The sequence below is a fragment of the Callithrix jacchus genome, chromosome 22 (assembly GCF_049354715.1).
Source record: "Callithrix jacchus isolate 240 chromosome 22, calJac240_pri, whole genome shotgun sequence".
NCBI classification, from domain to species: Eukaryota; Metazoa; Chordata; class Mammalia; order Primates; family Cebidae; genus Callithrix; species Callithrix jacchus.
Window position 1 is genome coordinate 1,123,667 of NC_133523.1, and position 132,856 is coordinate 1,256,522.

General features: G+C 62.3%; 8 protein-coding genes, 1 long non-coding RNA gene and 1 pseudogene across 47 annotated transcripts; 8 read left to right on the forward strand and 2 right to left on the reverse strand.

Annotated features, from left to right (window-relative positions):
• The first annotated feature begins 11,468 nt into the window (after positions 1-11,468).
• STK11 (serine/threonine kinase 11) lies at positions 11,469-31,131 on the forward strand. 3 transcript variants are annotated; one of them, XR_004738094.3, is made up of 10 exons: positions 11,469-12,926; positions 22,908-22,991; positions 23,747-23,836; positions 24,726-24,858; positions 24,931-25,067; positions 25,532-25,659; positions 26,195-26,252; positions 27,179-27,366; positions 27,760-30,161; positions 30,763-31,131. XR_004738094.3 is itself a non-coding variant. In XM_078361342.1 (10 exons), the coding sequence occupies exons 1-9, from the start codon at positions 12,637-12,639 to the stop codon at positions 30,143-30,145; spliced, it is 1,302 nt and encodes a 433-aa protein (XP_078217468.1). In that variant the 5' UTR covers positions 11,469-12,636; the 3' UTR covers positions 30,146-30,161; positions 30,658-31,131. The 3 variants fall into 3 exon arrangements, 2 of the variants coding, with proteins under 2 accessions (XP_078217468.1, XP_035141154.3); XM_078361342.1 differs by having other exon boundaries at positions 29,952-30,161; positions 30,658-31,131; XM_035285263.3 differs by having other exon boundaries at positions 29,952-30,161.
• A 130-nt stretch (positions 31,132-31,261) lies between these two features.
• Positions 31,262-54,580, reverse strand: CBARP (CACN subunit beta associated regulatory protein). Of its 9 annotated transcripts, XM_078361321.1 has the most exons (11): positions 41,237-45,126; positions 40,393-40,444; positions 38,288-38,407; positions 38,070-38,209; positions 37,787-37,851; positions 37,294-37,438; positions 36,875-37,046; positions 36,508-36,648; positions 35,767-35,977; positions 33,852-34,035; positions 31,262-32,961 (listed from the first exon to the last, which is right to left on the reverse strand). In XM_078361321.1, the coding sequence occupies exons 3-11, from the start codon at positions 38,384-38,386 to the stop codon at positions 32,013-32,015; spliced, it is 2,106 nt and encodes a 701-aa protein (XP_078217447.1). In that variant the 5' UTR covers positions 38,387-38,407; positions 40,393-40,444; positions 41,237-45,126; the 3' UTR covers positions 31,262-32,012. The 9 variants fall into 9 exon arrangements, with proteins under 9 accessions (XP_078217447.1, XP_078217444.1, XP_078217448.1 ...); XM_078361318.1 differs by lacking the exons at positions 40,393-40,444; positions 41,237-45,126 and adding an exon at positions 54,341-54,580; XM_078361322.1 differs by lacking the exons at positions 40,393-40,444; positions 41,237-45,126 and adding an exon at positions 51,799-51,866.
• ATP5F1D (ATP synthase F1 subunit delta) lies at positions 44,760-47,645 on the forward strand. Of its 2 annotated transcripts, XM_035285264.3 has the most exons (5): positions 44,760-44,999; positions 45,411-45,564; positions 46,920-47,008; positions 47,141-47,266; positions 47,560-47,645. In XM_035285264.3, the coding sequence occupies exons 1-4, from the start codon at positions 44,859-44,861 to the stop codon at positions 47,261-47,263; spliced, it is 507 nt and encodes a 168-aa protein (XP_035141155.1). In that variant the 5' UTR covers positions 44,760-44,858; the 3' UTR covers positions 47,264-47,266; positions 47,560-47,645. The 2 variants fall into 2 exon arrangements, with proteins under 2 accessions (XP_035141155.1, XP_078217474.1); XM_078361348.1 differs by having other exon boundaries at positions 47,141-47,645.
• On the forward strand, positions 50,909-60,862 carry MIDN (midnolin). Of its 6 annotated transcripts, none has more exons than XM_035285251.3 (9): positions 50,909-51,573; positions 52,202-52,818; positions 53,854-53,941; positions 54,127-54,189; positions 56,170-56,298; positions 56,385-56,699; positions 57,127-57,286; positions 57,599-57,871; positions 58,824-60,862. In XM_035285251.3, exons 1-9 carry the CDS (start codon positions 51,046-51,048, stop codon positions 59,099-59,101), a joined length of 2,451 nt encoding a protein of 816 aa, XP_035141142.3. In that variant the 5' UTR covers positions 50,909-51,045; the 3' UTR covers positions 59,102-60,862. The 6 variants fall into 6 exon arrangements, with proteins under 6 accessions (XP_035141142.3, XP_054105795.2, XP_035141143.2 ...); XM_054249820.2 differs by having other exon boundaries at positions 57,130-57,286; XM_035285252.3 differs by having other exon boundaries at positions 50,909-50,986.
• A 770-nt stretch (positions 60,863-61,632) lies between these two features.
• LOC108589582 (uncharacterized) lies at positions 61,633-72,425 on the reverse strand. Of its 6 annotated transcripts, XR_013531212.1 has the most exons (5): positions 70,931-72,043; positions 70,572-70,778; positions 65,196-65,334; positions 62,795-63,927; positions 61,633-62,265 (listed from the first exon to the last, which is right to left on the reverse strand). XR_013531212.1 is itself a non-coding variant. In XM_078361347.1 (4 exons), exons 1-3 carry the CDS (start codon positions 70,962-70,964, stop codon positions 65,279-65,281), a joined length of 297 nt encoding a protein of 98 aa, XP_078217473.1. In that variant the 5' UTR covers positions 70,965-72,043; the 3' UTR covers positions 61,633-62,265; positions 62,795-65,278. The 6 variants fall into 6 exon arrangements, 5 of the variants coding, with proteins under 5 accessions (XP_078217473.1, XP_078217471.1, XP_078217470.1 ...); XM_078361347.1 differs by having other exon boundaries at positions 62,795-65,334; XM_078361345.1 differs by having other exon boundaries at positions 61,633-61,777; positions 62,087-62,265; positions 62,795-70,778.
• On the forward strand, positions 62,919-77,175 carry CIRBP (cold inducible RNA binding protein). Of its 17 annotated transcripts, none has more exons than XM_078361339.1 (9): positions 69,146-69,735; positions 73,273-73,381; positions 73,484-73,590; positions 73,670-73,808; positions 73,895-73,976; positions 74,433-74,503; positions 74,870-76,145; positions 76,717-76,850; positions 77,016-77,175. In XM_078361339.1, exons 2-7 carry the CDS (start codon positions 73,279-73,281, stop codon positions 74,884-74,886), a joined length of 519 nt encoding a protein of 172 aa, XP_078217465.1. In that variant the 5' UTR covers positions 69,146-69,735; positions 73,273-73,278; the 3' UTR covers positions 74,887-76,145; positions 76,717-76,850; positions 77,016-77,175. The 17 variants fall into 17 exon arrangements, with proteins under 17 accessions (XP_035141152.2, XP_078217464.1, XP_078217465.1 ...); XM_078361329.1 differs by having other exon boundaries at positions 69,146-69,192; XM_078361330.1 differs by having other exon boundaries at positions 69,146-69,192; positions 76,717-76,839.
• Positions 77,176-77,723: 548 nt separating this feature from the next.
• Positions 77,724-82,034, forward strand: FAM174C (family with sequence similarity 174 member C). Of its 2 annotated transcripts, XM_035285265.3 has the most exons (4): positions 77,724-78,009; positions 79,615-79,731; positions 80,730-80,825; positions 81,569-82,034. In XM_035285265.3, exons 1-3 carry the CDS (start codon positions 77,738-77,740, stop codon positions 80,785-80,787), a joined length of 447 nt encoding a protein of 148 aa, XP_035141156.2. In that variant the 5' UTR covers positions 77,724-77,737; the 3' UTR covers positions 80,788-80,825; positions 81,569-82,034. The 2 variants fall into 2 exon arrangements, with proteins under 2 accessions (XP_035141156.2, XP_008985151.2); XM_008986903.5 differs by lacking the exon at positions 80,730-80,825.
• On the forward strand, positions 81,576-83,266 carry LOC103789704 (uncharacterized; annotated as a pseudogene).
• A 7,399-nt stretch (positions 83,267-90,665) lies between these two features.
• Positions 90,666-107,030, forward strand: EFNA2 (ephrin A2). Its single transcript, XM_035285267.3, has 4 exons — positions 90,666-90,873; positions 100,903-101,216; positions 104,619-104,684; positions 105,584-107,030. Exons 1-4 carry the CDS (start codon positions 90,731-90,733, stop codon positions 105,703-105,705), a joined length of 645 nt encoding a protein of 214 aa, XP_035141158.3. The 5' UTR covers positions 90,666-90,730; the 3' UTR covers positions 105,706-107,030.
• Positions 107,031-108,371: 1,341 nt separating this feature from the next.
• Positions 108,372-115,411, forward strand: LOC118150301 (uncharacterized). The gene is made up of 2 exons (XR_013531213.1): positions 108,372-108,551; positions 114,001-115,411. It is a non-coding gene; the product is annotated as an uncharacterized LOC118150301 (long non-coding RNA).
• Positions 115,412-132,856: the final 17,445 nt, after the last annotated feature.

The window sequence follows — 132,856 nt, forward strand, 5'->3', positions numbered from 1 at the left end:
TCTGTCTCTGTCTGCCTCTCTGTCTCGCTCTCTGTCTGTCTCTCTGTCTCTTTCTCTGCCTTTGTCTCTCTGTCTCTGTCTCTCTGTCTCTCTCTGTCTCTGTCTGCCTCTCTGTCTCGCTCTCTGTCTCTGTGTGTCTCTCCGTCTCTTTCTCTGCCTTTGTCTCTCTGTCTCTGTCTCTCTGTCTCTCTCTGTCTCTGTCTGCCTCTCTGTCTCGCTCTCTGTCTCTGTGTGTCTCTCCATCTCTTTCTCTGCCTTTGTCTCTCTGTCTCTGTCTCTCTCTGTCTCTGTCTGCCTCTCTGTCTCTGTGTCTCCTGCTGTCTCTGTGTCCCTCTGTCTCTGTGTCCCTCTGTTTCTCTATCTCTCTGTCTCTGTCCGTTTCTGTGTCTCTGTCTCTGTGTCCCTGTCTCTCTGTTTCTCTATGTCTGCCTTTGTCCTGGTTCCCTTCTTTACCCACCAGCCCCCTCCCGTGGCTGCCCTCACGTGTCAGCACCATGCCTTCCCTGCGGCCAGGGCCACCTGCTCCCAGGTGTCCTCTGGCTGGTGCTGGCCGGAGTGTTCCCGGGCGAGCTCCCGGCTTAGCCAGGCCCAGGCCCAGAGCGAGACCCTGCCAGACCAGGCCGCGGCAGCCTCTGTGCCAACTTCAGGGAACAGCAAACCTGTCCGACGGGTTTCCTTCCCACCTCCGCACTGACGCTGGGACAGCTGGGTGGAAGGGGCCAAGTGGCACCACTGACCTAGCACCCCAGGCTGGGCACGGGCCACAGCAGCACAGTCTGGCTGCGGGCTGTGTCCTGAGGTCGGGCACCTGGGACAGGCTCCGTGAAGGAAGATCAGCCATCTGCTGGTCGCCCGGCAGGGGAAGATGAATGGGGAGAAGGTGAGCTGGGCAAGGTGGCTCACGCCTGTAATCCTAACACTTTGGGGGGCTGAGGCGAATGGACCACTTGAGGTCAGGAGTTCGAGACCAGCCTGGACAACATAGTGAAACCCCATCTCTGGTAAAAATAGAAAAAATTAACGGCGTGGTGGCGTGCACCTGTAATCCCAGCTACTAGGGAGGCTGAGGCAGGAGAATCACTTGAAGCTGGGAGGCAGAGGTTGGGGTGAGCAGAGATCCCGCCATTGCACTCCAGCCTGGGGGACAAGAGCGAAACTCGATCTCAAAAAAAAGGGGGGTGCAGATAAGGGGAGGGTGTGGGGAAAAAGGTACAGGGAGAAGGCACTCCACATGCAAAGGCCCAGGGTGGCAAAGACTCAGGGGAGACTATGCAGGGCCTGGGCTGTGTGAGGGCAGATGGACTGGGAAGAGAGGATGGGACCCTGGCGGGCCTGGAAGCGAGACAAGGCCTTTATACTGGGGGCGCTAGGGAGCCATCGTAGGTTCTGGAGCAATGCAGTGGATGCTCAGTGGATGGGGTGGGGCACAGGGGCCGAATATCAGATCAGAAGATTCATCTGGTAGCAAGACTAAGGCCGGAGGAGGCCAAACTTCTGCCCCGAAGATGAAGAAAAGAGTCAGACATTAATTAACATCTTCTTGTGAGACAGGGTTTCACTCTGTTGCCTACGCTGGAGAGCAGTGGCGTGATCAGGACTCCCTGCCTGAAGCAATCCTCCCACCTCAGCCCCCAGAGTAGCTGGGATGAGAGGCACACCGTGACACCTGGCTGCATTTTAGATTTTGTTGGCCGGACGCGGCGGCTCACCCCTGGAATCCCAGCACTTTGGGAGGCCTGGGTGGGTGGATCCCCTGAGGTCAGGAGTTCGAGACCAGCCTGGCCAACATGGTGAAACCCCCGTCTCCACTAAAATACAAAAAATTAGCTGGGCGCGGTGACGCGCGCCTGTAATCCCAGCTACTCGGGAGGCTGAGGCAGGAGAATTGCCTGAACCCGGGAGGCGGAGGCTGCGGTGAGCGGAGATCGCACCATTGCACTTTAGCCTGGGTGACAAGAGCGAAAACTCCGTCTCAAAAAATAATAATAATTAATTAATTAAAGAAGGCGTCTTCGCCAGGCACAGAGGCTCACTCCTGTAATCCCAGCGCTTTCGGAGGCCAAGGTGGGTGAATCATGAGGTTAGGAGATCGAGACCAGCCTGACCAACAATGATGAAACCCTGTCTCTACTAAAAATACAAAAATTAGCCGGGCATAGTGGCAGGTGCCTGTAATCTCAGCTACTCGGGAGGCTGAGGCAGGAGAATCGCCTGAACCAGGAAATCAGAGGCTGCGGTGAGCCGCGATCGTGTCACTGCACTCCAGCCTGGGAACCAAGCGAGACGCCATCTCAAACAACGAAAACAAAAAAAGAAGGAATCCGAGGCCCCACTTGTCAGGTGCCAGGGCCACCACAGAGAAGAGACACACCCTGAGGGGGCCCCCAGGCCACAGAGAAGCCGGACACAGGAGCAGCCTGGGACCCAGACACCTTGGCCCTTCTCAGGAGGGCCCCGGCCACATGAGTTCGAGGCAAGGGTGCCAGGCCCCACCCCAGCTGCCCTGAGGGTATGCAGCGGTCAGCCCAGTGCTGATGTCACCTGCATCGGGACTTCCTGGACCTTTACCTCAGATTTGCTGCCTGGCCCCAAGGGAAATTCCAGAGAAGCCCGGGCCACTCCTGGCTGACTCATTCTAGGTGCCAGTGGCACGGGAGGGGCTGGGCAACCGGCGGGCCTGGGGGCATTTGGAGAACTTCATGGAATCTGACCACCTTCTAGAGCCAGTTTCTGCTGCATCCCACGAGGACTTGGGGAAAACTTGGACTCCCCAGCCCCAAGCCTGGCATCTTTTTTTTTTTTTGAGACAGAGTTTCGCTCTTGTTACCCAGGCCGGAGTGCAATGTCGCGATCTCGGCTCACCGCAACCTCCGCCTCCTGGGTTCAGGCAATTCTCCTGCCTCAGCCTCCCGAGTAGCTGGGATTACAGGCACGCGCCACCGTGCCCAGCTAATTTTTTTTTTTTTTTTTTTTTGTATTTTTAGTAGAGACGGGGTTTCACCATGTTGACCAGGATGGTCTCGATCTCTTGACCTCATGATCCACCCGCCTCGGCCTCCCAAAGAGCTGGGATTACAGGCATGAGCCACCGCGCCCGGCCAGCATCTTTTTTTTTTTTGAGACAGAATTTCACTCTTGTTGCCCAGGCTGAAGTGCAGTGGCACGATCTCAGCTCACTGCAACCTCCACCTCCCAGGTTCAAGCGATTCTCCTGCCCTAGATTCCCAAGTAGCTGGGACTACAGGCACCTGCCACCATGCCCGGCTAATGTTTATGTTTTTGGTAGAGATGGGATTTTGCCATGTTAGCTAGGCTGGTCTTGAACTCCTGACCTCAGGTGATCCACCTACCTTGGCCTCCCAAAGTGCTGAGATTACAGGTGTGACCCACCATGCCCAGCCCAGGCCAGCATCTGCAGGGCACAGTGGGAATGAATCTGGGTTGTAGGAGATGAGAACTGGATGGGGGTGGTTGCAATGGGTCTGGAGTGCTTTTCCTTCCCCGAAGTGCTTCTCACATCCCCAGGGTTGCAAGAGAGATGGGCAGAGTTGGAACAGAACTTCGGGCTCAGGGAGTGAAGACTTCCACAGTTCAAATCCTGCCACTCCTCCGGGGCTGCTCTGTGACCTCAGGCAAGGCACATGGCCTCCCTGTGCTTCAGTTTGCCCATATATAAAATGAGGATAATCACGCCTGTCATCCCAGCGCTTTGGGAGGCCGAGGTGGGTAGATCACCAGGTGAAGAGATCAAGACCATCCTGGTCAACATGGTGAAACCCCGTCTCTACTAAAAATACAAAAATTAGCTGGGCATGGTGGCTCATGCCTGTAATCCCAGCCACTCAGGAGGCTGAGGCAGGAGAATTGCTTGAACCCAGGAGGCAGAGGTTGCGGTGAGCCGAGATCGCACCATTGCACTCCAGCCTGGGTGACAAGAGCGAGACTCCATCTCAAAAAAAAAAAAAAAGAAAGAAAGAAAAAAAAACAAAGAAAGAAAAACTTTAGGCTGGGCACAGTGGCTCAAGCCTGTAATCCCAGCACTTTTGGAGGCCGAGACAGGCAGACCACCTGAGGTCAGGAGTTCGAGACCAGCCTGGCCAATATGGTGAAACCCCATGTCTACTAAAAATAGAAAAATTAGCTGGGCGTGGTGGCGCACGCCTGTAATCGCAGCTATTCCGGGAGCTGAGGCAGGAGAATCCCTTGAATCCAAGAAGGGGAGGTTGCAGTGAGTTGAGATGGCGCCACTGCACTCCAGCCTGGGAGACAGTGAGACTCCACCTCCAGAAAAAAAAAAAAAAAGAATCTTTTGGTTGCAAGTGACAGAAATGGAAACTCTAACTGGCTTCTTTTTTTGAAAAAGGGAATTTTTTGCTCGTGGAACTGAAAGATTTAGGGATAGATCTAGGTCAGTGTCTCCCCTCTCAGCACTGTTGCCATTCCGCAAAGGACCATTCACTGGGGTGGCGGTTGTGCTGGGCACACAGGGTGCTGAGCAGTGACTGTAGCTTCCACCTACTTGACGTCCGTAGCATCCCCACCTGGTCATGATGACCAGACGCACCTCCAGGCATCACCGAGTGTCCCCTGGGGACATAATCACCCTTGGTGGAGCCCCACTGGTCTGGCGGGTTTCAGACACAGCTGGATCCAGGACCCTCAATCAACGTCGTAAGAATGTGTCCAATTCTCTATCTCTCAGGGCTGCCCACCATCCTCTATCTTGGCTTTTTTTTTTTTTTTTTTTGAGAAAGAGTCTCCTTCTGTCACCCACGCTGGAGCACAATTCAGCTCACTGCAACCTCCACCTCCCAGGTCTCCCAGGTTCAAGTAATTCTCCTGTCTCAGCCTCCAGGGTAGCTGGGATTACAGGCACGCACCACCTCGCCCAGCTGATTTTTTGTATTTTTAGTAGAGGTGGGGTTTCACCATGTTGACCAGGCTGGTCTCAAACTCCTGACCTCAAGTGATCCACCCAGTTCAGCCTCCCAAAGTGCAGGAATTACAGGCGTGAGCCAGGGCGCCTGGCCTTTCTTTTTCTTTTCCTTTTTTTTGAGACGGAGTTTCGCTCTTGTTACCCAGGCTGGAGTGCAATGGCGCCATCTCGGCTCACCGCAACCTCCGCCTCCCGGGTTCAGGCAATTCTCCTGCCTCAGCCTCCTGAGTAGCTGGGATTACAGGCACGCGCCACCACGCCCAGCTAATTTTTTGTATTTTTAGTAGAGACGGGGTTTCACCATGTTGACTAGGATGGTCTCGATCTATTGACCTCGTGATCCACCCGCCTCGGCCTCCCAAAGTGCTGGGATTACAGGCGTGAGCCACCGCGCCCGGCCCAGAGATGGGGTCTTTCTACATTAACCAGGCTGGTCTCAAACTCCTGACCTCAAGTGATCCTCACACCTTAGCCTCCCGGCATGCTGAGATTGCAGGTGTCGCCCCCCACACCTCGTGGCCTCCATTCCATTTCCTGAGGTGCCACCACACCATTTTCCCCAGCGGCTGCAGTCGGGGCATGCTTTCGACTGTTCAGTTTACAGGGGAATGCATCACCTACTCGAAAACCCCGTCTCTACTTAAAATACAAAATTTAGCCTGGCATGGTGGAATGTGCTTGCCATCCCAGCTACTGGGGAGGCTGAGGCAGGAGAATCACCTGAACCCGGGAGGCAGAGGTTACAGTGAGCAGAGATCGTACCATTGCACTCTAGCCTGGGTGACAGAGCGAGACTCTGTCTCAAAAATAAATAAATAAAATAAAAATAAATTAGCCAGGCTTTGGCTGGGCATGGTGGCTCATGCCTGTAACCCCAGCACTTTGGGAGGTCGAGGCGGGCAGATCACGAGGTCAGGAGTTCGAGACCAGCCTGGCCAATACAGTGAAACCCCCATGTCTGCTAAAAATACGAAAATTAGTCAGTCGTGCTGACAGGTGCCTGTAATCCCAGCTACTCGGTAGGCTGAGGCAGGAGAATCGCTTGACGGCGGCAGGTGGAGGTTGCAGTGAGCCAAGACCACGCCATTGTACTCCAACTTGGCAACAGCAAGTTTCGATCTCAAAGAAAAAATTAGGCCCTGTGGCATGTACCTGTAGTCCCAGCTACCTGGGAGGCTGAGGTGGGAGGATTATTTGAGACAGGGAGGCTGAGGCTGCAGTGAGCTATGATTTTACCACTATGTCTAGAACCTGGGCCCCTAAGCCTGGATCCTGGGGCCCCCACCTGGGACCTGGGCCCTCACCTTGACTGTCAGTCCCTCCACCTGGAGCTTGTCTCATTCACCTGTCCCTGGCCTCCACCTGGAACCCAGGACCCCACCTGGAACCGGGACCTCCCCACCCTGTAACCCAGCCCTCACCTGTAACCTGGGGCCCCCACCTAGAACCTGGGCCCCTCCAAATGGAAACTGTGGCACTCACATGTGACCCTGGCCTCCACATGAAACCCCAGTCCCCCACCTGTCACCCAGCCTGGGCGAGAGAGCAAGACCCTGTCTTAATTTAAAGAAAAAAAAAAAAAGTAATAAATGTCATGTTACATATATTTTATCAGAATCCTAAAAAATGTTTCATGGCGGCTGGGCATGGTGGCTGATGCCTGTAACTCCAGCACTTTTGGAGGCTAAGTCAGGCGGATCACCTGAGGTCACAAGTTCGAGACCAGCCTAGCCAATATGGTGAAACCCCCCTCTCCACAAAAAATACAAAAATTAGCCAGGCGTGATGGTTGGTGCCTGTAATCCCAGCTACTCAGAAGGCTGAGGCAGGAGAATCGCTTGAACCCTGGAGGTGGACGTTGCAGTGAGCCAAGATCCCACCGTTGCACTCCGGCCTGGGGGACAAGAGCGAGACTTCATCTCACACACACAAAAATAATAAGTTTCATGGCAGAGCACAGGCTTCTGCCTGTAATCCCAGCACTTTGGGAAGCCGAGGCAGGTGGATTACTTGAGCTCAGGAGTTTGAGACCAGCCCGGGAAATATGGTGAAACTCTGTCACTTTTTTTAAAAATAATTAAAAAAAATTTTTTTTTTTTTGAGACAGAGTTTTGCTCTTGTTGCCCAGGCTGGAGTGCAATGGCGCGATCTCGGCTCACCGCAACCTCCGCCTCCTGGGTTCAGGCAATTCTCCTGCCTCAGCCTCCCGAGTAGCTGGGATTACAGGCACGCGCCACCATGCCCAGCTAATTTTTTGTATTTTTAGTAGAGACGGGGTTTCACCATGTTGACCAGGATGGTCTCGATCTCTTGACCTCGTGATCCACCCGCCTCCGCCTCCCAAAGTGCTGGGATTACAGGCGTGAGCCACCGCGCCCGGCTCTTTTTTCACTTTTAAGTTTTTTGTTTGTTTGTTTTAAGACGGGGGTTTCACCATGTTGGTCGGGCTGGTCTTGAACTCCCGACCTCAAGTGATGCACCTGCTTTGGCCTCCAAAGTGCTTGGATTACAGGCGTGAGCCACCGCGCCCGCCCGGCCGTTTTTCAGTTTGTTTTTAGCCGACCACGGTGAGGACAGCGCTGGGATTATTTGTCCCCTCCTCCTGCCTCCTGCCCTGCGCTCCCGAAGGGCGCCTCCGAACCCGGTGGTCCTCACCGCCCGGGCGGGGTCCGGTGCAAGAGGGGGGGGCCAGCACCGCGCACGCGCACTCGACCCCGACGCCGGCGTCTCCGCCGCAGCCCGCGCGCGTCCCCTGGCGGCCGCAGCGGTCCACACAGACCGCCGGCCCCTTTTCTACCCGCAGCGGGATTCCTGGCAGGGGCCTGGGAAAGACCCCTCTGGCTGCTGCAGGGCCAGTGGGTGCCAGGCTCGACCCCACTCCGTTGCGTGGGGGACTGGGCTCGGTCTGTGAAGCGGGGCGGTTGGGATCGAGGCCCGACCTTCAGACAGCTAGTGGAGGAGGTCTGGGACACTGGAGTCCCCGGCCAGAGAGTGACAGGCCACGAGGGTGGACTTGTGGGCGTTTCTCAGCAGGGTGGCGGTGAGCGGGGGCCTGGACATCGGAGGCCGGGGAAATGTGGGGTCAGCGAGGGGTCTCGGAGTGCAGGCTGGAGGGGAGGATCTGCGTGTTTGGGGGAGTCATGAGTGGGCAGGAGAGTTCACAGGTGACAGCCTGGAGGAAGAGATGGAGGGGAGCCCTGAGCCCTCGGCAGGGCTGGCAGAGGCCTCCACCTGTAACCTGGGACCTCCGAACCTGAAACGCAGCCCCCAACTGGGTCTTGTGTCCTCACTTAGAAGCCCAGCCTTCACCTGAAAACCTACTCCCCCACCTAGAAGCCGGCACCCCCGCCTGGAACCGGGGCCTCCCCAACCTGTAACCCAGGTTCTCACCTGGAAACCCAGCCCCCTACCTTGAACCCAGCACCCCACCTGGAACCTGGGCCCCTCCACTTGTAACCCAGGGACCCCCCCAACTAGGACCTGGGTCTCTCCCGTCTGCAACCCAGGCCCTCACCTAGAACCTGGGCTCCTGCACCTGGAACCGGTGGCACTCACCTGTAACCCCGGCCTTCACCTGAATCCCCAGTCCCCTACCTGTAACCCAAGACCCCACTGGAACCTGGGTCTCCCCAACCTGTAACTGAGGCCCTCACCTGTAACGTAAGCCCACACTTGTAACCCAGGGGCTCTCTGTGATGACTTTGGGCCCCTACCCATAAGCCAGTTCCCTCCACGGGACCTGTAGTTTTGTGAGGAGGAGAGAATGCAGAGAAAGCATTTTCCCAGGAATACCAGAAAGGGTCACCAGCATCACGTGCTCCTGTGACCACAGCGTTACCATTTCCACAGTTCACCCACCCAGAGGTCACTCCGCCTCTTTATATCCAGAGTGTCATCAAGTTTACAAATTCGAGGCCAGGCTCGGTGGCTCACGCCTGTAATCCCAGATCTTTGGGAGGCCCAGGCAGGCAGATCACTTGATGTCAGGAGTTTGAGACCACATTGGGCAACACGGTGAAACCCCACCTTTACTAAAAACACAAAAATCAGCTGGGGATGGTGGCGCGTGCCTGTAATCCCAGCTCCTCGGGAGGCTGAGGCAGGAGAATTGCCTGGACCCGGGAGGTGGAGGTTGCGGTGAGCCGAGATTGTGCCATTGCACTCCAGCCTGGCAACAGAGTGAGACTCTGTCACCCAAAAAGAAAAAATATGTATTTATGAATTCAGTGGGGATTTGTAAAATAGCCCATCTCATTCCCAGCGTGTCTTATCTTTGAAGACAGGGCTATTGTGTTTTTGTTTGTTTGTTTTTTGTTTGGAGACGGAGTTTCGCTCTTGTTACCCAGGCTGGAGTGGAATGGTGCGATCTTGGCTCACCGCAACCTCTGCCTCCCGGGTTCAGGCAATTCTCCTGCCTCAGCCTCCCGAGTAGCTGGGATTACAGGCACGCGCCACCAAGCCCAGCTAATTTTTGTATTTTTAGTAGAGACGGGGTTTCACCTTGTTGACCGGGATGGTCTTGATCTCTTGACCTCGTGATCCACCCGCCTCGGCCTCCCAAAGCACTGGGATTACAGGCGTGAGTCACCGCGCCCGGCCCACAGGGCTATTGTTAATCCTCCGTCCAGAGAAACAGGAAGTGAAAGGCCGGGACCTCCCAGCTGAAGACTTCCCCGGGACAAAAAGCCGGGCCAGGTAAAGGGGCCCTGTGGAGGGCTCTCAGAGCAGCCCCCGGGAGCCTCAGGCCTCACGGTGCCAGGAAGGACTGTATAATCTAGTTCCATGCTGGCCCAGCCTGGCCTGGGTTGGACGCCTGCTCCGATGCCCAAAGCCCCATCACCCTGAGCAGCTGGAGCCGGGGCATCCTGAATGAGACCCCTGGCGCTCCAGGGCGCTCCGGGTGGGAGTCTCAGTGCCACTAGGGACCTGGAGTGGAGACCTGGGCAGGGGGCTTGCTCTCCGCCAGCTTCAGTGGGCTCACCTGTGAGGGAGGGAGGATGTTAGAATAGTTCTTTTAGAATAAATTTTTATTTTTATTTTTGAAACAAGGCTGGCTCTGTTGTCCAGGCATACAGTGGCATGATCATGGCTCACTGCAACCTCCAGCTCCCAGGATCCGGTGATCGGTGCAAAGCAGCTGGGACTGCAGGCACACGCCATCACAACTAGCTACTTTTCTTTTCTTTTTTGAGAGATGGAGTCTTGCTCTGTTGTCCAGGTTGAAGGGCAATGATGTAATCTCAGCCCACTGCAAGCTCTGTCCCGCCAGGTTCAAGCGATTCTCCTGCCTCAGCCTCCTGAGTAGCTGGGATTACAGGCGCCCGCCACCACGCCTGGCTAATTTTTGTCTTTTTTGTAGAGACAGGGTTTCACCATGTTGGCCCGGCTGGTCTCGAACTCCTGACCTCAAGCGATCTGCCTGCCTTAGCAAAAAAAATTTTTTTGACAGAGTTTTGCTTTTGTTGCCCAGGCTGGACTGGAGTGCAGTGGTGCGGTCTTGGCTCATCGCAACCTCCCCCTCCCGGGTTCAAGCGATTCTCGTGCCTCCCGAGTAGCTGGGACTACAGGCGCGCGCCACCACGCCCAGCTAATTTTGGTATTTTTAGTAAAGACGGGGTTTCACCATGTTGACCAGGATGATCTTGATCTCTTGACCTTGTGATCCACCCGCCTCGGCCTCTCAAAGAGCTGGGATTATAGGCGTGAGCCACCGCGCCCGGCCCTGTTATTATTTTTTTAAATAGAGCTGGGGTTTCACCATATTGGCCAGGCTGGTCTTGAACTCCTGACCTCAAGTGATCCACCCGCCTCGGCTTCCCAAAGTGCTGGGATTACAGGCGTGAGCCACCGCGCCCGGCCGGTTTCAGCATTTTCAACCTCAGGAAGCCGTATTTTGGCAACTCCTGCTTTTCACCAAAAGCCGCTGCTGGGCCGTTCCCCGCGCTGTCCCGAGGCGTCCCCCGGGAGGTCCTCTAGGGCAGAGGCCGCCCCGCGCGTTTCTCTCTCCTCTGGGCCAAGAGAGGCTTAAAGCAATGATTTTTGCCCGGAACTGACCACGCTGGGTTACTTTTTGACCCTTGACCTCGTCCGAAAGGGGAATCCGGGGAGGGGCTCTGGCAGGCGTGACCCCCATTCCTCCTTGGTCCGGGAGCCCGGGTCCCCACCCACCGGGCTGAGTTCACCCCGCAGCCGTTGAGCGAGGCCGTTTGCGTCCATGACCTACGACCCCCGTCCCCCGTCCCCAAACCCTCGGAGGTCAGAGCCGCGGCGTCGCCTCCCCATGCCTGCTTCCCGCCCCCTGCCTATGACGGGCGCCTCCAAGAGCCAATGAGCGGGCAGTATCCACCCCTCGGGTGGGGCCAAACGCAGACCAATCCCCGCTCAGGCGCCCGGCCGGGTCCAAACGCTCCAATCCTCAGCTGCGGAGGGGCGGGCAGAGGGAACCAAGATTGCAGGTTCAGCCAATGGGTGGGCACGTCGGCGGCGCGAGGGGCGTGTCCCGCGGCCAGGCGTGCGGCGTCTGCGGCGGCGCAGGGAGGGGGAGGGAGGTAAACAAGATGGCGGCGGCGTGTCGGGCGCGGAAGGGGGAGGTGGTCCGGGGCGCTCGCGAGTGAAGCGCGGGGTGGCGGAGGGAGTGCAGGCGCTGGCACTTGCTGCCGCGGCCTTGGATGCGCTGGGCCCCCCTCGCCGCTCCGCCTCCTCCACACGCGCGGCGGCCGCGGCGAGGGGGACGCGCCGCCCGGGGCCCGGCACCCTCGGGAACCCCCCGGCCCGGTGCCTGCGGCCTGCGCCGCCTCGGCCGCCCGGAGCCCCGTGGAGCTCCCGCCGCCGCGCCGCCCGGCGGACCGGACGCTGAGAGCACTCAAGGCGGGGCGCGCGCTCGGGCCGACGTTTGCGGGGAGGGGGTGCCTGCCGGGCTCCGGAGACCACCGTGGGGGTCGCGGGCGGGCTCGGGGGGCGTCCAGTGCGAGCCCTCGCGGGCGCCGGGCAGTGGCCGGCCGTGAGCTGAGCTGTTGGCTGCCGCGAGAGGCCGCCGGACGCCCCAGCCCCCCCGAGCCCTCGTCCGGGCCGGCGGCAGTCGGCGGTCTCCGGGAGGTCCCCTCGGGCGTCCGCGGCGAAGCGTTTGCGCTTGGGACGAGCGGCGAGACCGGGGCGTCGCCGGAGACGCCCCCATCGAAGTTGCGCTCCCCAGGTGTGGGGGTCCCGGGGGGCAGCGGCGTCGCGGACCCTGCCCGTGGGATGGGCGGCCCGGAGAAGACCGCGCTCGGCCGTGTTCCTGCTTGTCCGCGGGCCTGAGGTCCCCGGAGGATGACCTAGCGCTGAGAAGCCCGGCCGGCCTCCCCAGGGCCCCCGCGGACGGAGCTGACCGCGACCGGGCCGTTGCCCCCCACCCCCGTGCCGAGGCCCGGGTCCCCCTTGGAACTCGCGTCTGAGCCGCCGTCCCGGACCCCCGGCGCCCGCCGGTGCCGCAGACCCTGCGCCGGGCTCGGACTCGCAGCCCGGACCGACGTGTAGGACAATCGTTTCTGTTGGAAGAAGGGCTTTTCCCTTCGCTCTGGGGTTTTCGTTGCCTTTTTTTTTTTTTTTTTTTTTTCTTTTTACTTTTAAAAATTTTGGAGAAGGGAAGTCGGGACACCCGGAAGGACCGCTCCCCCGCGGACTCAGGGTTGGCGGCGGGACTCCAGGACCCTGGGTCCAGCATGGAGGTGGCGGACCCGCCGCAGCTGGGCATGTTCCCGGAGGGTGAGCTGATGTCGGTGGGCATGGACACGTTCATCCACCGCATCGACTCCACCGAGGTCATCTACCAGCCGCGCCGCAAGCGGGCCAAGCTCATCGGCAAGTACCTGATGGGGGACCTGCTCGGGGAAGGCTCCTACGGCAAGGTGAAGGAGGTGCTGGACTCGGAGACGCTGTGTCGCAGGGCCGTCAAGATCCTCAAGAAGAAGAAGTTGCGGAGGATCCCCAACGGGGAGGCCAACGTCAAGAAGTGAGTGCGGCTCCCTGGGGCGGGGGCGGGGGGCCCGGCCAGCCCCTGTGCGGACCGTTCCGTCTTCCTTCCTTCTCTTCTCCCCCCCCACCCTTCCTTCCTGTTGACACCCTGAGCGGGCCCCGGCCAGCGCCTGTGTCCTCCGAGCCAGGGAGAGCCGGTGGGAAGTGTGCGTTGGGGACTCTCACGCAGGCGGGGACAGTTGTCGCAGCGGGGCGGGCGTTTGCTTGGGCTTCTGGACGCCAGTGAAAATGCCCTGGAAGCAAAACCCTCCTGGGAAGGGAGCGGCCCCCACCCGGCCCGCTAAGTCTGGCCCCTTGGCTCCCCCAGCTGTCGGTGGGGCAGAGGTGCCTAGCGGAACCAGCCTGTGTTTATTTGGGCCCCGGGAGTTTGTGTGGGTTTTCTGCGCAGTGTGTGGCCGTGACCAGGGACAGGCGAAATGTGATTTGTTTATCCTGTCGGAGGGGAACCACGGGCTTGCCAAAAATAATTGTTTGCACCGGCTTATCAGTCAGCGGGAGGGAAACGTAGCCTTTCCTCGTTTGCCTGGGATGTGGAGCTGGAAGCATCCCTGGCTCCCTGCGCTGACAGCCCTGCCCGAGGGGGACGGTGCCTCCCTCCCGACTAGTGTCCCGACGACCTTACTTTTCAGACTGACTTCAGGCGCTGGGCATCCCGGACGTCTCTGCATCTGCGCAGAGAAGCTCCTCCTGAGGGCAGCGCAGCCTGGCCAGAGCCTCTCCCAGCTGGTGGGGGGCGGGTGTCCCTTCCTTATCGGGACCAGACACAGCTGCGCCTGCCTCTGCCTGGCAGGCCCTGCCCAGGCCCTGCTCCTCTCCCCGCCCTCTGTAACTTTCAAAACTTTGCCTCCTGTTTCTGAGAAAGCACCTCATCTACTGGGCTAGGCCGAGAGGGACTGGCAGGGACACCCTGCTCGGGGCAATGTGACCTTGAAAGGAGGTCTGGGGAGGGGCTCCTGCCCTGTCTGCTCTCACCTCCCTCCTGTTCAGGGGCTGGGGGGGCTCACACACTTCTTTTTTTTTTTCTTTGAGATGGAGTCTTGATCTTGTCGCCCAGGCTGGAGTGCAATGGCGTGATCTTGGCTCACTGCAACCTCCGCCTCCTGGGTTCAGGCAATTCTCCTGCCTCAGCCTCCGGAGTAGCTGGAATGACAGACGTAAACTACCATGCCCGTCTAATTTTGCATTTTTAATAGAGATGGGGTTTCCCCGTGTTGGCCGGGCTGGTTTTGAACTTAGGACCTCAGGTGATCTGCCTGCCTCAGCCCCCAAAGTGTTGGGTTTATAGGTGTGAGCCACCCTATATGTCCGGCTTAACCAGCATGCCGGCTGTGAGGTGCGTGCTCCTGGGCTGGAGCAGCCAGGGTTAAATGGGAGGGGCTGTGTTTCCAGGAGGCCTCTGATGTTTCAGTGCCAGTGTGGACACTGTAGAGGGCGTGGCTGGTGCCTTAGGTCAGTGGAGCGGTTCCTGTGCCTGGTCTCCATGAGATGGGTTGGTCAGGGCAGAGCCCTGTGCTGGGGTAGTGTTGGGCCTCTGAAGGGGCCAGTGACAGCCTGTCTCCCAGCAGTCAGAAACCCATGCTTAGGGGCTGGGCGTGGTGGCTCACACCTGTAATCCCAGCACTTTGGGAGGCTGAGGCTGGCGGATCACCTGAGGTCAGGAGTTCAAGACCAGCCTGGCCAACATGGTGAAACCCCGTTTCTACTAAAAATACAAAACTTATCCTGGTATGGTGGTGCCTGCTACTCAGGAGGCCGAGGCAAAAGAATCACTGGAACTTGGGAGGTGGAGGTTGCAGTGACCTGAGGGTGTACGGTTGCACTTCAGCCTGGGAGACAGAGCCAGACTCTGTCTAAAAAAAAAAAAATCTGGTTTGAGTTCTGACAAATGTATACGCAAGGTCAGTGGGAGACAGACGCTGGGTTGGGAGGAAACCTGACTTGAGCGTGTGTGCCCCCTGGTTTCAGCCGCTGGTGGAGGAGTTCCCGAGAGCTCAGGTGAGCACCTGAATTGCAGGGCAGAGCCAGAGGGTTACAGGAAATCAGTCTCACCCAGTGCATGGGAGAACAGGATGGGACACTGAGGCAGGGAGGCAGAGGGGTGGGCAGGACCTGGACAGGACTGCGGGTGGAAACCACCCACAACTCATGACCTCGCTGGCCGTGGAGGGAGTGATGCACCCCCACTGGTGTTCCGCATCCACTTTCATCCTGGCCCTGTGTGTGCAACGATTTTGCCCTTTCGGGTCCCCCTGGGATGAGGGGTGGCCCTGTCCCATCCTGCTCACGGTCTGCAGGATCCGTCTGCCATCAGGAGCTGCGCGGCCTGCAGCTGTGATTTAGGACCCACTGCACTTCCTCCAGCTCCCTGGGAGCTGCTGTGTCCTGACTGGAGCCCGCCACGTGCAAACTCTCTCAAGGAGAAGGGGTGTCCACTGCCCAGCCCTGAGGCTCGAGGCCTTGGCCAGCCTCGCTGCCAGCGCTGCAGGGAAAAAGCCTCCTTTGTATGTGGGAAGCTTAATAAACTCCGCTCAGATTGTGTCTCACAGCGAGTGTCTGGAACCTTCCAGACAAGCTTCAGGCGTCCGGTCCTCCAGTTGGTGTGGAAAGCGTGGGCGACCGCCAAGGGGGGGTGGGTTGGGGCAGATGGAGCCGGCATGCGTCTCTTCCCTTCCCTTCCTTTCCTTCTCAGGAAGGTGGCCCTGGAGTCCATGCCTTGCCCTGCTCTCACCAGTAAAAAGCATAATCTTGTTAGAACTAGGAAAGTTACAGAAAGCAGCAAGAATTTAAAAAGAGGTCCGGGCGCGGTGGCTCACTGGGCGCCTGTAATTCCAGCTCTTTGGGAGGCAGAGGAGGGCAGGAGTTCCGAGACCAGCCCGACCAACACGGTGAAACCCCGTCTCTACTAAAAATACAAAAATTAGCCAGGCTTGGTGGTGGATCCTTGTAGTCCCAGCTACTCGGGAGGCTGAGGCAGGAGAATTGCCTGAACCCAGGAGGCGGAGGTTGCGGTGAGCCGAGATCGCACCATTGCACTCCAGCCTGGGCAACAAGAGCGAAACTCCGTCTCAAAAAAAAGAGAAAATTACTCAATGTTAATACTGTGGCATCATGCTGTATTTCCTTTGAGTTTTTGGTTTTTTTCCTAACCTATCCAGGCAGTTTTTAATGAAATGTAAAACTTTTTTTTGGGAACAGAGTCTCACTCTGTCACCCAGGCTGGACTGCAGTGGGGAGATCTCTGCTCACCGCAACCTCTGTCTCCCGGGTTCCAGCAATTCTGTCTCAGCCTCCCGAGTAGCTGGGATTACATGCGCACGCCACGATGCTCAGCTGGTATTTGTATTTTTGTAGAGAGGGTTTCACTCTGTTGGCCTGGCTGGTTTCCAATTCCTGACCTCAAGTTATCTGCCCGTCCTCAGCTTCCCAAAGGGCTGGGATTACAGGCCTGAGCCACCGAACCCGGCCTGTAAAATGTATAAAAAGATGGGCTGAGTCCCTCTGCCCTTCCCTTTGTTTTCCCTTCCACGTGTTGTAAAACACTGTGCTTTCCTGTCGTTTCTTTCTACCTGTTGGAAATGTGAAAATCGGGGCGTGCTGGCTGCCACAGGAAACGGAACCACATGGGGTCTGTGGCTCTCCCATCCCCACGGCCCCCGTGGTGTCCAGCAGGAGGCGGGAGGTATGCTTGGGTGGGGCGGTGATTGGCAGATGCTTGGACCCGTGCCAAACAGGACTTTTGCGAGTCAAGAGTCAGTCCTGGGCGTCGTAGACCTTTACATCCCAGGTTCCGTTTCTGGGGTTCTAGCATCTGCCCAGGCTCCCGCGGCAGCCATGTGAGGCCTGGGTGTCCTCTAGGGCTCTGTTTGTCCCTGTCCCTGTCCCTGGGCAGAGGGAGGGACAGTTCTGAGAGTTGATGGAATCTTGGGGGCTGGGCAGCCGCAGAACAGCAGGGGTGATGGGTCCAGTGGGGGTTCTGGGCTGGGCACACGGTGGGCTCCTGGTGCCCTGCCAGCTGGGGCGGGCATGCAATGTTTCCTGGCTCAGGATCTGGGGTGCTGCCATAGCTGTGAGGAGTCACAGTGAGGCGGCTTGGTGTCCTGTATGTCCCACATCCACTACCGTGTTTCTCAAATTGGACTAGGTTTTCTTTTCTTTCTTTCTTTTTTTTTGACATGATGTTTTCCTCTTTTTGCCCAGGCTAGAGTGCAGTGGCACAGTCTTGGCTCACCGCAACCTCTGTCTCCCAGGTTAAGGTTCAAATGATTCTCCTGCCTCAGCCTCCCAAGTACCTGGGATTCCAGGCAGGCCCCACCGTGCACAGCTAATTTTTATATTTTATTTTATTTTATTTTTTAGTAGAGATGGGGTTTCAGCATGTTGGCCAGGAGGGTCTTGAAATGCTGACCTCAGGTGATCCGCCTGCCTTGGCCTCCCAAAGTGCTGGGATTACAGGTGTGAGCCACTGCGCCCGGCTGTGGTGACAGTCTCACTGTACCAGCCAGGCTGGAGAGCACTGGGCTCAGGTGATCCTCCTGCCCTAAGTGCTGGGACTACAGGCGTTCACTGCCACCCAGGCTCCTCTTTTGTAGAGATGGGGTTTCACCCTGTTGACCAGGCTGGTCTCAAACTCCTAGACTCAAGCTACCACCTGCTAGCCACTGCAACCTGCCAATAGTTTTATTGGCATGGAATTCACATATCATAAAGCTCACCTTGGCCTGGCGTGGTGGCTCACGCCTGTAATCCCAGCACTTTGGTAGACTAAAGTGGATGGATCACCCGAGGTCGGGAGTTTGAGACCGGTCTGGTAAATATGGTAAAACCCCGTCTCTACTTAAAATACAAAAATTAGCTGGGCTTGGTGGTGGGCGTCTGTAATCCCAGCTACTCGGGAGGCTGAGGCAGGAGAATCGCTTGAACCTGGGAGGTGGAGGCTGCGGTGAGCTGAGATCGCGCCACTGCACCCAGCCTGGCCACAGAGCGAGACTCCGTCTCAGCAGAAAATGTCACCTTTTCGTCATTATGATTTTTTTTGTTTGTTTGAGACAGTGTTTTGCTGTCCCCAGGCTGGAGTGCAATGGCGCAATCTTGGTTCACTGCACCCTCTGCCTCCCTGGTTCAAGGGGTTGTCCTGTCTCAGCCTCCTGAGTAGCTGGGATTACAGGCCCCCACCACCACGCCCCGCCAACATGCCCGGCTAGTTTTTCTATTTTTAGTAGAGATGGGGTTTCACCGTGTTGGCCAGGCTTTGTGATCTGCTGGCATTACAGGCGTGAGCTACTGCACCTGGCCAAGTTGACGGTTTTAAAGGGTGCGATTCAGTGGCATGTAGTGTGCAACTGTCACCTCTGTCAGCTTTCAGAACATTCCCATTACCTCAGTGGGGAACCCCTTCTCCGTGAGCCGTCACTCCCCATTCCCTCCCCAGTCCTGACACCCAGGATGGGTCTGACCTGGACGTTTCACGGAAATGGAGTCACACACCGTGTGGCATTTTGTGTCCGGCATGTCTCACGGAGGGTGCCGTCCTCAAGGTGCATCCGCGCTGTGGCCTGGGTCCGAGCCCTGCTGCTGTGCACGTCTCTGTCACGTTCCAGCGCGTGGAGGGCCGCGCCGTGTTGGACCGCTCATCTGCGGGTGGACACTCGGGCTGCCCCCACCTCTGCCTGTGAATCGTGGGTGCTTTGGTGCCCGTGCACCCAGTTGGCATCCGCATCGAATGCCTCCTGAGGGCCTTGTTTAAGCCACGTCCACAGGGACTAGGGCATGTGGTCTGGAGGTGGGAGTTCCTGGGAATCCATGTGCCTCCCAGTCCTGCTCTGAGCCTCAGGAGGCTGAGCCGTCTCTTCCCCGTATGATCTGTTTCTAGGCTGATGGGGGCTCCTACCCCCATCCCTCTGTGAGCTTGAGTGGCGTTTATGACTCTGCTTCCTGTTTCCTGTCTGGCTAATCAAGTCAGCAAAACAGTCCACACTGCCTGGGCAAGGCCAGCGGGTTCCTCATGTGGTACCTGGGAGCAACTGGCAATGCCCTAACAGCCGGGCTTCCCTCTCGCCGAGCTCTTAGGGTTCCCTGTGGCTCTTGTTCATGTTCTGTTCTTTATCTGGCTGGAGACAGCAGAGGAAGCCTGGCGATCTAGAGAGGCTGATGTGCCCCAGCATCCCAGAGGTGACTGCCAGCAGGCAGAGGGTGCTCCACCCCTGCTTCTCCCCTGGCGTAAATCAGGGGACTCGTGTGCCTGCGCAGAATGTCTTGGTCCCTTTTAGTTAAACAGACAACCCAGTGTCCCGTGTCTGTGCCCACCTGCTGAGGAACGCCGGGCTGCTCCTTGTTTCGGTTGCTGTGCAGTGTCCCTGTGGAGGGGAGGCAGGGGCAGGGCAGTGGAAGGGGCTGGCACCCTCAGTGCGGGCAGGTTCCTCCTGTTCCTGTTTCCCCACCTGTAGAATGAGGGCTCGTGGGGGAGACGTGGTGTCAGCAGGTGGTGGCCGGCACAGGTTTCCAGGACTGAGTCCCCACCCTCGTCAGTGCAGGGAGGTTTCCAGGACCGAGTCTCCAATCCTCATGTGCATTTAGGGCCATGCAGCCCCTAAGTAAGACTCTGAGGCCTGACTGCCCCTCCTCGGGGTTAGGACTGCACTGGAGCCTGGGTGGGTGTGGGGTGGTCCCTGCCTGGGCAACAGGAGGTGGACGAGAGCGGTGCTGGCCCCGAGGGTCCCGTGGCTCCCCTGGCCACACTGAGGAGGCTGGAAGAGGGTGTCCTGGGCCACCGTCGCTGCCTGTAGCCGGCTTCTGCCAAGGGAGGGGCACCTTTGCCTCATGGCTGAGCATCAGGCTCTCGGGGCCTGGTGTCCGAGCATCCGGCCTCTGCTGGCCAGTGGCAGCCTCCGTCGGCTCTGGTGTCCCTTAGGCAGTGGCCCCCTAACATGAAGCGGCTCATCCCGACACTGGGGAGGGCCCTGGACTGGCCTGGTCGGGGCTCAGGCTGGTCCCGATCTGAAAACAGCACCCTCCCCACCCACCACCACTCGGTCTCCTCTGAACAGAAGGCAAGTCTTGGCTCGCAGGATTGGGCTGTGGCCCTCATCAGCGGGGGGGGGCGGTTAGGGCCACACAGATTCCAGGGGACAAGGGGAACTGGGGCTCAACCGGGCCTCTTGGGCCCACCCCGAGCTCTCCTGAGCAGCCTGGCAGGCAGGAGGGCACTGGGCCCCGGAGCCTTTGCTGAGCCCAGCCTGGCCGTCAGCGTCCCCCTCAGTGCCCTGGGTGCCTGCCAGCCTGTGGACACAGGCCCTGGCCAACTCTATAAATAGCCTTGCCGGACCTTGCTGGGAATTGGTGCCACCGCCACATAGCCCGGGGAGAACGGAAATGCAGGGCTTCCCAGCGAGAAGACCAGGCCCGCTGCAACCAGTGGGGAGTGGGGACGCTCCGCAGGGCAGGGTGCTGGGCACAGCCAGGGGCTGGAGGCAGGCACTCAGTGGTGCCTCTCTGTGCCCCTGTCCTTTCACCCAGCTTCCTTTCCCTCCATCCTGCTCTCCCAGCTGCTGTCCGATCTGGTGGCCCCTTGTCCCGGCCCAGCCCCAGTGCAGCCTGCAGCCCTGACAGAGCCCTGGTCTTGGCCGTCTGAGATTGCACTGAGGGCAGGGAGCAGTGTCAGAGCCTTGGGATTCTTAATGCACTGGGAGTCGTGAGCTGAGGCTTCCAGCAACAGGCGGCCCTGGGCAGGGGCGGGGCAGGATGAGTGGTGGGACACCTCTGCCACCCCGTTTCATGGAGCCCTGGGCAGGGGCGGGGCAGGATGAGTGGTGGGATACCTCTGCCACCCCGTTTCATGGAGCCCTGGGCAGGGGCGGGGCAGGATGAGTGATGGGACACCTCTGCCACCCCGTTTCATGGAGCCCTGGGCAGGGGCCAGGCAGGATGAGTGATGGGATACCTCTGCCACCCCGTTTCATGGAGCCCTGGGCAGGGGCCAGGCAGGATGAGTGGTGGGACACCCCTGTCACCCCGTTTCATGGAGCCCTGGGCAGGGGCCAGGCAGGATGAGTGATGGGATACCTCTGCCACCCTGTTTCATGGAGCCCTAGGCAGGGGCGGGGCAGGCTGCATGATGGGACACCCCTGTCACCCCCAGGTATATTTTTGGAGATGGAGTCTCACTCTGTTGCCCAGGCTGGAGTGCAGTGGTGGGATCTCGGCTCACTGCACCTTCCACCTCCAGAGTTCAAGTGATTCTTGTGCCTTGGCCTCCTCAGTAGCCAGGACGGCAAGTGTGCACCGCCATGCCCGCCTAACTTCTATAGTTTTAGTAGAGAGGAGGTTTCACCATATTGGGTAGGCTGGTCTCGAACTCCCGACCCCAGGTGATCCTGCCACCTCAGTCTCCCAAAGTGCTGGGATTACAGGCGCGAGCCGTGTCCGCCCCCCCCCCCCCTCTATTTTCCATGCTCCGTGCTTGCGCTTCCTGTTAAGGATGTATAGACTGGAGATACAGTTTCATACTGTACAACTCAGTCGCAGTGTGCAGTTCATTGGCATTTCGTACATTCACACGGTTCTGCAGCCACCACTTAATTCCAAAACATTCCGTCACCCTAAAAACAAGCCCCGTTCCTGTAGTGTCAGTCTCCGTCCCCTCCACCAGCCGCAGCCACTCTGAATCCACTTCCTGGATTGGGATCCTGTCGACTGGGCGAGGTGGCTGGGCACTTTGGGAGGCTGAGGCGGGCGGATCACGAGGCCAAGAGATCAAGACTATTGTGGCCAACGTGCTGAAACCCCGTTTCTACTAAAAACACAAAACTTAGCCGGGCGTGGTGGCGCATGCCTGCAGTCCCAGCTACTGGGGAGGCTGAGGCAGAAGAATTGCTTGAACCCAGGAGGCAGAAGTTGCAGTGAGCCAAGATCGCGACACTGCACTCCAGCCTGGCAATAGAGCGAGACTCCATCTCAAAACAAACCAAACAAAATCAGTCAGGTTCAAGCGATTCTGCTGCCTCAGCCTGCCAAGTAGCTGGGACTGTAGGCATGCGCCACACCCAGCTAATCGTTGTATTTACGGTAGAGACAGGGTTTCACCATGTTGTCCAGGATGGTCTCGATCTCTTGACCCCAGGTGACCTGCTGCCCTCGGCCTCCCAAAGTGCTGAGATTACAGGCCTGAGTCACCATGAGCTGCCTAACTTTTGTGTTTTTAGTAGAGACAGCGTTTGCCACATTACAGGCTGGTCTCGAAGTCCTGACCTCAAACGATCCCCCCGCCTTAGCCTCCTGAAGTGCTGGGATGACAGGCGGGAGCCATCGTGCCTGGCAGGGTCACTCTGGAGAAATGAGATGTCCGCAACAGGGCAGCAGCTGCAGAGGAGGCAGTGCCTTCTGGCCTGCTGGGCCCTGGGCACCGGACACCAACCCTTGTGACAGGCGGGTGGTCATGGCAGACCCCGCAATGGCTTCAGCGGCTGGCTTCTCCTTCTCCGGGTGCCCCTTCCTGTGGGCCATCTTTTCAGCTCACCTGCAGCCCACTCTCCAAGGCCTGGGACCCTCAGAGGAGTGGGGAGCCCTTGGAAGCATGGGACCATACTGGGCAACAGAGGCGTCACCAGGGCCCCAAGGCCCTGTTTCCTCCCATCGTCTGGGCTCCATCTGTGCTACTGTGGCAGTAGTCTTGTGTCTAGAAAGCACAACTGTGACTGCGTAACAGCTGAATTAAGAGTGTTCTCACCCAGTCCTCCAGAGCCCTCACCAGCCAGGGCGCCGCCTTCCCTTCCCCTGCCGCCCCGAGCCTGGAAGTGTGGCCCCTGCAGGGCCGTGCCCCAGCAGTCTGAACCCATAGCTTCTCTCCAGGGAAGGGAGCCAGATGTGCCACCTCCGTGGGGAGATGGGGAGGCCGACCCCGGGGATTTGGGTCATGTCACTGACATCGGGGGATCAGCTGACACCTTTTTCCTCTCTGTCCCAGGGAAATTCAGTTGCTGAGGAGGTTACGGCACAAAAACGTCATCCAGCTGGTGGATGTGTTATACAACGAAGAGAAGCAGAAAATATATCCTTCCCAGCGCTGAGCTGCGGGGCCTCCGTGGGAGGGGCTGGGGGGCCCTGGGTCGGGCTGCCCTAAGGTCTGTACCCCGTCTCATCTCCCTGAAGGATACTGGCACACGAGGGCAGTGGCTTTCCCTGGTTCCCCAGAGGTCAGCCATTGTGGCAACAGCTAACCGCTTGCTGAAAGGGGCCCCAAGCCCCAGCCCTGTGTCATGGGGGGTGTCAGGACCCGTTTTTCTCACATCTCCTCCCTGGCTAATGAGGGTGCGGCCGGGGCCTGAGACACAGGCTAGTGTTGTGGGCCATTTTCCTCATGGCCAGGCATGTCCTCGTGTCATCTGTAGATGCCCCCAGTGGGTCCTGTGGGCACAGCCTCCCTACGGGGACTGTCCTTCCCGGGGCCCTGTGCCCAGAGCAAGAGCTAGAAGTGGTCCTGAGGCTGGGGCTGTGTTCCCTGAGCTGCAAGGCCAAGAGCCTGGGCCTGTCTTACGTGGCCCCGAGCCTGCTCGTGGCGGAGTCTGGGAGGCCTTGCCCCTGCTTGTGGGCAGGGTGGGGAAAGGGAGCCCCGCAGGAACGCTGCCGGAGAGCCCTGTCCTTCACACCTTCTCCGGCTTCCTCCTGGGACTCCAGGGCCCTGGGCCTTTGTAGAGGTGTGGCCCCGGGGAGTGGCAGGGTGGGAGTGGCAGGGTGGGTGCGCGGGTCCCTTCAGAGCCCTGTGGGCGGGGCCGCTCCTGAGCTGTGTCCTTAGCACCCCCGCACGTATATGGTGATGGAGTATTGTGTTTGCGGCATGCAGGAGATGCTGGACAGCGTGCCCGAGAGGCGCTTCCCGCTGTGCCAGGCCCACGGGTGCGTGCGGGCGGGGCCGCTCCTTTCCCGGTACCCACGGGGCCTGTCCTGACCTTCATTGACCCGAGGGCCTCAGTTTGTTTGTTTGTTTGTTTGTGTGTTTGTTTTTCTCCAGACAGAGTCTCCCTCTGTCGCCCAGGCTGGAGTGCAATGGCGCGATCTCGGCTCACTGCAACCTCCGCCTCCCGAGTTCAAGCAATTCTCCTGCCTCAGCCTCCTGAGTAGCTGGAATTTTTGTATTTTCAGTAGAGATGGGTTTCATCATCTTGGCCAGGCTGGTCTTGAACTGCTGACCTTGTGATCCATCTGCCTTGGCCTCCCAAAGTGCTGGGATTACAGGCATGAGCCACCATGCCTGGCGGCCCGAGATTTTTGAAAACAGTTTTCATGAAAACAAACAAACAAAAACCAGTTTTAGGGACCCCCCGTTTGTGGCATCCACAGGCAACGCTGCTGCCGGCCTCCTGCCTCCTGTTGCCCGAGGCCAGCGGCCTGCCCCCAGTCAGTCCCCGGCATCCCCTTGCCCTGACCGGCCCTCCTGGGTAGAGGTCTGGTGGCCAGAGTCAGGGCCCCTTGCTGCTGAAGGGCCTTAGGGGAGGGGCCTACTGTTCCAAGACAGCTGTAGCCAGCTTGTGGCCCACGGGGAAGTGAGACCTCTGGACACCCGGGGCCCTGCCTGATGTGGCTCAGCCTGACAAGGGTGGTCACTGCCAGTGCGGGCGAGGCTCCCTGCTGGACCCAACCTTTCCGCTGTCCGGTGTGCCTGGACCCTGTGACTCCCCAGCTGTGCCTGTGGTGTTTGGGAGGCTCCCAGGTGGCTGCAGAGGAGAGCCTGTGATGGGCGGGGTGGCCTCGGCCCTGAGACAGGTGTGTGCTGTGCTGCCCGCAGGTACTTCTGCCAGCTGATCGACGGCCTGGAGTACCTGCACAGCCAGGGCATCGTGCACAAAGACATCAAGCCGGGGAACCTACTGCTGACCACCGGCGGCACCCTCAAGATCTCCGACCTGGGCGTAGCTGAGGTAGGCACGCGCTGGGGGGCCCTGGGGCGCCCCGTCCCGGCACTCTCTGAGGGCTGCGCGGCATCTCCACAGGCACTGCACCCGTTTGCGGCAGATGACACCTGCCGGACAAGCCAGGGCTCCCCAGCGTTCCAGCCCCCCGAGATTGCCAACGGCCTGGACACCTTCTCAGGCTTCAAGGTGGACATCTGGTCAGCTGGGGTCACCCTGTAAGTGCCCCGGCTGTCCCAGCACTCACCATACACACAGCTTGGAGGGGCCTCTGTGTCTTGGGTAGGCACAGGGCATGGCCATCAGCCCAGTCCCTTGCTGGCCACAGCCGCTGGGGGGTGCTTACCTGAGGTGTGACTCCCAGAGCACATGGTATTTCACCGTGGGAGGTGCGGCCTGGCATGTCGGGTGTCTTCACAGTGGCACAGCCCACCCTCACTCCCAGAGCCCCACAGGGAAGCCAGGTGGGTGAGATTGGCTCCAAGCCCCTACCCCAGGTGGGTCCAGAGGACACCCCCCTCCTGCCCCGCGGCCTCTGCTAGTGGGAGGGGGTGACGACAGAGGTGTCCCTGAGCTCGCACGGCCTGCGCTCCAGCGGCCACACGAGGGCTGCAGAGCTGGGACTCCCAGGGCATCGACCACCGTGGCTGACCACGCCCCCTTCCTTCTCCTTGAAATGAAGCTACAACATCACCACGGGCCTGTACCCCTTCGAGGGGGACAACATCTATAAGCTGTTCGAGAACATTGGGAAGGGGAGCTACGCGATCCCAGGCGACTGTGGCCCCCCGCTCTCCGACCTGCTGAAAGGTGGGAGCCTCATCCCTGTGCCCACAGCCCCTCCACAGGGAGGAGGGGGTTTTGTGCAGAAATGCAGGCTGGGGGTGTCAGGTGGGTGGCTGCTGGCCCTAGGGACCCTAGCAGGGCATTGAGAGGACTGACTGGAGAGGGCGGCCTCCCCAAAGGTCCTCCCCGGCCCTCCCCGCCGCCGCCATTACTCAACTCCACCCTTTCTTCTGGGCCTTGTGTTCCCCCTTTGTACTCCCACCCTTGAAGGTAGCGCTGCCCTGCTCTTCCCCCCCCCCGCCCGGGCCTCTGAGCTCCCTGGCCTGCAGGGTCTGCCAGGCTCACGCTGCTGCACATCTGCGAGTGGCAGCAGGTGGCACTGGTCGCCCATCCACCATGCAGTGATGTCCCCTGGAGTGGCCTCTGTCAGGGAGGCCGCCCTTGGGAGCATCCAGGCGTCACCCAGGGCTTGACAGCAGAGGCTGGGCAGGTGGGGAAGGTTGGTGGGGTCTCAGTCCTGTGCCTGGCGCTGCCCGGCTCCTCACCTGCCTCTCCTCAGGGATGCTTGAGTATGAGCCGGCCAAGAGGTTCTCCATACGGCAGATCCGGCAGCACAGGTGAGTGGGGCCAAGGCCACAGGGAAGCCGGCCATGGGGGCAGCTGCTTGAGTGGGGGCCGGAGCAGGGGGCGTGGTGGGGGATGTGGTGGGAGTGCCGGTCTGGGTCTAGGGCAGGATCACGTACAGTGCTCACAATTCTCGGGGCCTGAGGGGGGTCTCTGGGCAGCGCCCCCTTGCTGGCCAGACAGGCTTTGTCTGTGCTGGGGTCTGAGTGAGGTCATGTGTCCATCCCTGCTCCAGGCCTGGCATTGGGCCAGGAAAGGCACGGCTGGCCCGGGCACTTGGAGGGTCTTCCTTTTCCTTCCTCACTGGGATCCAGCCCAGGGCCCCCAGCTCCACCACAGGGAAGACAAGGCAGTGGGTGGGGTCAGCAGGCCCTGCAGTGCCACCTCCCTCACCTCCTGGGCCAGCCCCTGGGCGGGGGGTCCTTGAACCTTCTGCTAAAGCCCTCAGAGTTCCTCAGCTGTCCAACAAGGCCTGAGTGGGAGTGTTTGGACCCCTGAGGCGCTGGTGCTGATTGTGCCTGGGGCATCTTTGGGCAGCTTGGGGCAGCTGGGAGCCTGGTGGGGGCTGGGGCTGCCCTCCGATAGCCTCCTGGGCTGGATGTGCACGTGGCCTCCCTTCTGGCCTTTGCTGACCTGCATCTGGGGGGTGCCCTGGCTTCTGAATGCCACCTGGGAGACAGATCTGAGGCTGAAACGGGGCATGGGGGTCAGGCCTTGGGGTGGAGGAGACGTGTCAGGTTTGGAGTGAGGTCAGAGCTGTAGGGCCCTGGCAGCCTGGCTGCTCCAGGAGGGCATAGCTGAGCTGCTGTGGTCACGGCCACCCCTCGCATTGCCTGGTCCCAGCTCCGAGGAGCGGGGTTGGGCAGCTGGACTGCCCTGTGCCGGCCTGATAGGTGCCACTGCTTCTGGGCATTTGCAGCTGGTTCCGGAAGAAACACCCACCAGCTGAAGCACCGGTGCCCATCCCGCCAAGCCCGGACACCAAGGACCGGTGGCGCAGCATGACTGTGGTGCCCTACCTGGAAGACCTGCACGGTGCCGACGAGGACGAGGACCTCTTCGATATCGAGGACGACATCATCTACACTCAGGACCTCACGGTGCCCGGTGAGTCCCGCTGGAGCAGGGCGCCTGCCTGTCTGTGGTGAGGGCAGCTTCTGCCCTCTGGTGGCCAATCCATGTCCCCAAAGCCTCCAGCCCACCTGCAGGCCGCCTCCGCCCTGGGCTGCTGTGACATGGCTGAAAGTGTGGGGGTGGCAGGGGCACCGGCCAAGGCCTATCTGGCCGGGAGGGTTCCTCAGGCTCCTCCCCTGGTGCTGCCCAGCCAGGCACCGCCCATCGGCCTCGGCCTGAGTTCCAGCAGGAGCAGGCGGGGGAGGCCTGTGGTCGGGGGAGGGTGGGTCAGAGTCAGGGTGCAGGGTGGCCCCTCAGCTGGCACAAGAGAGGGTCCAGTGGCCCTCCCTCCCGCTGGGCCTGACGCTGGCCACCCTTCTTCCCCAGGTGGCGAGGAGGCGCCTGAGGCAGGGCTTAGAGCGGAGTGCGGCTTGCAGAAGAGCGAGGGCTCAGACCTTTCAGGAGAGGATACCTCGAGGCCGGCGCTGCAGTCGTGCCCGAGGAGGAGCTCAGGGCCTTAGCACGGGCGGCTGCACTGGCAGCCGGCCCCTCCCTGCCAGGCTCCCGGCTCAGCTCTGTGCTGTGCAGGGCTGGGCTGGATCATAAAGCGCTTTGCATGTATCTGCAGGTGGATGTTGCTGTGCCTGGGCTGGAGTGTGGGGGGCTTTATCTTTTACTATTGCAGCAGGAAGTGGTGGGCAGGGTCCGGCCTGAGAAGGCGAGTGTGCCAGGAAGGTTAGGATGTGAGGACCCAGTGCACAGGAGCTCACTCACCTCCTTCAGTGAGCCCCGGTGTCTGCCTTCCCACGTAGAGATCCTTACCCTGCAGAGAGCCCATTAGGTCCTACAGCATCCCGGGGCCCCTCAGCAAACCCCTAGGCTCAGCTCAGGAGCTACTCCTGGGAGGGCGAAGTGTGCAGGGGGGCCTGGGAGGGCACAGCGTGTAGGGGCCCCGGCGGCACAGGATTTTGCCTCCTGGGCTCTTGTAGCTCCAGTACCACGGTTGCTGTGTCTGTTGGGATGGGAGGTGCTGCTGGGCACCCTGGTCACCTGATGTCCTGGGAGGTGGGGTCCCCTCATGATGCCCATCCATGGGCCTGGGTGCAATTTGACCTTTCAGAGCACTGGGGCCCTGAGACTGGCAGTCAGGTGATGCCGGGCAGGACCCGGCTGCCAGAACCCCACTGGGACGTGGGCCACATGCTGACCCTGTGGCCGCTCCTGCAGGCCAGGACCCAGCACTAGCTCCCCCCCACCTCCCCGGGGAGACTTAGGCCTGTGGGAGATCTGGGCTGCCCTGGGGCAAGGTGCCAGGGAGGAAGGCAGGGGCTGGGCCACCTTTTTTGTGACCCTGCTGAGCCCACCATGGGTGGTAGGAAGGAGTACCCAGCAGCAGGGGCTGCAGGGACCGCTCAGCATAGCTGAGGCCTCAGTACTCAGTACTGGGTACTCAGGTGGATACCCCTCCCACTGCTGAGATGCTTGGGACAGGCTCAGCCTGAGACTTCAGCGGGAGCCACATTTCCAACCTGCAGGGCTCCTCGCATTGGGGCAGGCCATCCTGCGCACTGAGCCTGGGCTGCTGCCTCGTCAGTCCTTACTATGGACGTCCTGCTGCCAACAACCGGAGCCCAAGCGAGGGGCCTTTGGGCTAGGTCTTGGGCCCCAGTGCAGACGGGTATAGGGTGGAATGAGGGACTGATGGCCCCAGTGCCTGGTGGCGGCTGTGCCCACTGATGCAGGGCTGGGGCGCCTTGTCTACCACGGCATGCCCATGCGAGTGGGCGAAAGCCCAGACTTGGAGGTGCAGCTGGGCCTCCTCACCAAGGTGCCTTTTGAAAGCCATCAACTTCCTGTGCACACAGGGCGAGCGTGCGGCAAGTTCTGCAAGCCGCTGGCCCCTTCTGGGAGCTGGGCTCTGCGCTGGGCTCATGCCTTCCACAGACTGCCCAGGAGGGTCTGGGGCTGGCTTGGCAGCCAGTGTGTTGCTGGAGTCCTTGCCGACCACCATGGCTCCTGGCGGGCATGGCACATGGGCTGCTCCTGCACTTGCCCCACTCCCGTTGTGAGGACAGTGTCCACCTGGCCAGGGTGGCCAGCACCAGGCCCATGGGTTCCACCAGAGTGCTGGTGACGGCTGGGGCCCCGGCAGGCTGAGCTCTGCTCCTCGAGTGGCTGTGCTGGCGTCTCGAATGCCGGCCCGAGCCTGGCCCTCTTGTGTCTCACAGGTGAGCTTGTGGCAGCTCCTGTGCCTCTAGAGCCATGTTCATGGGCCACGGGGGCATAGGAGGGTCCTGCTCCCTCAGCTTGCCTCCTTCTCACGAGGTCCCTGCAGATAGTACCTGGGTGGGGTCTGACCCGAGGCCATGGCAGGTGCAGCAGGGGGGGTGGGGGGGGCCACTCCTGCCTGGGTCATCTGTGGGAAATTTCGTCCCAGGTGTGGGGGGCCCCCCAGAGCTGCTGGGGCAGCATGGGCCAGGACATGCTGGGGACACCTGGGCCTGACCAGGGTTGGGCATGGCCTGTGCTGGGACCAGCCAGGCTCCTGGCTTAGGCCACACTTGCCATCTCCCTCACAGGACAGGTCCCAGAAGAGGAGGCCAGTCAGAACGGACAGAGCCGGGGCCTGCCCAAAGCCGTGTGCATGAACGGCACGGAGACTGCGCAGCTGAGCACCAAATCCAAGGCGGAGGGCAGGGCCCCCAACCCTGCCCGCAAGGCCTGCTCGGCCAGCAGCAGGATCCGCCGGCTGTCAGCCTGCAAGCAGCAGTGAGGGTGGCCGCCTGCAGGTGGGCACGGTGGGGCCCGGGTGGTCCTGTGGGGACACTGTCATAGTGACTGTCACGCTCCAGGCTGCACCTGGGTGCCGTGTGGCCTCTGGGTGGCTTGTGCACATAGCAGTCCCCATTGAGAGTGGCATCTTGGGGCCTGGTCTCTGGCCTGCGTGTTAGTCACGGAGGTATATGTGTGGCTGGGCTCCAAGGGGGTCATGCCATCCTCACAGCCACCTCTGAAGTGGGTGCATTCAGAGGACCCTGTCCTGGGCCGGGTGGCTCCTACCCATGCCCAGGCTGCTCCCAGGAAAGGGTTACACTGGGTTCAGCCTGGAGGCTTTTGATGCATGAGTGGGTGGCAGCTGGTGGGGAGGGGCTGCGGCTTCCATGATCCTGCCAGGCTGCCCAGCCAGATGCTGCCTTCCCTCTCCCTGTGTGCCTGCCCCTCTCCCTGTCGCCTGCTGAGGATGGGGGACGGATGGGGACCTTAGGCTGAAGCCTGTCCCCCCAGGAGTCTGGTAGCCACCATGACTGCACCTGCCTGTCCATCCTGCGAGGGGCCCACGTGAAGCGGAGAACCCGTGCCCAGGCTGACCTCTGCCCTTCCTCCCTGCAGTCCATGTCCAGGGGCCCGCGCCGGGCCCTCCTCCGTCTTCCTGCCGGTCCCGCCCTCCCGGAGAGGCGGCCCTGGTGCCTCTGCTGACCGCGCCCCAGGACTTCAGGAGCCCCCGCAGGGACCGGGCGCAGCGGTGTCAGCCGGCAGGGCCCGCAGCTGGTTGACTCGGTGGCCCCGGGCGGGCGGGAGAGGGAGAGGGAGGCGGGAGGCGGCCCCGATGCACTTTACGCGGAGACTGCGGGCTCCAGCCCGCCCGCCATGCATGCAGCGCCGCCCGGGAGCCGCGGAGGGAGGCCTCGGCTTTGTTGTTTGGTTGGTTCCATTTTTCTTTTTTTTTTTTTTTTAAGAAAAAATAAAAGGTGGATTTGAGCTGTGGCTGTGAGGGGTGTTTGGGGGCTGCTGGGTGGCGGGGCCGTCACGGCGCAATCGGGTCGCCCCACTTCGGCCTCCCCCAAGGCCACCGCGCTCCGGGATCCCAGAGAAAATGGAGCACGCGGGATCACGCAGTCAGCGTTTATCGTCAACGGAAAAAAAACACGGGCAGCGCCATCGTGGGCGGTGCGGACACGGCGGGGCACGAGGAGCCGCCGCCCACATTTGGCAATAAATAAAGCTGGGGGCGTGGCCTGGCCGCGTGGGTCTGTTCGCGTCTCTACACGGGGGGGCGGACACCGTTCGCATGCGGAGGGCGGCAGGGACTGGGGCGCGCGAGGGCCGGCGGCGGCGCGGTTATTGCTCGGAGGGGGCGCGGGCTGCCGCCAGCACACGCCGCGGTGAGGTAAACGGTCACGGCGCAGGCGCCCCCGGCCATCGCCCCCAGCCCGGGCCAGCTCGTACACGCGCCCCGCACGCGGCGGCTCCATCGGGCCCGGTGGGCTGCGCGTCCCTGGAGTGGCCGCCCCGTCCGGGACTGAGGGTAGATGGACGGGGTCCTCGGGAGCCCGAAGCCGAGAGCCGCTCACGCCCCTTCCTTCGCGCCCAGCCGGGGTCTCCGCGCCCCGCGCCTCGCGCCGCCCGGCAAGCGCCAGAGAGAACAGTGCGCGTGCGCACTTCGACGGCGCGAGACCGGCCGGGGCCCTGCGCGTGCGCCCTGGAGCTGCGCGCAAGACTCCGTCGCCCCGCGCGTGTGCGAAGAGCCCGCGGTCCCAGCGCATGCGCTTCTGGGCGTCGCGCCCCCACATCTCTCCCGTCGCCGAGGCCCCACGCGGCGCCGGAGAAGCTGCCAGAGAGATGGGCCCAGTTCGCGGGACTTAGGCCGGGCTGTGGTCGGGGGACGTGGGGGCGGCGGCGACCAAGGCGGGAGGCGCCACGGCGGGCTCGGCGAGGCGCGGCGGAAAGAGTCTCTCGTCAAGGCCGGCCGCCAGCTTGTCCAGCAGCGCCCCGGGGGGCGCGACGCACAGGCCCGACCCAGGGCAGCCCCCGCCCCCCGGCTCCTCCTCGATGACGGGAATGGCGGGGTCGTCGCCGGCACCGCCCAGGGTGCGGCCGTCGGGCGGGCCGTCCACGCTGTCGCCGCGGCGCAGGGGCGCACGCGCGGGGCGGGCCGCGCTGGCGGGCGGGGCGGGGGGCGGGGCCGCGCGTGCGCCGGGGTCGCTGTGCTGCCGGCCGCGCTGCCACTGCTTCCGGGCGTGCGGGTGCGCGCGTGCGCGGTGGCGCGCGGCGGCCGGCGTGTCGTCGAAGTGCGGGTCGTGGCGCAGGAACTCGTGGAACAGCGCGTCCGTCTTCTCGTCGATGCTGTAGTCGCGGCGCGGACGGCGAGGCCAGGCGCGGGGGCTGCGGGGCAGGGCGGGCGCGGCGGGCGGCTCGGTGTCGTCGCCGGCGCCGCGGCCCTCGATGCTGGCGTAGCCGCTGTCCATCTGCAGCAGCCGGCGCGCCTCGCCGTCCTTGGGTCGGGGCGCGGGCGGGGAGGGCGGCGGGAAGGCGGGCGCCGCGCCCCCGGAGCCCGAGCCCGAGCTGTCGCCGCTGCGCACCGAGTCGCGGTCGTTGCCGCTGCTGCTGTGGTCCGAGGCGGCCGCGTGCAGCTCGAGCGAGGCGCGCAGGCTCCACAGGTCGCGGTAGCTGGTCTGGGCTTGCTCGGGGCCGGCGTCGCGCTCGGCGTCCAGCTCCGGTGGCGGCGGCTGCTCAGGCCCCGCGCCGCCCGCGCCGCGTTCCGGGGGGGACTCGGGGCTCGCTCCTCCCGCCGCCTCGGCCGCCTCTAGCCTGCAAGCCAGGCCGCGCCGTCAGAGCCCCGCCGAGCCCCGCGCCCCCTCCGTGGCCGCCACCCCGCCTCGGGATCGGGGAGGGTGGGCGCGGGCGGGACCCGACTCGGGCAGACCCTGGAAGGTGCGAGCTTTAAAATGGGCCGGTGCGTTCTGCGGGGGGCCGGCCTCGCACTGACGCTGAGCTCGGGCGCTTCCATGCTGCGCTGCAGACGGCGGGGCCCCTCCCTGGAACCCCCAGGCCGGGTCCACGCGCTCCTCCCTGGAGTCAGCCTTTGCCAGCCTCCCGGTGGACCCCGGAACTCAGCCCCCGTTCCAGGCTGGCTAGCGCGCCCCGCCCGCCCATCCTCAGTAACTACCAGGAGCAGGACGCACAGACGTGAGGATCGCCCCCAGACCAGGGCTGCCCCAGGAACCCTGCTCTGCCCCCGCCCCTTGCCCCACTCCGATCCCACCGACTGGGCCCTGCGCTTCAGGAAAATTACCTTGGGTCGGGGGACGGGGGCTGCTGGCCACAGTGGTCATAGCAGCTCTGGAAAGGGACTGGGGAGCCTGAGGGGTGGGAGAGGGCCCGGGACCACAGCAGAGCCCTTCAGGCCTGGGGCTCCACCAGGAAGTGGCAGGACCAGCCCAGGCAGGTACCCTGCGGCCATCGGCGGCGGGGCCCCACGTACCCCCCTACCCTTACCCAGTCTCTCCCCGCTTCCCTCCTCTGGTCCATGCTGGAGAGGTGGCCCCAGTGAGTCGGCCTCTGGGAGGGGCCTTGCCGCTGGAGGCGGGTGAGGCCAGGTCCACGGGGTCTGGAGAGCGCTCCCTGGGCCGCCTGGGAGGGGCAAATCGGGGCAAGGGCCCACAGGTCCACCCCTAGCACCTCTATCTACTGAAAAATACCTGCCGAGAGCAGGGGGCGGGCTGGTGGGGCTGGCCAGAAAGGGGCGGGGGGGCGGGAAGGCCACAGTGTCACCAGCCCGGGCGATGTACTGGATGAGGTCCGCGTGGGGGGCGCCCGCCTCCTCCTGCTCCATGCTGTCACTGGCTGCCCGCTGCCGCTGGAAGTGATGCCGTTTGGGGGAACCTGTGCGGGGGGGATGTGCTGTCAGCCTGCGTGTGGCCCCCGCCCCCAACAGCCCACCTGTGCCCCCTACACACACCTGTCGTCTATCACACACGCACAGAGAAGTGGGCCCTGACTGGGGCCAGATCCTGGCTGGCATCTCCCCAGGCCAGGTGGGTGTGCACAGTGACTGCAGGTACACTCCGGAGTACAGGTGAAACGGAAACGAGGGCAGAGGGGCTAGAACCAGAGAGCCTGGGGCAAGGGCGGGGCCAGGAAGTGAGTGGAAGGGCCTCGGGCAGTGGTAGTGCCCCCAGGCAGCCCTGGTGGACCTGTGACTACTCATAAGGACGCGTCCTAGACACCTGGTGACTGGCACTCAAGGTACAGGAGGCAGGAGAGAGTCACATACAGGGTGGTGAGGGCCAATGAGGAGAGGGAAAGAGGTGCCCTTTCCTGGCACCTCAACCCAGGCCTGCGGAGTGCAGGGGGACTGCCCCACCTCGGCCCCCTTCTCCCCACAGCCTCCCCAGCGAAGCTGGAGTGGGCAGGCCCCAAGGGCAGGGAGGCAGTTACTCAGCAAACAGGTTCTGGGCTCTGCTGCAGACACGACCCTAATCGCCATCATGGCTCATTCATCTCAGGATCTGCATTCTCAGCGGGAACTGTCAGCCAGAGGTGGCTGTCCCTTCCCTGGCCACTAGCTACCCGGGGGCTGGGGGAGCTCACCCCATCCTGCTGGCTGCAGCCAGGCTCCAATATGGGGTCTCCCACTATCTGAGGACTGCACTTGTCCCCCATCCCAATCTCACGTGATGACAGGAAGTGCCACCCCCTCCACAGGGCAGAGCAAGGACCCAGCCCCTCCAGGCTGCCCTAGCCCTGCTAAACCTGCTGAGCAGGGATGGTGCCTGCTGCTAGCGCCACCGACATCGCCCCTCTGCTCCCCACGCACACTCCTGACTTCACTCCAGATAAGGCAGCGCTGTCTCCAGAACCCCATGTGACCCAGAACCGAAGGGCTGCTGTTACTAGTCCAGGGGTCCATGCCACACAGCTCAGAGGATGAATCTGCCCACCACTTGCTTTTGCGACCCATGTGCATTCCTCACACAGAGTCCCTGGCTGCCTCCTCGCCACCACGGCAGCACTGAGCCGTGGAGACGGCCTGTCTGACCACAGTGGTGTGAGTGCCACCCTCTGAGGCCTGGCCCAGTCCAACTCTGTTGCTTCGTGTCAGAGAATGCCAGAGCCCAGACGGGCCGAGGGCCTTGGCCAAGGTCACACAGCCGTTGGAGTGATGCTGTGGCCAGCAGGTGACGGGACCGCGGGAGAACCCGCCTTCCACTTGCATCCCCAGGCATCAGGATGACAGCCCAGTATGGCCGGGAGAGGATGCCACCTGTAGGCCCCACGCTCTGGGCTCCACAGTGAGCAGGTGGCCCCATAGAACCCTACTTTACCACCTTGTCCTGGATGCCCCAATGACCCCAGAGCAGAGGGGGCACGCAAATCCCACCAGCCCAGGGCAGAGCTGGGGAGCGGGGCGTCTGGCTCAGGCCACCTGCACACACAGCCCTCCTGCCACCCAAAGAGCCTCAAGCAGGATGTCGGCTGGCAGACTGGACAGGGCCAGGCTCCCCACCCAGACTCCAGATAAGGCAGCCCTGGGCCACAACCTGCTCCCGGCTGTCCAGGGCAGCCACTGCCAAGCCTGACAGGGCCGCTCTCCACCAGGGGGTTGCCGCTTACCTCTTGTGTCCAGACTGGCCGCCCGATGGCTGGGCTCCAGCTTCCACTTCTTGACCTTGAAGTAGGGGCTGGCACCGTCTAGGCTGGCATGTCGGCGCAGGCGGGTGAAGAACTGCAGCACGGTGCCCGCCCCAGAGCCTGGGCCTGCCTCCCCAGGCCCTGGTGCAGCCCCAGGCCCTCCAGCCTTGGTGCTCCTGGTATCCGCATCCAACTGACAGGAAACAGAGATGGCACTCAGGCTAGAAGACCTCTCCCTGGCCCCGCGTGCCGGCCCCAAACGGTCCTAGGCCTGGGAGACAGTCCCAAAGGCCCCCCCATCACTGGGATGGAGATGGGGACCTGCTCGGAGAGGGGCAGAGGCGGGAGGAGGGGGTCTTAGCGGCTGGGTGGGCTACACTAGGGCTCTTCCCCTCTGGGGAAGGTCCCTGGACATGTGGTTTGCAGAGAGGGGGAGGTGTATGCCTAGGAGCCCTCTCGCCCATGGCCTGGGCTGCAGGTGAGGGAGGGCGAGGTGGTGTACCATCTCCAGTGCCTGTGGAGTCTGAAATGCGGTGGGAGCCTGGGGTGCCCCCTGTGTGTGTGAGCACACGCCTGTGTCCAGCGTGTGGCCCGCTTTTTCTCCTCTGTGTGGTTACCCAGCCGGCCAAGGAGGGCCCTGGTGGGTGGGAGGTGATCAGGGCAAGGGAGGGGAAGCAGCCTCCCAGGCTGTGGACACCGTGAGGGACACGCAGGGGCCCTCACCGAGGTGCCTTCCCCAGAGTCGCTAGATGCCAAGGGGCTGATCTCTGCGAAGTCAGTGGCGCCTGCAGCTGGGTTGTAGGGGTCACCTGGCAGGGCGGAGCTGGGGCCCACGGAGCGGCCTGTGAGGGCCTTCCCCGGGGGCTGTGGGACAGAGCCAGGTGGGGGAGGAAGCAGTGACAGATCAAAGAGCATGGTGGGTGAGGGGCATGCTGGGCTCCACCCCCTTCCCTGCTCCACCCCACTGGGTACCCCCGACCATCCCAGGATGAGGGCCCCCCAGAAAGAGTGGGGAAGGGTTTGGGGGTCTGGGAGTCCCTGGGGCTGCCTCCCACCCCAGGAACTTTGCTGGCTGCCGCCATAGGCTCACCTGGAAAATGGCCAGGGTGGCTTTGGGAGAGGTGGCTGGGTGGGGCGTGGCGGCTGAGCTGGCCTCTCCAGAGTCACACTCATGGATGGTGACGATCTTCAGGGGCGGCAGATGCAGGTGGGTGAGTCGGGCATTCTTCAGGTGGTGGAAGTCCCCTTCCGTCAGCGTATACCTGCAATAGCACCTGGTCATCAGTACCTGCCTACCTCCCACGCCTCATGCGCCACCTGCCGAGCTCTGCTGTCCACCCTGCCAGCCTGGGCAGGGGCGGGCAAAGTGGGAGCACCTGGCTGAGCCCCCAACCCCACAGTCCCTGTCCAGGGGCCTCTGCCTTGGTCCCTGAAGCGTCTGTGCCCAGCTCCTCCCCATTCCCAAGCACCGGCGACCTCAGACACCCTCTGGGCTCCTGCCCCACTCACCGGCGGCCCTTGTCCTGTGCCTTGCGGCTCTGCTCGAACAGTGCTGCCTCATTGAAGGAGACCCGGCGGCCCGTGGAGCTGGTGGACAGGAAGCGCTCGGTCTCCGCATCCTGGCCCTCGGGGTCTTCCCCCCGGAAGTAGGGGTCTGCGTGGAGAGGCAAGAGAGGGTGGGCCCCAGGTGGGCCGTGCCAGGCGCCTGGTCCCGGGAGGGATGCTCGGCAGGGTGGGGTGGGGAGGGCTGGGGCCGCGCGCGGCGGCTGGGGGGCGGGACGAGGGGCACTCGTTCATCCGCTCACACACTCACTCGCTCAGCACGCGCCTGGGCCCACCTACGCCTGGGCGTTAAGGAAACAGAGATGAGTCGGAATCGAGCTGCGCCCAGTCTGGTGGGGGAGACAGACAGACACAGACGGTCAGGCAGCCCGAGGGGGCGGCGGGTGGCCAAGGGGCGGATGGACAAATGGGTGCAAAGCCGGGCTGGCCAGTGCCTCACCTTGGGCCGGGTGGGTGCCATTGTCCAGGTAGGTGGTGGTGGTCTTCTCTGCTTCCTCCATGGCCCTGGGAGGGACATCAGGAGAGCCCAGTGGCACCAAGGGACCAGACAGCCGCAGTGGGTCTGAGCTCTCCGCCCCATGCCAAGGCCCTGTGCGTGATCCCCTGTCTCCAGAGGCACGGACCACCCTGCGGCTCAGAAGCCAATGAGGTAGGCCCCCTCCCCACCAGGCTGGCACCCACACCCACCATGCACCAGCCCAGCCAAGGTGGGGGCCTCGCACCTGTTGAGGCGCTGGTGGACGTCCCAGCAGCGCTTGCAGAGAAGCAGGACGCCGGACAGCACCACCAGCGTGCCCCCCACAAACAGCGACATCACCACCACCAGAAGCACGTAGTTGTCCAGGACAGGGTCTGCCTCTGCCTGTGAGCGTGCAGTGGGGTCAGGTGCCGCTGCCGGAACGCCGTCCCACCCTCCTGCCCAGCCATCCCCTGCACCCACCGTGGGGCGTCCAGTGCTGTTGTCCCACGACGTTGTCAGGGCTACCGTGGCAGAGGTGGTGGTGGCAGCGGCTGTGGCCATGGTGGCTGTGGGCTGCATTCTGAGCTGGGAAGGACGGCCCTGTGGGGACGAGGCCCGGTCAGCTCCAGCTAGGCCTACTTCTCCTGCAGGAGCCACTGCAAACCAGCCGGGTCTCGGGAGCAGGAGCCCACACCGGGGGCAGTGACTCATGGAGAGGCCGCCTCCACCCGCCTTGGCTCCGCCCGGCGAGTCCGGGGGGCTCTGTCTGGACCTCCATGTCCCATCCCCCCGGCAGGGGAGGCGGCCCCGGGCACACAGCCGGTGTGGCCGGTCCGGCAAGGCAGCGCCAGGCCCCGGAGCTCCGCACCGAGAAGGGCAAACACTTCTCCGAATGGAGACACGCAGGCCATGCATCGGGCTCGGGAGGGACCCCAGGCGCCCTGTCAGCCCCATTCACGGGGGCAGGCGGCCACCCCAGCCCCAAGAAGTGCAGCTCCACCCCGGCTTGGCCCACTCGGCCATGGTTCGTAGTGGGAGCCCCCCCCCCACCGCCGTCCCGCGCAGGGGGAGGGCACAGCGGCTGGGCACAGGTCACGACTCCTGGAGGTGGAGGTCCCCCGGTGCTGAGCACTGGTGGGACTGCAAGGGACAAAGGAGGCGCATCTGTTCCCAGCTCCGGAGAAGCTGGTTCCCATGGCGACCGCGGAGCAGGCCGCGGCTGGGGGGGGGGCGGGTTGCCAAGGAGCAGCGGGGAGGGGGCGCGGGGGCGGCGGCCTGGTGGGGGGCGGGCGCGGAGCCGCAAGATGGCCGCGGCCGCCACCCCGCAGTGCCCAGCATCCCCGGGCCTCTCCGGCCGCCTCCAGTCAGCCTTACGCTCAGGGGAAACTGAGGCGGGGCGCGGCACCAGGAAAAGGAGCCGCCTGGACATTGCGCCGCGCAGCCGGGCGGGAAGGTCCGAGAATCGCAGGGGGCCGGGGCTGGCGCGGGGACATCTGGCGGCCCCAGGTCGGCACCGCACGCACGAGGCCTTTCCCGGAGCCGGAGAGCACAGGCGGCGGTCGCCCCAGCCCCTCCCGGGCTTCCGCCCACGCGCGACAGAGGGGAAACTGAGGCCCAAAGCCGGGCAGGCTCCCAGCGGGCGCCACTGTCCTCAGCGCTCCGGGTCACAGGCTGCCGGAGCCTTGGTACTGGGGGAAGGGGCAGCGTATGTAGGTCGGGAAATGAGTTCAGGCTGGAGGGGGTGGGGCACAGGCGCAGGACGGGGACCCGAGGCCAGCGAAGACGGCGGGGGGCCGAGGGGAACGGCGGGGCTCCTGGCGGAGGCGGCTGCGGGAGCCGAGGGCGGAGGTTCCCCACTGGGCAGCACCGCGTCCCCGAGCCGGCCGAGGGGCGGGGACAGCGAACGACGGAGGCAGGGACCCGACGCCAGGGCTCAGCCGCCAGGTCGAGACGCCATCGCCCTGCCCCGACTCGAGGGGGGAAACTGAGGCCGGGGCGGGGCCCGGGCGGGGGTCGGTCTCCAGATGGCAGGGTGGCGGCCGAAAGGCCGGCAGCCTGGTCCCCACGCCCGCTGGGCTCCTCCGCGCCCTCCCTCCAGCCGCGCAGCCGGTGGTCCAGACCCCGGGCGAGCCCCAAGCCGGCCGCGATCCCCGGCCCAGCCCCTGTCCGTCCCCCGCAGCCCCGAGCCCGCCGCGCCTACCTCAGCGCCGGGACGCGCGGCCCATGGGCGGCTGCGCGGCGCTCCCGGCTGGCTCTGGCGCCCGGTGGCCGCGGAGCAGACGGAGGATTTATGAATGGAGAGCTCGGCGCGGGGGAGGCCGGCGCGAGAGGAGGGGCCGCGCACGTGACCGCGTTGGCGGCGCGCCCGCTCCGCGCGCCCGGTGCTGCCCGGTCCCCGGCCGGCCGCCCCCGCTGCGCTCGCCGCTGGGTCTGGCTGGCTCCGCGCCGGCCCCCGCCTCCCCTTCCCTTCCGGCGGGGGCGGGGGGCGGAGCCTGCGCTCTTGCGCGCCCACTCCGCGCGCAGAGCCGCCCCCCGCACCCGCCGCGGCGGCCGAGTCCCGCCCCCGGCCGCTCCGCACGACTCACCTCACCCGGTCCTGAGGTCGGGGATGGTCCCGGGGACGCAGCTTGGGGTGTCCTGGAATGCACGACTCCCTAAAGCCCGAGGTGCGCCGCGTGCGCGGGAGGGGGTGGAGTCCCGGGATGCACTGACTCCCCGCTCGCGTCGCTGGGTCCGTGGGGGTTCTGGGGCGGCACAGCCACGGCCCCTCGACCACGACTGCTCCGTTACGCCTACAGCCCAGGGTCCCTGGGCACAGGTGCCCCCGCCTGCTTCTCCCCTCGGCAACGTGGAGGGCTCGCCGTGCCCCTCGTGCCCCCTCCCCTGTGTGACAGCGATCACAGACCTGCTCCAAGCTGAACAGAGCCCATCGGGCCCAAACGTGCACCCGCAGAGGCCTGGTTCTCTGGGGTGATATCAGAGCGACACCAGCAGAAACCCAAGTCCCAAAGGTGCCCCAGCTTCTCCCTCAGACCATCGAGCCTCACCCTTCAGATACTCAGGCCGTACACCTGCCAGCAGCCTACCCTGAGCGCCACCCCAGCCCCGCTGGGCCCTCGCCTAACACCCCGCAGCGCCTCCTCTTTCTCATTCCCAGAAAGGCTGACACCGCTCCCGGACGCGGCAGGCCAGGCTCAGCCTCCACGCCTCTGCCCTTCCAGGTACCCGGTACCCAGGCCTCCTTGTCCATTCAGCCAGAGATTCACCCCGGTTTCCTTCAACTCCTTCCGCAGAGTCAGTTTCGGGGTTCCTGCTCTTGGCCCCCGCCCCGCCCCCCTCCTCTGCTGGGTCTCTCCGAGGCCCGGCGCCCTGCGCCCTCCCTGTGTACTGTGGGGGCCCTCCAGGCAGAGGGGCACCCCAGAAACTGACCTTCATGCACATGGGAACTGCATGGGCAAAGGTCTCGAGGCAGAAGTTTGCAGGTCACCGCCTGTGCAGGAAGCAGGGGATTCAAGCGATTTTCCCGCCGCAGCCGGGAAAATAGTTGGGACTACAGGCGTGGGCCAACACGCCCAGCTCACTTTTGTGTTTTTTGCAGAGATGCAGTCTTGCTATGTTGTCGCGGCTCATCTCAAACTCCGGGGCTCAGGAGGTCCTCCTGCCTCAGCCTCCCATTTTTGGGACAACAGGCCTGAGCACCCACACCCCACCAGGTTTGAGATTTTTAATAAAGACTCCCTGTGGCTGTGTGAAGAAAAGGTACCCCGACTAAACGGCGGGCGGGGGTGGGGGGGTGGCTGGGGCCAGCTAGGCCAGAGACGGTGGGTGCAGGGGCCATGCTGAGTGGACAGGCCAGAATTCCAGGGGAACCCCAGGTTTGGGGCTGGAGTAATAACGGTGGTGCCCTCAGCTGTGGGCTACCCTGGAAGTGGGGAATTGGAGCGAAATGGTCCCACGAGTCAGAATGAGTCTATTAGGCCTCCCAGTTTCCTGCAGCAGCAGCAGCTGGATATGGGGTCCCGAGGGCCAGGAGAGGTTGTGGTGTTTGCAGGTCAGGCCTAGAAAAGTGAGCAGGGCTTCCCTCTGCACCCCGAAGCCCAGGCCCCAAGTGACCCTCACGGCGCTGGCTCGGGGAGCAGCCAGACACCCAAGCCTTCATCCAGAGTCGGACCAGCAGGGCCTCCTTCGGGTGCCCGGATTCCAGGGGACAGGGGCACCGGCACTGGCCTGAACCCGGCAAGGGGGCGAGGGTGCAGCCTCTGGGTGTGGGGAGCCACGGATGGTGTCAGATTCCCCACAGCAGGAGGTACTGGGTCTCTCTGGCTCCAGGCCTGTAAAGTCACAGCCCCAGCCCCGCCCCTGTTCCCTGCACCCCTGGGGTCCAGCCCACTGCGCCAGGCTCAAGGCCCTAACCAGGGAGCCCGGGCCCCCGGCCCCCGCCATCCCCGACTCCGCGTTTTCCCCGAGCCGTAGGAGGGGGGGACTGGGGACCCAGCCGGGTGCTGCGGACCTGCGTGAGCGCGGGGGCGGGGCGGTGACGTCATGGCCACGAGCGAGGCTGCGCAGGCCGCTGGCTGACGGCAGCGAAGCTCGGAGCCGCCCGCGCACGCGCTCCTGCGTCACCGGCGCGTGGGGGCGAGGGCCCGGCAGGAGGTGGGGGGCGGCGAGCGTATCTCCGAACGCGGAGCGCCCTCTGCCGGCGCCGGGGAGCAGCGCGCCAGGGGCCGGGGTCCCGAGTGAGGCCCTGCGCGCGCTGTGCCCCTGGCCGCGGTCCCTGTTCCCTAGAGCAGCTGCACCTGCAGCCTTCCAACCCGCCCCGCCCTGCAGTCTACCTCGGCTTTACTTGTCACCACTGCGACCTGCTTTCTTTTTTTGGAGACAGTCTCACTCCATCACCCGGGCTGGAAGCGCAGTAGCGCGATCTCTGCTCACTGCAACCTCCACCTCCCGGGTTCAAGCGATTCTCCTGCCTCCTCCCGAGTAGCTGGGATTACAGGCACACGCCACCACGCCCAGCTAATTTTTGCATTTTTAGTAGAGACGGGGTTTCACCATGTTGACCAGGATGGTCTCGATCTCTTGACCTCGTGATCCACCCGCCTGGGCCTCCCAAAGTGCTGGGATTACAGGCGCGAGCCACCACGCCCGGCTAATTGTGTGTGTGTGTGTGTGTGTGTGTGTGACGGAGTCTCTGCCAGGCTGGAGTGCAGTGGCTCGATCTCGGCTCACTGCAGCCTCCCGGGTTCCAGCGATTCTCCTGCCTCAGCCTCCTGAGTAGTTCGTACTCCAGGCGTCCACCACCATGCCCGGCTAATTTTTGTATATTTAATAGAGACAAGGTTTCCCCACGTTGGCCAGGCTGCTTTCAAACTCCTGACCTCAGATGATCCGCCGGCTTCGGCCTCCCAAAGTGCTGGGATTACAGGCGTGAGGTCACCGCGCCGGGCCTGGACCTGCTTATTGATGATGTCAAATGCAGGCCGGGCGCGGTGGCTCAAGCGTGTAATCCCAGCACTTTGGGAAGCCGAGGCGGGTGGATCACGAGGTGAAAAGATCGAGACCATCCTGACCAACATGGTGAAACCCCGTCTCTACTAAAAATACAAAAAATCAGCTGGGCGTGGTGGCGCGTGCCTGTAATCCCAGCACTTTGGAAGGCCCAGGCGGGTGGATCACGAGGTCAAGAGATCGAGACCATCCCGGTCAACATAGTGAAACCCCGTCTCTACTAAAAATACAAAAAATTAGCTGGGCATGGTGGCGCGTGCCTGTAATCCCAGCTACTCTGGAGGCTGAGGCAGGAGAATTGCCTGAACCCAGGAGGCGGAGGTTGCGGTGAGCTGAGATCGCGCCATTGCACTCCAGCCTGGGTAACAAGAGCGAAACTCCGTCTCAAAAACAAAACCAACCAAACAAACAAAATACCAAATGCCTGGTAAACGACACCCGGCCCCAGAAAAGGATTCTCGCTCTGTCGCCCAGGCTGCAGTGCAGCGATGCGATCATGGCGAGCTGCAGCATCAGCCTCCTGAGTAGCTGGGACCACAGGCGCGCACCACCACGGCCGGCCAATTTTTTTTATTACTTATAGAGACCGAGTCTCCCTAGGTTGCCCAGGACGGTCTCGATCTCCTGGGGTCAAGTGATTCTCTCACCTCGGCCTCCCAAGGTGTTGGGATTACAGGTGGGAGCCACCACATCCGGCCCAGAGCAGGAATCTTCATGTTTTCCTGATGTCTACCCAGCGCCCTGAATCCAATGAGCGCCCCAAAATCTTTTTTTATTTTTTGTACAGACGGCGCGGGGGCGGGGGTCTACACTATGTTGCCCAGGCTGGTTTCCAACTCCGGGCCTCAAGTGATCCTCTGGCCTCCGCCTCCCAAAACTCCGGGATTACAGGTGTGAGCCGCCACGCGGCCGAATTTTTGAATTTCTTTTTCTTTTTTTTCTTTTTTTTTTTTTTTGAGACAGAGTTTCGCTCTTGTCACCCAGGCTGGAGTGCAATGGCGCGATCTCAGCTCACCGCAACCTCCGCCTCCTGGGTTCAGGCAGTTCTCCTGCCTCAGTTTCCCGAGTAGCTGGGATTACAGGCACGTGCCACCATGCCCAGCTAATTTTTTGGTATTTTTAGTAGAGACGGGGTTTCACCATGTTGACCGGGATGGTCTCGATCTCTTGACCTCGTGATCCACCCGCCTCGGCCTCCCAAAGCTCCGGGATTACAGGCGTGAGCCGCCGCGCTGCCGAAATTTTGAATTTCACTGAAGCTCGTTTTACCGGCTCCGCCTCCGAGAACCGTCTCACCGCCCTCGGCTGACCCCTCACTGGTTCTCCCATAGCTGGGGCCGGAAGAAAACTACAACCCCCAGAATGCGCCGCGACGCGGCGGTGCGCCCTCAACCTCTACGGTGTCGCGCGCGCGTGCGCTCTCGCCCGGACTCCTCCTCCCAGCAGTCCCTGCGCGTCGTCCTCCTCGCCCTCCAGGCCGCAGGCGCCGCGCGGGAGTCAGCGCAGTCCGCCCGCCACCCGCTTCCCGGCGTCCGCCGCTGCCATGCTGCCCGCCGCGCTGCTCCGCCGCCCGGGACTTGTCCGCCTTGTCCTCCAGGCCCGTGCTTACGCCGAGGCCGCCGCCGCCCCGGCTGCCGCCGCCGGCCCCGGCCAGATGTCCTTCACCTTCGCCTCCCCCACGCAGGTTCGGGCGCTGCGGGTCGGGACCCTCCGTGTCCGCCGCCCCCGGAGTCCAGGGTCCCCACCCCCAGGGCGCGACCTCTGCTTCTGGGTCCCCGGACCCGCGCGTCCCCGCAGCGGAGGCCACTCCCTCGTCCCGGGCACCTCCCCGCGATAAGCGCCTCCCGGGTGCCCTCCCCGCCCCCCTGGCTAAGGCCTGGGTGTCGCCGGATCGTTGCCTTCCCATTTCGCGGATCGGTAAAGTGAGGCGCAACTGTCGAGGACCAAAGCTGCAACCTCGGATTCCCGCGCTGGGCCGAGTGCCCACATCAGCGCCGGGTCCTGCCTTGACCCGTTTCCCAGCAGGACAGGCCGAGTCCCGGGTGGCCGCGGGGCCGGCCTGCCCAGCCATCATTCCCCACGCTGTTCCCTGTAGGTGTTCTTCAACGGTGCCAACGTCCGGCAGGTGGACGTGCCCACGCTGACCGGAGCCTTCGGCATCCTGGCGGCCCACGTGCCCACGCTGCAGGTCCTGCGGCCTGGGCTGGTCGTGGTGCATGCAGAGGACGGCACCACCTCCAAGTACTTTGGTGAGTCCGGTGCAGGCTGCAGGGCCAGGTCAGGCCGGGGCTTCAAGTCCCAGGGCAGTCTCCATCTCAGTTGAGGCCGCCAGAAAAATACAGTTTGAGGCCGGGCGCGGTGGCTCACGCCTGTAATTCCAGCACTTTGGGACACCAAGGCGGGTGGATCACCTGAGGTCAGGAGTTCCGAGACCAGCCTGGCCAACATGTAACCGCATCGCCACTAAAAATATGGAAAACTAGTCGTGTGGTGGTGCAAGCCTGTAATTCCAGTTACTCGGGAGGCCGAGGGAGGAGAATCACTTGAACCTGGAGGCGGAGGTTGCACCATTGCATTCCAGCCTTGGGTGACAAAGTGAGACTCCATCTCAAAAGAAAAGAAAAGGAAAGCAGGGCCGGGCGTGGTGGCTCACGCCTGTAATCCCAGCACTTGGGAGGCCGAGGCGGGTGGATCACGAGGTCAAGAGATGGAGACTACCCTGGTCAACATGGTGAAACCCTGTCTCTACTAAAAATACAAAAATTAGCTGGGCACGGTGGCGCGTGCCTGTAATCCCAGCTACTCGGGAGGCTGAGGCAGGAGAATTGCCTGAACCCAGGAGGCGGAGGTTGCGGTGAGCCGAGATCGCGCCATTGCCCTCCAGCCTGGGTAACGAGAGCGAGTCTCCGTCTCAAAAAAAAAAAAAAAAAAAAGAAAAGAAAAGAAAGCATGTTGGGCTGGGTGCAGTGGCTCACACCTGTAATCCTAGCACTTTGGAAGGCTGAGGTGGGAGACTGTGAGACCAACCTGGTCTCAGGCTGGTGTTGCACACCTGTAGTCCTAGCTACTTGGGAGGCTGAGGCAAGAATATGGCTTCAGCCGGGGAAGTCAAGGCTGCAGTGAACCAAGATCATGCCACTGCACCTCAGCCTGGGCAACAAGAGGGGAACCCTGTGTCAAAAAAGCCCTCCAAAAGCTGTGCTGGGAGGGCCAGTCAGATAGGGGAGGAAGGTCGTTTGTGTAGGAAAATACTCAGCATCACTGGCCAGGGGCAGAGCCAGGTTTGAGCTCAGCACAGCCCATGGGTGGTGGGTCAGAGGGAGGGCCTCTGCCCCCAGGCAGTGCTTTTGGGAGTCCCTGGTCTTACATGTGTCCTTGGGTTCCCTCCAGCTTCTAGTCCTTTCTTGGGACCCTTTTCTGTTCTCTGAAGTCGCCTGCCTTCTGAAGTGTTGGGTCCTGTGGATCTGCTTTTTGGCACAGTCAGGACACAGACTTGGGTGTTTGTGGAGCTCCTGGTTCACAGAGAGCTCTGGGCTTGACCACGGGAGTCCCTGCGGCTGTCCGGCCACATGGGTCTCATGCCTTCCCCCTCCCACTCCCACAGTGAGCAGCGGCTCCGTCACAGTGAACGCCGACTCTTCCGTGCAGTTACTGGCTGAGGAGGCAGTGACTCTGGATATGTTGGACCTGGGGGTGAGTGCCAGAGGGTACCTGATGCTCAGCAGGCGGGAGCTGTCCAGGCTTTGGGGGAGGGAGTGCTGGGGGACCAAGAAGAGCCAGGCTGGGGTCCCTGCTGGGCCCTCACCATCCCTCAACCCCCTGCAGGCAGCCAAGGCAAACTTGGAGAAGGCCCAGGCGGAGCTGTCGGGGGCAGCTGACGAGGCCACGAAGGCCGAAATCCAGATCCGAATTGAGGCCAATGAGGCCCTGGTGAAGGCCTTGGAGTAGACGGTGTGTGTCTGGTGCCCGGAGGCCTGGCTGGGGGCTGGGCAGGGGTGCCAGGTGGGCCCAGTCAGCTCCTGGGGTCCTGGCCACCCGGGGAAGCCACACCTGCCAAGGAGGCCACCAGAGGGCAGTGCAGGCTTCTGCCTGGGCCCCAGGCCCTGCCTGTGTTTAAAGCCCTGGGGACTGGGACCGAGATGCTCCTCCTGAGCTTTGGCTGTGCGTGTCACCCGAGGGGCTCTCCTTACGCCTCTGAAGATCCCCACAGCCTGACATCTGCATAACATCCCTCTGCCCTTCAGAGCCAGCCGCCGAGACCTGTGCTTCGGAGCTGCCTCCCTGAACGACCTGCCCCAGCCCCTGCCCGATTAAAGTGCAGGAAGCCTGACTGTGTGCACAGCTCTTGTCACTACTCCTGCCTGGTGAGGCCAGGACCATCCCAGGCCTCTGCCCACATCCTGCGTGTCCCCCTGGAAATAAGGCCTTTGAGCTCCCCTGGACTCAGTACCTCTTGGGGTACCTGGAGGTCCTTGGGAAACAGGCTTGAGTAGGTGGGTCCTGCTGGGCAGGCTGGGTGCTGACCTTCACCCCATGATGCTGGGGAGGGTGATGGTTGCCAGTGATGAGGGCCTCAGGCGGGAGGGATGTCCCCACTGCTGGCACCTCTGCGGAGTTCCTGGTCTCCAGTCTTGGTGCCTTGACCCTAAGCCCTGCAGGCCCCTGGCTCCACCTACCAGCCCCTGGGAAGAGGCGGGCCCCACCTGCTCCCACGCTGGCCCCGCCCTGTGGCCGCCCATCATGTGGGTGGCCCTGCCTGGCAGGATGCTGAATCTGCAGTGTTTTTGGCACGTCCGTGGGCACCTAGGCCTCTGGGTTGGCCCCAGATGGAGTGGGGCGGGCCTAGGAGGGGGTGGCTCCCTGGCACTGTCTCTCCTGGGCCTGCTACTCCTCCCTTCCGCAACCCCAGTGGGTGGGTGACAGCTCCAGGGGGTGTGTAGGTGGTGGGGGCCGGGGTCTCCTGACCTCCTCTCCTCCTCGGGACTGGGCCCTGCAGAGTGGGATGGGCAGGGGATTCCAGGGAGGGGAGGGTGGGCCTGCCTGTGTCACTGGAGCTGGGATAGTGACAGGCCACCCTAAGGCCGGTCAGCACAGACCGGCAGCTCACTCCAGTGTCACCGTCCCGTATGGGTGACTCACCATGGCTGCACTAGAGGCTTGGTGCCATTGGGGGGCCTCCAGGTGTGCTGGGGCTGCTGGTCAGCAGGTCAGGTATTCTGGGACAGTCCAGAGCCCCTTGCCTGGCTCCCGCTCTACCTGGGCTTGAGGGCATGAGTGACCAGCCCCCCACTTCTCCAGGAACCCCCAGCCCAGGGAAGGCTGTGCCAGCTACCAGATCACAGGAGCAGCCTCTGACCAGGCCCAACCCTCCCCGTCCCTCGGCTCCTGGCCCAGGTCTTTGAGTTCCTGCCAGGCCACCAGGACCCTATAAATAAAACCAAGGGCATGGCTGGGGCTTGGCAGGGGCCCAGCAGGAGCTGCTCACTAAGCCACCTGCTCCTGGCTTGGGCCAGCAGCACCCACACCGGGGACCCCCTGCCCCCACCATCAGGGAGGTGTGAGCCTTGGAGCCAGGCCTCAGGACACCCAAAACACCTGACCCTGAGGGAACAGCCCGTGCTGGCTGGACATGTCCCGGGGCAGGAGGCCGCCAGGGTGGGGCCAGGACCCAGGCAGTCAAGGCCCTTCCGCAAGGGCAGCCCCAGGCTCAGTGGGCAGGACGGAGCACAGGGTTTGTCCTCATCACACCCAGAAACCACCTACTCAGCCACGGGGATGCCAAGGATGGGAACTGATGGAGAAGTGTTTTAGCACGTTTATCAGTTTAGACTGACTCTGGGCATCTGGCCCCCAAAGGGCCACATAATGGCCCCCGTGGAGCCTGGTATGTCCCCACAACCCATCCCATTCCAGTCCTGACCAGACTGAGGTGACTGTGTCCAGGTGGCAGAGCTCTGCTAACCCCAGGGTCACCCCCAGCCCACTGCCACCCCCACACATGAGAGGCGGGGAGGGAAGTGGGGGCTGTCGGCCACTCAGAGGACCCTAATGCCCTGCCAGGATTGCCCATCCAGTGCCAGCCCGAAGCCCCCTCCACCACCTCTGTTGCCGTTGGGAGCAAAATGAGCCTGGCCCTGCAGGTCCCACACAGGGCCCAGCCCCTCATCCAGGCCCCATTAATCCACGCCGGAGCATCTGATTTTTGTTTGTTATGAGACGGAGTCTTATTCTGTCCCCAGGTGGGAGTGCAGTGGCTCCGTCTTGGCTCACTGCAACCTCCGCCTCCCGGGTTCAAGCAATTTGCCTGACTCAGCCTCCCCAGGAGCTGGGAGTGCAGGTGCGTGCCACCACGCCCCCCCCGGCTAACATTTGTATTTCAGTAGAGATGGGTATTTCACCGTGTCAGCCAGTAGGGTCTTGATCTCTTCACCTCGTGATCCGCCCACGTCGGCCGCCCAGAGTGCTGGGATTACAGGCGTGAGCCAGCACGACCCTGGGCATCATCTTTTTTATGTGACAAACTCCTCATTCCTCAAATCTCAGCCCCTGTGACCCCCTTCCAAGGGTTTGCCCAGCCTCTCCCTCTCCGGCCTAGCCCTGATCCTGCGGGGCTGGGTGTGCCTGTCAGGGTGGGGAGGAGTACAGTCCTGGGAGGGGTGCCCATGGCCAGGGTGGGGGTGGAGGTGGTCAGGCCAGATAAGTGGACAGGAGGTGCTTCAGTAGGGATGGGGTCCCCTTCTCTGGACAGAGGGACAGGACAGGGGCCAGCCCAACAGGGGACTCCCTCAAAAAGCCACTACCGAGAAGGTATGATACACCCCACATTCCTGTCTCATTGGCTGTGCCTCAGTTTCTTCATCTGTAAAACGGGGGTAATGCCCACCCCAAAGGCTGGGAATGAGTCCATGTCCTGCATTAACAGGGGACGATGGCTCCAGAGTGAGCCTGCTTCATCCCCTCACTACACTCCCACCCACCCTGGAGAAACTGAGGCTGGGAGAAGCCAGTTACCTCCCGAGGTCACAGCATAGCTGGATGGTGACTGGCTGGGCACAAGGCAGGCCTGGCACTGGCTAATCGCTCCATAAATGCCCTCTGAGGTCACCACTGACAGATGCAGGAGGCCAGAGCTGGCCGAGGCACCCCCACTCCACGGCAGGTGACTCCAGCCTGTTTTCCTGGACGACGGCCGCTGACTCAGGCCCCTCTTCCCGTCCCCCCCACGCTGGGGCCCCCAGGCGGAAGCACCGGGCCTGGGGTGGCAGGAAGGGGGCGGGGCAGAGAGCCGCACCGTACACCCCCAAACTCCGTCCAGGTGACGATTCAGGGTGCATCCGAGCCCGCAGAAGGCAGGCCGAGACCCTTGGCTCGAAACATTCAAGGGGCGTCCACCCATGAACTGCACGAAGCCTGGGAACAGGGTGGCTCAGCTGCCAAGGCGCCCCGGGGCCCCGGCCGGCAGGCAGGGGCGGGGGCCAGTCTGCGTCACCGCCCGCCCGGTCCTCCGCCCCCTGCCCCCCGCCCCCTGCCCGCCCAAACTCCACCCCGAGGGAAGGCGGCGCGGATAAAGGCTGGGGGCCGCCCGCTCGGCCCAGACCGGCCGGGCCAGCGCGCTTTCGACTCCCGACGAGGGTACTCGCAGGACTTGGGATCCAGGACCGGCCGCGCCCGGTGAGTGGGGGGGCGGGACCTGCGGGTCGAGGCAGGGTCCCCACTCAAGACGGCTCAGGATGCGCGCACTTTTCTTTGTTCTTGGGACAGGCGGGGTTCAGGGAGCCCTTGGTCCTGGGAAGCCCCCCGGGGTGCGGGGTGGGAGGGGCTCCGCACCGCCAGCACCGCCCTGGCCGGACCTCAGCCCCCGCCCCGCCCCCCCGGGGCACTCCCCCTTCCCCGCGAGTGACCTTGAACTGGTTGCCGTTCCGCCTCCGTTTCGCAGCCACGCGGTCCCCGTGTCCCGACTTAAAGTCTTTGGTCCCCGATCGGGGTTCCTCCCCCGCGCGCAGCCCCGCCGGCCTCCTCCCCTGCCCGGGGCAGCGCAGCGCCCCCTCCCCGGACTCCGGGCGGCGCTCCCGGGCGGGCACGGCAGAGGGCGCACCCGAGCTGCTGACTCACCGCATCCCCGAGCGCGCGCGGGCGCAGCCGGGGACGCCGCGTCACGTCACGGCTCGGGCGGGCGCGCCTCGGGAAACGGGCTGTGCCCGGGCCGGGGGCTGGGCGAGCGGGGCCCCCAGCAGCAGCCACCCAGCCACGTCACCGAGGTGCGGGCGCCCCGCCCCAACCCCGTCCCCAATCCCCCACGCCCGCCCCGGGGGCGCAGCCCGAGCATCCCCGCCGGGACCCCGGCCACGAGGCGCGGACTTCGCGCTCCCGCTTCCGCTCGCGGCTCTTCCCGGACGGACGCGGCGGGGCGGCCCCACGACTTCCTGCCCCTCCTGGCGCCGGGAACAATGGCCCGCGCCCCCACCCGCTCCCAGGCCGCTCACCGCGGGTCGCAAAGGGGACGAGGCCCGTCTCGGGGCCGGGGTCCCGCGCCCCCCGGGGCCCGCCCGCCCTTTGTTGCGGGCTCCCGGCGCTTATGAATGGCTGCGGGCGCGGGCGGGGCGGGGGCGGGGGCGGGCACAGAGAGGCGCCAGCCCCGCCCCCGCCGCGCTCCCCTTGGTCGTCCGGGCGCCGGGGGCGGGGCGAGGGGCGGGCCCGGCTGCCACGTGGGGCGGTGCCGCGGCGGCTCCCATTGGCTCGGGCTCGCGACCGACTGGGCGCTCGGCGCGCGGCGATTGGCCGGCGCGGGGCCGGCGGAGTAAGTAGTGAATGGGAGGGGGCGGCGGCCCCGCCCCCTGGAACGTTGATACATTATAACTTTTTTTTTCTTGTTACTTTCACCCCCAGATCCTCCGAGCCGCGGCGGCTGCGGCTGTTGCTAAGGGAGGGGACGCGAGGGGAAGCGCGACCCGGGCGGCGGACGGCACCCAGCGCCACCGGCCGAGCGGCGCCCCCTCCCCAGGACCCTCCCCCGCGTCGCGCCCCGGTCGCGCCCGCCGCCCTTTAAAGGAGCAGCGAGTGCGGTCCCCACCCCCGGAAGGCGCCCCAGGAGCCGGAGCGACCCCGCAGCGCCGCTCGAATTTTGGATTTCGGTCTCGCCTTCCGCGGCCGGGACGTCCCCGAGTGCCCGGAGGACCCGGCGTCCGGGGGGCCCCCCCCCGCCCCTGTCCCGGAGGCGCAGCGAGGATTGGCGGCTCCAACCGCCCCCAGCGCCCCCAGCGCGCGCCGGGGATGGAGCCGCAGCCCGGAGGCGCCCGGAGCTGCCGGCGAGGGGCCCCCGGCGGCGCCTGCGAGCTGGGCCCGGCGGCCGAGGCGGCGCCCATGAGCCTGGCCATCCACAGCACCACGGGCACCCGCTACGACCTGGCCGTGCCGCCCGACGAGACCGTGGAGGGGCTGCGCAAGCGGCTGTCCCAGCGCCTCAAAGTGCCCAAGGAGCGCCTGGCGCTTCTCCACAAAGACACGTAGGTACCGCGCGCCCCCGGCCCGCCGCCCCCTCGGGCCCCGGCCCCCGGGCGGGAACAAAGAGCGCGCCGCGCGCGGAAGGCAGGGGGCGGCCAGACGGGGGGCGGGGGCGCGCCGCGCGCTCTCGGGCGCCCTCTGCTCGGCTTCGACTGCCTCGGCCCCCTCCCCCGCCCGGGGTCGCGGCACAAAGGCGGCCGCGAGGGTGTCCCGGGCCGGGCTTCGGCGGCCCCCTCGGGGGCGGGCAGGAATCCCAGGGCGGCGCGGGGGTCCCGGCTGCGGGCGTGGGGGCCGCCGCCGCCCCCTCCCGCCTGCGTCCGCGCCGGCTTCCGCATCTGCTCGGCGGCCTCCTCTGCGTCTGGCTGTCTCCCCCCCACTTGCGTCTCTCTCCCCCCTTTGTTCTCGCCTCCGAGCGCTCCCCGCAGCCTCCCCTCCCCCCTGGTATTTAAATCGCCTGCAGGCCCGGAGCCCTCCCCTCCCCAGGGCCTCCGGGGACACGCAGTGTCCATCCCAGCGGAGGGGCCCGGCGGGGGAGGGGCGGAGGGGGAGGGTCTCCTTTGTCTGCGCCGCGGCGGCCTGCACCAGGGAGGGAGGAGGAGGGGGAGCCCGGCCCGGCGCAGCCCCCAGGGCCTCTCCACGGGCTGAAACCCCTGGCGCCCACAAAGACCAGCCAGGGCTAGAGTTGGGGAATTGGAGGCAGGGGTTGCCCTGGGGCACCGGGTAAGGTGGCATAGAGCACACTGGCGCCCAGACGAGGAGAAAGTGCCTTGTTGGGGTGCAGAGGGGGTTGCCAGAGTCCAGGGCGGGGATTCCGTTGGGGGGAGGAGGTCGGAATCTCTAGGATGGGGGCTCCCAGCACCAGACCGAGCCCTCTCTGCACGCGCTCAGGGCCCAGGATCTGGAAGCCGGGAAGGGGTGGGGGTGGGAACTTCTCCGTCTCTCCCCCCACAAGCACGGCCCTCCCCCGCGGCCTCTGCTTCCGCGTCCCTGTGTCGTCTCCGAGGAGTCTCATGCTCTTCCTTCTTCCCCTCCCCCAGCCGGCTGAGTTCGGGGAAGCTGCGGGAGCTCGGCGTGGGTGATGGCAGCAAGCTGACCTTGGTGCCCACCGTGGAAGCGGGCCTCATGGTAAATGTCCGTGGGGCGGCGTGTCCCCCGAGGCCCGCACACAGGCAGTAGCCCCTCCCTCGGCACCTGTCCCCACACATGCCACTTGGGGCCCCTCCCCGCCAGCCAGCAGGGCCTCCCCACCCCGTGCTTCAGCCCCCGATTCCAGCCCCACACTGAGGCCCCTTTCCTGCTTCTCTCTGTAGTCTCAGGCCTCACGGCCGGAGCAGTCCGTGATGCAAGCCCTGGAGAGTCTCACGGAGACCCAGGTAAGACCTTGCCAGCCCCTTCCTAACAGGGCCGCTCTGGGGGCAGGGTGCTTTGGCCACGGATGGGACCCTGGGGGACGGGCAGGGACTCGCCACCCTGCCTGGGTGCCAGCCTGGCCTGGTCTCCCCGCTTCCACTCCCCCAGACTCACCGCTTGACCCAGAGGGTTTTGTTTCCCACGGTGGCTGCCCCAGGGGAAGGGGACCTTGCTTTCACAAGACTGCCTGTGGGGTGACCTTGGCCCAAGGGGCACGCACACCCGGGCCTTCATCCCTAGCCCCTCCGCCCCCACTGAGGAGCCCCCCCGCGCCCCCCCCCCCGCCAGCCCTTGCGGCTTCCCCAGAGAGTTTCTCCTTTTTTTACATTTCTCCTGGGGCCGGAGGCGGCAGCCTGGGTGACACTCCTTCCGCCTTCTGTGACCCCATTGTGAGAGGGTGGGGACCTCGTCACCCCCTCCTCCTCCTCTCGCTGGCCTTTGTTCTCTACCCCGAAAGGGGAGGGGGCGGGGGCGCCCAGCCCTAAGGCCGGCGCAGCCTAGACAGGATGTTAGAAAATATTCAGTAAACGGCCAGGAGGGAGGCTGGGCCCTCACCCGGTTCCCGGTTCTGCTGCGGCCTTTTTTTTTCCTCCTTCTTTCCTCATTTTCTTGGCGTTAGCCAAGCCTTCCTCAGACAAGGGCTCTGGCCACCTCCCAGGAGGGTGACACAGGCCTCAGCAATACGCCGGCTGCCAGGGTGGGGGATGAAGGCTGCCACCCGCCCCAGCAAGGGGGTGGCCAGCTTCCCAGGCCTCCCCAGCCCTGAGGCCTGCGCCCCCTTCCCAGCGACGTGTAGAGTCCTGCCCTCTCCCTGCAGCGAGGGGGCAGGATGGGGGCCCAGGAGCTGGGTGGTCCGCCATGGGGGTGGCCGCGGCAGCCTCGGTGGCGTGAGGGCAGAGCCAGGGGTCCTGAGCCAGGGTGGGGGCTGCAGGTGATTTCCTGGGCGAGTGTGAGCCCATCTCCCCAACACTGGAGGGCTGCGGTTGGCAGGGGGCCCAGGGCGTGTGTTTGCTTCACACCCTCCTCCCCGGGCGCCTGCGTCAGGAAGGAGCTGGGGTTGGGGGGGCTGGGCGGAGACACTGGGCTCCCCAGGGTTGCTTCCCCGCCTGGCACCGAGTCATGCCCGCCCATTCGCCCTCCCCAGGGAGGAAGTTGCAGGGCGGGTGGTGGTGGTGACTCCAGCTGCTCTCGGGAAGCCACCCCGGGCCCTTCCTGCAAAGGCTGTCTTGGGGCAGGGGGGCCGGGCAGGCTGGGCCTCAGGGTGGGGGCTTCACCCTGCCCACCTCCCTGCCCCTCCTCCCCATGGGCCCCAAGCAAAGAAGGCTACGCCAGCCACTACCAGCGGAGAGCCGGGAGGGAGAGCTGGGAGGCAGTCGGTTCTGAGTCATCCCGGCCTATGTCACTTCTCAGAAACCTCCGCCCCCCCATCCCGGCCCCTGGGGAGAGCAGGGCTCTGGTCAGGACTCAGAGCAGGGGGCTTAGCGAGGACAGGGTCAGATCTCACCTACCCACACCCACCCTGAATGGGGGCAGATTGAGGGTTTCTGTGCTTGGGGCAGGTGGAGCCTTCCCAGACTCCAGCCCCAGGGCCATCAGGACCCCTTCCTGCAGCGTTGCTGCTGCCCCCTCCCCGCCCAGGACAGATAAATATTTATCTGGAGAAAGCAAAGGTTACAAGGGAAGAATTCTGTCCAGGAATTCCACCCATTTGCTGGCCCTGATGACCTAGCTGGGAGGGGGCCTGAGATGGAGCCCCTTCCTAATCCCAGGCAGAGAGGATCTAGGGACCCATGAGGGTGAGGGAAAGGCTGAGTGAAAGTCTGTCAGGTCAGTGACTGCCAGCTGGGCCCCGCCCCCTCTGGCCTCAGTTTCCCCTCGCAAGAACCAAACAGAGTTGGCCAGGGAGGGGCAGGCCCCCGTCTGACCCGCCTCTGTCCCCACAGCCCCCAGCGGCGCCCGGGCCGGGCCGGGCTGGCGGAGGAGGCTTCCGGAAATACAGATTCATTTTATTTAAGCGTCCGTGGCACCGACAGGGACCCCAGAGCCCAGAGAGGGGCGGCGAGAGGCCCCAGGTCATAGCTCGGGGGGGAACGGGGCCGGGCCGGGCTGGGGACGCCGCAGGCTGGGGCTCCGGGCTGACGGGCTGCTCTCCCTGCAGGTCAGTGATTTTCTGTCCGGGCGCTCGCCGCTGACACTGGCCTTGCGTGTGGGCGACCACATGATGTTCGTACAGCTACAGCTCGCGGCCCAGCACGCCCCACTGCAACACCGCCACGTGCTGGCCGCCGCCGCCGCCGCCGCTGCCGCTGCGCGGGGGGACCCCAGCATAGCCTCCCCGGTGTCCTCACCCTGCCGGCCGATGTCCAGTGCCACCCGAGTCCCCCCAGTGCCCACCAGCCCTTCCCCTGCGTCTCCCTCACCCATCACAGCCGGCTCCTTCCGATCCCACGCAGCCTCCACCACCTGCCCGGAGGTGAGCCTGGGGAAGGGAAGGGTGACCCTTGGTTGGAATCCAAAGGGTGGGCTATCCTGGGAAAGGCTTGCGGAGAACAAGGGCTCTTAGCTCCAGGTGAGTCCCTCGTATGAAGGACTAGCGTGTGACTTCAGGTTGTTGGGTGGTCCACCAGCCTAGACTGTGGGCTGTGGGCTATCTCTAGACCCTGAGTCGGTGGGTCATCTCCGGACCCGACCTGGGCCGGTGGGGGAGTCTCCTGACCTTTGACTCACGGGTTGATTCTGTTCTCTGGGTTGGTTGTGTCCTGACCTTGGACAAGTTTCTCCCTAGACCCGGCATGGATGTGTCATCTCCTGACCTGGGCCGGTGGGCTATCTCTGGAACCTGGGTTGGTGGTGATACCCTGAGTTTGGAGGTCATGCTCACGTGCCCTCCCTCCCGTTAGCAGATGGACTGTTCCAGTACGACCAGCGGCAGCGCCAGTCCTGGTGCCAGCACCACGTCTACCCCGGGGGCCAGCCCTACCCCCCGCTCCCGAAAACCCGGCGCCGTCATCGAGAGCTTTGTGAATCACGCCCCAGGGGTCTTCTCAGGGACCTTCTCTGGTAGGTGCCACAGCGCACGTGTGACCGAACTCCCGGGAGTCCCGAGACCCTGTGCGTCTCGCACAGGTCGCTCCACGCGTTCTGGGCAGACACAGACGTGTCCAGGCATCCCCACGCATACGTGGGCCTGCACGGGAGGCCGAGGGTCACCGGGCGTCCACGTACTGCAGACGTGTCCCATTCCCACCCCGTGGTCCCTCGCGCATGTGCCCACCCCGCCATCCGAGCTCATGAGCTCACACCCGTGGACGCCTGTCCTGGACATGAGGGACCGTGGGTGTGCCCCGTGCTCATGGCCATCTCTGCCCGCAGGCACGCTACACCCCAACTGCCAAGACAGCAGCGGACGGCCACGGCGTGACATCGGCACCATCCTGCAGATCCTGAACGACCTCCTGAGTGCCACCCGGCACTACCAGGGGATGCCCCCGTCGCTGGCCCAGCTCCGCTGCCACGCCCAGTGCTCCCCCGCCTCGACAGCCCCTGACCTGGCCCCCAGAACTACCTCCTGCGAGAAGCTCGCGGCCACCCCCCCAGCCTCCCTCCTGCAGGGCCAGAGCCAAATCCGCATGTGCAAGCCCCCGGGTGAGTAGCCACCCTCCGCCCTTGGGGGTCACGCCTTCCCCACCCGCAGGGGCTTCTCAAGGCTCCTCTGTGTGAGCCGGTGGGCACAGGAGCAGCTGACCTGCCCAGGGGCGGGTCGGGGGGGGACAGCAGCTGCTGTGGCCACTGCTCTGCTTCAGCTGGGAGAGAAGGCAGCGTGTGTGTTAGGGCACAAAGTGTCCTTGTGTGCTCCCGGGGGGGCCCCAGCCCCACTTCCTCCTGGCCCCCCCAGGGCATCATCTCCAGATGGCATTTGGAGCTTCTCTGAATGGCCGAGTCAGGTCTGGCAGGCCGAGGCAGGGCCAGAGCCCACCCCTAGGCATTTCGGTGACTTAAAAACCAAGAAAACTACCCGCCCCCCACACACACTGCCAAATTGCCGGGTTACTCCCCCTGCAGAGTCCCAGGGGAATATGGCTACTGTCACCCCCTCAGACTCCCCAGCCATGGCAGGGGCTCCCAAGGTCAGTTTAAAAGCGGGAAACCAAGGAACAACCCCCAGGTGTCTCCCGTGGGATCACAGAAGTGGCCAATAGGCTCGGGAAGGATGAGGCAGAGCAGTCTTGACGTCCCAGCTCATGGTTCAGCTGGAGAATTGGATGCTTAGCCGCGCAGCTGGGATTAGAGACAGACACCACCATGCCTGGCTAATTTTGTAATTTTTGCAGAGGGGCTTGGTATGTTGCCTAGTCCTGTCTCGAACTCCCATGCTCAAGCGATCCTCCTGCCTCAGCCTCCCAAAGTGCTGGCATTACAGACATGAGGCACCGCTGCCCCCAGCATGGTGGACGCCCTTGAGTAACCTGGCACAAGACTCCAGGGAGGGCAGGACTGCGTCTGACCACAGGGACATTTGCTGGGGTCTGGGGTAGTCCTGTGTTTCAGGACTAGAGGTGGAAGCTTTGGGAGTCACAGGCCACTGCCCCCTTTGCAGGGGACCGGCTTCGGCAGACAGAAAACCGCGCCACGCGCTGCAAGGTGGAACGGCTGCAGCTGCTTCTGCAGCAGAAACGGCTCCGCAGAAAGGCCCGGCGAGATGCCAGGGGCCCGTACCACTGGTCACCCAGCCGCAAGGCGGGCCGCAGCGACAGCAGTAGCAGCGGGGGCAGCGGCAGCCCCAGCGAGGCCTCCGGATTGGGCCTCGACTTCGAGGACTCCGTGTGGAAGCCAGAAGTCAACCCTGACATCAAGTCAGAGTTCGTGGTGGCTTAGGATCGGCCACCCTCGCCCCTCGCACCCCAGCCCAGGGCGGTGGGCACTCCGAGAGCCCCACAGAGAGCGCGGCCCAGCTCTGGAGGGCAGGCGGCCACTCCCCCCCCCAGCCAGAAGCCTTTCTTTCTTTCTTTCTTTCTTTTCTTCCTTTTTCTTTTTTTTAAAAAGTTCTGACCGTGGTTTCCTGGACTCTTCATGGGTTTTGCTTCCTACCCCTTCACCCTCCGCCCCTGCTCTCCTCCTCTGTCTCTCTCACCTCTGCGCCGGTCGGTCCTCCCCGCCAACCTTCCCCACCTCCAATATGTAGCAGCCTTTCTGGATGGCAGAGACTGAGAGAGACAGAAACCCACCCATCCCTTCCGCCGCCTCCTTCCCCCCCCCCACCCTATTCAGGTTTTAAGTCAAAAGTGTCGGCGTGTCATTATGCACTTTACAGATGAGGGGAGGGGGCCGCAGTGTGCAGGACCCTTCCCGCCCCCCGGGCAGACTTCAGGGCCTCCACCCCAGGCCAGCAGCAGCCTACGAGGGGACTGTGTTCTCTTCAACTCTATTCTCTTTTCTCGGTGTCTTTTTACATTTTTCCTTCATTTCTTTAAAAAGGAGAGCAAAGCCGTTTTATCGGAGAGCCTGGGGCTGGGGTCTACCTAGGGGTGTGACAGCCTTTCCTGCAGGGAAGTGAGAGGGGACCTGCCCACCCCCAGCCTGGACTGTGCTGTTTCCTCCACCCCCACCCCAGTGTTTTCGGACCTCCTGCCTGAGCTTGGGGTATTTATAGACTATTAATTTTCTGACTGAGCCAATAGTGGTTGGGGAACTCTTGAAAAATGGGGAGAAGAGAATGGCTGGGTGCTGGGGAGATGCCCCCCCAGCCCTCCTTCCCCGCCCAACCTGAGGGATGTGGAATTTGGGACTGTCTGGGGGCCTCCTGCAGCCAGGATAGGAGGGGGGTGCTGAGCTGTGAATCCCCCTGGGTAGGGGGTGTCAACTCCGTGTAGCATTAACCCCTGTGGCGGGGTCCGCTGCTGGTCTAATTTGGACCCCCCACCCCTCATTGCCCCTGCTCTAGGGGTGTCTGGCCCCAGAGGGGAGGGACAAATCCCATACTGGGGCCATTTCAATGGGGTAGTTTTTGGATTTTTTTCCCCCACTGGTTTTTTATTTTTTAATGACAAAGGAGATGTCTGGGCCTCCCCACTCTGCCTGTCGGTCTTGTCCTAGCCCTGCCTGTCCCCCCCCCTTTGTTCTCATAGGTGAACCCCCCGGGTCCTCAGCTCCCCCCTTCTGTGTTGGAAGTCAATGGTTTCAGATGTGAACATCGCGTGTTCTAACTGTAGCTCTGTACATTTGTTTGTGGGAGGGTGGGCAGGGAGGGGTCCCAGAGGGTAAAAGCTCAAGGATTTTGGGTTTTGTTTTGTTTTCGTTTTTCCAAAAAAAAAGAAGAAAAAAATAGAAAAAAAAAAAAGAAAAAGGGGCGGGTTTGTTTTTTGAAGAACTGTCTTGGATACCTATTTAAATGTGTGTTCTGTTTTGTTTTTTTAACGATTTTTAAATAACGTCCGTGCCTCCGTGGGTTGAGGGTGGAGCCTCCGGGCAGTAACCGGCTTGCCACCCTCTGCCTGGTCAGGGCTACCCAAGAAAGCATTACCCGCCCTCGGGGGGTCGGGCTGTGGGGGTCCCGGCACCTGGCGTGAGTTCCATGTATGAAAAGAAGGAAACCCTACACAAGCACCGTGATTTCAAGTAATAAACAAAATGAAACAATTCCGCGTCCCGCCTGCTCACCTGGTGGGGGGGATTGGGCCATGGTTGGGGGGGGACTCCCGGGGTGGGATGTCACAGTCCGAGAGGGACGGACCTGGATCCCAGGGGCTGGCACCCTGAGAAGTTCCCACGCTCCCTCCCCAGCTGCGGGGTGGGCAGGAAGCTGCCTGGGTGTGGGAGGGAGGGGTGCAGCCACTTCCTGGTACCCGGGGCCGGAAGTCCCTTAGGGTGTGGGGCAAGGGCCTGCCTGCCTGCTGCGTGGCCTGGGCAGGACCCTGGCCCCCTCTCAGGCCCTGCCGGTAAGTGGGGACATCTGCCCAGTTCTTTCCAGACACAGGAGTGGGGGTGGCTCCCGCTGTGCCAGCCCCACCCGCTGTTCTTACTGGAGTCTCACCTCTGTGTGGCTGACCGGGAGGACCTGAGAATCCTTAGGGTACCTTGGGCTGGCTGGTGATAGAGGCCTGGCTTAACCCAGCCCTTGGGGGGGGAGGGTTCTCTCTGGCCACACCTCCTGACATTCCAGCCCTTCTGAGGCCTGGACATCCCGGCCTTTGCCCCTATCTAGAAACACCCCTCGCCTGGCTGTCCCTGGCCCTGTCTGGGAACTTCCCCAGCCTGCACCTCCCACCCCTGCCCGCCCCGTCCCACAGACCCCACCCTTTCCTCTCTCTGCTCCCAGCCTGGAGCTCCCCAAAGGCCCCGCCAGAACTGAGTCCCCTCTGGGGTCCCAATCCATCCATGTCCGACCTGGGTAAAGATGGACAATAATACTATTTCATGTCCTTTTATTCCTTAGAGACGGGGTTTCACTGTGTTAGCCAGGATGGTCTTGAACTCCTGACCTCGTGATCTGTTCACCTCGGCCTCCCAAAGTGCTGGGATTACAGGCGTGAGCCACCTCGCCAGCCTCATGTCCTTAAAAATCAAAAACAAAAAATAAGCCTGTATTTCAAGTAACAAGAGTTGCTTAAGAGTTAGAAGTAATTGGGCTCCCATTTTATAGATGGGGTAACAGACGCCCAAAGAGAAAGGTCGCTTGGCCCAGAGAATTTGGGGTGTTTGTTCAATGATGTGACCTCCACCCCTTACCCCATCTCTAGGGGCCCCAGCCCTGGGAGCACAGAAGGGAAAGGGCACAGGTCCCGGGAGTGGCCTGGGAGCATCTTTCTGAAAACCGTCTGCCCCTCCCACCGCCCAGTCAACCCCAAATCATCCCACGCCCACGTCAGGAAGGCGGATGCCCAGTCAGGCGGCCCCGGTCTCTAGCGCGGACGTCCCCTAGGGGCTCAGGATGGGGTGCGGGTCACCGGCGCCCGGCCTGGGGTCAGGGCGAGGGCCCCAGGGCGCCGCCGCCCCCTCGCCAGGCGGTTGGAGAGGAGGAAGAAGGATGTTGTCTGCAGCACCTGCTGAATCACAGGGGCTGTGTCTGCAGCCTGCAGGGCGGGGGGCCCGTCCCCTGCACTCCAGGACCCGCCCCTGGGGATGCCGACCCCCACCCCAGCCTGGGGATCCCGGGGGTCAAGGCTGTGCCCTGGGGGCTTTGGGTGGGGTGTGGAGCTCCAGGTTCAGAGCCCTGGGCTGGTGGGCTAAGCTGATCCAGGGGTGCAGCGGACAGACCCGCAGGCGGAGGCCACGTGTGCGTAGGAAGGCACGGAGAGGTAAACTGAGGCACAAAGAGGGCGGGGCCCTCTGTGATCGCGGGAGGCGGGGTCCGACCTGGATCGCTCCCTTCCCCCCCCACCATTGAGGAAAAAGCTGAATGGGAGGGGGCGGCCCCCGGAAACCCGCCGGGATGGAAACGCGGTTTCCAGGGCAACGCGCCGCGAAAGGAGCCTGACGTCACCCCGGGTAGGGCGCCCCGCCCGCCCCCGTCCGCGCGTCGGGCGGCTCAAGCCCCGCCCACCCTTAGGGACGCCTCATTGGTGACCTCACCTCTCGCTCATCTGCGTGCCCCAGTAGCAGAGGAGGCAGCCCCTAGGAGGCGGGACTTCAGCCCGGCTGGGACGAGTGCGCAGGCGCAAGCGCGGAGGCGCTGCGGCCCCGCCCCTCTCCCCGCGCGTCTGCAAACTTGGGGGCGGGAGGCGCAGCCGAGGGTCTGACGGCTGCGGCGGGGCCTGGACGGAAGAGGGGGCGAGCCCCGGGGCGCCGCACGTGGACCCCCGGCACGGGCACGCTCACGTGCACCCGTCCTTTCACGCCAACGCGTTTCCTGCTGCCTCCACCCCTGCACCACTCCACGTCCCAGACCGCGGCCCGGCCTCCCCGGGGTCCCTAGGCTGGGGGGTCTCAGACGGGAGGCCCGGAGGAGGGGACTTTGGGGCTGAGGCTTTGCCAAAGGAGCAGGAGTTTGCCAAGTGTTGTAGGAAGCGGGAAGGGTGCGCCAGGTACGGGGCACGGCGTGTGCAAAGGCCCGGACACGTGAAACCGAGTGCATTTGGGGGGCAGCCGGGAAGGCAGTGGGTGGAGGAGATTCAGAGATGGGAGGAAAGGGGGAGCCGGCAGGGATCATAACAGGCGATTCTCCACGTCGGCCACCGGAGGGATGACCTGGGGCACCCGGGAGGAGGAGCGGGTGGGGGGAGCGGCGGCCAGGACGTGTGGGAGGTGGCTGGACCCGTGGCCTGGACTTTGGGGGGGGTGTCGAGTGGGGATCGATGATCGGTGGGGACCCTGGTGGCCTCGCCCTGTGAAGGTGGAGACGGAAAAGGAACTACGGTGTGCAGTCCTGGCGTCTGTCGCGGCCGTGCCCGGAAAGTGCTGGCTTTAGGGGGTGGCAGGGGGGTTGGAAGTTTTGGGGCGGAAATCCGAAATGCCTTTGTGAGTCCTAGATCAAGAGAGCTGAGGACCCAGGAGGCAGGAGGCCCCCTGGCCGCCCGCTGCTTGGTTGTGGGCAGTGGTTGGTTGCACAGCGCCTGTGCCAGGCGTGGAGGCTGTAGCCAAGGCCTTTGGTGCAGCCTGGCCTCTGGAGTTCGCAGGGTGGGGGCGCCCCGTGGCTGGGAGCCCGTGCGGGTGCCCCTGCCAGACGGTGACCTCACAGGTGGGCAGTGCTTGGGGAGACGCGGCAGCTGTGGGCGGGCAGGAGAAGGTCACTGGAGGTCATGGCTTTGGCTTGAGGCTGGAGTTCTCTGGGGGTGGCCGAATGGACCCTTGGAGCCAGCCTGGCAGGTGGCTAGGGTGGGCAGCGGTAGAAGCCAGGCAGCCAGCACCCCCTGGCCTGGAGCCACTGGGTCGGAGGGATTGAGCCGGCGCCCGGGCACAGCCGCCCCCACAGGGCCTGGCCACACCCGCCCTCCTCTCCCAGCACCATGGGAATGGGAGTTACCAGGCTGGAGGCTGAGGACGCCACCACCCCGTGGCCAAGGGCGTTGGGGCCCAACCCAGGAGCCGGGTGCTGCCCCACCCACGGGCCGCCTAGCCCTCGGAGGGCAGAGAACTGGCTGCCTTTGGGGTCACTTGGAACAGGTGAGCTGCCCAGCCCGCCGGGTGGGGGCGGGGAGGCTGTCACAGGGCCCTGCCTCCGAGGGCCCTCCTGCCCTGGCCTCCTCCCTGTCTGGTTCTCACTCCCTCCGTTGCTTTCTTTTGCCTTTGTCTATTTCTGTCGATCTCTGGCTTCCCCGGCCGCCTCTCCAGCCCAGTACCACCCTCTCCTCCGCCCGCCCCCCTCCCTCCCTTGCTTCCGCCCCCTCTCTGGGGGCCCCCTCACTCCCCGGGGCACATTCCAGCCTCCTCCCCCGCCTTGCAGCCCCTCCCTGGAGCCAGCTGCCTCCTCGGGTGCCGGAGCGGAGGGAGTGGGCTCGGGCGGAGGTCGGAGGTCGGGGAGCGGGCGGGAGCCGGGGAGGGCACCCCTAACCCCTCTGGAATGTGGGCGGAGCAAGGTGAGGGAGACAGCTGGCTGCCTCGGAGGGCACACACCCCACACCCCGGACGCTACCCACACTCAGCCCTGTGGGAAAGCAGGCAAAACCAACGGGAGCCGTCCCACTCGGGGGCTGCAAGCCATCCCACACCCCCACCGGCAGCCCCGGGACAGCCTTCCACAGGCCACGAATTTATGGGTACGGCTGGTGTGCCAGGCTCCCAGATACAGCCCATAAACCTGCCCCCAACCTCAATCCACCGTGTGACCGTAAAGCAAACAGCACCGCCTGGCTCAGCCACGGCCAAGGCCTCCCCTAACAAAACCCCAGCCTGGAGAGTCAGACCGCACCCCACAGCTGCCACCAGATACAGAGAGCGCCCCGACCAGATAGAGGGCGGCAGCGTCCCCCGCCACCCAGCACACGCCTGGGCGGGGGCAGGAACACCCCCAGGGCCTCCAGCCGCAAACACTCACCCACTCACCCCTCAGCGCCCGTGATCCTTGGCTGCCCAGCCAAGCTGGACTCCAGGCTGCTGGTCGGGGTGGGGGATGGGGAGTCAGGGGTTCCCAGGCCAGCTCCAGCCTCCGCCTTCCAGAAGCCTTTCTGTTCCTGCTGGAAATAACAAATCAAACAGGAACCTTAGCATGAGGGACAACTACTGTTTTTGTTTGTTTTTGTTCTGAGATGGAGGCTCACTTTGTCGCCCAGGCTGGAGTGCAGTGGCGCGACCTCGGCTAATGCACCCTCTAACTCGGGGGTCAAGCAGTCCTCCTGCCTCAGCCTCCCAAGTAGCCAGGATTACGGGCATGCACCACCATGCCTGGCTAATTTTTGTATTTTTTTTTTTTTTTTTGGTAGAGACGGGGTTTCATCACGTTGGTCAGGCTGGTCTCAAACTTCTGAGCTCAGGCGATCTGCCTACCTGGGCCTCCCAAAGTGCTGAGATTACGGGCATGAGCCACCACACCCAGCTTTTGTAATTTTAGTAGAGGCAGGGTTTCCCCATGTTGTCCAGGCTGTTCTCAAACCCATGATCTGAGTTGATCTGCCTGTCTTGGCCTCCCTAAATGCTGGGATCACAGGTGTGAATCACCACGCGTGGCATCAGTTAGTAGTAGTTTATTTATTTATTTATTTTGAGACGGGAGTTTTGCTCTTGTTACCCAGGCCGGAGTGCAATGCCGCGATCTCAGCTCACCGCAGCCTCCACCTCCTGGGTTCAGGCAACTCTCCTGCCTCAGCCTCCCAAGTAGCTGGGATTACAGGCACGTGCCACCGTGCCCAGCTAATTTTTTGTATTTTTAGTAGAGACGGGGTTTCACCATGTTGACCAGGATGGTCTCGATCTCTTGACCTCGTGATCCACCCGCCTCGGCCTCCTAAAGTGCTGGGATTACAGGCGTGAGCCACCGCGCCCGGCCCAATTATTAGTATTTTAGAGACAAGGTCTCACTGTCTCCCCAGGCTGGGGCAGTGACTGGATCACAGCTCACTGCCGCCTTGCTGGAACTCCTGGGCTCAAGCAATCCTCCGGGCTCGGCCCCCTGAGTACCTGGGACCATAAGGGAGCACTACTAGCCGTAGCTACTTTTGCTTATTTTTTTGGGAACGACACAGTGTAGCTCTGTTGCCCAGGATGGTGTCAAACTGGGCTCAAACAAAAGCCCCGCGATTACAGGCATGAGCCAGCTCCCAGCCTGCATTCTGGATGATTCCGTGTGGACTGCCACGTCAAGGAAGAGAACGATAAAGTCCCGGCGCTGTGGGGAGCTTGCCTTTCGCTGCTAAGTGCCCCGGCTGACTTCCTACCACGCACCCCCGCCATGAGCCTGTGATCCTAGGAGGTGCTGCTGGCGAGCTCACCTCTCAGATGAAGCAGTGAGGCCCAGAGTGGGTCCTGGACACCACCTGCCCCGCAGCTGGGCCCCTGACCCTCAAGAGACTGTGGCTGGGCAGCCATGGGTTCCTGGACAGGCATCCCCAGGCCCGTGTCCGCCGGGACGTGGAACCCTCTAGGCATGCTGGGTTGGACAGGTGCCAGGTACCTCTCCTGCAAGGTGTGACCTAGGTGTCTTCACACATACTCCATAGGTCCAAGCCCCTGCAGCTGCCTGGGGGAGGAGGGGACACTCCACTTGACTCACTCCACTCTTACCACGGAGATACCTCCAGCGCGGGGCAAGGCCTTTCTGGGCCTGGTTGTCTTTTCGGGAAACCCTTGCTCATCAGCCTCTGTCAGGCACAGGACCTGTAGTCCCATGAGAGGGGCCTGGGCCCCCGTGGGGGGGGTCCCTCCTCCTACCCCAGGGCAGGGGCTCTTGCTAAGCAACATCTGAGGCTACAAAGGGTGGGGGCTCCGGATCCCTCACCTTTACCCAGCCTCCAGGAAGGCAAGCCTAGACTTCGGTCACCATTTTTTTGTTGTTTTTTTTTGAGACACAGCCTCACTGTTGCCCAAGCTGTAGGCGGTGCTGTGGCTCAATCTCGGCCTCACCACAATCTCCACCTCCTGCGTTCAATCGATTCTCCTGCCTCAGCCTCTTGAGTAGCTGGAATTATGGGCACCAGCCACCACGCCTGGCTAATTTTTGTATTTTTAGTAGAGATAGGGTTTCTCCATGTTGGTCAGGCTGGTCTCAAACTCCCGACCTCAAGTGATCCACCCACCTCAGCCTCCCAAAGTGCTGGGATTACAGGCATGAGCCACTGTGCCCGGCCTCATCTTTGTACTTTTAGTAGAGACGGGGTTTCACCATGTTGGTCGGGCTGGTCTTGAGCTTCTGAGCTTGTGATCTGCCTGCCCTGGCCTCTCAAAGATCTGGGATTACAGGCATGAGCCACCATGCCCGGCCTCTTGGTCAGCTTCAGTGTGTTCGTGGATCATACAGGGACTTGGGCACGTCACAGACACCTGATCTTCAACATGCATGGGTGCACATCACTGCAGGTCCACCATATGTGCCAGCTGGTCTTTGCCCCAGCAGAAGGGTCACCTGCGTCTACAGTGTCTTTTGTCCTCTCTCCGTGTACCAAAAGAGCAAACAGGTGTGTGACTCCAATACAGGTCTGGGTCGGTCCCATCCTCAGCCTGTCTGCTGCTGGTGCCTGTGGCTGCCGGCAGCTGCCGTCTCCGGATGCCAAGTGCATGGTGTGTGACTGTGACTCTGTGTCCAGCAGGTATGCAGCAGAGGTGTGAGTGCGCACCTCTGTGTGGCCTGTTGCCAGATGTGTGTGCCGGGGATGTCCCTCTGTGGCCCAGGCCCGGCCTTTGGGCTGCTGGGATGGCCTGGCTGAGGCAGGAACAGACAGGACCTCCCAACCTCCACATTCCTGAGCTGTGACTCAGGCCTGTGGGGAGAGGGTGAGTCACAGGGAAGGGAAGCCGTCCCACCCTGCGGCCACATCCGAGGAACAGAAGGGAAACTGAGGCCGATGGCTTTCCTGTGTAGCAGCCCCTGAATCTCAGGCATGGGGGACCTCCCAAGGGACCTGAGATCCCACCCCTAGGCTCAGGTAAGAGCTAGGGAGAGGGACAGGTTTAACCCTTCCTCCTCTGGGCTGCCCTGGGAGGCACGGCTCCCGCTGACACACAGCACGTGTGCCCACCCCAGGGACATGAGTCACAGCACCAGGCATGGACACATATGCTCTGTGGGTCCCAGCACATCCGACTCACGCACACCCAGCCCTGTCCCCTGCTGCACCCACATCCACATCCGGATAAGCGCACGCTTTGGAGTCCAAGCGCCCACCTCCTGTGCACACACAGCGCCTCACAGACGGGTTCCTGTGTCCTTGCACACGCGCGGGTGCCGGGGGCTCCGTGCACACATCTCCAAGACGCCGTGCGCGCCCCTTTCTGCCCCGCGCACCGAGACAGGCCGGCCTGGGGTCCCTGCAGCACCCACCACGCCCTGTGCACTTGGAGAGCCGCACATTCGTGTCCACACAAGCTTGTGTCTCCGTCTCTTTACCCACGAGTCCTCTGCCCACGGGCACACACCTGGCAACCCGCACGCCCGGTCTCTGGGTCTCTGCAGCCCCTATCCTGGCTCTGGGCCCCGCGGACTGGGGCCAGCTGGGCCGGCTGCAGCTTCTGCCAGGACAGTCCCATTTCCGCGCCCCCGCGGGGCGGCCGCCAGGTGCACGATCCCGGCCCCCGCCTGGCAGGGAGGGGGCGGTAATTATTGCGGCCCCGGGGTCCCCCCCCACGCGCCTTTCATCCCCGGCCACGCCCGTCCCAGGCCTAGATGCTCTCTACCGCCTCCCGCCCGGTCATTAGTCGGGGTCGGGGGAGGACCCACCGTCCGGCGGGCGGGGCCCCGCGGGGAGGGCGGAGCGGCTGGTGCGGTGGCGAGGCGGCCCCGCCCCCGTCTCCATGGCGACGCCACACCGGGGCGGGGGCCGGGAGGAGTATCCGGGTGCAGGAGGCGCGCGCCCCCTCCGGGACCGCAGGCGAGAAAGGGGGAGGTGAGTGAATGGGCCCACGCGGCCCAAGACAGAGGCGCGGGGAGCAGGTACGGGGACTCCGGCTGATCCCCGCGCCTCGCCGGGGTGGGGGAGCCCCGTGCATCGGGCCCCGGAATAGCAGCCTCGCGGCTATTTTGAGCCCCTCCGCTGGGGCCCAGGCGCGGGGGTGGCGGGAGGCTCGGGGTTGACACGCGGGCTGCGTCCTCGCCCTGCGAGAGCGGGTCCCTCGAGGACGGGGCGCGGTGGCGGCGCAGGACCGGGCGGTGGAGCCCCCTCTCCCACGCGAGGCCGCGCCGCGGGTGTGTGCGCGGAGGGGCAGCACCGGGCTCCCGTCCCAAACGCCCTGGACGGAGCGAGGCCGCAGCGCCCCCTCGTGTCCGCAACGGGCAGCGCGCCCCGGTCGCTCGGGTCCCGCGTGGGCAGCGGCCATCAGGGGAAGGACGAGGTCCCAGCCCCCCGGGACCCCCGGTGGGGCCACAGGGGCGCGGTGAGACACGTGGGAGGCACAGGTGCACGCAGACGCAGGTGACCTCAGAGGCACAGGTAAGGACACAGGTCCACACCCGAGTCCCGGTCACAGTGCTCCGAGCAGACGCAGAACGGCAGGTGCGCGGCCAGGCCACCCTGGGACCCCGGGACGGCTGCGGGCACTCACGGATCCCGCACCCAGGAACGGGCTCGTAGTCAGCGCTTAATAACTAGGCGCTGGCAGAATGAATGAATGAATGAATGAACTCGGTGGTTCACAAAACCAGGAAAAGGCAGAGGCTCACAGAACCAGGGAATGATGGGGGGCGGGAGGCGGCATGAATTCTGCAGGGGCCGCTGTGACTACACGGCATCCCCTCCACCTCCCACCCCTGCCCCGCAGTGAACGTCCCACCCTGACTGCTGGGGCTGGGGGCAGATCAGAGAGAATGGGCCTGAATTGCTCCCGGGCTGGGCACGCCCGGCCCGCGTCTGGGGCTCCAGTGGGTGGGGGGCCCCTCCCGCACGGACGGCAGGCGCAGAGGAGCTCGGATGTCTCTCTCCGCTCCCTTAATAACCAGCCTGCGTGAGTGGCTGACGCAGCGGCCGATGCTGCTGACGGGGAGTGGGGCGGCTGTAGTGTGGGGGGCCGAGGCGCAGAGGGGGTGGCGATGAGTCACACAGCTGCTGCCTGGGGGAGGGGGTCCTTGAGCCCATGAGGGGTCCCAGGGACCTTGTTAGACAGTGTCTCTGCAGTAACAAGGTCCCTGGGACCCCTCATGGGGAGTGGGAGTGAGTCTGAGGCCGGGAGTGGGGCTGGGATTTCCCTGGGGTGAGCAGCAAAACGGGGGGCTCCGTACCCTCACTCCCACACAGCTTGTCAGCAGAGGGTCAGCCCTCCTAAGACTTACCGGTGCGCACTAGCTTTTTCCACTGGGGCCGGGGGAGGGGGCCGGCACGAGGTGAGGTCTGGGCGAGGAGCGAGTGGTGGTCACAGAGGGCCCCCCCAGAAGCTTTGAGGCAAGAGTAGGGACTGAGGGTCCTCGCAGAGCTGGTTCTCCTGATGGCGGAGGTTTTGAGACTCTCCCTCGTCCCAACCAGGCTCGGCAGTGGGGGGCCTGTGGAAGTAGGGGAAAGACCCGGGTGGAGGAGCAGAGTGGGCCTGGCCCCGCGTGGGGAGCAGAGTGGGCCGAGGGTGTGCAGCACGGTGGGATGGGATGCCGAGGGCCCGGCTGAGTGCTGGGGTGCAGTGGGGACTCGGGGTGTCTACCTGCACCCGACAGCAGGGACGCACTATCCGGCATGGCGAGTGTGGGGGTGTGGACGATGCCTGGCCGTGAAGTCGCGGTTCCGGTGGGAGTTAGGCTTGGATCCGGGTTGGAGTCTGTAGGCAAACTGGGTTTCGTAAAGTTGGGGTGCACCAAAGTGTGGCAAAGTAGGAAGAGTTAGGATTGCGAATATTGGGGTTCGCATGAACGGGGCTCTCTGTTGGGGTTTGGGTGGGCATGGGGTTGGTGGCCGGAATGGAGTGCTGGGTGCTGGGAGAACTGGGGCGTCGGTTGTGTTAGCAAAAGCATCAGGACAGATGTCGGGGTTCAGATGAAGTTGGGATGTCTGAGAGCCGGGGCTTGGGTGCGTAGGGGATCTGGGTAGGTTGATGTGTCAGGACAGCAGGAGCACAGGCAAAGTCGGGGTCCCAGTGACACCCAGCGTTTCCCACGAGGCCGGAGGCTCGAAACCCCAGCTAGAGGCCCATTTGTTCCCCGCCGCAGGCCAGGGGGCGGGCACGCGGAACTGGGTCAGCCCCGCCCCGCCGCGCGCCAGCCACGCCTCCCCGGGCGCAGGCCAGGGGCTGCGGACCGGAAATGTGGCCAATCGCCGCGACCGACACCGGCGCGCAGGAGGGGGCGGAGCCGAGATAGACCAGGCCCCCGTCTTATGAATATAAGGCGCAGGCGCGGCCTCTGATTGGCTCAGGAGGTGGAGGGGGCGGGGCCAGGCGGCGCCTTATATAAGGCAGGGCGTCGGGGCGCCCCCCCTTCACTCGCGCGTTAGGAGGCTCAGGTCGTTGTGGTGTGCCGTCTTCCCGCTTGCGTCAGGGACCTGCCCGACTCAGTGGTGAGGGCCCTGGCGGCACCGGCTCAGAGGAGCTCGGGGCGGCGGGCGGCCTGCGGCGGCCAAGCGAGGCGGGGCCGTAGTGGCACGCCCCTGGGAGGGGGCGGTGCCGGGGCGGGCCCGGGGTGGAGTCCGCCCCGCCGGCGGCGAGGGGCAGCGGGAGATTGGGCCGAGCAGTGGCCAGAGGGCCTCTCCCCGCCGGCCCGGGCCGCCGGTGACCGGGTTGCTGCCGCAAAATGGCGGCCGCGAGCCCGAGGCTGCGCCCAGCGAAATGGCGGGAGCGCCGAGTGCCCGGATGCAGTGGCGCAGGGTGTGCGCGGGGCGCATGCGCACGCGGCGGGGGCGGGGCCACGTGGCGAGCCCAGTCTCGGGGGCCAGTTTTCCCGCCGTGGTGTTGGAGGTATCCACTTACCAGCGCTTTTGCTTCCCGAACCGCAGTTTCCTTCCTTTCCCATTGTGATCGAATGAGGGAAAGGACGCCCTCGCAGATTCTGGCTAGGCGTGCCCCGTTCTAATGTGGGTCCCCGTCTGCCATGTCTCGCTTTGCCCCCAAAGTTTGGTCCCAGTTGCCAGACCCCCCCAGTGCCAGACTTCCAGGTCTAGTTCTCAGAGCCCCTGGGTGGTGATCATTCGCAGCCCATGAGTATTTCGTCTGTCAGCACTGACCGCCCCCTTAAATAGCCAGTTCTCTTAAATGCCAATTATCCTGCCAGGAAACCCTGCCTCATTACTTCCGGGGCCATCCCTTCCCCATTCCCGGCTGAGGTCCTGTTTGTCCCGAGGTGTCCCCCATGACGGGGCGGTCTCCCTGACAGCCAGCCCGCCAGTCTCAGGAGGCGTTTTACAGTGGGCAGAAGCACTCTCTGGTCTCGCAGCACATCAGCTGGTTAGGGTAGGGGTTGGCACCAGTTCCGAAAGGGGAGAGGCGTAGGGTGCCGTCCTGCCCAGGGCACAACTGGAAGGCTGTTGGGGAAGGGAGACAACAGAGGTCCTGACCATGGGGAGGACGGTGGAACTGGGTGCGGCCTGCCTTCAGTCTGGGGGAGGGTGGGGCTGAGAATGACCGGATTCGGTGTGGTAAACCAATCTGAATTAAGTCCTGGGTGGCTGGGTGTGGTGGCTCACGCCTGTAATCCCAAACCTTTGGGTGGCGACAGCCGGGGCAACATTGCGAGACCCCATCTCTACAAAAATAAATATAAAAACAAAAAAGTAGCCAAGTGTGGTGGTGCACACCTGCAGTCCCATTTTCTTGGTTGGCTGAGGTAGGAGGAGGTGGAGGCTGCAGTGACCCGTGACTGCACCACTGCACTGCAGCCTGGGTGCCAGGTAGACTCCTGCAACCAAAAAAGTCCTAGGTGTGGGTTGGGGGTAACGAAAAGTAAGAAAAGTGATATTCTAATATGTCCAGCAAAGAACACACTCATTTACATAAAACAGGAAGGAGAGAGGTGGTGAGAGGACCCCTGTTGAGCATTTCACTGGTGTCTGTCACAGGCCGCCATGGCATCAGATGAAGGCAAGCTTTTCGTTGGAGGGCTGAGTTTTGACACCAATGAGCAGTCGCTGGAGCAGGTCTTCTCAAAATACGGACAGATCTCTGAAGGTGAGGCTGGTGCTGGGCTGGCGGCCCAGGAGGCTGGCTGGTACTCCTACCTACCTGTAGGGACAGCTGGGTGCTGACTGCAGACCTCTCTCCCCCGCACAGTGGTGGTTGTGAAAGACAGGGAGACCCAGAGATCTCGGGGATTCGGGTTTGTCACCTTTGAGAACATCGATGATGCCAAGGATGCCATGATGGCCATGAACGGGAAGGTGAGGATCAGGTGCTGAGCGGAAGCCCGGCCTGAGGAGGGGGCACCCCTGCTGACCTATGCCACCCTCTGGTCTCCAGTCTGTAGATGGGCGGCAGATCCGAGTGGACCAGGCAGGCAAGTCGCCAGACAGCCGGTCCCATGGGTACCGTGGTGGCTCTACTGGGGGCCGCGGCTTCTTCCGTGGGGGCCGAGGACGGGGCCGTGGGTTCTCTAGAGGTGAGTGCCATGAATGGGCCCCTTGGGGATGCTGTGAGGCACTGCTGGTGGGAGCTGATTCTCATTTCTTTTTCCTGTATGTGCAGGAGGAGGGGACCGAGGCTATGGGGGGAACCGGTTTGAGTCCAGGAGTGGGGGCTACGGAGGTTCCAGAGACTACTATAGCAGGTGAGAGTGGAGTCAGCCTGGGCACAGGTGGCTGCGGGGGCGGGTGAGGGTGGAGTCAGCCTGGGCACAGGCGGCTGTGGGGCGGGTGAGGGTAGAGTCAGCCTGGGCATGGAGTGGCTGTGGGGTGCGGTGAGGGTGGAGTCAGCTTGGGCACAGGGGTGGCTGTGGGGTGGCCAGCTTCAGGCCTAGGTCCCTGGGAGGCCTGAGAGGAGGCTGGCTGAGCAAGGAGCAGAAGCCGGAGGTGACCCAGGCCAGGAGGAGAGGGGACTGCTTAGAACAGTCGCAGAACTTGGAGGTCCTGGGGGACACAGCTGGTGGGGGTTTTGGATTTGCAAGGCTGCCCTGCCAGGATCCTTGCTGTGTCCCTTCTCCCAGAAGGGACGGCTGGCCTAGGGGCTGGCGGCTAAGCCTGTTGTGGCAGACCAGAAATAGCACTCATTTGTGTGTGTCCTGCAGCCGGAGTCAGAGTAGTGGCTACGGTGACCGGAGCTCGGGCGGGTCCTACAGAGACAGCTACGACAGTTACGGTAAGTCACATTCCGAGGGCGCCACGCTGCCGTGGCCTGCGGTGGGAGCTCGGTTCACTTTGGCGCCCTCTCCAAGCAACTTAGGCTGGACGTTCAGACCTTGTCACTGCGCTTGCCCGTAAGGGACGCATCTGTCCTCTCAGAGTCATTTCTACTGCAGGACACGAGCAAATGAGACTGACCAGAAAGGCAAGGGAGAGTGAGGGCCACCGGGCGGCCAGAGAGGTGCATGTGTGGCCGGCCAGCCTCCCCGGCTGTGGGGGGTGGTTGCTCCCCGGCCGCAGGCCGTGCCCGGTCTGGCCTCTGGGGTGAAGCTGCCTCTCGTTGCTTCAGTGCCTTTACACTGTGCCTGCTTCTTGTCCTCAGCTACACACAACGAGTAAAAACCCTTCCTGCTCAAGATCGTCCTTCCAATGGCTGTGTATTTAGAGATTGTGGGAGCTTCGCTGACGTTAATGTGTCGTAGACGCACCTCCTCGTATTCCCACTTTTGTAGTCATTTCGGTTCTGGTCTTTTCAGACCCAGCCCGACCGCTTCTGACCCGGGGATGGCCTCCTTAGAGACTTTTTTTTTAAGGAAGTGCTGTCTGTTTATAAGGGGTTTCAAACATTTTGCAAAGCACTTCAGATTTACTTTTTTCTTTTGACCACGAGCCACGAGTTCCAAAAAAGTCACTGCGGGTTGTGTGGGGCTTTCGTTCTTTAGTTTTTGGTGTTTTGGTTGCGTTGCTTTTTTTTCTTTTTTACTGGGGTTGGCCCCCTGAAGTGGGTACCCCATTCACTCCTCTCTGATCGAACGGACTGTGAATCCGATCTTGTCGGAAGCTGAGCAAGCTGTGGCTTTTTCCCAACTCCGTGTGACATTTCTGAGTGTAGTGTGGTAGGACCCTGGCAGGAGTGGCAGCAGCTGCCCTGGAGCCCCAGCCCGTGCGCTCATCTGTGCTGTGCACCCGATGATACACGTGCAGACGTGCCTGAGAGGTTCCTGAAGATGTTTGTTTCTATTGTCCTTTTTTACGGGAAGCCGTGCGCGCTCCATCGATGTTGTATCTCAGTGGCTGAGGAATCCTTGTACGCAGTTTGCTTTGGCTTCACGAAGCCGATTAAAAGACCGTGTGAAATGAACCTTGTTCTGACAGTTCCCTTGCATTGCTCGACACACTCCCTGCTGCAGGCTCCTGCAGCCAGGCCTGAGCAGAGAGAAGGGAGAAGGCGGAGGAGCAGCGGGGCTGCAGGCGAGAGCTAGATGAGGGAGGCACGGCACACTGGCACTGGTCAGGGCAGGGGAGCCAGGCGGGGGACGGGAGCGGGTAGCTCAGGCCAAAGGGCAGCCCCGGGAGGCTTCTGGCAGTGGTGGCCAAAGGGCTGGACTCTGCGGGCAGCTTAGCAGGTACAGCGGATGTGCGCCCGACGCTGGCCTGGACAGCCTCAGTCTAGAAACAGGCCAGAGAGCGGAGGCACGTGGCATCCCAGGGCGACCTAGCTAGTTCTGCTGTTGCTTCACGAGTTCTGAGCGTTCTCTGCTAGCCTATGGAAGCTGCAGCCCTCGGAGGACAGAAGTGTTGTGCGCCCAACAGAACCCTCTGAGACGCAAGCTGCTCCCTTGGCTAGCTCATATGTGGAAATAGCCCTGTAATTCGAGGTAACTCCTTCCGCTCGTGTCCACATCCCTCTTGTCGAGAGCTCATTGAAAGTCATGTGCCCGGGGAATGTTCCTGTGACTGTTTTTTGTTTTTCCTTTTTTTAAAAAATTACGGTGGAACTAAAGTCAGGCCCCGCCATCACTCCCTGCGTGCAGCCAGCGCAGCCTGGGCCCGGTCATGCCTGGCTCAGATGAGGTCCCTTAAGCAGGATTGGAGACCAGTGAACGCCCCCGCCTTTCGGAGTTTTTGCTCATCCATTGACCGTCTTTTCCAGACCTCTCAAGTCACGCTCTTAACTGTAGCTTTCTCTGATGTCTGTTGCCGCCATTAGTTTTTTTCCAGAGCCCACACTGGCCCACGCAGCTCCATCCTATGCAGGCAGCTGGCTCTGGCTGCGTCCCCAAGGTGCAGGCCTGCCCTGGGCACGCTGGCCCGTGACGGAGCCTGAGGTCACAGCCCCTGACTAGCCTGAGACCTTCCTAGGAGCTGTGGATGTTTCCGGGGAGGCCGGGAGGGGCAGCTGTGAGCCCCGTGGAGGACGTCGGGAGTAACGCTGCTTTGCTTTGGCAGGTTGAAGGGGCCTGGCCGGGACTCGGGGAAGGGTGGCCTGAGATCAGCGATGACCTCTAGGACCACTGTCCCGGGAGGGACGTCACCTGGAACAACAGCCGGAGGCAGCCGCCCACCCCGGAGGTTTGTCCCTTGTAAGTGCTGTCGGGAACAGTGGGATGTGGGCTGAGCCCGGCCCCGGGCGGCACCTGGTCGTTCCGGTGGGTCCTGCTGTCCCGCACCTGGGTGCAGGGCGGCGCCTCCCGAGAGGGCCTGGTCCGCCGGCTGGAGCCCGCCCCTGTTCCCCCTCCCCGTTCCAGGAGGCGCGTAGCCAGAAAGGCGCAGGCCCAGGGCCTCAGATCGCTTCTGGAGGACCGGCTGCGGCGCGCTGGCGGCTTTCGGGGCGGCCGGACCTTGCTCGCAAAGGCGGAGCCCTGTGAAAATGGGATTTGAATAAAGGGCCACGTGTGCACCCAGAAAGACGAGTCTGTGGTTTGGGGGGGGCTGTCGGGGTCGGAGCGGGGCCACGGGGAGAAAAGCCTGTGGTTCAGCGGAGGAGCCACGAGCCGGACCGGCGGGGAAGACGCGCGGGGCTGGCCACGGGGGCGCGGGGGGTGGTTCTGAGGCGCAGTCGGCCTTTGGGGAGCGGCGGCCGCGCAGGTGCCGTCAAACCCCGTCTGGGCGGAGCCCCGGGCACCTGCAGGAGGCTGGGGAAGGGGGCGCCTCCTTCCTGGACCCTGAACACCGCCGAAGCATCCCGAGGGTCCCTGAGGCCGGGAGAAGGGTGGGGACGAGCGGCCCGAGTTCCTGAGCCGCCGGTCACGGGCTCTGCCTGCCGCGCCTTCCCGGGCTCCCACGGGCGGGGTCCGTGAGAACGAGGCTCAGCGGAGGCGTGCGGGGCACTCTGGGTAGCGCTGCGACGGAGGGGGGCGGGGCCGGGCATCAAGCTCCGCCCCTGCGCTCCATTGGCCGGCATCGTCCCCGCGTGCCTGACTGACAGCCACACGTAGGGACGCGGCACCGCCACCGCTTCCGCCGGGCCATGGGGCCGAGTGTGTTGCCGCCGCCTCTGCTGCTGCTGCTGCTGCTGGCGGCGCTGCCGTGCGGTGCCGAAGAGGCCTTGCCGCCGCGGCCCGCGCAGGCCACACTGTCGCCGCCACCGGCCGTGACGAACGGGAGCCAGCCCGGCGGCCCGTACAATAGCACGCACGCACGTCCGCCGGGGACGTCGGGCTCGCCGCTGCTACGCTCCCTCTACGTGGTCATGGGCTTCTGCGGCCTGGCCGTGCTCTACTTCCTCATCCGGGAGTTCAGGTGCGTCAGGCGCACGCAGAGCGGTGGCCCAGCCGCGGCCAATCAGCACGCGCCTCCTGTATCACGTGCGGGGCGGGCCCCTCCCTCCCTGCTGGAGCGGGTGTGGGTGGGGAACAGTCCACGTGACTCGCTCGCTCTTTAACCTGTGGCTGGGCTCCCGGTTGCCGGTAGTTCCAGCCTCTTAATACGTGGGTTTTTCAGATGAAGCCGCCGATGCCAGAGCGTGCGGGGCGAGGGTCAGGCCCTGGCGGGGCGAGCGGTCCTTCTTGGTTCCTTGTCGCCGGCTGCCCATCCTTGCTCTGCTTTTCCCGCCTGCGGCCACGGCCCTTCCAGGGATCCAGTTTCTTTTGTGCTTCTAGCCACTGAAGCTGAGCCGTCGCCAGGGTCGGCCGTGTTCCCCCTTTGGGTGCTCCCACAGCCGGGGTGGCGCGGCTGCGTCCCCAGACCCTCACAGGGGCCCCCAGCTGTAGGCAGCCCCTGGGCTGTTGCCTGTTCAGGCCACCCCGGCTTCCCTGGCCTGTGGCCCCAATCTCTTCCGGGCTCCTGACTACCCACTGTGGCTGCTTCTCCCGGGTGGGCTTTTATCACACATCGAGGATCTTACCCCTCTTGCCCATCACCACCGTGGCATAGTCAAGCTGCATTTTATTTTTTTATTATTATTTTTTCTTTTGAGATGGAGTTTCGCTCTTGTTACCCAGGCTGGAGTGCAATGGCGCGATCTCGGCTCACCGCAACCTCCGCCTCCTGGATTCAGGCAATTCTCCTGCCTCAGCCTCCCGAGTAGCTGGGATTACAGGCACGCGCCACCATGCCCAGCTAATTTTTTGCATTTTTAGTAGAGACAGGGTTTCACCATGTTGACCAGGATGGTCTCGATCTCTTGACCTTGTGATCTTCCCTCCTCGGCCTCCCAAATTGCTGGGATTACAGACGTGAGCCACCGCGCCTGGCCGCTGCATTTTATTTTTTATAACTTTGTAGCGATGGTATCTCCCCATGTTGCCCAAGCTGGTCTCGAACTCCTGGGGGCTCAAGCGATCCTCCTTTCTCGGACTCCCAAAGTGTTGACATTATACATGTGAGCCACTGCGCCTGGCCATGCTGCATTTTAGGGACCCTGTGTCGAGCCTCCCCTGTGCTCCACACAACTTTCAGTGGAAGCATCTGCTGCCTGCTCTCCCCTGCCTGTGTCCTGGGCCCTCCCTGCCTCCCCAGCTGCTTTGGCCGCCAGGGGCTTGGGGCTGAGACGGCTTTCTATTTTGTCGTCTTGGGCAAAGTCTCCCCACTGTGTGAACCTCACTTTTCATCAGTGCGATGGGAGTGATGTCTGCGTGCCTCTCTTGGGGTCCTGGCACAGGAGAGAGAGCAGGGCCTGCTGGGGACGTGTCTGCTCACTGTCACTGCCGTGGGAGTGAGCGGTAATCATTCGGCGATTAGGACATGAAAGAAACAGGCACAGCAAGACCAGGGGTGTCTGCAGCAGGGCTGGGGGAGTCCGGTAGAGGATGCCAATGAGGGTCCTGAGGGAAGGAGGCGGCAGGGTTGGCAGGGAGGGCCTGGGACAGCTGGTTGGCCACTGAGTGTGCCTGGACCTACTTGCAGGTTGAAGAAACCTCAGCGGAGGCGATACGGCCTCCTGGCCAACACCGAGGACCCCACCGAGACAGCCTCGCTGGACAGCGATGAGGAGACGGTCTTCGAGTCTCGGAATCTGAGATGGTGTGCAGCCCTTCAGCTCTGGGACCTTGGTGGGGCTGGCGGGGCTGGAGACTCAGGAGGATCCGTGGACTCTGCCAAGTGAGGGGGTGGTTCCTACGGTCACAGCTGACCGATCGGTGGTCAGGCTGGGGCCTCCCTGGGCAGGCTCATCACTTATCCCAGCCTCCATTTACCACCTTTTTTTTTTAGTTTAAAATTCTATTTATTAATTTATGTTTGAGATGGAGTCTCGCTCTGTCTCCCAGGCTGGAGTGCAGTGGGTAGATTCCGGCTCACTGTAGCTTCTGCCTCACAGGTTTCAAGCGATTCTCCTGCCTCAGTCTCCCAAGTGGCTAGGATTACAGGCACCAGCCACCATGCCTGGCGAATCTTGTATTTAGGAGAATCGGGGTTTCAACATGTTGGCTTGGCTGGTCTCGAGCTCCAGACCTGTGATCCGCCTGCTTCGGCCTCCCAAAGAGCTGAGATTACAGGCGTGCGTACCGCACCCAGCCTTTTGTTTTCTTTTCTTTTTTTTTGAAGTTTATGGGTTTTTTTTGAGACAAAGTCTCACTTTCGCCCAGCCTGGAGTGCAATGTTGTGATCTCGGCTCACCGCAGCCTCTGCCTCCGGGGTTCAAGCAGTTCTCCTGCCTCAGCCTCCCAAGTAGCTGGGATTACAGGCACCTGTCACCACACCCGGATAATATTTGTATTTTTAGTAGAGACGGGGTTTCACCATGTTGGCCAGGCTGGTCTCGAACTCCTGACCTCCGGTGATCCACCTGTCTCAGCCTCCCAAAGTGCTGGGATTACAGGCGTGAGCTAACGCACCCAGCCTATTTTTTTTTTTTGAGATGGAGTTTTGTTCTTATTGCCCAGGCTGGAGTGCAGTGGCCTGATCTCAGCTCACCATATCCTCCGTCTCCTGGGTTCAAGTGATTCTCCTGCCCCAGCCTCCTGCGTAGCTGGGATTACAGGTGCCCACCACTATGCTTGGCTAATTTTGGATATTTTTAGTAGAGACAGGGTTTCACCATATTGGCCAGGCTGGTCTCAAGCTCGTGACCTCAGGTGATCCACCCACCTCAGCCTTCCAAAGTGCTGGGATTACAGGTATGAGCCACCACGCCCAGCCGCCTAGTTTCTTTTTAAATTAGAGATAGCACCTTGCGTTGTTGTCCAGGTTGGTCTCTAAGTCTTGGACTTAAGTGAGCCTCTCTTCTTGGCCTCCCAAAGTGCTGGGATTACAGGCACGAACCACCGCGCCTGGCCTCATTTCTTGCTTCTTTAAGATGGGAAAGCAGCTGCTGGGCTTAGGGGAGTGGGTGCTCACTCTGGGCCCCTCCCTGTTGTGTAACGGGGCTGAGGGAACAGGAGGGACAGAGGCCGAGGCCTCACAGGGGTCGGGTGGGACTGGGTAGGTGTGGGTGTAGAGGCAGGGGTCGGGTGTTGGCGGGGTCCTAGGCAGGGAATGATGGGTGTTTTGTGCTGCAGTGTGGTTTCTGTGGGGACCGTGGCCTGCTGGTGTATGGCAGGCCTGGAGGCTGGGAGACCAAGGGACACGGTGGCTTCTGACTTTCCGAGCCGCCAGGGAGGGAGACGTTGTGATCCCTCCCCAAGGTCTGACTCCATCCTGGGAACCCCTCCCAGGTTTCTTCCACCTCCTGGCTGGGGGCCCCTTCCCCGAGGTGGGCAGCTAAGCAGGGCCCAGGAGGCCAGGGGAGGCAGGGTGGACCCCGGTGGACTGAGGGTCCTAGACAGGCCGCCAGCTGCTGCGTGACCTGTGTGAGCCTCTGCCCGACGACAGGCGGGGCCCTTTACTCCTCGCCTCTCACCCTTGCACCCCCCACTTCCAGATGCTGAGCCAGGGAGGCGGCCTTTCCACGAGGGAAGGACAGGAGACAGGACCCACCCAGTGCCCAGCAACCCCCGCCCCGCCGCTTATTCTGCGGACCTCCGGGCTGGCCTCCCCCAGTGCCAGCCTCACCCAGTGCCAGCTTGAGAGTCCTTCTGGACCCTGTGCAGTCTGCCCTCCTGCTGCTGCCTGCACCCGTCGCCAGACTGCACAGCCTCACCTCCCGGATGCCACCCCGGCCTGACTGAGGGTCCCGGTGAAGACCGGTGGGGCCCCGAGAGCCACTGCCCAGGACTCTGAGGCTGCTTTGCCTGTGACTTGTGCCTCTCCCCTGCCTCCTCAGGGACATGGCAGGCCTGAGCCAAGGCTGGGTGGGCAGGTGACCCAAGGGACCTGTGTTGGAACACTTTCCTGCCGGGCTGGAACAATAAACAGCCATGTCTGCCGCTGGTGCTGACCTCACGCCACCCCCAGACCTGTGCATACGGTGCAGCCAGTTTCGGGGGGCTCCAGCTGGACTCAATTGCCACGTGCAACCATGCGTGGCTTCCCCAGCCTTGCCTCCACGTGAGGAACCTGTGTGGTAGACAGAAGGGGGACCCGTGTCCAGCTGCCTGGGATGAGGCCCTGCCTGTCAGCATCCTGTACCCCTGGATAGAACTCCTAGTCATCTGTCAAAGCCCCTGCTCCAGGGCCCCTCCTCTGTGCCACCTTCAGTCTGGGTGTCATGGGCCCCCCCTTCCAGAGGAACCCCACGTCACCTCACAAATACCTCTGGCAATGATCCCGGGGAGCCCCCAAGCTGTGCTGTGGGAGGCTGGAGTTCCCTGTGGCCTTAGCTCTCCTGCCGGCCGCCCCTCCCCCATCAGTCCTCTATGGCACCGCCAGCCCGAGACCCCATCCCTGGCGAGGTGCCGAATCGGCTTCCCTGGTGTCTTGTTCTTCCTGCAGGGGGCTGTGTCTGGACAGAGTCCCTCTCTGGCCTGTCACCCCGTCGCCCATGAGGTTAGCCTTGGACCGAGGCTTGTGGGTACCCACAGCCCGAGGTCTCCCCCGGGCAATCTAGCTGGAGCCACCACTGCGCCGTCATGAGGAGGAGTCACCACCAGGTGGCAGCCTTGTGCCACCCAGTCGGTTTGCGGTCTCCCGGCCTAACCCTTCATGTGGGAAAGCCAGTCCATGAGGGCCCATTGCTCACCCCACTTCCGGGGCCCCCCACGACCCACATCCACCGGGGCGGGCAGCCCCCAGCTTTGCGCATCTCACAGCCCCGCCAAGGCTGGGAGGGGCTACTGGGGGCCAGGCTGTCACTCCCTCAGGCCGGGGTCCCTCGTTCTCATACCATCTGCTCTCTTGGGCATCTCCATCTGACCAGGCCTTGCCAAGACTGTTCACGTTTCTCCTTCCTCCCCCTCCAGTGCCCTGGGCCCTCCTCTGCCCAGCCTCAGCTGCCGCCTCCAGGAAGTCCTCCTTGGTTGCCCGCCCCAGCCTGTTCATTAGGGGAATCCTGCAGGGAAGTTTGGGGAAGCAACCCCCAAACTCAGGTCTGAGCCCAAGGGAGGCGCCAGAGGCTGCAGGTGGAGAGGGCAGCGTGGCTCGGCCCGGCTGTGTGTGGGTCACACCTAAAGCCCAGGCTCTGCTGTTCCGCGTCTGCCTGGCCTTTGTGTCTGTCTCCAAACGCGGGTCCCGTTTGTGTCTCTCCCTCTGCCTCCTCCACTTTGTCTCCGTCTCCATGTTTGACCCTTTGGGACGAGCTTTCAACAGGCGCGGAAGACACGGGCCCGGCCCCCCCCCCCGTGATCCGCGCCCCCCAACATCCCACAGCTCCGAGCGCTTCTCCAGCTTCAAAAGGCACATTAATTACTCTAATGAGGTCAGGGGAGACCTGCGAGCTCCATCCGGAACCATCCGGAGTCGGAACACGCCGCAGCCCCAGCCCAGCCGCCACCGCCACCGCCACTGCCCCCTCCGGCGGGGAGAGGGGCTCTGCCGCCTGGTCCCCCTCTGCCTGTCAGTGCCCATCAGCCCCGCCCCACCCCGCCTTGGTGCAGAGTAATTGGCAGCCCCCCAAGGTTAATGCACTGTTAGCCGGGGTTCTCCCGGGCTAAGAGCCGGAGAGGGACCTGTCAGCCGGAGATGAAAGGCCCCAGGTCCCGGCCGGCGCGCGGCCTGTGTGCCTGCGGGAGCGCGTGTGTGTGCGGGTGCCTGGGAGTTGGGGGGGGGGAGGCAGAGGCTTTCTTCCCCCCCCACCCCCAGCAACGCATGGGCATAAACAGAACACGGTCTTGTAGACACACGACAGTCAGCACAGTCCCACATACAGGATGCACTCAGCCCCTCGGGACACGGGGTCACACACACAGGTGTGACCTGCTCGGACCCTGACCCCAGGCCTGGGGAGCGGGTTGTGCTGGGACCCTGACCCCATGCCTGGGGAGGGGGTGTCTCAAGCCCACAGCCCCACCCCTGCCCCTCGCTGAGCCCACTGGACAAGCAGCCTGCCTGGCCCCTGGTTGGGCGTCTGGGTTGGGGTCTCTGCCTCAGCAGCGGGTCCGGCCCAGACTGGAGAGGGGAGGCCTCTGTCTGTGAAATGGGGACGGGTGGGTGCTGGGGAAGTGGCCTCGACGGCTGGACGTATCGGGTTCCTTGTGGGGCCTGACATTCGCTGGCATCTCCTGGGGAGACGAAGATGGGGCTCCTGGTGCCAGGGTGTCCCAGGGACGGTTTAGTCACTTGGGGTTGGCAGGCAAGGGAGGGCACTGAGCCCCTGCTGGGGGCGCTGAGACCCCCATACCCTTGATCCCGCACCTCCAGGGGTCTCACCCCCAGGTCGCCATCTCCTGTGTGGGGGACCTGTGCCATCACTGCCCCCACATGGAGGCCACTGACCTCCCCTCCCAGGCCAGCCAGCCTCTGAGAAGCACCCAGTGCTTTCCTGCGAAGCCACACGTGGCTGTTCACATTACTTAAGTTACATAAAACTGGAGGTCCAGGCCAGGCTCGTGGCTCGTGCCTGTAATCCCAGCACTCTGGGAGGCCAAGACAGGGTGGATCACGAGTTTGGGAGTTCAAGACCAGCATGGCCAAGATGGTGAAACCCCGTCTCTACTTAAAAGAAAAAAAAAAATTAGCCGGGTGCGGTGGCAGGTGCCTGTAGTCCCAGCTACTCAGGAGGCTGAGGCAGGGGAATGGCTTCAACCAGGAGGCGGAGATTGCAGTGAGCCGAGATCACGCCACTGCGCTCCAGCCTGGGTGACAGAGGGAGACTCCGTCTCAAAACAACAACAAAAACTGGAGATCGAAGTCCAGGCCCTCAGTCCCCACGGGGAGCCAGAAGCTCCAGCTTGGGACAGCGACGGGTGGGGGGGACGCTGGTGCACAGGCCTGTGTTGAGGCCCTGGACCTGAAGGAGGGATGAGGGAGAGGGGAAGGGGGAAGAGGAGGAGGGAGAGGAGGGTACGGAAGATAGAGAAGGGAGAGGAGGGGAGGAGGATGTGAAGGGAGGAGGGAGGGGAGGAGGGAGTGAAGGGAGGAGGGTGTGAAGGAGTGAAAGGAGGAGGGTGTGAAGGGAGGAGGGAGGGGAGGAGGGAGTGAAGGGAGGAGGGAGGGGAGGAGGGAGTGAAGGGAGGAGGGTGTGAAGGAGTGAAAGGAGGAGGGTGTGAAGGGAGGAGGGAGGGGAAGAGGGAGTGAAGGGAGGAGGGAGGGGAGGAGGATGTGAAGGGAGGAGGGAGGGGAGGAGGGTGTGAAGGGAGGAGGGAGGGGAGGAGGGAGTGAAGGGAGGAGGGAGGGGAGGAGGGAGTGAAGGGAGGAGGGTGTGAAGGAGTGAAAGGAGGAGGGTGTGAAGGGAGGAGGGAGGGGAGGAGGGAGTGAAGGGAGGAGGGAGGGGAGGAGGATGTGAAGGGAGGAGGGAGGGGCGGAGGGAGTGAAGGAAGGAGGGAGGGGAGGAGGGAGTGAAGGGAGGAGGGAGGGGAGGAGGATGTGAAGGGAGGAGGGAGGGGAGGAGGGAGTGAAGGGAGGAGGGAGGGGAGGAGGGAGTGAAGGGAGGAAGGAGGGGAGAAGAGAGTGAAGGGAGGAAGGAGGGGAGGAGGGAGTGAAGGAAGGAGTGAAGGGAGGAGGGAGGGGAGGAGGGAGTGAAGGGAGGAGGGTGTGAAGGAGTGAAAGGAGGAGGGTGTGAAGGGAGGAGGGAGGGGAGGAGGGAGTGAAGGGAGGAGGGAGGGGAGGAGGATGTGAAGGGAGGAGGGAGGGGAGGAGGGAGTGAAGGGAGGAGGGAGGGGAGGAGGGAGTGAAGGGAGGAGGGAGGGGAGGAGGATGTGAAGGGAGGAGGGAGGGAGGAGGGAGTGAAGGGAGGAGGGAGGGGAGGAGGGAGTGAAGGGAGGAAGGAGGAGAGAAGAGAGTGAAGGGAGGAAGGAGGGGAGGAGGGAGTGAAGGAAGGAGTGAAGGGAGGAGGGAGGGGAAGAGGGAGAGAAAGGAGGGAGTGAAGGGAGGGGAGGAGGGTGTGAAGGGAGGAGGGAGGGGAGGAGGGAGTGAAGGGAGGAGGGAGGGGAGGAGGTAGTGAAGGGAGAAGGGAGAGGGAGGAGGGAGGGGAGGAGGGAGTGAAGGAAGGAGTGAAGGGAGGAGGGAGGGGAAGACGGAGAGAAAGGAGGGAGTGAAGGGAGGGGAGGAGGGTGTGGAGGGAGGAGGGAGAAGAAAGGGTGTGAGAGGAGGAGGGTGTGAAGGGAGGAGGGAGAAGAAAGGGTGTGAGAGGAGGAGGGTGTGAAGGGAGGAGGGAGGGAGGAGGAAGTGAGGGGGGGTGGTGGGAGTGAAGGGAGGGGAGGATGGAGTGGGGAGGAGGGAGGGGAGGAGGGTGTGAAGGGAGGAGGGAGGGGAGAAGGGAATGAAGGGAGGAGGGAGGGGAGGGAGTGAAGGGAGGAGGGAGGGGAGGAGGGAGTGAAGGGAGGAGGGAGGGGAGGAGGGAGTGAAGGGAGGAGGGAGGGGAGGAGGGAGTGAAGGGAGGAAGGAGGGGAGAAGGGAGTGAAGGGAGGAGGGAAGGGAGGAGGGAGTGAAGGGAGGAGGGAGGGGAGGAGGGAGTGAAGGGAGGAGGGAGGGGAGGAGGGAGTGAAGGGAGGAAGGAGGGGAGAAGAGAGTGAAGGGAGGAAGGAGGGGAGGAGGGTGTGAAGGGAGGAGGAAGGGGAGAAGGGAGTGAAGGGAGGAGGGAGTGAAGGGAGGAGGGAGGGGAGGGAGGGAGGGGAGGGAGAAGTGAAGGGAGGAGGGAGGGGAGAGAGGAGGGAGTGAAGGGAGGAGGGTGAACGGGAAAATAGGGCTTTATACCTGTTCCTTTCCTCCACTGACTGCAGGGGCTGCAGGAGTCTTGGGTCCAGGCCAAGGTTTCAAGGGCCTGGCTGGACCTGGACGGGGGTGGGGATTTTAAGGGTATTGGCAGGAGAAAGGGATACATTCTTATGTTCAAGGACAGTGATCCAGCCCAGGGAAACGCCCTGACCCCTGGGGCTAGGTGCAGACCCTGGGTCGGAACTTTGCAGGTCAGGGGATGGGCAGAGGTCGGGCTCCCACCCAGAGTGGAGCCTGATACCTGCCCAGGCCCCAGCACCCCATGACCCCGCCGCCTGATCCTTGCCTGGCTGAGACGGGGCTTCTGAACGCTGCTGGCACCAGGGCAGGCAGCGGATTGAGTCCAATTTATTCTGTAATGAGAAATTTCTCCCCGCATATTTTTAGCTTGTTCCCGGTGTCTCGGCCTTTGAAGGCTGAGGGGCTGCGGGACGCCGAGCCCAAGCCCTGTGGGCTGGCCCCGTGGGCAGTGGGCAGAGAGTGCTGGGCATAGGCTGGGGGCCAGCGCTGGGCTGGGGCAGACCCGGGGCCCAGAAGTGCAGTGCAGGGGACAGGACCAGACCTTATCCGGCCCTGTCCTGGCTCCGGACCTGAGGCTGATGGCAACCCTGGATAACCCCTGACCTTGGCTGACCCCTGTCCCCAGAGTGAGCCTGACCTCGGACCCTTGGCTCCACAGGAAGCTGACTCTAGAGTGATCTCCGGCACAGCCGAGTTCCAAAGCTGGGACAGCCCCAGCCTCGGGAGGGGACAGGGCTTCTTGTACCCCCCCAGCAGCCCCCCCGGCTGGGCAGGGGTTCCCCAGGGCAGCCTGGCTTGAAGCCAGGCCTCGGAGCTGCCCTGCCCTCCCCTCCCCTCCCCAGGCCCTTCCTCTAGGAGCGGCCAGCGGGCGCGGGGAGGTTGAATGGGGGACTCACCGCCTTTGTTCCCGTCCCTGCTTGGGCTCTGACCTTGAGAGAGAGACAAGAACAGAAGGAAAACGGAGCTTCTGCTCAAATCCGCTCAGCGGTGGCGGTGGCGGCAGCTCTCACCTCGGTGGCCCCTGCATGCAAATGAGTGGCCCTGCCGTGCCCGGGCGGAGGTGGTGCCCTCCAGTTTGCACCTGTGCAGGTCCCCGTCCTGGTGTGAGAAGAGACCCCTCCTCCCGACCCTAGCCCACTCCTCCCCACCCATGAGATTCCTCGAAGCAGGAAGGGGCTTCTGGTCCCGGGGCAGAGGGAAGCTTCTAGAACTCCCATCTTTGCCAGGTGGCATGCTGGGGCCGGGAACGCCAAGACCCCAGGCTTGTCGCCCCTCGTCCTGTGCTTGGGTGCAGCCACCGCACCTCTACCCCGAAGGTGCTCGCCTCCGGGAGTGGCTGCCCCCTATTTTCCCAAAGAGCCCAACCAGACCGAGCTGCCTAGATGCTTGTGCAGCCTGCCTGGGCCGGAAGAGCCCTGTGTGGCTAGAACCCCAGGCCCTCACTCCAGGGGTGCCAAGAGAGTCTGTGCAGGGGTCCTGGCGGGGGACTGGGGCCTGCCTCAGCCACCATCTTGAGCAGGTTTCCGCCCTACACTGAAGACACCTGCCCAGCCCTGGGCCTCCAACCAGGGATGTCTGTGGTGGACCAGACCCGGAGCTTAGAACAGACGGGCCGAGCTCCCTGGAGGGCAGAGGACTGAAAGCCTGGTCCTGGCAGGGATGCTAGAGTGCTGGGGGGTGCGGGGAACAGACCTTCCTGGAAGAGCGGGGTTCAAACAGGAAGAAAAAATGGACTTCCTTTTTTTTTTTTGACAGAGTTTTGCTTGCTACCCAGGCTGGAGTGCGATGGCGCGATCTCGGCTCACCGCAACCTGCGCCTCCTGGTTTCAGGCAATTCTCCTGCCTCAGCCTCCCGAGTAGCTGGGATTACAGGCACGCGCCACCATGCCCGGCTAATTTTTTGTATTTTTAGTAGAGATGGGGTTTCACCATGTTGACCAGGATGGTCTTGATCTCTTGACCTCGTGATCCACCTGCCTCGGCCTCCCAAAGTGCTGGGATGACAGGCTTGAGCCACCGCACCTGGCCCTAAAAGTGGGCTTCCCAACAGGATTCAGCCTGAACAAAGGTCGGGTGACGTGGCCTGTGGGAAGGCGCGGGAGGGGGCCCTGCAGGAGACACATGACATCTCAGAGCTGTGCGGTGGTTCGGGGTCCCGTCTCCACGCCATCTTGCTGGGGCACAGGTCGGCTGCCCACCTTGGCTCTTACTTTCCTTGCAGGGAGTTTGGGTAACACCTCACACAGGGCCTTCTGGTCCACCAGCTGTTGGCTCCTGCACTGGGTTCCCTCTCCTGCACTGGCCCTGGCAAATGTAACCGACCCGAGAGGTACAACGTGGGCATCGCTGGCAGAGTCCAGCAGGCACTTGGTGACAGCGTACCCTCCACACGCGCAGAGTCTGCTGAGGGAGGCTGTGGCATGAAAAAAGGCAAAACCCAGGGCAGGCCAGGTGCAGTGGCTCATGCCTGTAACCTGGCACCTCAGGAGGCCCAGGTGGGAGGATCACCTGAGCCCAGGACTTCAAGTCCAGCTGGCCAATGTGGCCAGACCCTGTTTCCATTTATATATTGGGGAAAAAAATAGAGGCCGGGCCCCCAGTTCTCCGCCTGCGACAGCCTCCGGGGAGGAGTGATCACTCGGTTCCCGGAACAGATCAGACCCCGGCCTTTGCACAAGCTATGGGTGCTGCCCGGGCACCTTTTCCGTCCTCCCCAGCCTGCAGGATTCCTGCCTGAAGACTGATCTGCTCCGGCTGGGCGCGGTGGCTCACGCCTGTAATCCAAGCACTTTGGAGGCCAAGGCGGGCGGATCACCTGAGGTCGGGAGTTCAAGACCAGCCTGACCAACATGGCGAAACCCCGTCTTAAAAATAAATAAATAAGACTGATCGGCCTGGGCTTCACTCCGGGCTTCTTGGATCTCATCCCCAGCTGCTCAGACTCAACACCGGTCCGCCCACTATGCGGCCGGCACCCTTAGCGCCCCGGCAGGGACTCCGTCCCCAGGGAACAGCGCGGGTCCGGACAGGGGAAGCGACTCCCAGGAGGGCCCCGGAGAGGCCAAAGCCCCAGAAGTCTGGACTTCAGCGGGGCGGCTCCAAAACTCTGCCCGGGCCCCCGCCGGGAGGGAGGCCGGAGCTGGCGGAGCCCGACGTGGGACGTGTGCAGCGGGGTTGGTGAGGCCGCGGGCAGTGCTGGAACCGGGCAGGTGGGAGGGCCAGGGACGCGGGGCCAGGCGGGCCGCGTGGAGCGCGTGGAGCGCGTGGAGGCGCCGGAGGCAGGGTGCGTCCCCGCCCCTCGGAGACCCGAGACCCGCTGAGGCCGGCGCTGGGCGCGCAGAACGGGGGTCGCTGGGGCAGGACCCGGGGGAGGCGGCAGCCCCGCGCGCGCGGATGAGCCTGACACGGGGTGGGCCGGGGCCGGGGCGGGCGGAGGCTGGAGACCCCCGCCCAGTCCCCGCGCGGCCGGGGCACGGCGGGAGGGGGCGCCCGCGGCCCTCCCGGCGCTCGGGCGGGACAAAGGCCGGAGCCCGGGCCCCTCCCCGGCGGCTGCGGCGGCGGCGGCGGCCCGCGCTCCGAGAGCCCGCGCGGCCGGGTCCCGCGCCCGGGCGACCCCGGCGCCCCGCCCCGCCGCCGCCTGACTTCTCGGCGCCCGAGGTCGCGCGCGCGGAGGCGGGGGCGGCCGGGGATCTCCAAGCGCCGCCGCGCCCTCCTCCCGCCCGCCCTCCGCCCGCCCGCTCGGCGGCGGCGGAGGAGGCGGAGACGGCTGGCAGGCGGCGGCCCGGAGAGCGAGCGCGGCGGCCGGACCGGGGCCATGGCGCCCGCGCAGCGCCCGCTGCTGCCGCTGTTGCTGCTGCTGCTGCCGCTGCCGCCGCCGCCGCCCTTCGCGCGCGCCGAGGACGCCGCCCGCGCCAACTCGGACCGCTACGCCGTCTACTGGAACCGCAGCAACCCCAGGTGAGCGCGGCCGCGCGCGGGGGACGCCCGGGAACCCCCGACGCCCCCCACGCCGCGCCCGGCCTCGCGCCCCCGAGGTCCGGGCACCCCCCGCGCGCACCGCCGCGGGGATGCGGGCCCGCCCGGTTCCCGCGGGAGCCCCCCCCAGGGAGTTCCGGCCCCCCGGAGTTTGGGGGACTCGCCGTTTCCGCGCCTGTCTGCCCCGGGGCACCCCACTCCCCTGCGGACTTGGGGGACGTGCGCCCCACATCCCCCAGAGTGCCGACGTCTCCTGGAGTTTGGGGAACCCCTCTTACACCCTCTGATGCCGGGCAACCCCTGAGTTGCCCGCCGGGACTCGGGGGGTTCCCCAATCCACGCGCCTCTCTGGGGAGTCCCCTTGGTGTCTCATTTGGTGGGGATCCCCGGGGACCTTGGCACTGTGGTGGGGACTGTGGCCCTCGGGGCGAGGGATCTGTGGGTGCGTCCTGCCCGCAGGTCCCCAGATGAACTTGGGGAAGTTGGAGTGTCCCTCCCTCGGGACCCAGCATCTGCTTCACTCCAGGGTGCCAAGGGCCCAGCTCTGAAAGGAGACTGAGGGGCCGGGGAGCTGGGAGTCAGCCCCGGGAGGCGCAGTGGGATGGAGTGCTCTCCCATCCTCTTGGTGCTGACCGGGAAACTGAGGTGCAGAGGGGATGAGGGGCCGGCTCAAGGTCATGCGAGGAGGGGAGTCAGGGCGGGACCCAGGTGGCCTGGTGCCCTGCCTGCCACGCCCGGCCAGGATGCCCCACCGGCCTGCCACAGACCCCCAGGTTTTGAGCCAGGTCCGGGCCAGGCACAGTGTCGGGGACAGGCGAAGCCCCCGTTGGTCAGGGCGAGAAAAGTTTGCTGGGGCCTGGCCATGGCCTGGACATTGCCAGAACTCTGGGAGCCATCCCGGGGTCTCCAAGGCTGCTGCTTGCCTGGGGGTCCCGTGGGAGCTTTTCAGGTCCTGGGGCTCAGGACTCAGTCGGCCCAGCACTCAGGGTGTCTTGGTCTCCCCAAGGCGGGCAGAGCTGCACGTGGGGGTCCGAGGTGGCCTGCTTGCTCCTCTGCCACTGGTCACTTTCTCTCCATTTCCAGCCGCTTCTTCTGCCGACCCTGCCGCTCTTTGGAGCCCGACATCCCTCCTTGTCCCCGCTGTCTCCTGCTGTCCCCAGTCCCCGGGAGGAAAGTTGCATGAAGGGGCCTCTTTGAGGCAGGCTCGGGGACAAGGGCGGCCCGTGTTCCGCCTTGGGGGTGGGGAGCAGGCACAGGCCCACCCCCACCAGGATTGACTGCCTCGGGGTCGGGCCCCTGGGGGCTGAGGGCAGGGACCCCCGGCTGCTGGGGGACGGCTGGCCCACCTCAGAGCCGGTCCCCACACCACCCGCTGTGCTGGTCACATGTGGGTTTGATTAAGGCTGTCGCTGGCCCTTAGGGGAGCCCAGCGGGCAGCGCTTCCCCGGCCCAAGTTTTTGGTTTCAGCTGCGGAATCTCCATCCCCAGCGTGGCCTGTCCTTTGTTCTGGCAAACGCCAAACACAGGAGGACCCGGGAGCCGGGGAGGAAGGGGGTCACCAGGGCCGTCCTGCTGCCCCACCTGCCACTGGGCTGTGGGCTGCCGGCAGGACCCCCAGCCAGGGGAAGGAAGTGGCCTCCCCAGCGCCTGGCCACCTCCTGTTGCTCTGGGTCTGACCTGACAGCCCAGCTCAGACCACTGCCTGAGGAGACGTCCTTACCGGTCTGCAGAGCGGGCCTGGGCAGCACGAGCTTCGTCCTCCTTTCTCTCCTGCCTGGGGTGTCCAGGGTTGCTGGGGACCAAGCCGACACCCAGCAGTGTGGCCCAGCGCTGGGTCAGCACCTTGCCTGGGAAGCCGGGATCGGCCAGAATCCTGGCTCCATCGCCGACATGGGGACCTCTGCAGCCCTCAGATCTGGTGTCCGGGCACCTGCTCAGGACCTGTGCCTAGGTGGCAGGGGTGGCAGGCATGGCAGGGGGTGACGCTGGGCCTCCGTATCCAAGGGGACCCCGTGGAGGGGACGTCGGCCTGTGGAGAGGAGCGGCGTCGGCCGGCAGGCCTAAGGCATGAGGCTGGGCTGACTGGGGAGGGATGGTGGGGTTGGGCAGATGTGTAGGAAAGTCGGGGACCCTGAGTCTTTGAGAGGGGTACGCAGAAAGGCACTGGGAGACGGGGCTGGGGGAGGGGGCCTCCGGGGGCAGACAGCAGCATTGGCACCATGGGACCGCGAGCTCGATGGGACCCGCAGGTCTGGACAGCGCCACAGCATGGCCGGCCGCCCCTTCTGCCCCCCGGCCTGGCACCTGTGCCCAGCTATGACCATGTGGTCTGTCTGCAAATCACACCCTCCCTCTTGTGAGATGCGTTGCCTGCACCCGCAGCGGAAGTCGCCCAGGGGGCCCGGCACCCACCTCCCTGGGCCGCTATAAGGTGGGGCCCCGTTGGGTGGTCTGGCCAGCCAGCCCCACCACCCCCACTGCTGACTGCACAGCGTCTGTCCGACCTAGCCCCAATCTGGGCACCCCTGAGCTGGCCGCTGGGCATCTCTGGGCCTGTCTCCAGCTGGGCCACATTGGGATGGGGCATCTGGGGCTTGGACCTGGCCTGGCTGCCCTCATCTGGCCTGGCCACGGCACTGCCTGAACATTTCCACGGCTCCTTGTGTGTGTTCGCGTGGGGGGCGCAGGTGCGCCCTGGAGTCGCATCCACGTGGCTGCGTGTGGCTGGCGTGTTCTCATGCATGGCACACACATGTCCTGGGAGGTGCCTGTCTGTATGTGGGGTGCACACACGTGTCTGTGTGGCAGAAGGCTGCGTGAACCTACAGGGCACAGCTCTGGTGCATTTGCACACGTCAGTTCTGTGACTGCATGTGACGTGCGGGTGTGTGTGTGAGTGTGCCCGTGCACGGAGCATCTGCAGTGTCCGAGACCCTGTGCCCGTCTGCATGTACCATGCATGCATTTTGTCTGTGCGTGGAACGCAGGCGAGTGTGTGTGTCTGTGTGGGGTGCGTGTAAGCGTGTCTGCCTGGGGCAGCTCTGGCCTTCCTAGGGCCTGCAATATGGGCGCAGTGGTGGCCCCAGCACCATGCGCACCGGCGACTCCACTGCTGGCCCTCCCTCTCCTCCTTCCCTGGGGACGGGACCAGGGCCTGTGTGCAGACAGCCATCGAGCCTCAGAATGGGGTGGATGCAGGGCCTGTGTGCAGACAGCCATCGAGCCTCAGAATGGGGTGGGTGCAGGGACTGGGGTCCCCGGGAGTCTCCATCTTCTGATTGAAAATCTGCAGCCCATGTTGACCTGGGCTGGGGCACTGGGTGGGCAGGTACCCACCCTGGGCATCTCTGGGCTTTGGCCACCCTCCTGGGGTTCCCCACGGACCCTCGGGTATGGGCAGCAGCTGGGCTCCCTTCAAACACCAGATGGAAAATGGCGACCTACGTAGGGGCCTGGTCCCGAGGGAGGAGCCGTCCCCCGGCAGAGGACAGAGGTGAATGGGTGTCCCGCTCCCCGTGGCTCCGAGGAGTCCCTCGGTCTCTGGGGGACCAGCTTTGAAGGGGGCGATGCCGTGTTTTGCTGCATGAGGGTTTTTTGTTTTCTGTGAGAGAAGCTGGTGCGCTTGGCTGGGGGATTTCAGGCCGTGGGGTGCCTGGACTTGGACTCAGGGGTCTGGGAGGCCTGGGCGTGATATCGGGCCGGTGGCTTGGCAGCCTGGAGTCCCCAGGCCTGCTCCGTGGAGTGGGGGTGACTGGGAGCCCGGCAGGGGGGTGCAGCTCAGCCGAGGATGGGTAAAGGCCCGAGGGTGGTCCCAGGGGTTTAGTATCCTCTCTCCACGGGGGGATCGGAGGCAGCTCCTGTGGTGGAGGATGTTCCCGCCCGAGGCGCCGGGGTCTCTGTCTCACGGTCTCTCCGGGTCTCTGTCTAACCGCGTCTCTGGGCGTCCTGGGTGCGATGGGCGGCCCAGGCCTTCTGCCTCCACCGAGGACCTCCCTGGGATGCTCAGTCTGCAATGAGGGACGGGGGCTCCATGGCGGGGTCCATGAGAGCAGTGGGCTTTGACCTCTCCCCGTGTCCGGGCTGCCGTCTCCGCAGGTCGGCAGGGGACCGGCCCTACGTGGGTCCCTCGGGGTCCCAGCAGAGGCAGCGGGTCATGCATTCATGGGGGTTTGGGTGGCAGCGTTTGTGTGGAGCTGGTGGTTTCCTTGTCATATGTGAGGGTCCTGCTCCGGTGGCCATATGTTCCCGGGGACTCGGCTTCTCTCCTCCTCGGGAACCAAGATGCCGCCATCCTCGCCCCACGGTCCTGTGTGTGGAAATGGCCTCTTTTGCTGATGGGTCCCCAGGGAGAGCTGGGCTTTGTCCCCTGCTCAGGGAAGGGCTGAGCTGCTCCTGTCCCTGTGCCCACCGTGCTGCCGCCCCAGACACTAGCCCGGGAGACCGAGGAGGAGCAGACGCACCGGCGGAGTTTTTGAACCTCAAGCAGCCGTTTGAACTCTGTGGCTGAGCTGGCCCTGGTCGGGGGCTCATGCCATGCCTGATCCTGGAATGGGCTGTCGTGGGGTCTGGCTGGGAGACTCAGCAGCGGCCCCCCCAGCTCTGTTTCCCCCTCACCCCCCTCCTTGTGGGTCAGGGGCCCCCACTTCACAGACAGCAGCCGAGGGCCTGAGAGATGGTAACTCCCCCAAGGCCACCTGGAAATCGGGCACAGTCCAGGGTGTCCACACCTGGGGCTGGCCTTGGGGGAGCCAGGCACAGCCCTGGGAGGGGTGGGACGGTGGGTAGCCAATGCCAGCTGGGCCCGCTGCACTCTGTACCCAGAATACTCTGTCCCCACACCCACAGTGTTGGAGGCCCATGTGGGGCCGATTTTGCCCAGCCCATCTTTCCCTCCGCTTGCTTATTTCCTCTTTTGCTTCATTTCTAGGGCCCTACCTCAGTTTACCCTCCTGCACCACAAGGCCATATTTGTCCTTTCTCAGGCGGACCCTGCACCATCCTGGGGACTAATTTCCCTTCGGGCCCCACCCAGGTCCTGGGCAGGAGGAAAAGCGCCAGCCCTCAGTCAGGGGAGACGTCTCTTCGTGCCCTGGAGGAGCCAGGTGTGGGTGCTGGGGTGGGTGCTGTCATCCCAGCGGGTCTTAGTTGGGGCGGCCTCAGGACCCAGGCTGCTCGCTTATCTGGCCGGCCTGGGCCTCCCCGGGAGTCTCTCGACCCTGGAAGAGAGATGGGGACGGGTGTGGGCACCCACCTGCCCACCCACAGGGCCCTGGCTGCCAGCCACACCACTGCCTCAGTTTCCATTCATAGAAGGCCGCCCAGCCCACCCCCACCCCAGGTTTGGGTGAGATTCCTAATTGGTGGCTTAGCTATTAGCATCTAATGAGTTGACAATTGCCGGATTGGAGCTAATTAGCTCCAGGCCGCCTGCTGGAAGGGGCGACAGCCTCAGAGGCCAGTGAGCAAGAGGGGAGCTCCGCTGGGTGAGGCTTGGCCTGGGGCCTGGAGGGCTGCCTGGAGGTGTGGACTTTGGCTCCTCTTGGCAGGTTGAGCAAGCTTGGGGGGGAGGGGGAAGGTGTGGCCCGCCAGAGGGAACCTGGAGGAGTAAAAGCTGCCACTGCTCTGTCTGGGAAAAATCCCAAATCAGTCATTAACCCCTTAGTGAGAATTTCAATCTCTCTCTGCGGCTCCCAGGGAGGATTTGCATATCGAGGCCTCGTCACTCGCGGAGGAAGTGAAGGCTTTGTCTGCCTCTCCCCAGGCACGGTTTTGGGGTGGGGGCCCCTTCCCCCCAGCAGGCGCCACCCTGAACAGGGCCAAGGCGCCCGCCACGGCTCACCCGCCAACTTGGAACAGGGAATGCCAACACAGCACGGCTGCCGCTATTTTAGAGACGCAAAGGGAAATGGCCCCACTTCGGCAGCCAGAGCTGGGGACGGGGGTTCCCCTGGGACCTGCCTCTCACACGCACCTGGGGGCTGCTCCCCACAACTCCAGCACCCCGATGTCCTTGCCTCTTGACCTTTTTAATTCACTCATTCAGGCAAGAAACAGATACCAAGTGCCACCGTCTGCAGGGGCCATGCAGGGTCCTGGGGAAGGGACAGAGGCGGTCAACCTCAGAATCGGATTTTCAGACAGCAAACCCTGTAGAGGAATGGATGAGGTCTGCGGCGGGGCACAGGGAACAGCATTGCAGGCAGTGGGAACAGCACATGCAAAGGGCATGGGTGGGAACAGGGGCAGCCGGGAGGCTGGCGTGGCCCGAAGGGAAGCATCTTGGGTGAAGGAGGACAAGGAGGTGGAGCGGACGGACCTCACAGGCCTGGAGGGGTGTGGATTTTATTCTGAGGATCAGGAGCGGATGGAGGGGTTTGAGCCACTGCAGACGCGTTACAGGGTCTGATTTGCATTCAGAAGAGCGAGCTTGGGATTTGGGGAGGCTGGGCCCTGCTGGACCCTCGTGGAAGCCTGGAGAGGCCTGGGCACCCGGCTGCTCAGCCCACACAGAAGCCTCGGTCTCTGATGTTTTACCGAAGGCAAAATGGGAGGAGAGAACACGGTGGTGTCACACTCAGGGGAAGGAGGGAGGCACCAACCAGGGACCAACAGGCTGGAGTTGGAGGCACAGGGCTGGTGCCGCGGGCCCACCTTTCGAGGCCGCTCTGTCTCCAGAAGCATCCTGCTAGGAGCCAGGTGCCCGTTTTTGGGGGGCTGAATGTGGTTCCCTAGGCATCATGGCCAGGACAGGAAGAGAAACTGAGGCCAGAGGGTGGCGGGCAGCCCAGGCCTCCCTGTGGTTCCCCCACGGAGGCCTCCCTTGCGGGGTGGCCTGGGTGTGGGCAGTCCCAGGTGGGAGCTGGGCCTTGGCGGCCATCGACGGCCTGATCAATGGGCTTTCGCTCAGGCTGGGCAGGAACGAAAATGACTTTTCAAAAAGGCTGGAGCCGTTTCTGCATCGATCGTGCCCAAGGGGCCATCGGGTCAATGAGACGCCTGTGCCCGGCAGCCAATGGGGCAGCCCGAGGGGTGGGCTGAGGCCACGCTCGTCCCTGTCTGAGCCTGTCTGAGGGCTGCCCCCGTATGTGTGTGGACACGCCCCGAGTATCCAACAGCTGGGAGACCCATCTGGGCTCAAATCCAGACCCAAGCCCAGTACTGCAAGGCTTGAGGCCCCAGACGGGCCCCTGCCTCTCAAGCCTGGCGCCTGAGGGAGATTCCCCTGCCACACGTCCTCCCACCGCCCTCTGTGCTGGGCTCACGGGGGTGATGGAGGAGGCTGGGTGAGCTCTCTGTCCCTGGATGGATGCAGACAGGTAGGGAAAGGTGACTTCCCCACCTCCGACTCCTGCCTTGGAATTCTTTGCTCTGGACTGGGTGCGGTGGCTCGCGCCTGTAATCCCAGCACTTTCGGAGGCTGAGGCGGGCGGATCACCTGAGGTCAGGAGTTTGAGACCGGCCTGGCAAACGTGGTGAAACCCCGTCTCTACTAAAATACAAAATTGGCTGGGCATGGTGGTGATCCCAGCTACTCGGGAGGCTGAGGCAGGAGAATTGCTTGAACCTGGGAGGCGGAGGTTGCGGTGAGCCAAGATCGTGCCTTTGCACTCCAGCCTGGGTAACAAGAGTGAAATTTGGTTTCAAAAAAAGAAAAAAGAAATTCTTTGTTCTGGAGATCTTCATGTCGGATTTCCCAGTTGGGAAACTGAGGCACAAGGGAGCAGGCCTGCCTTCTCACCCCTGGAGACCCGGAACCCTCGGCCCTGCCTGGCGCAGCATCTCGGGGTGGCAGGGGCTGCGCTGTTGCCATCTGATAATCACGTCGCCCTCTCGAGAGCTGCTGTGCCAATTAGTGCACCCAGCATGGGGCTCCAGTGGGCTCCCCTCTGCAGGCCGGGGTGGTGACAACTGTGCCCAGCTCAGAGGGAGTGCCAGGGCCAGGATTGGAGTAGCCTGCGTCCCACATGCTGCCAACTCTGGTAGGGCCTCAGTTTCCCAGCCTGTGCAGGGAGGGAGGAGGCAGGAGCGGTGTGGGGGACCCCCATCCCTCCCTGCTCAGATCTTTTATGTGCTAATAACCCCTTTCAGGGGCCCCATGGTGCCCTGCTTGACCGGGCCGCCAGTTACATGACAGGGACCCTGGGGACCACAGCCCGGAGATCTAAGGGCTCCTGCCACCATCGCCCGAGGCAGTGAGGGAAGGGGAGCCTCTGGTCTCTCCCTCAGCTGACCTCTATCCTCACAGAGACCGGGTCAGGGGGGCTCCCTGGAGGAAGGGGCCTGTGGGCTTCATCTTTGACCTCAGGGCAAACGCCTGGAGGCAGGGTTAGGGAGCTGAGGTGTCAGGAGTGCAGGCACCCAGGAGGGAGGCCAGAAGGCTGCCGGATTCTGGCGCTTGGGAGGTTTCAGGGTTCCGGATTCGAGGAGGTGGCCTGGGGCTCACAGGGTCACACAGGACGGCAGGGATGGAGCTGGGCATGGAACCCAGGATGCCTTTGAGCTGGGCAGCGGGTGGAACTCTGGAGGGCTGAGAGGGGAAGGTGGAGGCATTCTTCTTACCGAGCCCCGTTCTCTTTGGGGAAACTGAGGCCAGGGTAGGGGCAGAGTTTGCCCCAGAGCGAGCTGGAACACCCTGCCTCTGTCCCCCATGCTGCCCTGGTCCTTCTCAATAGGCGAGAGTGCATTAGGAAAAGCAGGCGTAGGGGCTGCCTGGAGGAGGTGGTACAGATGTGAAGCATGTTAGGTAGATGTGAAGTTTCTGGAGAGGGAATTCCGGAGTCAGGAACCCCCCACGGGCCCTTTGCATACAGAGGTCCAGATGTCACCCGCCTGGACACCCACCTTGCACAAGGCACAAGGTGGGGGCAGTGCCAGACAAGAGGCTGTGGGCTCTCAACCTTGGGGTCTGCCATGAGCTGGGTGTGCATCTCCACCTGCTGACCGGAGTCCCCATTTGGGGCCCCAGCCAAGTCCACCTCGAGAACTGACGCCTCCCCCAATCCCCAGCCTGACTTCCCTGTGCACCTGTCCCCTGACCCTGTCCCCCGTCCCCCTGTCCGCTGATCCTGTCCCTCCCCACACACCCTGACCCGTCGTCCCCTGTCCCCCTGTCCGCTGACCCCGGCCCTCCCCACACACCCTGACCCGTCCCCCGTCCCCCTGTCCCCTGACCCCGGCCCTCCCCACACACCCTGACCCGTCGTCCCCCGTCCCCCTGTCCCCTGACCCCGGCCCTCCCCACACACCCTGACCCGTCGTCCCCCGTCCCCCTGTCCCCTGACCCCGGCCCTCCCCACACACCCTGACCCGTCGTCCCCCGTCCCCCTGTCCCCTGACCCCGGCCCTCCCCACACACCCTGACCCGTCGTCCCCCGTCCCCCTGTCCCCTGACCCCGGCCCTCCCCACACACCCTGACCCGTCGTCCCCCGTCCCCCTGTCCCCTGATCCCCGGCCCTCCCCACACACCCTGACCCGTCGTCCCCGGTCCCCCTGTCCCCTGATCCCGGCCCTCCCCACACACCCTGACCCGTCGTCCCCCGTCCCCCTGTCCCCTGATCCCGGCCCTCCCCACACACCCTGACCCGTCGTCCCCGGTCCCCCTGTCCCCTGATCCCGGCCCTCCCCACACACCCTGACCCGTCGTCCCCCGTCCCCCTGTCCCCTGACCCCGGCCCTCCCCACACACCCTGACCCGTCGTCCCCCGTCCCCCTGTCCCCTAACCCCGGCCCTCCCCACACACCCTGACCCGTCGTCCCCCGTCCCCCTGTCCCCTGATCCCCGGCCCTCCCCACACACCCTGACCCTGTCCCCCGTCCCCCTGTCCCCTGATCCCCGGCCCTCCCCACACACCCTGACCCGTCGTCCCCGGTCCCCCTGTGCCCTGATCCCGGCCCTCCCCACACACCCTGACCCGTCCCCCGTCCCCCTGTCCCCTGATCCCGGCCCTCCCCACACACCCTGACCCGTTCCCCGTTCCCAGCGCTGACCGCTGGCCGCCCCGTGCCCGCAGGTTCCACGCAGGCGCGGGGGACGACGGCGGGGGCTACACGGTGGAGGTGAGCATCAACGACTACCTGGACATCTACTGCCCGCACTACGGGGCGCCGCTGCCGCCGGCCGAGCGCATGGAGCACTACGTGCTGTACATGGTCAACGGCGAGGGCCACGCCTCCTGCGACCACCGCCAGCGCGGCTTCAAGCGCTGGGAGTGCAACCGTCCCGCCGCCCCCGGGGGCCCGCTCAAGTTCTCGGAGAAGTTCCAGCTCTTCACGCCCTTCTCCCTGGGCTTCGAGTTCCGGCCGGGCCACGAGTACTACTACATCTGTGAGTGGGGTCGGGCGGGAGGGGCAGGGGTGGGGCCGGGAGTGGGCGGGGCCGTGGGCGGGGCAGGGGTGGGGCCGGGAGTGGGCGGGGAAGGGGTGGGGCCGGGAGTGGGCGGGGAAGGGGTGGGACCGGTAGTGGGCGGGGCAGGGGTGGGGCTGGGAGCGGGCGGGGCCGTGGAGTAGGAAGGGGCGGCTGGGGCATTGAGTGGGCGGGGCCTCTGAGTAGGGCCTGTGTGGGCGGGGCCTCGGGTGTGGGCGGGGCCGCGGAGTAGGACAGGGGCGGTTGGGGCATTGAGTCGGGGGGGTCTCTGAGTGGGGCCGGGCGCGTGGGTGGGGCCGCGGAGTAGGAAAGGGCGGCCGGGCATTGAGTGGGCGGGGCCTCTGAGTGGGGCTGGGGTCTGGGCGGGGCAGCGGAGTAGGACAGGGGCGGCCTGGTCAGAGGGGGCGGGGCCTCTGAGTGGGGCTGGGGTTGTGGGCGGGGCCGCGGAGTAGGACGGGGTGGCTGGGGCATTGAGAGGGCGGGGCTTCGGTTGCGACCGGGAAGTGGGCGGGGTCACGGGGTGGGGCAGGGGTGGGTGGGGCGCGGTGTGGGCGGAGCATCGGGGCTACACCATTGAGTGGGCGGGGCAGCGGAGTAGGGCAGGGTTGGGCGGGGTGCAGAGTGGGTCGGGGGCAGCGCTGGCCACCATACACCTAGGTGTCAAGTGCAAAATGAACCCACCATCCTCGCAGCAAGCCAAGGCGGCCAGGACTGTACTCGTCCCTCGGTGCAGTTGGGGAAACTGAGGCTCAGAGGGAGGCTGAGGCTGCACCATTGTGACCTCGGGCCTCCAGGTCAGACCACTTGGTGGCTGGGCCAGTAGACCTCCCTCAGTCTCCTGACACCAAGACCAGGGTGCCCGCGCCCCAGCACATTGAGAAGGGAAACTTGGGCAGCCAGGGCCCAGCAGGGGAGGGGAGTGAGGTGGAAGCCACAGCTAGACTGGGTGCTGGGCCTTACCCCTGCAATCCCAGCACTTTGGGAGGCCGAGGAACCAGGATCACTTGAGACTAGGAGTTTGAAACCAGCCTGGACAGCATAAGGAGACCATATCTCTATAAAAACATAAAAACGGCCTGGCGAGGGGCTCACGCCTATAATCCCAGCACTTTGGGTGGATCACGAGGTCAGGAGATCGAGACCATCCTGGTCAACATGGTGAAACTCCGTCTCTACTAAAAATACAGAAAATTAGCTGGGCATGGTGGCGCGTGCCTGTAATCCCAGCTACTCGGGAGGCTGAGGCAGGAGAATTGCCTGAACCCAGGAGGCGGAGGTTGCAGTGAGCCGAGATCGCACCATTGCACTCCAGCCTGGGTAACAAGAGCGAAACTCCGTCTAAAAAAGAAAACGATGAGCCAGGTCTGTGGTCCCAGCTTTTCAGGGGAGCTGAGGTGGGAGGGCTGCTTGTAGTCCATGGACTCTGCTCAGTCCACTGCACTCTAGCCTGGGCGGCAGAGCAAGCCTCTAAAAGAAGAAAAATTCACATCGTGAGGGCAGAGCCCCTGCAGTACCAGCCACACCCGGACTGGGTAAGGGTCTACAGGTCCTCCTGCACCCACCCCCCCATCTCCCTGGGGCCCTTGCCAGGCTGAGACTCTGAGGACGATGGGGTCTTCATCTGAAGGTTAGGTATCGGCAGCCTTGGGGACATTCACATCTGTGGGGCCCCATGGTGGCCTGGGCTGGGTGGGCCAGGCTGACGGACGCTGCCTGGTTCCTGCTGCTCATCAGGGGGTCCCAAGCTGGCCTTTTTCTCCCTATCAAAGGCCAACGGCAGGTGGGGAATGCAGCAGTGCCAGCTGGAGTTCCTGTCCCTCTTGGCCATGGTGTCTGTCATGTTGGCAGGGAATGTGGGGTCCAGGCACTGCCCACCCGAGATGGGGATGAGCTTGTCACACTCGTGACTTCCACTGTGGCGCTGAGGCTGAGGGATCCCTGTGGCATGGGGACTCCGGTTTCTCAGCATCTCAGGGCCCGAGGTATGGGGATTGGGGTGGGGAATCTAGAGTCTGTGCCCCTCGGCTGCAGGGGGGCCTGTGCCTGGACAGCCACCTCCTGCTGTGTGAAATGACGCTTTCCAAGGCCCCATTGCCTCCTTTCTCTGCTGTACTTGGATTTTTCCCTTTAATTCAGGGAAGAATTGGGTGGGGGAGGGGAGGAAGGTGTTTGAATCAAGACCCCATAATATAAGAAAAATTAGATTTTTCTTTCTGAGACGGCAGTTTCATAAAGATAATTATTGTAATCATTCATCCTATCTCTGTGACGAATGTTATTTTTATTATATGCTTTTAATCTTCATCTTCCAGTGTGAGGGGCTTCTAGGGGGCGGGCAGAGGTGGCGGCCACAAGAGCCAGGCCGGTGGGGGCCCTGGGCTCCACAGGGACAGCAAGAGCACATCCATGTGTGCGCGAATGTGGGCCCTGTTTAATTGTCCATGCATGGGCACAGCCCAGCGTCCCTGGCTTCAGACGTTCTTCTCCCCTTCTCCTGACACTGCCCCCACCACACTCCAGGACGCTTCTGTGGGCCCAGGAGCAGAGGCAGTGATGCTGGAATTTTGGGCCAGATGGAAATAATCTTTCCAGGCCTGATGAGGTGGCTCACACCTGTAATCCCAGCACTTTGGGAGGCTGAGGCCGGCGGATCACCTGGGGTCAGGAGTTCAAGACCAGCCTGGCCAACATGGTGAAACCCCGTCTCTACTAAAAATACAAAAATTAGCTGGGCACGGTGGCGCACGCCTGTAATCCCAGCTATTGGGGAGGCTGAGGCAGGAGAAGCTCTTTAACCCAGGAGGCAGAGGTTGCAGTGACCCGAGATCGTGCCACTGTACTCTAGCCTGGGCGAAAGAGCAAAGTTCCGTCACATGCAAAACAAAAAGGAAAGAGGAAAAACAACAAAAAAACTCCTTCCCAGAGACTCTGCTGTGGTGCCAGGTGAAGCCCGGAGAGAAAGGGAGTGACTGGTCTGTGGGCACTCAGACAGCAGGGATTTGAACCCAGGTCAATCATTTATAAGTCACCTCTTTGCTGATCAGTTGAAAACCAACATATTTTTATTCATTTTCCGAGCTCACCTTGTGCTGCCCTCAGGTGAGGCAGAGCAGAACAAAAACACAGACACCCCTAGGCTCTGGGGTCTGGATTGGGCAGAGGGAGAGGTAGGGGGAATGTCCAGGAGACTGCTGGGAAATGGGGGCATTGCGTCTGGGGCTTTGATGTACCATTAGGAGTTTTATGGGTGGCTTTCCACCTGGGGTCACAGTTGATTCACCAAGGTGGGGAAGGGCGTACAGCTCCAGGAGGTCGCAGGTACCAAGAGCCACTTTCCCACTCATCCCATCCCCTCTCTTTTAGCTGCCACGCCTCCCAATGCTGTGGACCGGCCCTGCCTGCGACTGAAGGTGTATGTGCGGCCAACCAGTGAGTGTTCAGGGGGACCGGCAGGATCCTGGCCCCCACTCCTGTGTCCTAAACCCACAGGACCAGTGAGTGCTCAGGGGGACGGGCAGGATCCCGGCTCCCACCCCTGTGTCCTAAACCCACAGGACCAGTGAGTGTTCAGAAGAGCTGCGACAGGGCGCCTTGAGTTGCCCCATCTTGCCCTGCCCTGCCCCGGCCTCAGTTTCCCCATCTTACAAACATGTTAGACCATTGAGAGTGAAGGTTGGCTGAACGCAGTGGCTTACACCTGGTATCCCAGCACCCTGGGAGGCTGAGGTGGGAGAATCGCTCGAGCCCAGGAGGCTGAGACTGCAGTGAGCCAAGATGGAGCCACTGCACTCCAGCCTGGGTGACAGAGTAAGATTCCATCTCTAAAACACAAAACAGGCCGGGTGCGGTGGCTCACGCCTGTAATCCCAGCACTTTGGGAGGCCGAGGCGGGTGGATCATAAGATCAAGAGATCGAGACCATCCTGGCCAACATGGTGAAACCCCGTCTCTACTAAAAATACAAAAATTAGCTGGGCATGGTGGCGCGTGCCTGTAATCCCAGCTACTCGGGAGGCTGAGGCAGGAGAATTGCCTGAACCCAGGAGGCGGAGGTTGCCGTGAGCTGAGATTGTGCCACTGCACTCCAGCCTGGCGCCTGGTGACAAAGTCAAAAGAGTGAAGGTCAAATTCCACAGCCAGGTCCCCACTTGAGGCCATGTGCCTTTGCCCGGAGAGTGGGCATCGGGGGTACCACCAGAAGGGAGGGAGGGCCTGCCCAGTGGGGTGCTGAGCCCATTGTGCAGATGTGCACCCTGAGGCCGGGCGGCATGTGGGGAGCCAAGTGGGGTCCGGGCTGCCGCTGACCGAGCTGTCTCTGCCACCCGCAGATGAGACCCTGTACGAGGCTCCTGAGCCCATCTTCACCAGCAATAACTCCTGTGGCAGCCTGGGCGGCTGCCGCCTCTTCCTCAGCACCGTCCCTGTGCTCTGGACCCTCCTGGGCTCCTAGTCCCAGCCCCGCAGGACGCCGGCCCTGCTAGACGGCCCCTCCTGGACCGCCTGACTTCGGTCCTCCGGACTGGCCCTGTGGCCCCTGCCTCCGAGACCAAATAGAGACGCTGCTTCTCCCTCGACTGGTGCTGCCCCCTCCGGGCAGGGGCCGGCCACCCGCCCCAGGACCAGCCCTCAGGGAGGGGACGGCCGAGAGCCCCCCGAGGCCCAGGGGCTGGGGTGTTGCTGGAGCCCCGGGCCAAGCCATCTCTTCTGGGACTACGGACAACCCGGGAACCTCTTGGCGATTTTTTTTTTTTTTAAGTGTATTTTTCATGGTTGGATCAAAAACACTTGAGTTTTTAATTTAAATTATTCCCTGCCATTCAGGGGGGCGGGGTCCCTGTGCCCCAGCCTGGGGGAGGGGAACTCAGAACTTGGAACACGGGGTCAGGGACACAGCTGCTCCTCTCTGCTCTGCACCCCACTTTTGGGGCTCTGGCTGCAGCCCACCATGGAGGCCCCAGTTGCTCCAGGTTGGGTGAGTCTGAGCCGGAAGGGGTGCATGGTGAGTGCCCCTGATTGTTGGGGGGACCTCACACCCCATCGCCCACCCCTGTCCTGCTGGTAATTTCCTCCCAGTCACTGTTTTACCCCGGCGCCCCTCAGAATCACAGCCCCCCGCGTCTTAGAAACCACTTTTCGCGGAGTCAAACGCCCCCCTTCCCATCCCCCCCACCTCACACGGTCCTCCCTGAGGCCTGAGACCTTCTATTCCTGTAAATAGAGCCAGCGAGTGCATACTGTGATCTGATTTTTCATGTATTCCTGAGGACGGACTGGAACGTTTGCTTCCTCAGCCCTTCATAGGGGGTCTTTTATTTTGGTGGGGGGGTGGGCTGGACTTTTAGAGTAGAAACTGCACTTTGCAATAAGCTCGTTTCGTCTGTGAGAGCCCCTCCCTCGACTCTGTGACCTGATAATGTTTCTAAGAAAAAGAGAAAAGGACAAAAGGGAGGAAGCCACTACCAAAAACAGCAAAAATCAACCCCTCCCCGAAGACACTTTAATGAAGGAAGCAACGCATTTATACGGATTTCATATTTTCCCCGCCTTTCCTGACTCTGTGTTTTATATATATTATATATAAATATATATTGTGTACGGCCGCCAGCCGGCGGCTCCAGGCACGCCTGGTGGTGGGGGTGGGCGGAGGGCTTTTGTAGGGGTCGGCGGGGCGGGCCGCGTTGCCAGGCCTGGAGCTGGCGACCGGGCCTCCCCTCTTCCCGTCACAATCAACTTTGGATTCTGTATTTTTTTATAATAAAATGAGTGTAAACCTCAGATGTGCGTGTCTGTATCTGGGGTCCTTGCCCCCACGTGAAGGAGAGTTTTGAATTCCTAACTTGCAGGAGGTTCAGGCCTCTGATTCCAGCACTTTGGGAGGCTGAGGCCGGCGGATCGCTTGAGGTCAGGAGTTTGAAACCAGCCTGGCCAACATGGTGAAACCCCGTCTCTACTAAAAATATTTTTTAAAAAAGGCCGGGCGCGGTGGCTCACGCCTGTAATCGCAGCACTTTGGGAGGCCGAGGCGGGTGGATCACGAGGTCAAGAGATCGAGACCATCCTGGTCCACATGGTGAAACCCCATCTCTACTACTACTACTAATAATAATAATTAAAAAGCCAGGTGAGGCTCATGCCTGTCATCCCAGCTACTCAAGATGCTGAGGCAGGAGAATCGCTTGAACCCGGGAGGTGCAGGTTGCAGTGAGCTGAGCTTGTGCCTTTGCAGTCCAGTCTGGGTGACAGAAAGAGACTGTGTCTCGAAAAAGAAGAAAAAGAAATAGCTGGGCATGGTGGTGCATGACTGTAGATGCAGCTACCTGGGAGGCTGAGGTGAGAGGATGGCTGGAGCCTGGGAGGTGGAGGCCGCAGGGAGCTGTGATCACGCCGCGGCACTCCAGCCTGGGCAACAAAACAAGACCCTGTCTCAGATCATAGTAATAATACTACTAATAATTTAGAGGTGGGTCTGTGGGCTACCAGGGAGAGGGGTGTGGCTTTGGGGTCAGACCTTGGAAGGAGCCTTTTGTGGGGCCTGGATCCTTCATAGCCACCCGTGGGCCTCTAGTTCCCTCCCTGGGAAGTAGGAATGGCCCAGCTAGAGCTGGGAGGGGCGGCTGGGAAGATGGAGGGAGGAGACAGGGCTTGTGTGTGGCTGGCTCCAGAGATGCCACCGGCTGAGCACGGTGGAATCCCGGGCCTCAGGATTTAATCGAATCTTCTGAAACCTCCACTGGCGAGCTCTGCCTTCGAGTGTGACTCAGTTTCCCCACCTGCCCCCAGGCCAGGGCAGGGGCTCTGTCATCTTCTAACCTCTTCACCTTGCAAAAGGCACATCTGTAAGTTCTGGGGTCCCAGGGGCCGTCATGCCAGGCCTGCCCCGATTGAAGAAACTGAGGCACAGAAAGGCGGGGGGGTGACCCGGCCCAGGGGATTGAGGTCTTTGCATCTGGACGATGGCTGCCTGCGTCCCACCCGTGGTGTCGACGGCGTCTCCAGCACAATTAGCCAAGCGGGAGCGTTCCCAGCTAATTAATGCAGCTGTGCTGGACCTGGTGACAGGGGCCGCCTCCTAATGAGGCAGGCCAGGCACAAAGACCCCTGTGTATGCCCCGGCCCGCCCCTGCCCAGCGCCGGGTGGATGCATGGAGGCACAGAGGGCCGGTCGGCCACCGCGCTGAGCACCGTGGGGGAGGCCCCATCATGCCCCCCTCCACCACAGAGGACCCCGAGGCTCGGAGAGGGGTGAGGGTCCCCCCAGCCCACTCACCCCGAGACGCCCAACACAAACATTGCAAGGTGACCACAGGGACGGAGGGGACCGGGGCAGAATGAAATCAGGGATGACGGGAGGCGTCCCAGTGGCTGACTGACGCTCCGACAGAAACACAATAGTGCCCATCCATTTTAAGTGCAATTGCGTGGATTTTAGTGCATTCAGAGACTCGTGCAGCCATCAGCTCGGTCTGATGCCAGAACATTCCATCAGCCCAAAAGGAAGCCTCGTCCCCATCAGCCATCACTCCTCATCCCCTCCCCAGCCCCCCCTCGCACCGACGCCTCCCCTCCTGTCTCTGTGGTTGGGTCTGTCCTGGACATTTCATAGAAACAGGGTCGCTCGTTGTGTGGCATTTTGTATCTGGCGTCTCTCACTGAGCATGACGTCCACAAGGTGCATCCACGCTGTGGCCTGTGTCTGAGCCTTGTTCCTTTTCACGGCTGAGTCGTGTTCCGGTGCGTGGAGGGACCACGCTGTGTTTGTCTGGTCATCTGTCCGTGTGCTCAGGTAGCCTCCACTTTTTAGCTATTAGGGCAATTTTTTTTTTTTTTTTTTTGAGATGGAGTTTCGCTCTTGTTACCCAGGCTGGAGTGCAATGGCGTGATCTCGGCTCACCGCAACCTCCGCCTCCCGGGTTCAGGCGATTCTCCTGCCTCAGCCTCCCGAGTAGCTGGGATTACAGGCACGCGCCACCACGCCCAGCTAATTTTTTGTATTTTTAGTAGAGACGGGGTTTCACCATGTTGACCAGGATGGTCTCGATCTCTTGACCTCGTGATCCACCCTCCTCGGCCTCCCAAAGTGCTGGGATTACAGGCGTGAGCCACTGCGTTCAGCCCTTAGCTATTATGACAATTAAGAAATATATCATTTATTATTATTGTTTTTTGTAGAGGTGGGGTCTTGCTATATTGTCTGGCCGGTCTCAAACTCTTGGGCTCAAGCGACCCTCCCGCCCTGGCCTCCCGGAGTGCGATTTTGCTGGCGTGGTAGCTCAGCCCTGAAATCTCTACATTTTCAGAGACTATCTCAAAAAAAACAACGTAAAAGCCACGGTTCTTGAGATTACAGAAGTGAACCACCACTCCCAGCCATGACACTTTTTTTAGATTTATTTTTTAACTGTGTAATATTTATGTATTTATTTATTAGAGCTGGGGTCTCACTCTGTCGCCCAGGCTGGAGCACACTGGTGCCATCACGGCTCACTGAAGCCTCTGGCTCCTGGGCTCAAGTGATTTGCCTCCTGCAGCCTCCAAGTAGCTGGCACCACTGGGCACATGGTAACAATCTTCTTGTTTTTGAAACAAAGTTTCAATGCAGAAGGTGACTTTGTTTTTTGGACAATCTTCTTATTTTTGAAACAAAGTTTCAATGCAGAAGGTGACTTTGTTTTTTGGACAATCTTCTTATTTTTGAAACAAAGTTTCAATGCAGAAGGTGACTTTGTTTTTTGGACAATCTTATTTTTGAAACAAAGTTTCAATGCAGAAGGTGACTTTGTTTTTTGTTTATTGTTTTTGTTTTTTTTTATTTTTTGAGACGGAAGTTTCGCTCTTGTTACCCAGGCCGGAGTGCAATGGCGCAATCTCGGCTCACCGCAACCTCCGCCTCCTGGGTTCAGGCAATTCTCCTGCCTCAGCCTCCCGAGTAGCCGGGATTACAGGCACGCGCCACCATGCCCAGCTAATTTTTGTATTTTTAGTAGAGACGGGGTTTCACCATGTTGACCAGGATGGTCTCGATCTCTTGACCTCGTGATCCACCTGCCTCGGCCTCCGAAAGTGCTGGGAATACGGGTGTGAGCCCCGACGCCCAGCCTGAAAGGTGACTTTGTGTAGATACAGGGAGAATGGCTGAGCTGCTTTCTCCGGGCCTTTGCATGTGCTGTTGCCAGCCTGGTGAGCCTCTATTGCACGCTGCGGCCCTTTCTGACCCAGCTCAGATGTGGCGTGAGCGTCTGGCCAAGCGGCAGTCTGCTGTGGTGCCCTTTGTGAGTCTTTCCTTGCCAGACGCCTCCCCAGGCTGTGGCCCCCAAGGGCAGGGGCCGCTCTGTCCTGGTCATCACCGGAACCAGCACTGACCCAGAGCAGAGAGTCTCCTGGGACCGTGTCACCGGCCACACACAGACGCAAGTGCACGCGTAGCCCTGCGCACGCACCTGCAGGCCTGACACAGGCATTTTGGGCCCGAGCCTCTCAGGAACTTGCGTCTGTTCCAGGGGCTGTGCTGGGATGTCCCTGCTGGGTGTGGGGGCTCCCTGGGCAATCCAATGACCCCTGGGCCCCAACCCCAGCCCCAGCGAGACCCAACGCCGCCTCCCGCCAGCCCTGGAAATGCCATTGGTATTCCCGGCCCGTGCGCAGCCTTTTCCGCCCCAGGGTTCCCGAGGGAAGTCATCTCCCTCCCGCCGGCCGTTACTGCCGCCTCGGTGCCGCCTCGGGCAGGGGGTGGGAGGAGGCTGGTGGGGGAAAGGAGGCCTGAGGCGCCCAAAACCCTGCGTGCAGCTAGGGGTGGAGCCATGCCAGGCCCCCACCTCCGTAGTTCCCCAGGGCAGGACTGTGTCTCCCCCACAGACCTTGGCCAGCTGGGTTTGGAGGACATAGCCCCCAGCCCTCACCACTGAACCTCGGTGTCCCTGTCTAACACCTGCATTTGAGGGAAAAACCCATTGGTCCCCACCCTCTGGTCAGGAGTTCAAGACCAGCCTGACCAACATGGAGAAACCCCGTCTCTACTGGTGAGCCTCTATTGCACGCTGCGGCCCCCTCCGACTAAGCTCGGACGTCGCCTGAGCTGAGTGCAATGGTGCGATCTCAGCTCACCGCAGCCTCCGCCTCCTGGGTTCAGGCCATTCTCCTGCCTCAGCCTCCCGAGTAGCTGGGATTACAGGTGCCCACCACCATACCTGGCTAACTTTTTGTAATTTTAGTAGAGACGGGGTTTCCTTGTATTAACCAGGATGGTCTCCACCTCCCGACCTCAGGTGATCCACCCACCTCAGCCTCCCAAAGGGCTGGGATTCCAGGAGTGAGCCACCGTGCCCGGCCTCTCCCCACCTCTTTGTGGGGTCTTCCTGCAGCCCTGGCTCCTCAGAGAGGCCTCCCGACTCCTGATGTAAGCCTGCACCCAACCTTTTTCCTTGCTTTTTCTTCTTTTCTTTTCAGCATTTATTTTATGTATGTATATATTTATTTATTTTGAGATAGAGTCTCACTCTCTTGCCCAGGCTGGAGTGCAATGGCACAATCTTGGCTCACTGCAACCTCTGAGCCCCCTGCCGGGTTCAAGTAATTCTTGGGTCTCAGCCTCCCGAGTAGCTGGGACTACAGATGCCCGCCACCACACCCGGCTAATTTTTTGTATTTTCAGTAGAGATGGGGTTTTACTGTGTTACCTCCACCTCCCGACCTCAGGTGATCCGCCCACCTCAGCCTCCCAAAGTGCTGGGATAACAGGGGTGAGCCACCGTGCCTGGCCCACCCAGCCTTTATTGAGGGTGGGGTGGGGGGTGGTCAGGGGCCTAAGTGACGGGCATCCTCAGGGTTGGGCCAAGGAGGTGGGTGGGGTAGCCACGGGAGGCTTTGGGGCGGGACCGGAGGCTGGGAATGAGGTGTGGACTTGGTGGGGGGTGCTGTGGGGCCTGAGGCTGCCTGGGAGGCATCCAGAAGCTCCAGGCCCTTCTTTTTGAGACGGGGTCTTGCTCTGTTGTCCAGGCTGGAATGCAGTGGTGTGATCCTGGCTCACTGCAGCCTTCACTTCAAGCGATCCTCCTGCCTCAGCCTCCCAAGTGGCTAGGACCACAGGTGTGCACCACCGTACCTGACTAATTTTTGATTATTTGTCGAGCTGGGGTCTTGCTGTTATTGCCCAGGCTGGTCTCAAACTCCTGGGCTCAAGTGATCCTCCTGCCTCAGCCTCCTAAAATGCTGGGATCACAGGCATGGGCGCCTGGCAAGCTCGGGGCCCTCCTTCCTGCAGGGTCGCCTGGTGGAGCAGAAACCGCAGCCAGCGACGCCCCGTTCATCTGTCCCTGCACATTCTGGGGCTTGGACGGTGGCTTCTGAGTCCAGAACTGCAGGGTCATCTGCTCTGCGCTCGAGGCTGGAACGTCTCAGACCAGATCCCTCCCTCCACAGGCTGAGAGAGGGAGAGACCCTGGCCAGGCCTCCCAGGGGCCTGCCCACCCGGCAGCTCCTGACTCCCCCACCTCATGATCCGGAAATGAAGGGCTTCCGCCCAGGAATGGTCGGTGCGTCCTAATGAACGAAGGTTTCGGGGGGAGGGGTGCTGAGCCACAGGAGACACTCTTCCCAGGGCGGAGGGGGAAACTGAGGCGGCTTCCAGGCTCCACGGGTCACTGGTGTGAACCAACGTGAGCCCCGCCAGCTCTGGAGTTGTATCTGGAGCAGCCCAGGGAGAACGAGGCTGGGGACTCTTCCTTCTGAGGGTCATTAGGGACAGCCCCCCAGGAACCATCCCCGGAACTCCACCAGGCTGTGTCCTCCCCAGCTGGCCTCTCCCCCAGCTTCCACCTCCCTGCCAGGGTTTGGGGCTTACAGCTCCGCCCTGGGTTCAAGTACTGCCTCCCAGCAGAGGCTGTGGGGTGTCCCTTCTGGGTCTGGGGTCCACAATGCCTGTCTGTCTCCCAAGCATGAGAGAAGCTTCTAGAGACAATCTATGAGCATCTTTCAACAGCGTTCCCCGTCCCTGTGTCTCCCCAGCTCACTCTCCGAAGGGAGTGTGGATGGCAGGAGACAGGAGGGAGGCGTGGGGCGAGTTTATCACTCACTGGGCTCTCTCTGCCCCCACCTGGCTGCCCCCTGGGGCTTCTGTGACTTTTTTTTTTTTTTGAGGCCAGGGTGTCCCTCTGTTGCCCAGGCTGAAGTGCAATGGTGCGATCATGGCCACCGCAGCCTCGACCTCCCAGCCTCTAGCAATCCTCCCATCTCAGCCTCCAAGTAGCTGGGACCACAGGCATGCAGCACCATGCTGGCTAACTTTTTTTTTTTTTTTTTGAGATGGAGTTTCGCTCTTGTTACCCAGGCCGGAGTGCAATGGCGCGATCTCGGCTCACCGCAACCTCCGCCTCCTGGGTTCAGGCAATTCTCCTGCCTCAGCCTCCTGAGTAGCTGGGATTACAGGCACGCACCACCATGCCCAGCTAACTTTTTGTATTTGTAGTAGAGACGGGGTTTCACGATGTTGACTGGGATGGTCTCGATCTGCTGACCTCGTGATCCACCCGCCTCGGCCTCCCAGAGTGCTGGGATGACAGACTTGAGCCACCGCGCCTGGCCTAACTTTTTAATTTTTGTAGAGACGAGGTCTCTCTGTGTTGCCCAGACTGGTCTTGAACTCCTGGCCTCAGGCGATTCTCCCACCTCAGCCTCCTGAGTAGCTGAGACTACACGTATGAGCCGCCACACATGGCTAATTCTTTGTATTTATTTATTTATTTTTGTGAAGATGTGTTTCTTCATGTTGCCCAGGCTGGCCTCCAACTCCTGAGCTCAAGCGATCCTCCCGCCTCGGCCTCCCAAAGTGCCGGGATTACAGGCGTGAGTCACCACACCCAGTCTGAGCAGCGAAGGAAGATGAGGCTGGAGAACAAGGGTGCCCAGACCCTGGGTCCCGCAGCAAGGACCCCATCAGCATCCAGTGGATGGTGGAGGGGAGGCGGCCTGACCACTCCGGACTCCAGCCAGTCGCCCGAGCCTGGCTGAGGAAGAGCTGGGGGCGCCTGGGTGGGCAGTCTCAGCGCCGTTCAGTGCTCGTGGTCCCCTAAGCATCAAAAACCAGAGCCTGTTATGATCTTGCGACGAGGAGGGGCCCAGCCCCTCGCAGGAACCGCCGTCAGCCCCCTCCGCCCACCCACCAGGCTCTGCAGTTACCGTTTGCGATAACCACTCCCCTCTCAGCCCACGTGTTAATGACGGTGGCATCATCCATCAAGCCTGCGGCTGCGGCTTTAGAAGCTCTGTGGCCAGGAGGGGAAACTGAGGCAGAGAGGTTCACCTGGGCCCCTGCGTGAGGCCACAGCTGCAGAAGTCAGATAAGCCCAGGTTCCGGCGCTCCCTCTGCCACCCGCCATTTATGAGGACTGTTCCCTGAGCCTCAGTTTGCTCATCTGGAAAATGGGCTACGGTGACACGGGGTGGGGTCTCAGATCCCGGGGGCTCTTCTTCGTTTTGTTGTGTTTTGTTTTGAGATGGAGTCTCTCTCTGTCGCCCAGGCTGGAGCGCAATGGCACGGTCTCAGCTCACTGCAACCTCCGCCTCCTGGATTCCATTGATTCCCCTGCCTCAGCCTCCCGAGTAGTGGGGCATACAGGTGCCCACCACCACGGCTGGCTAATTTTTGTATTTTTAGTAGAAAGCGCGTTTCACCATGTTGGCCAGGCTGGTCTCTAACTCCTGACCTTGTGATCCTCCCGCCTCGACCTCCCAAAGTGCTGCGATTACAGGCATGAGCCACCGCACCTGGCCTCCTGGGGGTTCTTGATGAACAGAATCAGCAGTCCCCATGGAGATAGGGCCTTTGTAGCCCGATGATGGCGGATCCCGCCCCCCGCCCAACCTTCCCTGTGAGCCCACTGTCCAGAGCAATGCCAGCAAACCCTCAGTGGACGTTTGTTGAATGACTGAATGACTGTGTTGTACAGGGACTGAGTCAAGTGCTCTTTTTGTCAACTGGGCAAGACTGGAGGCCAAAGCCTCATTCTCCATCGTTCACTCCTCCAGGAAGGCCTGGGGGGCAGGGGTGGTGGTGGGGAATGGGCTGTGGCGGGTGGGGGGGGGCAGCAGGGGAACCGCGGGAGTCAGCTGTGCTGGCTGGCAGATCTTTAAATTAAAATACATATATACACCAGATAAATAAACCCGGCGCACATCCTGGTGACAGGCGGAATTAAGTTGCCCAGTTGGGGAGCGGGCTCGGAGGCTGGGGATGGAAGCGGATGGGGCCGAATTACCAAGGGCTGGCGTGCACCCCATAAATATTCCCGAGCCCCCTGGCCAGGTTGGGCGTCCAGGATCTGGCCCAGCTTATACAGAGACCAGCAGCCCATGGGTGCCCTGGGAGCGTCAGTGTCTCTGTCTGGAACAAGGAGACCACGGCCCCCCTCCCAGCGCAGAGACTGCCCTTGACAGTGGACATGCGGCGGACCTGGTTCAAATCCCGGCTGAGCCCTCGAGGGCTGGGAGCAGCCTCCGTCAGGTCGGGTACCAGGGAGACCCCGTCCTGGCACACAGGGAGGCCCCCATGGGGCCTGCACAGCTGCGGGGTCCTCCCTGGCCCCTTCCCTCCAAACGAAGCCCAGGGGAGAGGGGGCGGACGGGGTGGGGGGAGTTTTCAATTACGGAGCAGCTAATCTCCCAGTGAGGGCCGTCTGGGGCCCAGTAAATCTATTATGAAAAGCCTCTAAATGTATGTAAAACCGGCCTCCGACAATCCGGGGATTAGGCCGCAGGGAGGGGAAACCGAGGCGCAGGCCGCCTGGTGGATTAGCGCAGCGGGGCCCCTGGAGGGTTGAGGGAAGCAGTCCCTGGAGGTCCAGGGCAGAGGGAGAGACGTCTTCTGAGGAAGCCAGCACCCATTTTATAGCTGGGGAAACTGAGGCCGGGTCAGGCCCAGACCTGGAGAAAAGAGCCCCCTCTGGGTCCCCTCAAGGCATCAAGGGCATTTTCACCGGCCGTTTCTTCCTTTGCCAAAAACCGAGGGGGATTTTCCTATAAGGTGGCCTCAGTGGGTTTAAAAGATGAGGAGCTGGGGACCCTCGGGCTAAGATCCTGGGACCCCTGGACCCAGCTTAAGGCACCGTGGCCCGGCCCGAAGCTTCTGCCGGCATCTCAGGCCCTTTAAAGCTGCCCCATCCTTTTGTGCTTTTGAAATGTATTTATTAATCACCTTCTGTTTACCAAGCCAGAGGCGGCAAAGGTAACAGGAGAGGGGAGCCCAGAGCCCTGGTCGCAGGGCACTCGCCGAAGATGCGGAAGACACAGGCGGCAGGGACAGGCCTTCCCCAGGGGTGTGGGAAGGAGATGGTCACCCTATGGAAGCACGGCGAGGCCGCTCCAGGCCCAAGGGAAGGCCTGGTGGCCGGAGGGAGGTGTGGCTGGGCTGCTCTGAGGATGGCAAGAGCCCTCTGAGGGTTTTGACAGTGTCCGTGGGGGACCATGGACCCCCACAGCTTCCTCAGCATGGCCCCGAATTCTCCCAGGCCCCCCCCGGGCCTCTTGGGGTACGGCCGGCTCTGCTTCCTGCCCTTGGGGCCCCTGTTCCAGCAATTTTGTCTCCTGGACGCCATCCCCACCTGGATGCTGTCCCCACCTGTTGAAGTCCTTCCAGAAGCCCAGGTGCACGGGAGGATAGGGACGACACCCCTCCTCACCCCCACCTAGCAGAGCTTGCAGGCTGCTCTGCAGATTGCTGGCAGCTGGAGAAACTGAGGCATGAGTTGGGGTGAGGTGGCTCACGCCTATAAGCCCAGTACTTTGGGAGGCCGAGGTGGGTGAATCACCTGAGGTCAGGAGTTCAAGACCAGCCTGGCCAACATGGTGAAACCCCATTTCTACTAAAATATCAAAAATTAGCCGGGCGTAATGGAGGGCGGCTGTCATCCCAGCTACTCAGGAGGCTGAGGCGGGAGAATCGCTTGAACCCTGGAGGCGGAGGTTACAGTGAGCCAAGATCGCGCCATTGGACTCCAGCATTGGCAACAAGAGTGAAACTCCGTCTCAAGAAAAGAGAAGAAAGAAAGAAAGAAAGAAAGAAGGAAGGAAGGAAGGAAGGAAGGAAGGAAGGAAGGAAGGAAGGAAGGAAAGAAAGAAATTGAGGCAAAAGGCGATGGCTGTTTCTGTGGGCCTCAGCAGCACCCCATGGGGCCTTCCCGGGGCCCCTGGCCTGGCCACCAGCGTGTCCCTGCCTCCCAGGTGCCTGGGAATGAAGAGGTGAGTCAGTTCTGAGACTCCTCCAGGCCCAGGCGAGGGGTTGTGCATAGTGCAGCAGGATGGGCCTGTCCCAGTGAGGGTGACCCTGGAGTCCGGGCCTTGATGGGCTTCCTCTGTGACCCAGGAGGGTGTGTGTGCCTCTCTGTGACTCAGTTTCCTTGTCCGTGTCATCGGCAACTGCCAGATGCCATTCCCAGCACTGAGTGGGTGTCGGGGGGCTCCGGGCACCCCTGCCCCACCCACCCCGGCCGGCCGTCAGTCAGGCTGGCCGGGCCCCCTTCAAGTCGTCACGGCCCAGCAGCAGCCACGAGAGGGATTATTCTGGCCTGTCCAGGGTGGACTGAAGTGGAGCCAAAACTGACGAGCGGAACGCGCCCCGCGGACCCGGCCTGCCCGCCTGCCTTTGTCCGCCGCCAGCCCCCCACCCACCTGCTGTCACGGACCCTGCCTCCCGTGCCTGAGCCCCATTTCTCTGGGGGGCTGGGCTGCATCGAGAGGCCTCCGCCCGGCCAAAGCCCTGCAGCTTCTCAGCCCGCTCCGTCCGCTGGCTGCCTCAGTTTCCCCGTCTGCAGCATGGGCACGCAGGGTCCCTCTGGTTGGTCGGCTCCTTGGCGGCTGAATGGGGGCTGTGTAGGCAGAGGCGCCTGGAGGAGGCAGAGGCTTTCCCAGGGTGCTCCGTGGTGCCTCCGCCTGGTCCCTCCATGGAGCCTTTGTCCAGGAAATTTGAGGTGACAGGGAGAACGGATCCGCTCTTGGCCTGAATGGAGCCGCGGCAAATGCTGTTGACCCCTGACCCCGGCCCCCTAATCCCGGGGTCGAGGCTCTCACCAGAGAGGGGCCCTGGGAGATGAGCTGGGGCACGACCCCCGCCCCGGGCACCAAGGGGGGCTTCCGGGTCAGGGTCAGAGGGGCTTTGGGAGGACGCGGCTGCCCCGTTGGCCACGTGTCCGGTCATCACCCCTCGGAGGCCAACACGGGAAACTGAGGTGTGGAGGAACCCTCAGAAGTCCCAGAGCTCTGGGGTGGGAGCCAGGCCTAGCCACCTGCAGGGAGAGAGACAGGGCCGGCAGCTGCCCCTCTCTGTCACCAAGCAGGAACTCTGGGACGTCTGGCTGGTCCTAGAAGGTGAGGCTAGATTCTAAACCTGGAGTCTCCCGGAATCCCTCTGGGTACCCAGCCCCTGTATGCCCCCTGGGAAAGCCCCAGAGCCCCTTGTCTGGAATAGGGAGGGGGGCTTTTCCTCCTGGCCGCCCGCTGCTGCTCTAGATTTACCCACTGTCTTCAGGAGGAAGGAAATGAATGAAGGAAGTAGAAGGAGGTGTCCTCATGGCTGCCAGCCGCATTTAGCCCCCTGTGCCATGTGGCGATTTAGAGGCCTCGGCTGGCAGCATCCACCGCAGATTAAAAGATTCTCCGTCGCAGGCTGGGATGCGCTCACACGCTTGGGCGCCCCTGTGCTCCCCGGTGGCCGTGTGTCTGTTCCACCCTGCCGAGCTGTTCCCCACGATCAATTTCTATTTGGCCTGGTCTCTGCCTCTGCAGCGCAAGCCTCCTCGGGGGCTGGCAGGGGGGAGAGGAGTTACTGGCTTCCGAAGCCCTCCCCCAAGGTCCCTGGGACCCTCGCCTGGTGATGAGAGAGCTCCACTGGGCCACCTCTTTCCGGGCCTCAGTTTCCCCGGGTTTGGAATGAGGGTGCAGGGCCCAGCAGTGTGGAGCCAGCCCGGAACATTCATCCAACCTCACGCAGCCACCGAACGCCTGACATGTGCCTGACCCTGGGCTGAACCCTGGGGCTCCATGGGGGCCGTGGCAGGCAAACCTGAGGCGGTGGCAGAAGCATTCCTGCAGTGTGGGGAGAGGGAGTGGGGAGGCAGGAGGGGGCTCAGGCTCCCGGAGGAAACAGGTAACTTGGGGCCACAGAGGAGTGTGAACAGCCCAGGCGACAAGACTCCTCCACTGCCAACATTTGTGTATTTATGCTTTTTTTTTTTGAGACGGAGTTTCGCTCTTGTTACCCAGGCTGGAGTGCAATGGCGCGATCTCGGCTCACCGCAACCTCCGCTTCCTGGGTTCAGGCAATTCTCCCGCCTCAGCCTCCCGAGTAGCTGGGATTACAGGCACGCGCCACCATGCCCAGCTAATTTTTTGTATTTTTAGTAGAGACGGGGTTTCACCATGTTGACCGGGATGGTCTCGATCTCTTGACCTCATGATCCACCCGCCTCGGCCTCCCAAAGTGCTGGGATTACAGGCGTGAGCCACCGCGCCCGGCCTTGTGTATTTATCTTTTGAGACAAGGTCTCACTCTCACTCAGTCTGGAGTGCAGTGGTGCAATCTCGGCTCACTGCAACCTCCACCTTCTGGGTTCAAGTGATTCTCCTGCCTCAGCCTCCTGAATAGCTGGGATCACAGGCGCGCCCGCCCATGCCTGGCTTATTTATCTTTTTTTTCTCTTTTTTTTGGTTTGTGGCCTGGCTTATTTGTGTATTTGTTCATTTATTTATGAGACATTCTTGCTCTGTCACTCAGGCTGGAGTGCAGTGGCACGATGTCAGCTCACTGCAGCCTCGACCTCCGTGGCTCAAGTGAGCCTCCCATCTCAGCCTCCCAAGTAACTGGGACCACAGGTATACTCCACCACGCCCTGCTAATTTATTTATTTATTCAGAGACAGAGTCTCGCTCTGTCACCCAGGCTGGAGTGCAGTGGTGCGATCTCAGCTGACTGCAACCTCCACCTCCCAGGTTCAAGCCATCCTCCTGCCTCAGCCTCCCGAGTACCCAGGATGACAGGTGCCCGTCACCACGCCTGGCTAATGTTTGTATTTTTAGTAGAGACAGGGTTTCACTATGCTGCCCGGACTGGTCTGGAACTCCTGATCTCAAGTGATCCTCCTGCCCCGGCCTCCCAACGTGCTGGGATTACAGGTGTGAGCCCCCGCACTTGACCGATAGCCAACAATGATTGAGCGCCTACTGTGTACGAAACCTCCCAAGGATCCTCTAACACCCGTTTTACAAATGAGGACACTGAAGCCACAGGGAGAGGTCGTTGGGAGGTGACGGAAGGAGGTCACGTCCCTGCTGGCACTTGGCAGCGCTGCGGTTTGTGCCCGGCTGGGACCTGTCTGGGTCCCCAGCAGGACTGCAGCGAACTCTGTGCCCTCCATTCCCCTCCCACTCCCTTCCGGGCCTCCAGGCTTCCCTCCTTTTCTGGGGTGGCGGTGGAGAAACCTACATGGGCTTCTGGGTGCTGGAGTTCGGGCTGAAGCTTTCCGCTCATTCCGCGTGACCTTGGGTGCGTGCCTGCTCCTGCCGTGCCTCAGTTTCCCCGGCTGGTAAGGGGAGACCTGGGGAGGTGAGAGGGCGCAGGGAAGCAGCCGCCACTAGGTGGAGCGAGGAGGCCGGTGCAGACGCCACGCGCTCCGGAGCTGCAGAGGCTGGAGCTGGCTGCGCTGCGTGGACGCCCACGGCCCCCCTGCCCCGCAGACAGCGTCCCTGGGAGCCGGACACCCTGTGAGGGGCGCGCGCCAGGTGCAGGAGGGAAGTGTCCCGGGCGCGTGGTTTGGGACCTGGATCCCGGAGCGGACAGGCTCAGGTCTGGACGGGCAGGGCGGGCGCAGGTGCTGGGGAGCTGGCCCTGGCTGGCCCTGGGGTCCCAGCTTCCCTCCCAGAGCCTCAGGTCTGGGCCTCATGCCCCAGTGGGAACCCCAAGCCCCGCTCGGTGCTCTTCCCCACCTCCGCTGCCCTTGACCGGTGGCTTCTGCCATAACACTCTTGGCAGACCCATTTTTTTCCTTCCTTCCCTTCCTCCCCCCTCCCTTCCCTCCTTCCTTCTATCCTTTTGTCTTGAAGGAGTCTCGCCCTGCCACTCGTCAGGCTGGAGTGCAATGGCACAATCTCAGCTCACTGCAACCTCCACCTCCCGGGTTCAAGCGATTCTCCTGCCTCAGCCTCCCAGTAGCTGAGATTACAGGCATGCGCCACCATGCCCGGCTAATTTTTTGTATTTTTGGTAGAGACGGGGTTTCGCCATGTTGGTCACCCCGGTCTCGAACTCCTGACCTTGTGATCTGCCCACCTCAGCCTCCCAAAGTGCTGGGATCATAGGTCTGGCCTGGCAGACCCATTTTTTCATAGGAGGAAACTGAGGCACAGAGGGTTTTGTCGTTCACAGAACAGCGGAGTCCCTCGTGCGGTGAGCACACCCCCTCCATCATGACCACACCTGTGTCCACTTTCTGGATCTGGGGCTGTAGAATGTCCACAGCCCCGAATAGCCTCTCGTGGTTGCTGTGGGTGGAGTTTCCTTGGCCTTGGGACTGTCCTCCGTACTCGGGCAGGGACACCCGTCTGGGTTCACCCCTTACTGCCCCTGCAAGGCAGGGCTGGTGAGGCCGTTTGCACCCTGGGGGCCATCTGGTGTGTGGCTGCGCCTTCCTGCACTGCAGCTGAGGCGAGGCTCCTACCCACAGGGGCTGCTGGTGGGTTCAGCCGGCCCGTGCCACGGGATCCTGGTTGATTTCAGGACTCCTGGCCTTGCGGCTGTCCTTCCCGCTGGGAGTGATGTGTGCCTGCTGTGCCTTGCTCTCAGGCAGCTCTCTGGAGTCATGGAAACTTCTATGCCTCAGTTTCCTCCTCTGGAATGTGCATGTCCTTTGAGGAATAAGCTAGAAGACCTGGCAGGGTTTGGGGTTCCAGGTGGGGAGACCAGACAACCCTGAGACTTCTGGAGGTCAGGGGACACCCTGCTGCTCCTTCTGGTCCCACGTCCTCGAGCTCTGCTGCTCTGCGCCTGACACACAACTCTCTGTCCTCTCCCCCCACATGGGTTCAAGGCACCAGGAATCAAGAGTCTAGCCCTCAGGGCCGGGGCTCAGGCCTGTAATCCTAGTGCTTTGGGAGGCCAAGGCAGGAGAATCACCTGAGGTCAGGAGTTCAAGACCAGCCTGAACTTGGTGAAACCCTGTCTCTACTGAAAATACAAAACTTAGCTGTCCGTGGTGGCACGGGCCTGTAATCCCAGCTACTCAGGAGGCTGAGGCAAGAGAATCGCTTGAACCTGAGAGGCAGAGGATGCGGTGAGACCAGCTTGAGCCCCTGCAGGGCAGCCTGAAGATAGAGTCGGAAGGAAGGAGGGAAGGTAGGAAGGGAGGGAGGGAGGGAGGGAGGATCCAGCCCTCCTTCCTCCCTCCCACTCACTTCCACCCAACCTCCCGATTCTGTCTTTAGAACACGTGGCTTTTGTCTCTGCCCCAAGGCCTTTGCACGAGCTGCTCCGACGTGCACGTGGCCAGTCCAGCAGCTTCCTTGCTGCCCACCTGTGGCCGGCCACGTCCCTCCAATCTTCAGATGCTCTTTTTTGTTTTCTTTTTCTTTATAGTTTTATTTTTTTGAGATGGGGGTGGTGGTTTCCCTATGTTGCCCAGTCTGGTCTCCACCTCCTGAGCTCAAGCGATCCTCCTGCCCCGGCCTCCCAAAATGCTGGGCTCACAGCGTGAGCCACCTCGCCTGGCCCCGACACCCATTTTTATGTTCCGTTTGACAATATTTGTGCCAAGTGAGTCAGAGATGGTACAGCAAGGGAAGAAGACACGTTCCCTTCCCTCTAGAAAGTCACAGGCGCGCCCAGAAGACAGAAGGCTTGCAGCGCCCGGGGACGGGGTAAAAGAGCCGGTTCTTCAGAAGAGTGAGTGCTTCTCAGCTTTTTATCGTTGGGATATGATTCAGGGAGCATGAGGTTCACCTGCTTACAGGTGCGGTTCAGTGGCTTTGAGTCTGTTGGCAAACATCACCTCTGGCTAGTTCCAGAACGTTCTTTGCCCCCCAAAAGGAAACCCCAGGCCCATTAACCATTGCTCCCCATCCCCACCCCAGCCCCGACACCCATGCATCCCCTCCTGGCCTGTGTGGATTGGCCCGTCCTGGATGTTTCATAGAAAGGGGATCACAGACTGGACACGGTGGCTCACATGCCTGTAATCCCAGCACTTTGGGGGGCCGAGGCGGGTGGATCACCTGTGCATGGTCAGGAGTTCAAGAGCAGCCTGGCCAACATGGTGAAACCCCGTTTCTACTAAAAAAATACAAAACTAGGCCGGGCATGGTGGCTCACGCCTGTAATCCAAGCACTTTGGAGGCCAAAGTGGGCAGATCACCTGAGGTCGGGAGTTCAAGACCAGCCTGACCAACATGGTGAAACCCCATCTTTAAAAAAAAAAAAATACAAAACCTAGCAGGACATGGTGGCAGGCACCTGTAATCCCAGCTACTTGGGAGGCTGGGGCAGGAGAATCTCTTGAACCCGGGAGGCAGAGGTTGCAGTGAGCCGAGATTGTGCCACTGCACTCCAGCCTGGGGGACAGAGCGGGACTCCATCTCAAAAACAAACACCCTGAAAATCGGATGGTGACCCTCCCTCCCCTGCCCGAGTCCTGCAGTGGTTCCCTGCACCCCCAGGATGAATCCAGACTCGGGGGCCTGGCGGCACACCCTGCTGGGCACAGGGCGAGGCCAGAAGAACCTCACAAGGCTGGAGGGTCCCGGCTCGGCGAGGAATGGGACATGCTTCCTTCCACCCACCCAGGAGCCTAGGAGAGCTGGGGAAGTGGGAAGTGGGCTTGATTTTCCAGGGCAGGAAACCAAGGCTGGGGCGCTAACCTCCAAGTCAGGGCCCCGGAGGCTCCGGGGAGTGAGGTTCCCGGCACTGTGAGGCCGTGCCAGCCTGACCCACCTCCCACCTCCCGCCTGCCATGCCAGCCGAGGAGGGAAGGGCCCCTGTGGGCGGCTCAAAGGCCCCACCGCTGTTTCTGGGCTCCTGGTGGGGTGGGGAAGGCCGTTGTCAGAGACCCCCTGAGACCCTCGGTAACATCGCCCGCCTAATGAGGGTCCCTGGGGCCTCTGCCCAGCTCGGGCCGGGGAATAAAGGCCTCCTCTCCATTCCGCTGTTTCTCCGCCCCCTGCCATAATAGGATTGAGACTTTTGAAGTTAATAGGAAATGAGGCAGGCTCCCACTTAGAGAATGCGGACGCGGAGGGCTTAGAGGGCCCTTTGTGAGCCGGGCCGGGCGGCTCCCCCCGCCTGCCGGCCGTGATGAAAGCACCATGAAATGTACAGTGTCAGGACGCCCCTGACCATGACAGGCCTCTTTACTTAAAGAAAAGAAGGGGGGGAGTCCCCCAACAGTGATACATGTGCACATGAACATACGTGTGTGTGTACACAGTGCTCTGGCCGCCGCAGAGAGGCCCTGCCGGCCCCTGGGACGTGTCTCTGCACAGCGTCTACCCTGGGGCCTCCGCTCAGCCAGGAGGTTGGGGATCATTCCAACAGCCGGCGGTTTGGGCCGTGTGTGTTTTTTTTTATTTTTTGAGACGGAGTTTCGCTCTTGTTACCCAGGCTGGAGTGCAATGGCGCGATCTCGGCTCACCGCAACCTCCGCCTCCCGGGTTCAGGCAATTCTCCTGCCTCAGCCTCCCGAGTAGCTGGGATTACAGGCACGCGCCACCGTGCCTAGCTAATTTTTTGTATTTTTAGTAGAGACGGGGTTTCACCATGTTGACCGGGATGGCCTCGATCTCTTGACCTCATGATCCACCTGCCTCAGCCTCCCAAAGTGCTGGGATTACAGGCGTGAGCCACCGCGCCTGGTGCATGATCCCATTTCTATGAAATGCCTAGAACAGACTCATCCACAGAGACAGGAAGGGGCTGCGTGGGTGCCAGGGTCTGGGGAGGGTCAGGGAGGGGGGCACGGGGGGTGACAGTTGAAGGGGATAAGGGTTCCTTCTGAGATGACGGACACACAGCTTTGTGAATACAATAAACTCAGTTGTATACTGTGGGGGAGGGGGTCTGTAGCTCACGCCCGTAATCCCAGCGCTTTAGGAGGCTGAGGCCATTTTGAACAGCCTGCCTGGCAAAGGTGGCAAACCCCATCTCTTCTAAAAATACAAAAATTAGCAGGGCGTTTTGGCTCACACCTATAATCCCAGCACTTTGGGAGGCCAAGGCAGGTGGATCACTTGAGGTCAGGAGTTTGAATCCAGCCTGGCCAACATGGTGAAACCCCGTCTCTACCAAAAATACAAAAAAAAAAAAAAAATTAACTGGGCACGGTTGTGGGTGCTTCTAATCCCAGCTACTCTACCTGGGAGGCTGAGGCAGGAGAATGGCTTGAAGGCTTGAACCCGGGAGATGGAGGTTGCAGTGGGCAGGGACCACACCAATACAATCCATCGTGGGTGTCAGAGTGAAATTCTGTCTCAAAAAAAAAAAAGGTCCGGACGCGGTGGCGCCTATAATCCCAGCACTTTGGGAGGCCGAGGCGGGCAGATCGCATGAGGCCAGGAGTTTGAGACCAGCCTGGCCAACATGGAAAAACCCCGTCTCTACTAAAAATACAAAAAATTAGCCGGGCGTGGTGGCGCGTGCCTGTAATCCCAGCTACTCAGGAGGCTGAGGCAGGAGAATCGCCTGAACCCAGGAGGCGGAGGTTGCGGTGAGCCGAGGTCGCGCCATTGCACTCCAGCCTGGGTAACAAGAGCGAAACTCCGTCTCAAAAAAAAAAAAAAAAAGAAGTGGGATCATGCACTGTGAGGCCTCCTGTGTTGTCTCTCATGAGCGTGACGCCCTCAAGGTGCAGCTGAGCCTGGGTCCTTCCCACGGCTGGGTCGTGTTCCAGTGGGCGGAGGGCCGTGCTCGCTGTGTTTGTCCATCCTCGTGTGGGTGGACATTCGGGCTGTTCCCCGACGCTTCTGCGTGTGTAGGGAATGCTGTCCTTGCAAAGCCTCCCAGTGGCCCTGGATTTCGGCCTTTGACCCTCGAGGAAGGCCAGGCAGGTCCCACCAAGGCCGAAAGCAGAGGGCGTGCTCCTCAGCAGGGCCAGGCGTTCGGGACGGGACACGTGGAGACAGCTTCCAGGCTTGGCCTTGTGTCTTCCCGCCAGCACTGCCACTTCCAGAGATGTGCCCCGGCCACCCTGTGACTCGGTTTCTCCGTCGGCTGCAGGCAGCTGTGACAGTGTGTGGAGCGCTCGGCCGCGTGAGGGAGGCTTTTTTCGGGTGGTCCCTGCCCCTGTTTGAATGCTCCTGCAGATGGCCGTCTCACCACGGAGCCGGTGGCATTGGAGGGCAGGTCGGGCCTGTGGAGAGGGGGTCTCTGTGTCCAGGTCTCCCCGATTTTCCATTCAGACCCAAGGGAAGGTGATTTCCCCCTGTGGGCTCCAGTGTCGGGAGGGGTGGGTATCCTGGAATCTGCCTGGGCTTGAGAGGCCCCCATGGATGCCTGCAGCCTGCCCAGCGTCATGGGAAGCCCCCTTGCCCGCTGGCTAGAAGGGGTGGCTGGCAGGTGGCAGGTGGCGGGTGAGGGCTGCCTGCTCTTCCCATGGGAACCCAGGAAGGTCTGTGCCTGCGGGAGCCAAGGTGCCAGCGCCCCCACCCTTTGGTCGCAGCCGTGCCCTGCAGTGGGCAGGGAGATGCGGAGGCCACTTGTCCCTGCAGTGGCCCAGAGCCCTCCTGTCTTCTCAGACCCCCAGAGGACGCAAAGGAGGCCTCTCAGGCAGAGCGAGAAAGTGTTGGTCCCCTAGGGACAGCAGAACCACCGCAGAAACTGTCCACCCAGGTCAGGCGGCAGAGGGACAGAGACAAAGGGAGACAGAGCGAGACAGAGACAGAGAGAGATAGATGAAGACAGAGGGAGACAGAGAGTCAGAGAGAGACAGAGTGAGACAGAGACAGAGAGAGAGAGAGGGAGACAGAGTCAGGGATAGAGAGAGGGAGAGGCAGAGGGGCAGAGTGAGACAGAGACAGAGAGACAGAGAGTCAGAGAGAGAGAGAGGGAGACAGAGTCAGGGATAGAGAGAGGGAGAGGCAGAGGGGCAGAGGGGCAGAGTGAGACAGAGACAGAAACAGAGGCACAGACAGAGGGAAACAGAGACAGAGAGAGGGAGACACACAGAGAGAGAGAGGGAGAGGGAGCGACAGAGAGAGGCAGACAGAGCAAGTCTTAGGGCGGCAGAGGCACACAGGGAGTTCGAGGCAGCTGGGGGTGGCAGTACAGGGCAATGGGCAGGGCTCCATCTTTCTGGCTCCTGAGACCCCAGCTCCCAGCTGCGGTTGGCCTGCTCTGGCCTCAGGCCCCCCCTGATTTTTCTGGGTTTGGGATCAAGGGTGCAGGAGGCCCTGACAGGACAGGACTCTGGGCCCCAGGCACCGCCTCACCATTCTGCCCTGGAGTCTCCGTGCTCGGGCATCTCCCCATCAGTGGGTGCCCAGCAGGGACTCGGGAAGGGGCTGGGGCACTCTGCACTCTCCTCAGCTCGAGTGTCCCAGGAGCTTGGCCAGGGGCCCCCAGCCAGCCCCCAGCTGAATGCTCAGGGGGCCCCACCTCACCTGGGTCCTGGCCCAGGGTGGGCGGAGGAGCCCCAGGCCCTGTCCTCGGGCGCTCACAGTGTCTCCTGGACCTCACAGAGGTTGGGGAGGGCCTGATGAAGCTTCAAGCTGGGGTCTCAGTGCTAGAGGTGGAGGGGGGATGGGAAAAGGTGAGAGGGGAGGGCCCCAATCCACCGATGGGCACCGCGCTGCTCAGCGTCTCCCTGGAAGATCTGTTCATGTCACCCGAACTTGCGAATGGACTTTGTTTGGAAATGGGGACTTTGCGGATGTGACCAAGTTAAGATGAGGTCTTTGGAGCAGTCCCCGGCGCAGGGTGACCTGTGTCATCCATCACACATGCTGGCCGGGCGCGGTGGCTCATGCCTGTAATCCCAGCAATCTGGGAGGCCGAGGCGGGTGGATCACAAGGTCAGGAGTTCGAGACCAGCCTGACCAACATGGTGAAACCCCGTCTCTGCTAAAAATACAAAAATTAGCCAGGCGTGGTGGCGCGTGCCTGTAACATCAGCTATTTGGGAGGCTGAGGCAGGAGAATCATTTGAACCCAGGAGGCGGAGGTTGCGGTGAGTGGAGATTGTGTCATTGCACCCCACCCTGGGGGACAAAAGCAAGACTCCATCTCAAGAAAAAAAAAAAAAGAAAAGAAAACACATGCATTGATTTTGAGCTGGTGAAAGGCACCTGTTCCCTCGGCCTCAGTCCCCAACTGCGGACCTCACAAAACTGGTGTTTATGGCACCAAGTCCCCATTTGTGAGTTTCTGAAAATAGAGTAGAATAAATAGAAAAAAGTAAAATACAGACAGAGCTGGTGCCTGTCCTTGGGGAGCCTCCAGGACACGAGTGTGAAAGAGCCAGCTCTCTGCCCATCTCTCTGTCTTCGAAATGTCTGAGGAGGGCTTCCTGGAGGAGGTGTCCTTTGAGCTGCGTTCAGCAGAAGGAGAGAAGAAGCTGGGTTTCTCATGGAGAGTATCCAGGCAGAAGGAATAGCAGGTGCAAAGGCCTGGAGGCAGCATGGAGCCTGGTGTGTCTTTCAGGCGGCCAGTGTGGCTGGAGCAGCAGATGCGGGGGTTGCTGAGGGCTTCGTGGGCTGTGGGGAGGAGTTTGGTTTTTCTCCTGAGGGCACTGGGGAGCCACAGCAGAGTTTAGAGCAGAAGAGGGACATGATTTGTGCCCTGTGCCCGTGGTGAGAGGCGAGCAGGGAGGACTGCCTGGAAGTGGGCAAGGACCTCAGGGCGGAATTCTGCCACAGGAAAGCTTTGGAGGAAATCATTCCTCTTTTTCTCTCCTTTTCTCATCACAGACAGCTTGAGAGATCAGAGGGAAGGGCATCGACGGAGTTTCCTGCGCCAGCGTGTGCAGGCGGGGAGTGTCTGTGGCCTGCTGGCCACCGTGTGGGGACCAGCCTGCCCAAGCCAGCCCTGAGAGGGCTCTCATCAGCCCCCGGGGGGGGGGCGGTGGTGACCCTGAGCCACAGCAGGCATCCAGCCCCTCTGGGGTGGTGGCCTCGGCAGGAGCCCAGGGATCTGCTTCAGTCCTTGTCCCAGTTTCCACAGTGAGACAGGCGGGTCCCGGAGGCTGGGTGTCAGCAGCCAGGAGGACTCAGGCTCCCACCCGGCCGCGCCCCTAGGAGTCAGACCCTCTTCCGTCCCACTTTACGGATGGAGGAGCTGAGGCAGGGGCTCTGCTCTCCACCCGGTCTGAGTCTCGGGTCTGTTCCCAGGGCCTGAGCGTTCCGGCGAGTGTGTGTGTAGCACCCTCTCCCTGGATGCTCCTCAAGTTTAGGGAACTTCAGAGCCGCCCAGATTGAAATTCTCGGCCCGTGCACGCCGGCGGAGAAATCCATAATGCATTGTTTAGACAGATGCCTTTAAACGGTGACTCGGTGGGGTGGGGGGCGGCCGGGGAGGGGGTGGGTGTACTGGGAAGGTCACCCTTTTTTTCTGCACAAAGGTCAGCCGTAGACCGTTGCCAAGACAACGGACGGCTTAAAGATGGAGACTTAAGGAGAACAGACAATTCCCCTCCCGAAGATGCCCCATGCAAAGGGCCTGGCCGTGGGCTTGGGAGCGGGAGCCTGGGAAGGCTCAGGGGGCCTGAGGGGCTGAGTGCCAGGGCACAGGGAGGGGGAGGCGGGGCCCTGGGATGGCTTTGGGAGGCCTGGGAAGGAACTCGGGGGCCTGGGGGGGCAGGTCTTGGCTCAGCCCCTGCCGAGCTGTCTCTGAACCAGTGAGCCTTGGGGTTCCTGGCTGGGAAGTGGGAACATCTGCCATTGAGGGTGGGAACCTCCAGGCTGGTCTGGGGTGGGAATCACAGTGTTAAGCATGTAGACTCCGGCCGGGCACAGTGGCTCAGACCTGGCAGCCCAGCACTTTGGGTTTTGTTTATTTGTTTTTGAGACAGAGTTTTGCTCTTGCTACTCAGGCTGGAGGGCAATGGCGCGACCTCGGCTCACCGCAACCTCTGCCTCCCGGACTCAAGCAATTCTCCTGCCTCAGCCTCCCGAGTAACTGGGACTACAGGCACCCACCACCACACCTGGCTAATTTTTGTATTTTTAGTAGAGATGGGGTTGCCCCATGTTGGCCAGGCTGGTCTCGAACTCCTGACTCAAGTGATCCCCCCACCTCGGTCTCCCAAAGTGTTGGGATTACAGGCATGAGCCACCAGCACTTTGGGAGACCGAGGCGGGTGGATCACAAGTTCAAGAGATCGAGACCATCCTGGTCAACATGGTGAAACCCCGTCTCTACTAAAAATACAAAAAATTAGCTGGGCACAGTTGTGCGTGCCTGCCCACAGGCTGGCAAATCTGAACCTCCAATCTGATTGGAGGGCAGAGGTCCCGGGAGCGATGAGGGGGGCCTGAGCCCCTCGGTCAGAGGTGGCCGCCCTTCACTTTGCGAGATCTGAGGGCCTCTGCGGCCAGCAGGGATGTGGACGGGAGCTGGCCCTGGCTTTGGGGACTGAAGGTCTTTGCTGTCACAGCTTTTTGGTAGCTACATAAAAACAGCACCGTTCGCGCAAACCTCTCTCCCTGGAGGTGCTTCTAAAGACTGGTGAGAACCACACGCCCCGATCACCGTTTCATTTACCAGCTCGCCTGCCTCACCTTTGCGAGGAGAGGACGTCAGGAAGGTGATTTTTACGGAGGCGAAATTCACACAACGTGAAAGTGAACTCGGTCGTCTGCATCGGCCGTCAGTGCCCGTCCCCCGCCCCAGCCCTGGCACTCACTGATCCACTTTCTTTTATTTTTTTAAATTATTATTATTATTATTATTATTTTTGAGACGGAGTTTTGCTCTTGTTACCCAGGCTGGAGTGCAATGGCGCGATCTCGGCTCACCGCAACCTCCGCCTCCTGGGTTCAGGCGATTCTCCTGCCTCAGCCTCCCGAGTAGCTGGGATTACAGGCACGCGCCACCGAGCCCAGCTAATTTTTGTATTTTTAGTAGAGACGGGGTTTCACCATGTTGACCAGGATGGTCTCGATCTCTTGACCTCGTGATCCACCCGCCTCGGCCTCCCAAAGTGCTGGGATGACAGGCGTGAGCCACCGTGCCCAGCCCAAAAATGTTTTAAAAAAATTAGCCGGGTGTGGTGTCTATTCATGTGGTCCGAGCTACTCAGGAGGCTGAGGCAGGAGAATTGCTTGAACCCGGGAGGCGGAGGTTGCGGTGAAGCAGAATCATGATGCTGCACTCTGGCCTGGGCAACAAGAGCAAAACTCCATCTCAAAAAAGTTAGTGCAGCTTGTAGAAAACGGAAAGTAGGGCGCTCCCTGGCAGGATGGTTACGGGACACTAGCATCGGCCATGTCTGGTTCCCAGGGATCTTTCATTGTTACTTTTGCCCATTTTCTGAATTAAAAACATTTTTTTTCTATGAGAGGATGTTTTTACCAAAAAATGGAGCAGTTTTGTTCATTCATTTATTTTTTACTTTTTCTGAGACGGAGTCTTGCTGTGTCGCCCAGACTGGAGTTCAGCGCCATGATGTCAGGTCACTGCAACCCCTGCTCCTGGGTTCAGGCGATTTCCCCGCGTCAGCCTCCCGAGTAGCTGGGACTACGGACACCCGCCACCGCTTCCGGCTAATTTTGGTATTTTTGGTAGAGACAGGGTTTTTGCCATGTTGGCCAGGCTGGTCTCAAACTCCTGACCTTGGGTGATCCGCCCGCCTCAGACTCCCAAATGTGCACGGTGGATTGAGAGCCGTGAGTTAGGTAAAAGGCACTCCTTCTCTGCGGCTCCCCGCAGGCCTCGCCGTCGGTGATTCTGCGGACGTCTGGCCTGCACAGAAGAGGGTGGCGGCCGGGCCGGCCCCGGCTCCTGCTCACACAGGGAATTAGTGTCAGGGCCGGGGTCGAGAGGCGGGCTGCTGGGACATCTGCCCTTTCACGCCCATGCCGACCCCAGCGTCTGATTGCTGTCAGACTGGCTGTCCGAAAAAGAACGTTACCTGGTCTTCTCACCAATTAGGACAGGACCTCGGGAGCCTAGAACCTTCCACCAACACGGAAAAGCACCTCACAGCAAACCACATGGCAAACCTTGGACTCTCAGTGCCTCCACTCAGAACCGGTAACGTTGACGCCACTCCGGTCAAGACCTGGCATGTGTCCGGGTGTGCACGCACAATTCCGGTCGGGACCTGGTGTGTGTGTCCGGGTGTGCTCGCACAATTCCGGTCATGACCTGGCGTGTGTGTCCCGGTGTGCACACACAATTCTGGTCGGGACCTGGCGTGTGTGTCCAGGTGTGCACGCACAATTCCGGCCGGGACCTGGCGTGTGTGTCCGGGTGTGCACACACAATTCCGGTGGGGACCTGGCGTGTGTGTCCAGGTGTGCATGCACAATTCCAGTCATGACCTGGCGTGTGTGTCCAGGTGTGCACGCACAATTCCGGTCGGGACCTGGCGTGTGTGTCCGGGTGTGCACGCACAATTCCGGTCATGACCTGGCGTGTGTGTCTG

Excerpts from the sequence above, each read along its gene's own strand:
- STK11 (XM_078361342.1), top strand. The coding sequence starts at position 12,637 with ATGGAGGTGGCGGACCCGCCGCAGCTGGGCATGTTCCCGGAGGGTGAG. Across the intron at positions 12,927-22,907 it reads GGGGAGGCCAACGTCAAGAA|GGAAATTCAGTTGCTGAGGA; the intron begins GTGAGTGCGGCT and ends TCTCTGTCCCAG. Across the intron at positions 22,992-23,746 it reads AACGAAGAGAAGCAGAAAAT|GTATATGGTGATGGAGTATT; the intron begins ATATCCTTCCCA and ends GCACCCCCGCAC.
- CBARP (XM_054249816.2), bottom strand. The coding sequence starts at position 38,761 with ATGGGGCTGACAGGGCGCCTGGGGTCCCTCCCGAGCCCGATGCATGGC. Across the intron at positions 37,439-37,786 it reads TGGCACCCACCCGGCCCAAG|ACCCCTACTTCCGGGGGGAA; the intron begins GTGAGGCACTGG and ends CTCTCCACGCAG. Across the intron at positions 35,978-36,507 it reads ACTCTGGGGAAGGCACCTCG|TTGGATGCGGATACCAGGAG; the intron begins GTGAGGGCCCCT and ends GTTTCCTGTCAG.
- ATP5F1D (XM_078361348.1), top strand. The coding sequence starts at position 44,859 with ATGCTGCCCGCCGCGCTGCTCCGCCGCCCGGGACTTGTCCGCCTTGTC. Across the intron at positions 45,565-46,919 it reads CACCACCTCCAAGTACTTTG|TGAGCAGCGGCTCCGTCACA; the intron begins GTGAGTCCGGTG and ends CCACTCCCACAG. Across the intron at positions 47,009-47,140 it reads TGGATATGTTGGACCTGGGG|GCAGCCAAGGCAAACTTGGA; the intron begins GTGAGTGCCAGA and ends AACCCCCTGCAG.
- MIDN (XM_035285251.3), top strand. The coding sequence starts at position 51,046 with ATGCGCGCACTTTTCTTTGTTCTTGGGACAGGCGGGGTTCAGGGAGCC. Across the intron at positions 52,819-53,853 it reads GCGCTTCTCCACAAAGACAC|CCGGCTGAGTTCGGGGAAGC; the intron begins GTAGGTACCGCG and ends CCCCTCCCCCAG. Across the intron at positions 54,190-56,169 it reads AGAGTCTCACGGAGACCCAG|CCCCCAGCGGCGCCCGGGCC; the intron begins GTAAGACCTTGC and ends CTGTCCCCACAG.
- LOC108589582 (XM_078361344.1), bottom strand. The coding sequence starts at position 69,622 with ATGGCCGCTGCCCACGCGGGACCCGAGCGACCGGGGCGCGCTGCCCGT.
- CIRBP (XM_078361327.1), top strand. The coding sequence starts at position 73,279 with ATGGCATCAGATGAAGGCAAGCTTTTCGTTGGAGGGCTGAGTTTTGAC. Across the intron at positions 73,382-73,483 it reads ATACGGACAGATCTCTGAAG|TGGTGGTTGTGAAAGACAGG; the intron begins GTGAGGCTGGTG and ends TCCCCCGCACAG. Across the intron at positions 73,809-73,894 it reads GGGCCGTGGGTTCTCTAGAG|GAGGAGGGGACCGAGGCTAT; the intron begins GTGAGTGCCATG and ends CTGTATGTGCAG.
- FAM174C (XM_035285265.3), top strand. The coding sequence starts at position 77,738 with ATGGGGCCGAGTGTGTTGCCGCCGCCTCTGCTGCTGCTGCTGCTGCTG. Across the intron at positions 78,010-79,614 it reads TTCCTCATCCGGGAGTTCAG|GTTGAAGAAACCTCAGCGGA; the intron begins GTGCGTCAGGCG and ends ACCTACTTGCAG. Across the intron at positions 79,732-80,729 it reads GAGTCTCGGAATCTGAGATG|TAGAGACAGGGTTTCACCAT; the intron begins GTGTGCAGCCCT and ends GGATATTTTTAG.
- EFNA2 (XM_035285267.3), top strand. The coding sequence starts at position 90,731 with ATGGCGCCCGCGCAGCGCCCGCTGCTGCCGCTGTTGCTGCTGCTGCTG. Across the intron at positions 90,874-100,902 it reads TGGAACCGCAGCAACCCCAG|GTTCCACGCAGGCGCGGGGG; the intron begins GTGAGCGCGGCC and ends CCGTGCCCGCAG. Across the intron at positions 104,685-105,583 it reads GGTGTATGTGCGGCCAACCA|ATGAGACCCTGTACGAGGCT; the intron begins GTGAGTGTTCAG and ends TGCCACCCGCAG.